This window comes from Amblyomma maculatum, chromosome 1, assembly GCF_055883805.1.
Source record: "Amblyomma maculatum isolate TAMU_Amacu chromosome 1, ASM5588380v1, whole genome shotgun sequence".
Lineage (NCBI taxonomy): Eukaryota > Metazoa > Arthropoda > Arachnida > Ixodida > Ixodidae > Amblyomma > Amblyomma maculatum.
The window spans coordinates 31,558,198-31,682,028 of NC_139344.1; the positions used below are offsets into that span (position 1 = coordinate 31,558,198).

The 123,831-nt window shown below is 45.5% G+C and overlaps 1 protein-coding gene across 3 annotated transcripts; it reads right to left on the reverse strand.

Annotated features, from left to right (window-relative positions):
- Nucleotides 1-27,914: 27,914 nt before the first annotated feature.
- Nucleotides 27,915-90,898, reverse strand: LOC146202077 (NCK-interacting protein with SH3 domain). Of its 3 annotated transcripts, XR_014703610.1 has the most exons (13): nucleotides 90,691-90,898; nucleotides 90,282-90,418; nucleotides 89,945-89,988; nucleotides 87,476-87,711; nucleotides 80,265-80,399; nucleotides 79,851-80,012; nucleotides 79,637-79,723; nucleotides 78,829-78,967; nucleotides 72,192-72,272; nucleotides 61,227-61,439; nucleotides 49,582-49,757; nucleotides 46,000-46,299; nucleotides 27,915-34,281 (listed from the first exon to the last, which is right to left on the reverse strand). XR_014703610.1 is itself a non-coding variant. In XM_084587925.1 (12 exons), exons 1-12 carry the CDS (start codon nucleotides 90,877-90,879, stop codon nucleotides 46,114-46,116), a joined length of 1,767 nt encoding a protein of 588 aa, XP_084444051.1. In that variant the 5' UTR covers nucleotides 90,880-90,898; the 3' UTR covers nucleotides 43,528-46,113. The 3 variants fall into 3 exon arrangements, 2 of the variants coding, with proteins under 2 accessions (XP_084444051.1, XP_084444050.1); XM_084587925.1 differs by lacking the exon at nucleotides 27,915-34,281 and having other exon boundaries at nucleotides 43,528-46,299; nucleotides 90,300-90,418; XM_084587924.1 differs by lacking the exon at nucleotides 27,915-34,281 and having other exon boundaries at nucleotides 43,528-46,299.
- Nucleotides 90,899-123,831: the final 32,933 nt, after the last annotated feature.

The window sequence follows — 123,831 nt, forward strand, 5'->3', positions numbered from 1 at the left end:
AAAATCAGCCAACCATTTTCCATTCATTTAATCATTCATTCATCCTTCATCTCATATCCTACTGATGCCCTGAGGCAATAAATATCGACTAAAAAAAAGAGGACAGGACAAGGCTGGACTAGCAACTGAATGTTTATTGAACAGAAGAAAACAACGAAGACTCCTTCCGAAAAGCACGCGCACAACCCAACCGGTGGAATGGCAGGAAATTGGGAAGAAGATGAAGAAGAAAATTCAAAGCCAATTCAAAGTCAAGGCCTAACTAACGACTTTTCTAATAGATCAAATTCCTTACAATGAAGGTTTTATTACTGCTTCAATTACGCCCTTAGCGATCGTGGTCTACAGCCCCTATTCACTATCAGGTTTAGCAGGCAGCAGTTGTGGCAACCCTGTATTGTGGAGGCGCCATAACGTTGGGCGGTTCGAAACTAAAAGCACACAAAAAATGTTTCCGACGCGTCGACGCCGTTTGCAACGCCGTCCAACCACAGCTCGGATTTCACCGACGCCATGTCATGATTCGCCGTAGCCCCTCTTTCTCTCTCCCTCTCCGATGTTGCGTTGAGTGTGTCATGGTTGCCAGTAAAACTGCAATGACGTCACATGAATAACCTCAATACGGAGGCTCTAGCCTCTAGGGGCCGAGATTTGATAAAACCGTGAGGACTTATAAGCTCGCGATCCTGGCCTATTTCGCGCCCAAACTGCCAGATGCTTTACCGCCACTTGGAAAGGGTAGGGACTAGCGACCAGCTGCGAACGCGTTGCCTGCTGATCCTCCTTTCTTGGATACCGTTTGCCTTTGGTTTGCCTGCCACGTCCCTCTCTTACCTCCGCGCACTCCGTCCTTTTCCTGCGGAAGCACCATTCGCATGCTACTCATGTCAACTCCCACTGAACAATTACTGCGGTTTCCTGAGTTACAGGTACACATTTTCAAAGTGTTTAGGGGCCTAAAACTTTTGGACTTGCAAAAGCTTCTATGGCGGGTCTCTGATTGTGTCACAGTTGGCGCGCGCTTAACTTGCTTTTCTTTCACGCGACAGCTCCGCACCCTTTGCAGCAAGCGACACATGCAACCTGAGACAAAACAACGGCCTCAGTGTCTCGAGGTGCAGGAAGATATGGTCGAAGTGCCATGTGGCCTTGAGCAATTAGCGAAAGCCTCTACGGCCTGACTGAGCGTGCCGTGGTTCGCATTAGTTTCTACTGCGCGCTTTAGCCTGTGCTAATTTCACGCGGCAGTTACACACTCCTCTCAAAAAGCGAAACATGCTACCTGACAAACAACAGTGACCTTGTGTCCCGAGGTATCTACATGTCGACATGCTCGAAGTGCCGAGGGGTCTGTACTGTATTGTACTGTATAGCGACAGCCTTCACTGCCAGACTTTGACATCGCTGACTGGTCGCGTTTGCGTAAGCCTAGCTTGTGTTCCTCTCAAGCGACGTGTGCAGAACTTGTAGTAATGAGGTGTCGATTTATGGTGCTTCCATAGCTTCCCAGTTTTCAATTCGGCAGTGAAAATGACCTGAGCTTTCGCCTCCTGTTTGAAACCTTTCCTTTCGGCTTTCTCCATTTGATGTCCCCCTTTTGAAACCTCCACTGATGGCTTTTCCGGTGCATCATTAGTTCTCGCTGAGCCGTCATGGGTTATGCTCCAGCCTCCATCTCAGCAGCCATTTTGAGAGCCTCCTGCCCTTTCCCGCGCAACTCTCCTTTGCTTTCAGGTTCCGTCCTGCCCTCTTCACCCTCGTGCCTATCTGCGCTTTCCCGAGCCCGCAAGCTGGTGAGGTCCCGGACAGCGTCGTCTCCAAAACAAAGGCCATTTGCTAAGAAGCATACTTGAGCGATTAGACAACCGGTAGGGATAATGCTTAGGTTTTGTGAGATGGCTGCCTCGGTCAGGATTACCGAATATCGATCCCCCGATCTCGGCGCGGGTAACGGACAATCTTGAACTGTTCGCCTAAACTCTTTTGCAGGGCTGCTTGTCTGTGAAGTCCGCAGGTCGATCTTCTAATGGGTGGACAACGTCCTTTGTAGGAGCTAAGTCACGAGCTTTACGCGGCTTTCCTGTTACGTTAGCTCCCGCCGAGAAGGCTGCAAGTTGTCGACAATCGATAGAGACCAAAAGCTAACTCTTGGCTTACAGCAGCTGGTCGCAATGTGACCAGGCAGGCTCTCGGCCATGGAAGCAGACGAAACTTTTTTTACCTTTACAAGCCCTTTCTTACCAGTGGCTCCTCTTTCCCGTGCAGGCAGGGTATTAGACACCTTTCTTGCCGTATTTGGGGTTTTCCCCATTTCCGTTAGTGTGCCAGCTATATCCCCACTATAGAGTTCTAATCCCCACCAGCCTTTGACCTGGATCGGATGCGTGCTTGTTCCGATTCCCCTTCATGAAGATCGTTTTCACTGCAGACTTCGCCGAAACAACCTGATTATTACTGGGAATATTACGCTTTGCATCAGTAATTAGTAAATTCAATCGTTTGAGCTCATGTTGTCTTGCTTCCGATTTTTTTAGGAAAAGGAGCGCAAATCCCTGGACTGTACCATACATTATGCGCAGATGACCTGACTCTGCGGATGTGCAGGGACAGTGACGGTGAAATTGAATGTTCAGTCCAGCGAGCAATCGATGTTATAGAAAGATACTTAGAGCCAATCAGGCTCAGATGTTCGGCCGAGAAATCGGAAGCGCTCGTTCTCGCGCCAATGCGATCGCCCCACAACGGTAACGTTATACCAACGGTGGCAAGTATTAGAGTTCTGGGATTACGAATTCAGGCTAGTGGTATGAACTCGGAAACAGTACAGAGGCTAGACACTAGCACCAGCCAAATTTGTAGACTCCTGAAGCGGATCGCTAACAAACATGCGGGCATAAAAGAAGCTAACCTCCTTAGGCTAGTCCAGTCTTTCATAATCAGCAGGATAGTCTATATGGCGCCGTAATTACGGCTTCACAAAGCGGAAAAGGAGAAACTTTACGTTCTTATTCGTAAAGGGACAAAAGCGGCACTAGATTTACTACCTAATACCTCGACAAACAAGATATTAAGACTAGGGACTTCCAATACCCTCGAAGAACTCATTGAGGCTGCAACGACCTCACAATACCAGAGACTGTTGAGAGTCATACTGGTCGGAACATTTTGGAAAAACTTGGCTATGAGCCGCATTCATGCTCCAGACGTACAGACAAGGTTCCTAGACAGGTTAGGGGCAAATTAAAAATACCTCCGCTCCCCAAAAACATGCACCCCGTCAACTAAGAGCCGGAGGAGTGATACAGCAGCAGCGCTGCAAGCCCATTTTGAGGGCAGACAGGACTTCTTATATACAGATGCCGCACAATGCGCGGATGGTATGGGACGCGTTTCAGTAACAACTAGAGAAAACGGAGGCCTGGTAGTTTGCTGCAGCACCCGACACTTGATCGCAACGGAGGCAAAAGAGGTGGCCATTGCGCTCGCTGTACCCAGCAACAGGTCAAAATTATAGTTAGACTCAAAATCAGCGATTAGAAACTTTGACGCGGGCCGCATTTCTGCTATAGCAGCAAGAGTGTTGGTCAGTGGTCCACCACCGGCAGAGCAGGTCGCGCTCATTTGGACACCGGTGCACCAGGGGTTGAGGGGGAACGAGAAAGCGCACGTACTGGCCCGAGGATTAGCTACCTTCCGAGATCACGTCTTATACGCAACCCTGTACCCCTTGCGCGATGAGGAGCCCCTACAGTTCGATGGTGACCTTAATACATGCCAAGGTATACTAAATCATTACAAATTAGGCAGATCAATATTTCCAAAAGCGTGTAAGCAACTCACCGAAAGCGAGGAGGTTATGTGGCGTAAGCTACAAACGAGTATTCCCGAACCCCCAGCTTTACAGCAAGTGGCACCTGGAAATTTTCAGCACCAAGTGCAAACGTTGCGATGGCATAGCGGACATGATCCACATGATATGGAAGTGTTTTAGATTTGGAGAACCTGACAGAACAGATGAGTCCTGGGAGGCACTACTTCTCAAACAGTACGAAAAAGGGCAACGTGAAGTCATCCGTCTCGCCCTGGCCGCTGCTCAGATCCAAGAGATCTAGGTCGACGGCTGAGGGGGAGGAAATGGCTGGGCCAGAGCTGCGCCTTGAATCCTCGCCAACCTTTTTACGGGTGCAAATAAATGTTATTTCTCTCTCTCTCTCTCGCACATCTCCAACATTTTATCCTAAGCACTATGTACATTTCTGAATCGCCTGTCAATTGTGGCTCTGACTCTCCCCGACATCAACGCTTATAGCTCACTAGCAAAAGCAACTCTAGCCTCGTTGGTTTGCAGAAATCCATGGAAATTAATTCCCAACGAGGTCTTTTAATGCGAGCTGCTACGTGCAAAGTTTAGAGAGCCCGTGTAGAAAAAGAATCTACACGTTGTGATGAAATTTTAAGGGTTATCAACCTGGCAGATTCCCAAAATAAAGTGGGCCGGATACTGGGAGGAAGAAAATCAAGGGAAAACTGTATTTACACATTTACAATGTTGGAGGGTTATAAAAACCAAGAGTTGAGACGGCTGTTAAGGAACTGCCCAGGAATAGCCACCGATGAGAGTGCCGGGCGCTTTTAATAGTCGGTCTCGTCGTTTTCCCCACTTTTTTCCGTCTAATCACGCCAACTTAGTCTTAGGCACCGCCTTTTGGTGGTGCCAATGGGGACCCGGTAAATACGTCCCCAGATTAACTTTCCCCGGAAATATGTGCCCATTAGCGAAGTAGGAAAAAATGTCCCCGAACGGGGACTGGTCTTTGTGCTGTAGGGCATAGGCTGCGTTTCCCCGTGGCGAGCTGCAATGATGAATGATGTAACTTTATTACAGCAGTTACAGCAGTTACAGCAGTTCCATCTGTAGGTTTGGAAGTGACCGCAAACATCGAACTGATGCGGCCGTTCATAAAAAAAAAAGCAATGGCAGAGGTAACACAGTGACAGCGCCTCGTCTTCGCTTTGTTTGCGGAGAAAAGGCGAGCGGGCCAGAAGTTTGGAGCAGTGCTTTAGGGTGCCCATGGTGCACGACCGGTTAAGCCTCGTCCTGGCTTATACAATCATCACCCTTATCCCCATTCTACACCATCATCAGAGGAATGGTTGAACCTCGTCAACAGGTCTGGGAAGTTCACCGAGACTACCATGTGCCGTTCCGCTCTTACCTTTCTCAGTGAGCAGTATTCCCAAGCTGATTATACCCGTCTTAATGATTGCTTAACGAACTGCGCAGCTCGGAACCACTCAACATATGAAAAGCCAGGAGGCTCTTTCACAATGCTTTTACGCAGTGCTTGTAAATATCTCGGGCGGCCTGAGGGCACAGGTTCCAAATGATGATTACATTTATCCCAAAGCCAAGAAAGAATGGCATAAAATGTGTTTTTTTTTTTCAGGTCAAAAATATTCCGTAGCCCTTCACGTACGGCTCCTCTTTCTCTTTCCACTTTCACTCCCACCTTCCCTCACAGCGCGGGTCAGATGTCCACAGAAAAAGTGTGACAGATACTGCGCCTTTCCCTTCCTGTGAGCCAATTATTATTATTATACATCATTTCAGGTGACTTCCGGAATAAATCATTCTTAGGGCCAGTTTTTGCCTTGGGGACGTTTTCTCCTAATTGCAACTTCATCAGGGGCCGTATCTTCGGGGAACGTTTTTATCTACACCAGGCTCTTTGGATAGCTTTCTCAGGTGACCGAGGTATGGCATTCTTTCCCAGCGCCCCTCTCCATCGTATTCCTTGGCCGAGTCACTGGGATAAATCTCCCAAAAGTACGTGTCCTCTCCTCAGGCCGTCTTCTCGCCAAGCTAGTGCGCAGTTAACCAAAACCAGCTGGCTTTTTGTTAATCAGGAACCGATGACCCAAGGGTGGTTCAGTGCCTTGTTCCAAGAGCTGCCCGAAGGCGAATATCTGCAGAACCCACGACAAGGAAGGAAAGGAGCGCGGGTGGTTGACAGCGACTTTCCCCCGTAAGCGGCGGCATGCTTTGCGCGATACTTTCAAGGCTGGGATGCATTGTCGTAAAGCTGTTTCTGCTGCGCTGGGTGGCTGCCTAATGGGAACCACTCATGCTGTGGCATGCATGGTGACGGCCCCACTGTAGCGAAGGCGCGTGGAAGAATGCAGTCGGCTGGACTTGGGTGTCTCCCGGCGTAGTTGCAGGCGCCATGTTCCTTTCCAAGGTGGTTGCATGGCAGCGAGTACACAGAAATGTCCCTTTGTTAACGTCCCGCACTGCCATCTTGGATTTACTGAACTGAAACTGCTTTGGCTGGCGAGGACAAAAGGGGGGGGGGGGGGGGGGGCTGCAGAGTCACAATGGCAACGTGGGGGCGCGACGAAGACGCCTTCATCCCGGTCACCAGGAGCGATAAAGCCCAGGAGGGATAGAGGGCTTATCGTGGTGCACGCCATCTGCCATCATCTATGAAGACCAAGCTACCCAAGCTATCCCAAGCGCAGCAACGAGCGCGCGCCATCGCCGCCGAGTGGAGCTTTTTGGATTGGAAAACATTTGTCAGCAATTTGTGGGCGCTACACTTAGATGGCCTCAAGACCGTTGCTCTCGGCGACCTTTTGAGCCCACTCAGTAGCCCGAACTTGCGTTAACGGGTCTGAGCTGGCCAGATAGCCTCCCACCGCTCAAAAGAAGGGACTGGTGGTAGGTCCGCTGGTAACGGCGCTTTTTTGCAGCTCCATAATATGTGATCATATCCTGCTATTTCGCCGCAGTGTTTACAATTTGGATTGTATTGTGCTGGGTACATGTGCGCTAATTTAGAAGGGCTGAAGAAGGCACGCGTCTGGAGCCGACGCCAGATTACTTATTGCCTTTTGTCTAGTTTCTTGTCTGGTGGAGGATATATCCGCCTTTCTAGTTTAAAGTGATTAGTGTAGTCATGAAATGAGATTAGTGGGCTAATTCGCGATTCCAGCAATCCAGGGCGGCACCTGGCGGCGGAACCATGCAACGCGCCAAAGAGGTCCAGTAGCAGACGCCCCTCGCTCGCACCACGAAAAAGGAAAAAAAAAAAATACATAAAAAAAAACGGAAAACAGATTTAGCAGCGTTCCGCAGTGCGTGTCAGCACAGTGGCACCTAGTTTCATGTATTCCTCCGTGCTCTAGCGATCGGCGCCAGAGAATCGATGCATTTCCAATCTCCGCGGAATGCACTGAAAGTGCAGCCGTCGACAATTTATATATAGCCTCGTCAGTTTTTGTTGTACGATTTCTTTCCTGGTATCAACTGCGTTCTACAGGCACGGAACACCTAGGGATAAGTGCCAGTAAACAATGCGTACTACGCAGCTGGACTTCTCGCGTCGCACACATAACGATATCAGCGCACGTATGAACAACTCCAAGATCATGGCGCTTTTTAACCTATCTACGACGATCGGCTGAATTCTTGCCGTTGTCAGATAGGAAGGGGACTTTGCACCCGAAAGTGTCGCGTCCCAGGATCGCACATAATCCATCAGCCTATGATCATTCATCCGACGCCCTCGGCAAGGCCCCCCCTCCCCCTCTTAAAAAGGGGGGGGGGGGGGGGGAGGGAAGAGAGTTTTTTTGTACTGGGGCGAAGGTCCTACCCGGACAAGGCCCGCAACGCGCCACGAATTGGTGGTCACGGCGCTTCCGGCCCCTCCCTTGATGAGGAGTTCAGTTTGACAGTCACACCGGCCAGAAAAGCCCTCCCCCCCACCCCCACCCCCCCCCACACACACACAAACACACAACACGCAGGGCGCAACGGCAACACCTTCCGCCGCTTCGCCTTCGTGGCCGCTCCTTATATGTCACTGAGTTGCCCGCGGAAGCGGTGCGGTGGCGGCTCGACATCTGTAAGCAACGCAGCACATGACACTGTACGTGCTCGATCTTGGACGGCGCACGTTACGAGAATTGGGCCCGTTGCGTGATTGTACGCGCGTCGCAGCTTATCACACTTGAATAAGATCCCCGAATCGGTATTGTTTTGTAGGCGACAGGTCTGTGACGAGTACGCATGGTGAACCGATCGAGCTGCGGCACCTCCTTTTTTTAATGTATTCTCAAATAAACGGTAATTCGCCAGGGTCAAAGCCCGCTTCAGTGTGCTCATTTGGTCAAGTGCCCGCATACGTACCACACCTCGCCAATTACCAAAGGAGCAGTGAATGTAGTTATACATGCACATACACACATCAGATCCAGAATTAGCTTAATTACTATATTATTCAAACAATCAAGGGGTTGTTGAATTAACTCAAAACGATATTGAAATCAACAGCTTATCTGTGCTCAAAATGAAACTTAAATGAGCTCATCTTTTGAACTCAAGTTCCTGATGGCCCTTCATACATCTTACCACAATCAAGTTTAGTTCTAGGATATTCCATACATGTGATATATATGCTGAAGTAAAAGTAACGTAAACATTGCACATTAGGAAAAGGATATCAATAAAACAAATGAATGATTTTGCAGATATATCCACACATCACCTCGTCAACTGAAGCATAAATAACCCCCGTGAATAAGTGAAAGTGAATGCAGATTGGCCATACAAAACTGATGCACACAACCTTCCTTGCATATATGTGTAGAGTGTGCTTTCTTGGACCCCTGGCAATTAATTGCAAGAAACGATTTGCGGCTGCTCTAAAGGCTGTATCATAAAACAGCTGTTAAGAGGAGCTTTATCAGCTGTACAAGCAATCCAACGCACTCATTAGTTTTTCATGTTTGATGACACGCTATTAAAGGAGATGGCTTTTCATCTCCTTTGGAGATATGCAATGCAGTGCACAAAAGTATTGCAGGTGTGCGTAAGCACTCACCAGAATAAGGAGAAGATGTATACACAGCATCAAAGAAAACCAAACAAGGGTTGAGCATGAGCCTCAGTTTACAAGCAAGCAGGATCAGTCTTCACCTGTACGAAGAGAAGTCCTCTTGTTGAAATGTTTGCTTGCAAACTGAGGCTTCCCATCAAATCTTGTTTTTCGTTGATACTAGACGTCCAACGCTTCCATTTGTCACTTTTCTAATGCTCTATTTTCGCACTGCTAAATACAAGGTTAAAGGCGCATCCTCTGGCACAAGCAGTAATTGCCGTGTGCCTCCTGCACCTGATTTCAGATTGCTTGTTCTCTTTACAGCAAAGCATTTTCAACATTTACACCCAGCCACACATTCAGCTTGCAGTGAGCAGGAACTGTGTTGTTTTCTCATGAGAACGCACACTGAGACATTATACATAAAATATTTTTATTACAAACCAGGGAATGATAAACTGGTTTTCTCCATGACAGTTCCACTATTCTTCTGTGTCCTGATCTTTGAACAGCTATGACAAACACATAAAGTGGTCCTGTCCTCACTTTCAGCACGGAGCACAGTGCCATTCAGTATGAAAGATGTTATCTTCAACAAACACGAGAATACATATACCTAAGTCGTGTAGTTTGACATGGAAGACTAGGAGGCATGCTTGAAGATGATGGTAGCAGAGCATATATTTAGAGCATAATATATATTCAGAGCAAAACTGGAAGGACCAAAAATGAATTTACAAAAACATCTACTTTCTGCTACTTAACTGGTTAGGGCCTAAGCACTTAAATGGTTACAACCTAACCATGTTATATGACTAAGCATGGAGTCCAAGCTCAGAATGGAGTGAACTACCCTTTTTTCAATCACTTGGTTAACAAAGAAATAAAGGCAGTAATTTCTAGTGGCCGGGCCTACAAGTAAATTCGTATTGCTAGTCTGGCCCTACCCAGGGCCCCCTCCAAATGTACTACATCAAAAACAAACACAGCAGCCCTTTCTACGGTAAGGTATAGAACCCCGGTCCCATTGGGAGGCTGTCTTCCCACTTGCCTCCTGCACCCTGTTGCCCCATCGACACGAGTGTTGCTAGTCAAATTAAATTCCAATTTTATTTCCCAGAATGTTCTGGTCGACTGCCTGGGCTAAAAGCTGCGAGTAAACAGCTTGACGAGACCCACGCAGCCGTTCTAAGGCATGCCAGCATACAATAAAATAATATACATACATATCAAGAAGCAAATACATTTTTTTTCATGTCTTAAATGCAGCTTACCAGATCACTAATGTAAGAAATGCAATTTAAACATAGGTATATCACAACAGCATCTAAACGTCAGTTCTGCAAGAAAAACAAACTAGCAGGATATATTCACAGAATCATTGAAAAAAAAAAAATGACCGCAGATGGTGCATACTTTAACAACGCTTTAAGTGCGAAATTATAACAGAGGCCATGAATGAAAATAAGAGAGAACTTTATACCTGTGCAAGATACTATCGGGTTACATAATCACAAAATACTGACGCAGTGCAGCTTTAGTGGACTGATTTATGTTGTTTTATTTATGTAATTATTATGTATTATGTAATTTATTTAAAACTGAGGGAAGAGTATATTCTAATGTCTGCAGCCTATAGTCCGTGCAAAAAAATGGTACAAGACACTTGTCTGTGTTACGTGCGTTCACTAGATGTCTATTTTCTTTCAGCAGGGTGGCATTTAAATCATAATTCTGAAGCTGGAAGGAAAATAATATTACAACAGAACTCAAAATTCATACATATTTTGAAACCTTACTACATTATACATCTGGAGAGCTTGTCGAGTATGAGCTAAGTAACCAAGATTTGCTATATGATGAATGGTTTTCTTTTGAAGGAGATAAATTTTCTCCATGTTTGTTTTAGTAGTTGTGAGCCAAACTAAAGAACAATAATTCATATGCGACACGAATAATACATTATATATCTTAAGTTTTATTTTAGAAGGAAGAAAAGTACGGCAACGAGAAATTGCACTTGTCACTGATGAGAGCTTATTAACTCCTGAACATGCGAATCCCAGGTCCACTGATTCTTTCCACTGATGCGCTTCCATGTGTCATTTATGATTGTATTCCGCCAAGAACAGCATAAAAAGGGCTGCAAAGCCTCTATGCCCAAGGCGATTGAGGGATCGGAGCAGGAGAAGATGGGAGATTCTAGTTCCCACGCTTTGTAATATGCCAGAGTGATGTTTCAACTGCTTCCTCAAGCACTCTGTCGCCTCATCAGAGAAGGTAAGGAGAATGCGCATTTCTCATGGCACTCGGTTGTATTGTTACAAAGACACCCTTGTTACAAAGTGCTGTTACGTATCCCTGAATGGCACATGTTAGTCCATGCAGTGACATGGGTGGCTGAACACCTTCCCAAAATTGGAGGGGGGGGGGGAGGGGGGGTTTGCCCGTAGTAGAGGAAGTTGCATAGGCAGTTACTGGAGGCATGCATCTGTATGTGAGTGCAGACCTGCAGAATCACTACTGCACAACAATAACATATTAGCTGGAAAAATATTATTGCACTCACCAAAGTATTGTTTTACAAATGAACACCAATCTCCATCAGCAGTAGCCATGCAACACTCGTAAAAATCCAAGCACAAAGAAATGTCAAGAGGACGAACTACAGTGCAAGAACTTCAATCAAGCGAACCTTTGCTAGGCTTATCAAAGCCAACAGCAGGTTTGAAGGTATTGAGCTAATTATCTGAACGATATATGAAATGCAGAAGAGGTTGGCAATAAACTGATGGGCTTGTATAAAGACGCGTGAAGCCTGTTCGTCTTCATAAATCATATTTAAGTTAAGAAACCAAGCTTAAGACCATAAGCTACAATGTGTGGGGTACGTGAGGTACCAGAAAATGTTTAATTGGAAAACTGTCGCTGTATGTCCTACAGATTTAAACTTTATGTGGAGTGGGGCTTTATTGTACAAAGTTGTGAAGTATTTACAATCATAGATAAGCACAATACTGAGCTCCCTGGAGACTAGTTTGGTAGTCTAATAGTTTGTGAACTACGAACTACATTAGTAAAGATCCAGTAGCCAAATATTTTCACCTCCCAGTGTCGACTAGGAATGCCCGACAGCCTTTGTGAAGGAACTAAGATGATTTTTGCTTAGTACACTTTTACAAACAAGTCTTTAGGTGCCTAGAATGCAGCACCATCATAGCATATATAGATTCACAATATACAATAATCATCAGTGGAAAAGACAAAGTTGACTATTTTAGATGGCGTTCAGGCAAGTTGTGTCACCCACCTACCATTCAAGTGCTCCATAATTGAATTTAATTTACCAGCTTCATAGGCACAAAACACCCAGTGATAGGAAACTGGAGTGACGTGATACCTATCTTGTGTATCACAACTCAGACAACTCAGTGCATATTACAAAATTTTCTTTTGGCATTCAAGCAATCATGGCTACAGTACAGATAGGTTTACTTTTAAGATTCAAGTAAGCAATGAATAAATGTCTGATAAGAATTTTGTATGAAATGTGTTTGCACAGACTGCAGATGCAGAGTTTATAAAAATTGACAAAGCATCAAATTTTATTTCTTAGTCATGCAATGGAGCACCATGCTACCTCCAAGCTCTAAACTTCTACAAGGTAAAGAGCACCTATTTTCCACAAATTATAAGGTGTTCTAGTCTTTGGGGGTGTTATTTGGCATACACTAAGTGGCTGAGAAGCAAGCCTTATTGCCTGGTAAAGATGGTACATGCGATAATTGCAGTGATGCAGTCCTTTTGATATCTGAGTCACTCAAGAGAATATTCAGTGTCACTGACTCGACTTTTTTCCTGTCGCCCTCTGCGCCGCAAGTTCCACACACAGGCATCCGCCGGTCCTCTTCAGCGCCATAGGTTGATGTGGACAGCAGGTCTTTTCAGCTGCATTGTTAAAAAACACAATTAGAACAATGAAAAATACTAGCAGTAAATGAAACGAGCACTTTGATTCATAGAAATTGTATAGACATAAAAATATGGTGAATAAAGCCTCTGCAAACTGAGTACAAATAAAGTAACTTCACAAAGGTGTCTGCAACTAAAATTGGAGAAAACATTGCTCAATTCCTTTGCCAAAGATATGTAACATCTTAAGAAACATATTTAAAACAACAGATTAAGATAACAATCATACGCTGTTCCACACTCTAGTAAAAAGGTTTAGCACATTAAAGGTAGGACAAGTCGCTCTTCTTATACCATGCTCGAGTTATTAGCACCGAAAATGCGTAGAAGCATATTCTTCCCCAAGCAGAACTTTTTTTCTCTCCTGAAATGTCTTCCTAGTGGTACTTGCAGCCTATAGAAAAGAGGTTATGTATTATGTAACCAGAAAAGTTCCAAACTCCGAAGCTGGTGTCATAAAGAAAAAAACTATTGCCACCCATCCTACACCAGCGGTGCCATGCTCCCTTAACCTGAAACGAGGCCAGAGGCAAAGTAATGGGTGAGATACCATGTAACACATGTTATGGTCTGAATGATTTAGGCACATCGATTTAGGCATCCGAATGAGAAAGGCACACAAATCGAGGGTGTGTGCCTTGCAACAACTGGTAACTACTGTGTAGAGTGCACAGTAGGGGAGCCAAAGGTGCCATAATAATTTCACTTTCACTTCAGTTGTTGAATCACTTTACTGGTTCAAGCATCAAATGAGCAAGACGAAATTGAGGGTGACGAACTATGCAGGCCAACAGAAAGCACAGCTTTATGATTTATTTTCCTGTCTGCCCTTTCAACAACTTCCTTACCAACTTTTTTTTTTGTAAACCCTGTAACTGGGTTGGAAGTACATCGTTGACAGGTAGACACAAGCCAGGTGGGCCGAGCAGCGTGTGAATACGACACAATACAGAATTTATACTAACAAGCTTCTCAGTCATAGACTGCCTAAGGGATGAAAATTCCCGAGGGCCTCGCTAGAGAACGAGTTTATAATATCCGGTAGCCCAGATGTAAATACACATGCGAAAGAGGCGACACAGCACGCAAGCTTTCCGAAGGCATCACTTATCACGCTCGCACTCTCGAGGAAAGCAAATGCACACGTGCACGTCACACAGACAGTTGGCGTAGCGACAAAACACGCAAACGCAAGACACCTGCGTGCTCAAACTGACACCTAGCAATGCAAGCGGCACCATCAATCATGAAAGAATTGTTGCACTAGTTTAGTGCAATGCGCTGTTAATTTAAACTGCACTATCGTGCACAAGCAAAGTCTCATCAAAAACCCCATTCGTTTAAAATAATCATGATGACCCTTCTCGTCACTAATAGCTTCATATTGTTCTTGGAAACGAAAACATACCGCAGACTGGGAAAAAAAAAAGGTTAAACTGCTGACCGCTATCAAACAGCGGCAACAAGCTCGACGACCGGAAGCTCGTAAGATGAGCGTGGCACCTTTCCATTCATGCTGAATAATTGCGAAATCACTGAGGTCTTTTACCTGTAGTAATATGTAAACACAGTGCAGTGCCAACATGCTTCCGTAGAAGCATTAGCAACACGTAACATGTCACTTTTCTGCATGGTAGACTTCGTAAACACGTTAGAGGATCTTCAGCGACGCCGGCGCCTGAATTTCGGTCTGATAGCCCCTGGGGCACTTGGGGCATGTTAGAATATAAAGCGTGAATCGCACAAACGCGACCACTCTTCACAAAGCACCACAAATTTTGTCACAAGTAAGAAACAGCAATACAGTTTAAAGGGACGAGTTGCACGCAGATCTCGATACATGCCGCCATCTTGCCCAGTGTGGCCAAACTTTGCAATGCCCCTGTCGTTCATTAGAGCTCCGTTTTACTATGGTGGCTGTAGTTTTACCGAGAGCAAGCGAGAGAGGAGGAAAATACTCTCTAACCAGATTCATTGCACCGGCCCATTGTTGCCAGTACCAAGTGGGCTGGGCATTCGCATGCTTCGTGCATAGCAGAGCGACCTTGCGCCTCGGTATATTGTCGTTTGAGACTTAATTACCTTTCGTTAGCTCCCCTTTTAGTGGTAAGGTCATCGGGACAACAATTTCCTGGACAGCACAAACAATCAACTAAATCGCAAGATAATTGCCGAGAGCGTATGCGGGAAGCATGCAACGACAGTCCGAATGCGGCTGTGATATTGTCACGTAGTGGTGACAAGGCCGTACACCAAAAGAAAACACAGGCTTGATGGTACTACGGAGTAATTTCGACCACATGGGGATCTTTAATTACCGTGCGCCGACATCGCACAGCACACGAACGAAGAGGCGTCCGTATGCTCTGCGATGTCAGCGCACGTTAAAGATCCCCAGGTGGTCGAAATTACTCCGTAGCCCTCCACTACTGCTCCTCTTTCTCTCTTTCCACTTTAACTCCCACCTTCCTCCCTTCCCTTACGGCGCGGTTCAGGTGTCCACAGACACAAGTGTGACAGATACTGCGCCTTTCCCTTCCTGTGAACCAATTATTATTATTATCATTATTATTGATGGTACTGAGATTAACTCTTTATTGGGCTGACTTGCGCCCGCAAAAGAACTAAGCAACTCGGCGGCGGCGATAGCAACAATCGTGCTCGTCGATAGTCGAACCAAGGAATGCCCGTCACACTTGTCAACGCTCAATTTAAAGGCTGCTCAAAACAATCTAGATAACGTCGCAAACTGCTACTAGTACAACCTCGAACATTGTAGGAACATACGCAAGTGATCGGAATTTTCGAGACAGATCTCGCATTGTTCGCGACAAAGAAAATGATAACGCGTCGTATCGTGACAACGAGCATGAACAATCGCGGGTTACAGAATCGATACGCGTGCCAGAATCACAGTGATAAGGCCGCATGCCAGCGGCTGTTAAAAAAAAAAAAAACAGTTTTGAAGGTTTTGCGGCAATATGTTTCTGCTTCACCGCTTCCCAGTCAATCCTGATTTAATTCGCAAGTGAACGTTTTGTGTAAGCCAGACAGACAGTATCAATTACGCACTCACGAATATGATGCCCAATTTAATTCCTCCGCTGTAGTCACTTTAGATGTAGTAAACACGCACGCCATGCAGGTCGTGCCTCCCGCAAGCCCTCCGCGCCAACGATATGGCGGATCTCTTCCGCCAGCACCAGAAGAGCGTGCTAAAATTTGTTCTTCACCTAAACAATTAATAGGCCGACAGCAAAAAAAAAAAAAAAAAAAATACATTTTTTGCGGATCTCTGACCCATACATCGTGTTGTTGATAACTTCAATACAAACAAGAAACAAGTTTCTGAACACAGGCAGCTGCCGCTGGTGCGGCTCATCGTCTGCACGCTGGCTCCATTGCTGGCGTCACCGAAATTTAAATCTTTCTTTTACTGATACAATCGGATCGGCAATAAGACAGTTCCACGACAGACAATTTACTCCAACGCTGAGCAATTACAATTGAAGTACCGTCGGACTGTACACTGTAGTCAGATATCCCTTCGATGCGAAACAATATAGGCCTAACGACGAGTAGGGAGCAGCGTTCGGCGAGAGTGCAGTCGTCCTCCGCGCCAGCGGGTGGCGCCGCTTTCGTAAGCACTGTATGTGCTGCGAATTTGTCGTCTTCGTTCATGATGCAGCTGTGAGCGCGCGTTTTTTGAAGTTTTGCTCAACAGTATGTTCTGCAAACGATGCTGCTACGACGGGCGGGGATACGATGTTGCTGCGCCGGACGTACTACTATTACTATCATGAGCGATATGGGAGAATGTGCAGGTCGACGATGCGCAATCACGTGACACATGGGTGACGTAGCCTACACGTCACGTACGCGTATCTCGCGGAGTCTCTTTTTTTTTTCGAAGTGTCTAAAGGTACGTCCGACGTATCCATTCGATTCTCGTAAAGATACGGCGGACGTCGATATACAGGCTCATGGCTATATGCACGTCGAACGCGGCCACATTCGCTTGCTACGCGTGAATGGATCTCATCCTCTATGATATCAGCTAGCCGCGACTCTCGATGAGGTGCTACGAAGAGTGCATCCGTTCTAACATAGATCACGGTCTTCACTTAGGGTTGTGTACGGCAAACATCGCTGTCAAGCACATAGCTGCAGGCGATATGCTACGTACTGCACCAGCTCCACCAGCTGGCATCGAGATACGCACATTCACGAGCAGCTTTCGCTTCGCACTAAACTATCACCTCGATCTGCCCGTAATGCGAGCGAGCTATTCCTAGCATTTACGCTGTCTTAGGTGCTGCATCGACCTCCGAAGATCTAGCGCCGGCACAACACACACACCTCGCCGTGCAGCTGAACATTCGGCAGTCCAAAGTATTTATGTGAAATGGCATTATGCTCGTTCCTCACATGCAGACCGAGGAAACAGGATGTTTTTAGCTAAATTCTTCGTGTAAATTCTACCTCAGAGCCGTGGCAGAAGACATGCCGAATCTACTAGAGGCCTGCACATCGACTCGTCGAGGCGAAGACCTACTGCACCGCACCGCAAGAGTGCACAACCGGAAAGCCGGAAGCGTGAATGATCCGAATTCCCTGTGAACAGCAATGTTCTTTGGTATATAGGGGAAGACTAGACTAAAGTGCTTAGGCTGCATCTTTTTCTTGTCGTTGAAGTTTGTGTACATGTAGTTGAAACCCCCGCATGCTCGAGGTTAGCGTGACCCGACTGAACGGCCGCGCAGCTTTGAAACGATCGGGATCGATATGCATGCATCGCCGGACTTAGGTACGCGGTAGAAAATGTGCGCTGCACATTTCGTTGAAGAAGCTGACTCTTGGAATTTTGCAGAGTGTGCCATGCAAGTGATCGTTGCTACAACCACGCATCCATGTTCCCACGGCTGGCCTAGCTACCCCGATGCGCATAAATGTTCAACCGTGGACGTATCAATGATCGAAGAGAGGACAGATTTTCACAATACTGGGCGCGAAATCGATAGCTACCAGTGCTCAGTGTTAGAGAAATTCTGCCTTGATCATGCGCAATTCAGTGTTTCAGGTGTGGTCAGTAGCTATATAAGTTTGAACAGTTCGCCTTTCAAGTCAGCGGCGCCAGCGATGGATCGGCGGAGCGATTTTCCACGCTACACCGCTGTCTTGCTAGAAAGCCTATCTAGGCGGCGTTTGACATTCAGCTGCTTTTTGTTGGCCCCGTAATTGAAAGCAACGCCTTCAGAAACGCGTTAAATGTTCAAAATGTATTCTCTTCAACAGTTTCACTCCAGGCTGTCAAAGCAGGCGGACGTTGATAAAACAGTTGAGCACTCCAGTCTTTAAAAATCTGTACAATCACCTTCAGTTTGTAAAATTATTGGAATAGGTTACTTTCCGATCGCTGGGACATAGACCCTCATGACAGCGCTGTCACGTGAATAAGGACCACACCAGGCCGAAAGCTTGTCTCATATAACATAGCTAACCAAGGTATACCTTACAGCATTGTGTTGATTTTTATGGTGCCTAAGCGACTAATGCTGCCATGCACCAAGAACAAGGTTTAATGTATTTATTTTGTGTGTAATGACTAAAATGTTCTTTAGGATGTAGCTTGTTTAGGAAGATTTTAGGAAACCAAAAATGCAGGAAATTTGCACGTCTCTCCTAGGATCATGCTGGGATGGAAAGGGATCTGTTGCATATTGTACAAAATGTTTCCTCTTTTCTCGACTCTGGCGCACGTGTAAGATATGGTTTATTGTTAGTTCATCTCCACACTCCTTGCATATTGGTTTGTCCTCTTTCATAAGTATGAAGCTGTGTGTGAGGTTTGGGTATGTGTTTTGTGAAGATGGCCTAAAATGTCCTCCATGTTGTGTTTTTGATTACTGCATGATTTCCATTCCTTAATGACAGGTTTGACAAGTATAGTTTGTAGTTTATTTCAATGTTTCAAAAATCCTGCTATGTCACTCTCACTTTTCTTTGTACAAGCTTCTTGGTATCTTCATGCAGCACATTCACCCTCTGTAATTTAGCAATGCGGCAAGGTAGCCTGGTTATTTCTTTTCATCACCTTTCAAGACTACTGTCCCGATTTCATAAAGTTTCTGACGACAGGAACTCCTTGGAAGTCATAGAAATAAATGAGATCCACAATCATGAGCTATCTAGGGTATGCATATACATGTCCATCGCTCAGTGGAATGGCGTCAGTACGCTGTTAGAACAGGTCTTGAGATAACAACCATTGTCTGAGGTGGTCCTTTAATGGGCATTGAAATGCTATGTAACTACAGGTACTGATAGAACTCTTGATCATGTTATGTGATGATGCGATCCTTGCATGAATATAGGTATACATTTCAGAATCTGCAGTGCACCACTTGACCATTTGCCACCAGTTTGTGTGAAAATGTATTTTTCATGCATGTTAACCAGTATTTAACAGATGACCCCTGTGCACAAGCCAAAAGTGCCACGAGCCAAATGTCACGAGGCCACACGACATGGCAGGAGCTGTTAAGCCAAGCTTACAAAGTTATATTTGAAATATTTCAGCTTCAACGTTTCAGCTCCAATTAAGAAAGGTTGAGGCTTACAGAGGTCTATGCCAGGTTGTCTATCACCTAACAGGGCAGCCTACGACCGTATGCTAATGAGTATATCTGAGATAACAGAAACATGAATTAAGAAATTAGTAATAATGTTTGTAGCAAAGGGCATGTAAATTAACGAGAATCCACAGTGGGATCTGCAGACAAGAACCATTAACGCTGGCACACATACCCTTACAGGTGGAGATTAGGAGTCTCCTAATTTTTTGTCTGCTCAAAGCTTGTCATTTCCTTCGTTCTTCCAGATGAGGAAGATGTGAAAATGATAGCATCGAAAATTCCAGAGACCATCGTTAACAAGGATGCTGATCCCAACAGCATAAAAAGGAATTTCAGAAAAGATGGGTGACTAGTAATGCTGGCAACAGTTGAAACTAAGTGGAAAGGCATGAAATTGAAATGCAACATATGCAGAGATATGTTGCGAGACGACCAGTCTGTGGTGTGCGACATCTGTCTCCGTTAGTTTCATCAAGTGATTGGCCAAAGCAGATGGGGCTTGTGGTTTTGTGATAAGTGCAGTGTAGTAGCATAGATGCAACCTTGCCCATTAATAATTCGAGTGGAGTAAGTGCATTGTTTTGTTTTGTTCATGGTTTCCATGAAAACATTATGAGAAATTTTTTCCTAGAGAATGTTTTCTGAAATGTGAATATAATGTGCAATAAAACTAGTGTTTTCTTGCTGTTTACTTTTCCTTGTATACATTAGTTCTGTGAAGAAAACCACAGGCTAGAAAGAAATGTAATGGCATGCATTTTGATACTTGGCCCCGTTGTGCTGGCTCAGTAGTTAGAGTGCTTGGCTGCTGAACCCAAAGATGCAGATTTGGTTCCAGCCACAGCAGGGGCATTCAATAGAGGCGAAACAATAGGCCGTCATGCACCGTGCGGTGTCAGTGCATGTAAAAGAACCCCAGATGGTCGAAATTATACCGGAGCCCTCAACTATTGTGTTCCTCATAGCCGTAGTTATTTTGGGATGCTAAACCAGATATATATCACATCATACTCTGAGTAAGATGCTATTCATGGTCAGTTAATCATACACTAAATGATCAATTTTTTTCTGCATGGTACAGCAGCTGTTGTACAATTTTACTTGAGCCTTCATGAAGAATATCACACTGGCTCCGCATGGCCTTCTGTTGACCCTTGATATGCGTCACAATCACACACCCGAGTATGTATTTGTCTAAGGGCACCTATGCATGCAAGGAGGGGACTGTTACTTTCCATTTGTCAGAACTGAAATGCATGATCCATATCATTTCTGTAATTCAACTGCTTGCTATTTGAACTGTCCAGCATTGATGCAAGTTTCAAAGAACTGCAATTAGCGAATTAATCTAAGCAGCAAACCATGCCAAGAACTGCTTCGGTTTCATCTTTAGCAACTGTTTGGGAACTAAAATTAGCCAAATGTTGCAAAACATAGATGAGAGGTTACAAAATCTAAGAAACAATGCAGCCTACCTGTGGCATGTAGGGTTTCACATCCTAAAGTGACATATGTAGCTATGAAGAATACCGTAGTGGAGAGCTCCAGACTAATTTGACTGCCCGGGCTTTGTACTTTGCATTGACATCTTGCAGAAAACAGAAGCATTTGCATTTCACCTGCACCAAAGTGCGACTGCCATCACTGGTATTAAACATCACGACCTTGGGGCAAGTAGCCTAACGTGCCACTAAGATGTCGCAGCATGTACGTACATGCTATACATGTCAACCTTTCTAGCATTAAAGCTGTCACGTGCATGGCAGATATTCATGTTCAGCTTTGGACTGACAAGTTTAAAAGTGTACTATTTGTGTTTGTCTAGCATGAAAAACAAAGGAAACTAAGGAAAAACGAAAAAAAAAAATGAACATATGTTGAAAAAGCACTAGTCATTAACACATAACGCATATTTGTTCCTTTATTAATGATAAAGTGGCCTTCAACAATAGTACAAAGCCTGAACATTTAGAAAGGTGCTCTGCCAGGCAGCTATTTTACAGAAACCTGAACCATTTCACCTGTAGTAATGCGCATCCCGGCGGTGTGGGCTGGGCACTTATTTTTCGGTCCACTCCAACATGCGAAAACTGCATCATGTGCATTCCCATTTTCCGAGTTTTGAGCTCTGTAGTACAGGCTAACAAATTGTCGATGACTTATTTTCGTCTGATTGTTGCACAGCGCGTGTAAATAAATTACCACTGCACCTAATAAACACTGACATGCACGTGCAACATCGCCGATCAACGGACACACTGATGTCCGTCCGGACATCGGCGCACTCATCACAGCACTCTGCGTAGTCTCACACAGCACTCTAGTAGGACGTAATCCATAATCACAGCATCTCACGGTAAGCACAAACCACACCTCCAGTTGTACAACAAACACGAATGACGCGATGCTTGGGCTAGAGACACGCCGGTGGTGCCCAGCTTTTTCAGCGCCGCTTGTACTACGTAGAACTTGCAGCACCAAACCTCAATGCGTGCAGAAAGCGATGCGTTACGTGACGCATCTCATCACAGATGGAAGTGAGGAAACTTTGAAGAATCAAAACTACATAATTACATAACGACCGTCGTAGACGTTAATCCACATAATAACGAGGACCAAATGAGCGGGCGTGCGGGCCGCGGGCTGGCCAACACCGCGATTACATGCGCTTGCGCTTGCCACCCTGCCGCGGTCCAACTCACGCAAACCTATCATCATGCCATCACGTAGTATATCACCCAGTCTAGGCACTATTCTTGCCACTGTACTATTCTTTGTAATATCACATTTCACGCATGCAGTATGTAGTACATACTTCTTGCACCTCGCACGTACACCTCATACCAACTTCGATTTGGCTACATATGGCTACTATGTTGTTGCTACTACAACCACATCTGGGGATCTCGGATCCGTCCGGCTTTCCCGACGGATCCCAAGGCCCATATCGGAGAAAAATGCGCTGGGTCCGTCGGAAGAACCCTACCGATCGGGTCCGTCCGCCGTACCTCTGAAAAATATTTCCCGGATCCGTCGGACGGATCCCGAAGAAAAACGCACCGGGTCCGTCGGACGTACCTTTAAGACCATTGATCGGGTCCGTCCGACGTACCTTTAGCCACAGCCTTTTTTTTTTTCCTTGTAAGACGAAGTGCTCGCGGCAGTTTTGTTGAGGGGCTTTAGTTTTGTCCACGCCATGGCTCCTCCTCCAACACAGTCTTCTCCCCTCCCCCACGGCTTCAAGAAGTAAACAGAATTTTCCTCCCCCGGGGGAATGAGTGAGCGCAGATTTTGTGCGTTCGCAGTCTTTTGCTTTCGTTCTTTTTCTTCCGGTGGTCTGGCGGGGTTAGAGCTGGTATTCGAAGCGACGCAGGGACTTCGAGTCGCGAGTCTGCTTCTTCGCAGCGCGCTGCAGGGATTGTGAGTTTGCTTCCTCACTACAATGAAAACGTGCAAGAGTACCGACCTTATGCGGGGCCGCAAATATATTGAGTACCTGCGCATCAGTTATTTGCACACACGCGCGCCCACACACACGCAGCTTTTTAGTGGCAAAAAGCAAATACCTTTACAGCATCTTGCGGCGCGTAAACGTTGATGTTTGGAATTAAGCTGTGAAATTATACAAGATATTACTTAGCTTACGGATACGTCACTACATTTATATATATATATATATATATATATATATATATATACGCACACCGGGTGTCCCAACTAACTTGAACCAAGGGATACAAAATAATACCTTTGAGGTAGGTCAGTGAAACCAATTGCATTCAACTGCCAGCCTCCTTGCGCACTACAGGCGATTTTTTATTTTGCAATTACTTAATTAGCTAATTATGTTAATTTTTCTAATTTATCAAATATCGGCTTTAGACCAAACATGTGAATTGGAAACTTGTAGAGCACCTTCAGAAAGCCCCATTCCATGAATTGCGATAAAGAAAGTCTCACGTGTATCTTTTTTTCTGGGCTCAAAAGAAAGCCCGCGAAATACAAATAATACCACGTGACTAGTACATTTGTGCGCCGCGATTGTGGCGCTCTCAGTCGTGGTTTGAGCGAACGAAATTAGCAGCGGCCGTGTCTCCTTTGCCCCGTTAAAGCGGCAGGCCGATATGCCTGCGATGGCTTCTTCGCCTGCGTCCGACAGCCGGCCCACGTGATGGTGCAAGTAGCACCGAGAGCGGCGAGCCGACACCACCGGGATTCTAACAAACCCTCCTTCTCTCCCATCAGCGAGCTTTACGGCAAACGGATGAGCGATAAGGTATCAGCCACTGAATCTGCGCATACAGGCTTGGGTAAAGGGGTGAGATGACATGTGACTCGACTAAAATTAGCGCTGCACCTTCATTTGCCGGTTCTTTATCGTCATCCGCCTGTCGTGATGTAGGCTGCTGCGGTGCACAGGCCTGGCCAAGATCGCGGTGACGACGGGCGAGCTCGAGCTCGCTCCAACCATCGCCAACATTTCTGCCTGCCGCTGCAACGGGACCATCGGGTCACGGCCGCAGCTGATTTCGTTCGCTCAAACCACGACTGAGAGCACCACGATCGCTGCGCTCAAATGCGCTAGTCAAGTGGTATTGTTTGTATTTCGCGGGCTTTCTTTTGAGCCCGGAAAAAAAGATACACGTGAGACTTTCTTTATCGCAATTAATGGAATGGGGGTTTCTGAAGGAGCTCTACAACTTTCCAATTCACATTTTTGGTCTAAAGTGAATATTTATTAAATTAGAAAATTAACATAATTAGCCAATTAACTAATTGCAAAACAAAAAATTGCCTGTAGTGCGCAAGCAGGCTGGTAGTTGTATGCAACTGGTTTCACTGACCTACCTCAAATATATTATTTTGTAACCCTTGGTTCAAGTTAGCTGGGACACCCGGTATATATATATATATATATATATAGTTGTTGTATGTACATAATTGAGGCGTAACTTTTAAGGTGCAAAAGCGGCTGATTGAGCCAGGTAAACGACAGCAAATCTTCAGCACTCCCTCCGCTGCCTCTCAAGCCAAACCAGCCCATACCTCACAGCTAGCGAAACAGAAAAAAGGAAGCAAGCGTGCATACTGCTTTACCGAGGGCAGCTCCAAGCCGTCACTCGTTTGAAACCACGCTGTCTACGTTGTCTAGCCTGCCCGCCCCTAAAGCCCCTTTATCGAGGGGCTTTACCCGCCCCTCCTTTCAACCTCTCCCTACTAATAGGAAAAAAAAATACAGAAGAAAGCGTGTGGACGGCTAGATGCTCTCCCTCCGCCAGCTCGAAGCCGCGCTCCGACGGCCAAACGCTTTTCTCGCTGCCCCAGTAGAATAAATAAATAAATAAATAAAAACGTCGACAGGACACGCAGAAGTGACGTAGTAGCTCTACGTCACTTTTGTGTCACGTGATTGCGCGTTCACGACCGGCAAAAATACCCTCCCGAGCGATATGAGCAAGAACACACGAGCGCGAGGCAGATAGCCTCGAAACCCACTTGGGGCGATACGGTGCGGCCGCTGTGGGAAACGAAAGGGAAAGGGCGCTGCGGTTCCGTTAACTGTTGTCACTCCCGCCTTACTAGCATTACTGCGAAACGGCAGCTGATTGCGAGGCACCGGCAGCTAGCAATGATAAGGCGGTTTTGAAGCGCAGATTGTGAACCGTGGTATCTGTAGTTCTGCGCCAGATACCGCTGTTTACCTTTTCGTTTCTTACTTTTTCTTTCTGGGAGCATGCTGCAATGAGCTTTTTCTGGTCGACGTTTTTTTAATGGCCTATGATATGGCCAGTCACACGCAAACGTTCAAATCTGCGAAGAACGTAAAAATGCCTCATCATAGGGTGTCTTGCAATCAGCTGCCGTTTCGCAGTAATGCTAGTAAGGCGGGAGTGACAACAGTTAACGGAACCACGGCTCCCTTTCCACTGTTTCCCACAGCGGCCGCACTGTATCGCCCCAAGTGGGTTTCGAGGCTATCTGCCACGCGCTCGTGTGTTCTTGCTCATATTGCTTATGATAGTACACCAAGGCGCTCGGTAGCTACCCATACGGTTCATTCGCTGTGTGCGCACAGTTACCATTGCGATTAAAAAATATAACTGAAAATGCATGTACCGTGAAAGATACAACAGATACACCCTCACAGTTAACTCTGACGAGTCCAGCCTGCATAAGCGGAGCGCAGTCGCTCTAGCCGGTAATGCTGTTTCCAACAGTTGCCGCCATGCCAAACGGATGGTATACTGTTTGCTGGCGCGTTCAAACAAAACACAAAATAGCACCAAGGTGTCGGATAGCTTCACGAGCACCGCGAAACAGCACTTTTACGCTGCCGTATCGCATCAACACGCACAGCACAGCCCAAGATGGCGTCAAAGAGAGCAGGAGCAGGCTTTTCCAGTTTGATTCATACGGGGCACCACCATCAAACTAAGATGGCTGCGCCCAGGCATCAAAACTAAAATGGTCTATACTCACCTAGAATCCCGTACGGAATAAGCCGCTGTCCTGCACTGTGCGCGCGGCAGTGTTCGGTGAACACTAGTAGAACCATATCCACAAAGCCTTTCACCTTATCCCACTTAAGGGGCCGTAAGTGCCTCATTAATTTATTAAGGACAGCTACAAGCGAAGCACATTTCTGTTCTTACCCTTATTTCTTTGGTTCATTCTCGAAGCAAACTGTAGGGTTTGTTTTCTGCTGTGTTTGTGTCCATTCGCCCTTTTGCCGAATGTTATTGGCTTCTAGAATTTTTCTGGTCCGTTGATATAAATAAGACGACATGGCTGTAGTGCTGCCGAGGCAGGGAACACATTCATGCTCTCGACTGTGTTTTGCCAGATCACTGCTGATGGCGCTTTTCAAGGATCTTTTGTGCTCTTGGAGCTGTTCATTCAAACAGCGCCCTGTTTGACCGATGTACAGGGTCTTGAATATTTGGGGGCTGGAATTTAAAACATTCCTATGCAAAATCTACTACCCCATTCGAGCTGAAATAACGTTCACAAAGTAGCAAAATATAGTCTACGTTATCTGATAAGTGATTCAACATCGGTACTTGCCTAGATTTTCCGAAATCGAGAAAAATCTGCTCTCGGTGGCGTGCACAATTTTCGCAGAAGAGAGTCGAAAAGCTATTTTGACATGGTGCGTCATCTGTCGGGCAGCGAGGCAAGCACGCCAACGGCCGGGATGAAGCTTGCCTCACTGCTCGACAAATGACGCACCATGTCAGCGCAGCGTTTTGACTCTATTTGGCGAAAATTGTGCACGCCGCCGAGAGCAGTTTTTCCTCGATTTCGGAAAATCTAGGCAAGTACCGATGCTGAATCACTCACCAGATAACGTAGACGATATTTTGCTACTTTGTGAACGTTATTTCAGCTCGAATGGGGTAGTAGATTTTGCATAGGAATTTTTTAAATCCCAGCCCCCAAATATTCAAGACCTTGTAGATGCGCTCGCATGACAAGGGTATTCATACACTACATTTTTTATACATTTCACATACATGTCCTTGTGCTCTTTTTGGCATTGCTTTTTTCCCATTCACTCACTGGTGACCTTGGCACACATGCTCTTTAACTTGTTAGGTGCCGACATCAGCACTTTTACGCCTTTTTCGCCTATCTTCTTGAGGTTGTGGGAAAAACCATGGATGTACGGAATGACAGCAAACGGCTTCCTTTCTTCTGATGTGGTCTTCATCTTTTTTCTGCCTCCAAGTTCTTGCAGTAATCCTTCTGCGATACTAGATAGTAGCAGTGTCGGGTAACCTGCTGCTTTCAGCCGACAATTCTGGGTGTCAAAACTAGCTTGTACAGCATGATAGCAGGATCTTGTCAATGTGGCTCTCATTGCTGCTTTCACTATTCCTCGCTTGATGATCTTGGAGCGCACTGAAGTGTGAACACGTCAGTGCACTCCAAGATCAGCAGACCTGAGAAATTCAAGAAGCTATAAGCATTTGGCAAAAGGGCGAATTGTGCGCTGTATATCTTCTATAGCACTTCGCGGCAGCCAAATTATCTCTGCATGAATGCATAATCTTCTGCCACATTTTTATCTTGTCGTGTTTGTATATCATCCCTTTTTCTTTTTTTTGGTACAAAATAGAGGTATATAACCGACAAATGTGCAATAAAAATCTGGTTGGTAGCGTCGTGTCTCCCCCCCTTCTCTCTGCCTTGTGTTAGCGCTGCTTTTAGCCACAGTATCATGCACCAACCAGCCCAAATTTCCACCCTGTTAAAGCAGGTATTTCCAACTCCTGGGAGTAAACATGGAAAGGAAGGCATTCAGGAATGCCAAAAAGTGCATATAAGTATGCTTCTATGTTTATTCAGCAGACTACTCCATTTGAACTGACAATGCAGAACCAAACCATCTTGGTGGTCCCACGTTATTTAATTCTACATGTAAGAATGAAGAAACAAAGCTTCTTTAATTGCTTTACACAAATACTGCAATGAAGGTCTGGAATGCACGTTACAGACACTACATACAGTACACACACAACAGGGACTGCAGAACAAACACATGACAATGGAACTGCATTAACATAAAGTGCAGAGCAGTTCGCCACTTGTGAAAGTACAAAAAGCCAACTTCTAGACCCTTGCAAAACACACTTTCACCCCATTTCACATGCAGCTGCAGTGCTGTATAAAGATTTGAAATCTCTACAAAAATGTACACAGAAAACACCAATAATTCTTCACTTAAACACCAATCAAGTTATGCTGAAACTCATGAAATAGAGTGAATCTGACATACCTGTCTGCATAACACTTAAACCATTTTAGTTTTTCACAAAGCTTGAGAATACTTTCTTCAGAATTGCATGACCTTGCACTGTGAAGACAGGCAGATTGTGCACTTAAAATCATTTCTGCTAGCACTTCTAAAGACACAAGGGACAGAAAGAACACATATGGACAGGACACACGCTAGTCTTCAACTGCCGTTTATTGGAACATGTCATGCATAGGCTCTAAAAGTGCTTGTTTGTTTGTTTCGTGGGGTTTAACGTCCCAAAGCGACTCGGGCTATGAGAGACGCCGTAGTGGAGGACTCCGGAAATTTCGACCCCCTGGGGATCTTTAACGTGCACTGACATTGCACATCACACGGGGGCCTTGCTTTTTGCCTCCATCGAAAAGCTGCCGCCAAAGCTGGAATTCGATCCCGTATCCTTGGGAACAGTAGTCGAGCGCCGTAACCACTGCAACACCCCAGCGGGGTAGCTCTAAAAGTGCTGGCCATCACACAGGCACAGTGGGGGTGCCACACTATAGGTACGATAACTCTTTTTCAGATAGATACACAGATGGAGTGGTGACACAGTTTGGTCCCACTTTGTTCATACACAGGACTTCGAAAACTTCTTGTTCTGTTTGCGTTTTCTTTGTTGCCAGTATGCGTGTATTCTGAAGGATCAGTGTGCAGGGTATGGGGTTTGGGTCGCCATGGTACTGGCAACAAAAAAAAAAAAAAAAAAAAAAAACGCAAACAGAACAAGAGACTTTCGAAGCCCTGTGTATAGACAAAGAAGGACCAAACTGTCTCAGCACTCTATCTGTGTATCTATCTGAAAAAGAGTTATCATACCTAAAGCGTGGCAACCCCCCTGCGCATGTGTGATGTTCAGCACTTTGAGATCCTATGGACAAGCGTCATGTTTGTAAAGAAACGTGGCACTGCAATCGGCAGTGACATGGGGTGTAGGCAAAAACCCAGTGTGCCTACAGTGCGCCAAGTTACGCTGTCTTTGAAACCAGTTCGCGTGTGCGAATATTCTGAAGCGTAAGCTTTGCTTGTGCGTAGAAATAGTTCGGTTTATGCCGAGAGAGTAGTTCAGCACCTTATCAGCCAATTACTGCTGGAATTACCTGGCGAAGAGCGCTGCATTGGCTTCCTTCTTCGTGGCCTCAACAGCGCGTTACTACGGTGGGTGACTGTGACTGATTAAGTTAAATGAAAATGAGAAAGCGCAATGTATAAGAAAAAGTAAATGTCAACACTGTTCAACTCCTGGGCCTATTGCTAGTGCATGCAAGAACGACGCTTGAATGACTGGAAGTGTGTTTTTCATATGATGACTCTCTTAATGGGCTTTCGGCTACTCCAAGCCCGGCAACTATAGTGAACAAGAAATCATTTCTAGCTCATTGTACCGGCAACTTAAGAGAGAATTTCATTGAGTAAGAGCTCAATCTTTGTAACATTCGCCTAGTGAGCTGCCAACTTGTTTTATCCTGCTTGATAAAAAAGATGTTTGACGTATGTTTCATCATGAAGATGCAGTCAAGGTCATTCACAGGCTAATATATATATAAAGTCCCGTAAGAATGCTCTCATTTTTGTTCTGTTTGCTCTATAGGAGAGGTGCATGAGTGCAAATTCAACGTTCTCCACGATCGCTTGCAGCGAAAGTTAAGAGACCTGCTGAGCTTCTTTAATATGCTTGGAAAATTTTTTATTCTGATGCACGTCATCTTATTATGCTTACTTTTCACCCCTCATAGCCAATTCCACTTTGGGACAATACTTTACCCACATACCACATATACCATACTTAAATATCTTGTTCGATCAAAGCTAGGTTGTACGTGGATATTAAATTTATTAATCCCGAGAAATAAAACTGCGTGCATTTGCCGGGATCCTAAAGATGTTTACTCGCTTTCTAGGGCCTGTGATGAAGAGTCACTCGTTGAAACTCGCGAAAGTGAAAACAGAAACGCTACTTCACAATTCCGGGCCCGTTTCGGCAATATTGCACTGGAGTAACCGCTCAAGGGAACTGAAAAGTTGCCTTTGCAGCAGCTTTTGGGTCCTTTTCTCTACTAACAAATGCACAAGCAGTCTGCAGGTGAATGGGATCAGGTGAATGGGATCTGGGCTTCCCTGCATACAGAATAATGCGTTTGAACTTCTTACGACTTGATATTATATACAGCAAAATGTGCATGAGCTGCAGGCATTTCTTGATGCGCTATTTGTCGCGCGGATGAAAACCATCCCGAGAATTAAGAGTTGCAAATGAACTGATCAAGCTTCAATGCAGAAGTGCAATGCACGTTAGCCACGAAGGCAATCCGTCGCTGAAGGGTCTACTTGTCGCGCTCAACGCCGCTGCTGTTCGACCTCATTTTTACCCAACTGCAAGAAACATGTGAAAACAGGTGCCATTTCGTTTTTTGTGGCTAGTGGTCCAACCAACCGCACCACAGCTTGCAGGAATATCGGGAATTATGTCGAAAACACAGCAAACGCTGCACATCCAATAAAGACGACCTGAGCTTTTGCCTACACCACGAAAGTCACTGCTGTCGCCAGCACCACCGCATCTCCACTGATGTCACGGGCTGACACTTGTCTATATATGTCATGTTGTTTCAATAAACGGCAGTTGAAGACCAGCGTCTGTCCTGTTCATATGTTTTCTTTCTGTCCCTTGTGTCTTAAAAAGCATTAGCAAATGTGGTTTCAAATGCTTTCCAACTTTCCCCCAAGTTTTCACCTTATTAAGATTGTGCACATTTACAACTCCCAAAATGGCCCCAGTTGGTTTGTCAACAGTGACCTAAGACATCTGCGGGCGGGCCTCTAGCAAACTACCATACATTGTGCCATAGCGTATATATCTATTTTTATTTTTACCTACCCTGTCCTTTCTCCCTATCGCTCACCTCTTTGATTTCGTTTACCACTTCCTCACTATCCCTTTATTTCCGCCGCCCCAGTTCAGGTGCTTCAGATATCAGATAGCAGATACCGGGGCTGGCAAACACCTTTTCCTTCCTTTCGGATATATAATAAAATAACCACATACTACTACAACTACTCGTCAACTTCTGTTGCCATGCTTAGAAGATGCCAAGTGAACTGTGGCCTTCACAGAGCTATGGAGATGGCTAAGCTACTGCAATGTGCATTCCCCCCCAAAACCAAGGCAATGTCAAAGCGCAGATCAATTTCATAATCAGGATACACAAGTGCTGCGACTTGCTGCCTCAAAGTTAAAAGTTTCTTTTGAGAATTCCATACCTTCCAAGTATAATAAGGATTCATTTCGAAAGAGTGATTCTTCACAGCTTTTCAAAAATGTAAGTCTGAAATTTAGCTTTAGTAATCTCTGGCACGTGTCACTGCACATAAATAGTGAAACACTGCAATTACTATCAAGCAACCCACATGAATTGCTTACACATCACTGACAACTACCGAAATATCGCTTCAAAATGCATGCAGCCAAATACCGAACTAAAATGGGGCAGTGATGATAGTAACCAAAGGAAACAATGTGAAAAAAAAAAATCAGAGTTCATTAGACTTATTACGCACAAAACACCGCATCATATAAACAGTAACCATAGAATCAGAAAGAGGTGAAATGAGACGAGTAGAAAAACAAAAGATAGATGAAGACTGAATAACACCACACTGGATTTTTAACTTCTACAGCAAAAAGACTGCTTTTTGAAAGTGTTACCACCCATTGCCTGTATTTCTTCTTCAGTAGCTAAAACTTTTTTTTTCTCCTGCTGGCATTTCTTTCATTACTCATAGTATACCGCTGAATAAAATTGCCTCTTGGAAGGAAGTTCATATGCACCTCAAAGTGAATCAAGCAAGGTACTTTCTCAAGCACATACAGAAACAGTATTCTTTAAATGCTGGCATCACTGCAGTCCTTTAACTGAATACACATTACACTTAGCAGGATATGAAAGATATAATTCAAATCAAAGAACAGGCTAGCCGCACATCCCAGGAATTGCAACTATGGCACGAAAGCAAAGGATGCCTGATAAAGACCACACAACAAGCATATATGTGGTGTAGTAGACTGTTAAGCTCTAGCTTGGGCTTTAGAAGGAAAAAATTTTTAAGCAAGAAGACGGGATGAGAGATGAAGGGCAAGTTCTACTGAAGATAATAAAGATAATAATGATGTGAACATGCGGTTGAAAGAATGATGTATTTATACATCATTCTTCACTCAGTCAAAGACACTGAAACCATGGCTTTTGGAAAACGTTCAATCATTAGCTAGCATCAAACTTAAATGGGCATAGGAAAAAGAGTGACATGACACATTGATCAGACTAGATTAATACAGTCACCCCACTTCACGGCATGCAAAAATGCTATATTTAAATTCAAAGAGGCTAAAATTTGTTCTGCTTTGCTGCAGTAAATGCTCTACGTAAACTTGATATTTAAAGGGACACAAGATTGACAAAAATATGTTATGAGGTTAAGGTGGAAATGAAAAGTGTTGGCCTTGCGAAGTGGAGGTATAGCAATTAAACATGCATAACTGACAGCTCTTGAGGTGATGACACAATCCCCTTCTTAACAGCAGACAGCACAGCATTACGCTATCAGCATTGTTTTGAAGTGTGAACAACCATTATGAAAGCTGAACTCTGGCTTCCATTTCAGCCACAATGGGCTGCGGTTCCTAGGTATATTTGATGTAAACTTCGAAACTACTAACTCACTCTCAAGCTACACAGTACTGTGCAAGATAGAGTGTATCAGCAGCCATGGTCACAGATTGTGAAGCCATTCACATGCAAGAGCCATCATGCATAACAAGTGGTAGCAGCATGTGCACCGGCCAATCCTGACAGCTAGCAACATGATATACAAAGCACTGGCCAGTGAGAAACCATTCTTACGTGCAAACACCTCTGTGAGTTTGGTTAATGGGAGATCTCATGATGCTGCACCATTTTAGTAAACCTGGATATGGTTAATCATTTTGTGCTCCTACATGAAGCTTCATTTCCTCCTCCGAGATTCCTTCTGCAATGTGCAGAGGTTACTTTTCCTTAGTGGTTGTTTGCAAGCATGGAAAGTGGCGTACTTGGCGTACACCTAATGCAAAGGAATGTGCCAGCACAGATCTTGCAACCCGAACATAAAACATTTTTGCTAACCCCATTAAAGCAACCAGAACATTTGCAAGCTCATGACTCTCTGTGGTCCAAATTATGCCTTATTTACATCAAGGTTCAATAAGCTAGTGTCCTTTTTATCCATAGAGAAAAAACACCTGCTGGGACTTCAGAACATCACCAAGAAGACCGAGGTGAATTAGATATGTCGCGCCAGAGTCCTTCAATAACTACTGGTTATGAAACTTCTACATAATACTACGGGGAACGTTAACACCATCACCATAGTGCAACGAATGCAAATACAGCACAGAAAATGTATTTGCTGACGATCTGTCAACAGATATTATTGTGACTGCACCTTTAGCATAGCGATCACACACAATGTGCTCGACAAGGACTGCGGTGGTGTTTTCGCTTGTGTGCTGTCAGGTGTCAGAACAGAGTGTAGGCAGGAGACAAGTAAACGGCTAAGCAGAATGTTCAATTGGGCAAGTTCTCGTTCTTGTCTACCGTTGTTTGCGCTGTTTTACAATTATGAAGTAAACGGCATTGCACCTCGTCTAATGGACACTAAGTGTGCCGTACAACAGAACAAATTTCATTCAGAGCAGGTTTTATGCTGCTCAGTAAGTTTCGATAACGCCTGACGCAAGCTCCGACGAGCTATTCATATGTCACTAGAGTCGTCCTAACCTCTTCTGCAATTACCTTACCGAAGAGCACATCTTAACGTCACCTAATAGTACGACAATCTTGTGACATTTCAAGCATTTAGGTGCAAATGCAGCTTGAAATATGATGGTGGCCGGCAGCTCCGGCGGCTTCTTCACGCCCATTAGTGCACAGCTCTGCCCCGGTGCTGACCTTATATGAGAATCCTGCAGCAGTTTCGTGACCAAAAGCAGCACTGAAGGACTCTGGTAGTGCCAAATAATTGGAAATGACAGTGATCCTTTAAAACAAGTCAGCAACAAATGGCAATGCAAGCAAATTTCACATCAACTTGTGCAGAAGATCATTCAACAATTAGGTGATAGCTGCTGCTTTGAGTACGTGGTAAAAAAAAAGGTACATGAAAGATATGCAGGGCACAACTGTCCCAATGTCCTTACAGTGACGCGGTGCTACACACACACACCCCACTAACAAAGCCAGGATGTTCGCATAAGTCAGCAGGCTTTCAACAGCAAGCAAGAGAGCTATCATTTCTCCCTTGCCATTTTTTTTTCAGAGCTCACTGCTGTTCCCTAAACCTCCTTAAGTACAAAATATCAAGAAATAAACAAGTACCATTTAGTCTTATCAATGCTGAGAGAGATTCTGAGGCTGTGAAAAAAGTAGTGGTATAGATGGCATAATCTCGTTAGGTTACTCAAAAGTGGCAAACGTCATCACATTTGCCGAGAAGAACACTTGCATATTACGTTTCACATAAGCAATATGCACCTCACTGTGCACTTCACACACTCTACAGCAGCACCCTGTGACTGACTTAACAGCACCAAGCCCACACAAATCACCTCAGTGTCATTCACACAACCATAAAATCAGTGAAATGTGTTGCCTGCATATGAGAAAGCTTACTTGCTTACACCAATGTTATGCTACTTGCTTACACCAATTGCAAATACACCCGGAGTTTGTCCTTTTCACAACAGACATTGCTGGTGGAAAACTAGAGGACACACCCATAATAGCATACATTAGTCATTAGCTGCAGTGGAAAGACCATGAGCCCCACTAGCTACCATGCCTTTCCCAATTACCTGCAGTAACATTTATCAGCTGCAATAAGTTCATGCGTTTGCATATATATTTCTAGCTGCAACATCCAGCTGAAACTCTGACCTTCGACAGGCTCCAACACTCCAACACTCCAGCAGAACACCTGAACCAGATACTGTGTGTCGGATCTCTATATAAATTTAACCATGAAAAACCAGAGGTGACAAAAAGAAAGAGAAGCAAGAGTATTACAGTAAATTCTTTCGGTACAAAGCTACACAAGTAAGGGCTTTGGTGTCAAACCTTCGCATCAGCGGCAAGACTGCCTGCGAGTTAAGCTGATATAGGTTTTTGCCAATCCAAGACAGTCTGAGTTATAATACCAAGTTCTTAATAGCCTGTACGTACAAGCATGAAAAATGTTTTAAGCATACTTTCAGCTAAATACCACCAACAAAAAATTTACTTGAAGTCGACAAAAAAAGGACTTTGGTGTCTATTGCGGTAAAAGGAATCTCTAACTTCCGTAACATGATTGAATTATCGATGACATTTTGTTTCTCTGCAATAGGCAACACAAATCAGATATCCAGCTAGTGACAATTACACATAATCTTAATCAACTATGTGTTAACCCGAAATATTGGTAAAAAGCGACTGAGCGCTTCTTTTTTCTTTTTCAAAACACTTTTCAAGTTTTATCGCACAGAAGAGGACTCCCAATGCAAGAAATGCTTTAGTATTTCAAAACTGTGCCAAGCCACATATGGTATCTCATTTTGTGCATAAGTTAGAATTGTTGAGAGAAAAAAAGAAAACCAAGCTTCTAAGAGTGCAGGCTTTAGAAACTGTGATCCCTGCAAAATGTGCTTCCCTGTGCATTAGGCAACAAAGAAACATTGTGCGATTGTACAAAGAGATGAAGTGTTGTGTTGTGGTCAGTACGTATCGCAATACAATGGGGTCCCAAAGAGTCGGCAAGGCAACAAGTCTGCGCAATAAGAAGAGTCCTCTCCCTGTTTGATTCTATGCACATACTTCATAAACACCAGACACACTAGACCATCTGTACACATCAACTTGGCCAGGCTATTCTGATCTCACGAGCGCTTCACATCCTACAGCCCTACGGCGCGAACTCACTGGGCGCATATTGGACCACCAGAGGTTTCCACTGCACTCGGTCAGGTTTGACCCGCAAGCCGGTCAAAAAAAAAAAAGTGAAGTCGGGCTGGATAATATATATATATATATGTTCATACCAGAAAATTGATGGATAAATGGGATAGGGCTTATGTCCGACTGACCTTCAAAAATCGGGCCCGGAAAACCTTGTCAGCAGAGTATAGATGAAGTGTGTAGTCGTGGTACACAAGTACGGCTGGCACAAGCTGTATGCCTTCAGCTCCTCAAGACACCTAACATTCAGTGAACATATAGTAGGCTGCCACTAGAGCAAAAATGTTTCTCTTCACATCTAAAGATGCGTATTCTCTAAAAAAAAAAAAAAAAAAAAAAAAAAAAAAAAAAAGCTATACTACAAACCCTAGAGTAACGACTCGAGAGAATACTGTGCAGATAAATGAGTCCACACCTAAAGTGCAGGAAACGACTAATGTTAACATATGAATAGGTTGTTTGGAAACACATGTTCGTTCACATGAGAAGACTGCAACAGACACACAACTTGCCCACTGGATACAGAACACAGAAAAAGCCAAACAAGAAAGACAGAGTCAACACTGTTCATCACTCCTGGCAAACAGCGAGTCACGCTTAATGCACAAAAGGGGCACCTTTTCCCCACTTCTAAACATGTGATAGTTAGAAAAGTATGAGAAGCTTTTTATTATTACAGTAATGGGGACATGCAGCCCATTTTGCAGCCAGTTAATCCACAAAGGAAAGGATGATGAATGCATGTTCCTCGGATTGTGAACTGCAAGATTCCATGAAGTAGCCTTGGGGGGAAAAAAAAAAACGAAGCTAGCATGCATACACTGTAAATGTGGAAGATCTAGAGAATGCAAATAAACATCAGTCCAATTGCATTGCCTGAAACCGACACTGCCAGCAAGTCTACTCAGCCATACGGAAAAGGTCAAATTAACCCCTTCGGGTGCTGTGTAGCTAACTTTGTGTGGCCTGCTGTGCAAAAAGGCATTGAAAAACGCTGTTTTGAATGTTTCAAAACATGCGTCCTGAGCCACTTTATTGGAAAACTGGTGCCACCTTACACGAATTAAAAGAAATCCTGCCTAAAAGGACCGGTAAAAAATGGATGCCGCTATGTTGAACGAAACTAACAGTAATTGCTTGTTTTTGTCACTTTGGACTGTTAAGAATTCATGCCGACTAAAATATTACCACTTATTTATCGGAGGAAGGGCTCGCAACTGTGAAATAATGGCTATAACACTTGTTACGAGCATAATCAGCCTTGCATGCACTTGCATGTCCCTGTTTGGGGACGGGGTGCCTCAAAGCCGCCTCTGCCTGCACACTCTTTTTCTGAGTGTTCAGCGTCACTTTCTCACTTTGTGCACATTGCTGTGCAAAAAGGCAATAAAAGTGCCATTTTGGATGTTTCAAAAACCGACACGACTCGACTTCCTTATGTCACTGTACCCTCATGGGTCAAGAACCTGAAAGTGGCTGGTGAGGGTAATTTCTCAGTTTATATCTTTTGCGCAGTGCAACTGCTGGATAAAGTACCTGTGAGATGCAAGTGTCAAGAAGCCTGTACAGAAAAGTATTTTGGACTTGACGGCCTTCCAAACTGACGTTGCGAACAGCATAAGCAGAATGCCTCGAAAATGGCACGGTCAGCCAGGTAGTGAGTCCCCAGAGCATGTCGCGATGAAAGATGGACCGCATTTGCTACTGACAGCGACCGTTAGGTATGACAGTTACAACCACTGGCCGGAGCATGTCAGCACGCCGAACTCCCAGCGCTGCCGCCGTGAAGGATGCACAGCAAAGTGACAGATTCGCTGCTAAAAGTGCCACATCTTTTTGTGCATGCCTGCTCAGAGCAAGTGCTTTTACCTTTTTCACAACAAGCATGCTCTGAAGCGATTGATTTAATTAAGAAATCAAGCAATAATTCGTTAACCATCTCTTGTTCCCAATATCTTGCTAAAGACATTATCACACTTTCTGCCAGTAGCATGTACTTTTTCTGTATTGAGGCTCCCTACCCCCGAATGGGGACATAAAATTTTTCTTTAAGTTTCTTCAGGACATGCCAATTGAAGCATGGAGAATTGAAAATGAACCTCAGATATTCTTTATATCCAAAGATCTTTTTTGTGCCTGAAGGGGTTAAACAAAGAGAATAATCAGATAGGTTTTATGCGCACAAAATGACACAAAAATACAAGGGAGACAGGACGGAGCGCATTCTGTCTCCCTTGTCCTTTTGTGTCGTCTTTTTGTGCGCATAAAACCTATCTGAGTATGAACCAACTAGCCCCACAACGCATATTAAAAGAGAATAAAATGCACTCACAGTGCTCAGGACAAGATACGAGTGATGAGGGTTGTGTTCAATCATAGGCACACTGCCCAGTAAATGTGATAAAAATTCTGAAGGCAAAAACAAGGAGGCTCTCACGGCAGGTCTAGAAGAAGCATTCAATATTTCAAACGTATGCTGCCAGCATGCAACAAAAAAAAACAAGAAGCAATGTGCACAGGAAAAGCCACTGCTGCACAGCCAAAGACCTCATGCTACGCACAGGCAAAATAATAAGATACCGCATAGTATCAATTCCTTGAGAAGATAGCTCACTTTTTCTAACCATTCCTCAAGATTAGATACTTTGACAGGCATGGCTCAGTGCCCTGACTGCCTTTGAAAATGTGAGCCGCCTTTTCATTCCGCCTGCCTCACAGATATCATCCGCTATAATAACAGGAAACAGAGGTGCGAAGGGTAGAGCAATGAGGAGGACGCACAACAGAAGCTTCAGGAACTTTACCAGCCTTAGCCGCAGAAACGTATTAATGATGAACGGTGACAGCACCTTCCGTGGTCAACATGCCCACCTGTTTGCACTCGAAACCACTTGTACCAAAAATTATCACTGCATAGAAGCAAAAATGACTAGATATTACAGTAGATCAAACAAACCTATGATGAATCGTTGCCGCTTCTTTTGCATCCACAAGCAGTCCTATTTTCACTCCCAACTAGCCCAGAGGCAATGAACCACAGAGCTAGTGCTACTAAGCTTGGACTGCACTCGCTTTGCACTGACCATGGACGCACCTATGACTTGGACTCCAACTGCACTGCACGACCTGCAGGGCATCAGACAGCAACTAAGTAGCGGGCTACACCGGCAAGTGAAGGAATAGAAAGTGTAGTTTACCTATAAAAAAAACAGTTACTAACAGATGCTTACATGGATAGCAACAGAGCAGCCAGTTCTCAAATGCAGGCAAACAACTAAGCAGGGCACAAATAGGCAGTACCGACATTTCCATTTTTGTCCGTGGAAAAACACCTCGTTACTCATTCCGACACACACCTCAGGCACACACACGTGTGCCTAATTTCACAGTACTTTCCTTTTCAGCACTCTATGTCACACGGTGATTGCAGTCAAGTGAACGGCTAAGGCCGACAGGCTTCACTATCCCTTTCAGCCACTGCACCTCACCAAAGAAAGGTTGTATGCACTCACTGTTCACGATCGATTTGTTAGCACAAGAAACATGCTGTGCAATTTTCAAGGCCAGTTGGTAAAAGTGCTTGATATAACTGTAGATGTGACCTCTAGCTGATATGGCGCACTTCTTTGGTATTTATGATTTATGACTGGGGTACATGAAATGAGCACAACTTTTCATGTTCGTTGTCACTGTTATTGCGCTTGATTGATGACTTCGATATAAGCGGCTGAAAAACTTTTCTCGTTTACTTCGATGCTATCAAGTGCATGCTAATTACTGCAAGAACATGACTTCTCTGCTTTAAACTGGGCTAACATCATTTACCAATGTCAAGAAGCTCTTTCTCCTTTCAAACAGCATAACATGCACTCGGAGAACATAGGAAATATTTAAAGCTATTTCATTTGTACTTGCCACGAAGTGACTTCTTAAAATTAAAACCTTGTAAAATGTTTGATTGCATGTGTAACTTTGCTATGAAGTGAAGCTTCAAAAATAAATGACAAGAAAGTAGTGCACCTGAGATATGGCACAAAACAGAGGTATCATAAGATTGTGACAAATATGCCGAAAAAAAAAAATCTATTTGCAGCACTTGAAAAATACTATTCCATACACCATGTGCTGCCATCCCAAAATGAATATTTAAGCAACCCTGCAAGTGGATTCCCTAGCTGGTATCTTCTTAACTAACACTGGTTAAAGCAGTCAGTGAAATTTTCAGTCAGGATATGCGTTCTCAAATTATAGACTCATATGACACCCCAAATTTTACAAGTTATTCTGCAAACATTTGCAAAAATACAATTTCACCCTGTTACAATGAATACTGCTGTAATGAGATGTGACCATAAAGAAAAGTTCTGGTTCCTGCTAGGCAATTACAATTAATGCACAAAATGATATTTTAATTAAGGTACAATGTGACATGAGCATTTTTCACATGCAAGCTGCACTAACAAGAATTCATGTGCTTTACAAGTTTGATGCCACTACATAGCATGCACGACAAAGGATAAGTCTTAGAGGGACAGTCTACTCTCAGAGTTGAGTGCAAAAATATTGGCATATTCATGGAGACCTTTTCATGTTAAAATAGTAACATAACTAGCAGTTTGGGCAAGAATTTGTATCTCAAATTGGCAATGAAACTCCTGTCACAGACAACAGCGGCATCAGTCTGCATTCAAGCTTCACAGCTCTTCATGTAGTAGTTGCATGCAGTGGATATATATTACACTACCTGCATAGGACAGAGTGACATAGCAAGTTATTTCAACAAGATATTCTAGACATCATACTGTCTTTTGTTTTCCAACAACTTACCATTCATCACGTGGCTGAACCCTACTTTTTCATGGTTTCTCAAAACGTTTTGAAAAGGCAGACGGACACCATGATGAGAGGACACTGCCATCAGCAAAAAATGGCTGCTGGTATTTGTCACCGATACCATACCACCTGTCTTATGATGCTGAAAGTGTTTACAAACTACTTTAATGCCTTAAACTGCCGTCCTAACATTTACACGTCTCTGTTAATGCCAGGCTTACTACTGCAACCACACCTTCCAACTGCCAGTGGAATGCGTAACATTAAGGTTTGCACGTGCCAGCTACCAAAAAAAAGGAGCCTTCCTACTATACTGAAAAATCACATTTTAAATTGTTCTGTAGCGTTTCGCAGTCCCAGAGCTAGGTATGCAGTTATGTATTAGGGCAAGAAACTTTCAATTGCTACAAAGAAAATATTATCAAGAAAAGTTTGTAAACTGTCCCTTTAAGGATATCTCTTTGCGATATTTTAAAGGAAATATCTTGGTGCACCTCAGGATCGCTACTGCCGTTTTTTATAATGTGCGGTAAGGCTCATTCAATGACAAACAAAATGAGTGGTGGGGAAAACAGTTTTACATGTCTTTAAACCTACCACACTAGTTGGATACCTTCCAACTGTGCACTAATAATGCACAGCAAAGACTCAGAAAAACAGAAGAAGGTTCCAGACATAGAAGTTAAGTATGTCAAAGATTTCAAACAATTTAGAGACCATACGACACATAGTATGAGCACTTCTATGCTGGGCGTTTTCACATCCACCCTCCTTGCAAAGAAGTTCACTGACAGAGAACATGCGGATGCCTTCCTTGCTCATAGCCTAAACGTGCTTCAAGAATATGCTCAAGTTTATCGAATGATCTAATAGCTAATTGACTTTCTGAATGAGCTGCATATCTGAATGATGTGATGCTGAACAACACAAATGTAATTACTGCCTTTCCAGACTATGGATTACTGTTGTGGAGCCCGTTAAAGTCATCCAAAGTTAAACAATCTAGGTTCCACTGCATCAAAGCCCCAAGGAAATAGTTTGGCACAAAATGGCATACTCTATCTCATCAATTGCTTGCAGCACTGTGGAAGCTCGAAGCCCTTTTCAGCCAAGTATGCTCCTCTGCGCCAGGTTGTATGCATGTTGTCTGCTCGCGGCGCATGCAGATGTGGTTGAAAAAGAGTATAATTTGTTCCTGTTTATGTACCAAACCTTGAAAAAACAATCGTAAGCTTTAGAATAGCTTTTTAAGCAACATTATGCTGTTTGTTTACCATACGCAAATGTAGTCGCAGTCAACTTCAGCTTATTAGCGCCACCTGGTTTTCCGAACTGCAACTATTTTGTCACCAAACTGGCTGGGAGAGGCTTGGGAGAGGCAAAATCACTCGAGATAAAAAATAGAAGAGAATTTAAAGCTCATGAATGTTGCTGTAGATGAGATGAGGCCAAATGAGCACCTGAACCACTATTTACAGCCAATGAACAAACAAAAAAATACCCAGTATAAGCGATGCGCAGCGCCATGTTGAAAACGTGATTCCAGCACACACGAGTCTCAAATGCTCAACTCGAAAAATAGCACGCGTAAATCAAGTTAACGTTAAGGCTCGATTTAAAATAGCGCTTCGCGAATGCATGCTTTACAGGACACCAAATACTTCACGCCCACTTTATACTGGCACTACACTCTGCACTCATCGTATCTTTGGTAGCGCTACAAGGAACTACTGAGATAAGTGTCCTCCCCACTCTCTGCAAGGGTCTCTGTTCTTTTAAAGATATATTAGTTAAATGACTGAAGTAGCTAAACGTCTTTCCTTCACATAGCCTTCCACAGACTTGCATAGATGAGATGAAAAAAAGATTTTCCTTTCATGCTTTGGTAATTAAAATAATTATACGTGCACCAGCTTAAACCAGAACATAAATTGTGGCATATAAGAAAGATTATTCAACACAAAAATAAGTGCTTCACAGAGGAAGGTGAAAATGGCACCTTCCAAGGCCGTAAACGTTTTAACTCAAATTCAGTCTCGGGACTGGCAGTAATCAAGGTGGTACTGCACCAATAAAACAGTGGGCAGAACTATGACAAATTCAGAAGTATTCCCTCAACTGGCTAAGCTGTAACTGTAATCTTGAATGTCATGCTCTACACATAGAGTACTAATACCATGTCACATGATGGAACCAAACAATAAATCCTGTCTTTGGATCACTGGCTACCACATCATTGATGGTTTGCTGTAAAATGCAGTTACTGTGGCTGTGTGCATGGCTCAAAAATAAGACACTAACCACAGCTGCACAACAGATTGTACTGGACAACTGCTAACAAAAAGCACCAACCTCTACTAATGCTTCGAATACGATTGCTCAACCACTATAGTGTAGTTGAGTCTTGATAAAATTTATCTATTCGACTAAATTTGAAACAAAAGTCCCTGTCCCTTCCATTGAAGAACATGGCCTTCCTTTCCTACATTTAATTCTAATTATGACACAGCAAACCTTTTGCGCATCACAGGTAAATATCAGGAGCCACTGTACAAAAGGGCGGAAGAAAGGTCAGCGGAGAGGGGGGTTGGAGGAGAATGACTTAAAATATAGGTCGCCCTTTATTATAGGATGTTTGCAAAAATAAAATAGCTGGCCAAAAAGTCTACAACATGAAATTCATGCTGCCTATAACCTGCTGGTGGAGCACATTGAAGAGAATTCCAGTAGATGCCCTCCTTTCATGATTGCCGGAACGTATCAGACAGAACCAAGGAGCTTCATGAATGTGGCCGCTGTATTTGCCTCATTTCCTTCCCTGATTGACATGCTTTGTGCAATGTGCAGACATCGCCGCAGTTTTAAAGTTTCATTTCACCAGATAGAATGCAAGGACTACGGCTACACATTTTCAGCAACTGCTCGGATACATATAAAAAATAATAACTGTGGAAAGAGATGATGTTTGATTTAAAATGCAAATGCTTGTTTTGTGCAATGTTAGTTAGCAGGGGTGCACTAGGTACAGAGAAATCTATTTTCGGTGTTGAAACAAAATGCGCAAACAAAGACTGCAATTCAAAACAAATAAGTAGCTTATGTTAAAATACTATACTAAACAGGCCAGCTACTAAACACAGTTTCTTCTTTTGCCCATTATTTTGCAACTGCAATGGCAAAAAACTAGATGGCAAAGTGTAAGCCACTGGCATTTGGTTGCATCACTTGATGAAGTAATTCAGCAAAATTCGCTGTCTGGATCACAGAAAAGCCCACATATAGCACGAGACATAATTTCAAGATAGCAAAACGGAAAAAAAAAACAAAACAAAAAAAAAACGTTTTCATCCATGTATAATGCGAGCGAGGAAAGACCAACAAAAGTATTTATTCACACTACACTTTGCAGTTGCCCCGTGAATCGTACACGCTCCGCGCTTTCCCATCCAATGCCACCCTGTGCCAGGCGTTGGGTAGTGCCATGCACCTTCATGTACTGGTGCTGGTTTGCTCCCCTTCACCCCAACAATCGTGAATGCCACATGATCCTCCGGTGGTTCTAACACCAGTAGGTCACTTCCAGCTCAGATGCAGGATGGTAGTGCACAAGCGGCCGGCCATCTTGCACCGCGCTCGTGCCTGTTGACAATGGCACCGCGCGCAGTGTGTGCACTCAAAGTGTTCTCTGATGCGGTTTCTTTGCAACTGTCGTCATCCGGTATGTGTATCGTCTGCCGAGAGTCCCTTACTATAGATATTTCTGTAGAAACTCTTCAATACCTTTAAATGCATTCGGCCTCCTGCATTTCTCAAAAGCGCAACCGACGTGCTCTTTAAGAATACTGCACAATCAAACGTCCGCGGCACTGTTGTAGGGCACGAACAGCATGGCCGGAGAGGCCCGTGAGAAATCCATGCAACGTGCCGAATAATCCTTTCATCATCCCTACATTGTGCGAGGTGCAACTGACCTTCAACTGGTGGAATATGCATCACGGGCACCGTGGGCTCGTGGTCACAAGGCAAGCGTGGAGGAACCGAAACCATCGAAGCAGTCAACCAGCGCCACCACTAGATAGCCCCTCCTCTCACTGGAAGCCTGATGCTGTTTAATAACGAGGCCGGAACTGTAAACTTAGGCTGAAATTTTATAACATGATGCTGAAATTTGACATAATAAAATGGGGAAAAAAAAAAATCTATTATATGCGGGCTTCTACAGTGAGTCATAGCCAATGTAAGTATACAAAAATTGTCAAGAAATGGTGAACACCAAGCAACTGAGAGAAAAAGAAGGAAGGAAAAAAAAAAAAAAGAAAAGGACATAACATCCATTATGTCATGGTAAAAAATGGCTAACATTAATTTTTAGCCTTCATCACACCTTAAAGACGAGGCAATTGAAAATTCAATCGATTTAATGACATACGCTTCTTGTTGTCAAGGCCTATAGCATTTACTACCCATTATGAAGTTATCAAGGAGTGTAAAATGTAGCAATCACACTGTGCAAAATGCCTGCGTTTTGGCAGCTTGGTATCTTTAGCCAAGTCGAAACAATCTGATGAAAGGTTCAACAACATGCAGGGCAGTTGCAGCAGTATGATGTAGTGAAGCTACCTTCTCAGGTTTCCAGCATAGCTGACTTTCTGAAAGACCTTTTTAACGATTTGTAATAAAATAATACAGAAACAAGGATGAAAAAAGCTTGGTCCCAGAAAAAATATGCTGTGCAGCAACATTTCAAGTACATTTTCATAAGACAGAAACAAAGTAACTGAGGGCATAAAAAGCAACTGCTAAACAATCTCAATCACCGCAATAAACGGAAAATAAAACATGAAAACTGAGTTACTTACTGCAAAGAAAAAAGAGGTGTGGAAAGGGGGGAAGGGGTGTAAATTGCAGCCATGCAGACAGCCTTGCCATCAGTCCTTCAGATGTTGTAGTACACAGTGTTGGGGGGGGGGGACTCAGTCCACGTGAAACCACTGTGGCCAGGCGAGCTGAATTCGGCGCACAAGCTCTTTTTCCTCTGCCGACGACTCCTCATTTGTGAGTGCACCTTCAAAACACCGGCGCAGCTCTGCTTGGCGATGACCCTCATACTGCGTAGAACCAAGCAGGTGCTCCACCAGGCAAAGGTAGAGAAGCCGCCTCTGCATTTGACAAGGGCATGTCCACGGTAAGCCTTTTACGATGTGGAAAAAAAAAAAAGAATAATAATAAATAATAATAAATAAATAAAGACAGATAAACAAGTTCGCACATAAATTCAAAGGTTGAGGAAAGAATAAGGGCATGCACATAAGCTAACCTAAATGTCAGGAGACAGATTGCCCCTAGAGGTGCCAACCTGTGTGTCCACAAAAGCAAGATGAAAGGCCACCGCAACTGCTTCAGTCTCATGCCAAGTCACTACTCGATGGTCTACACCTTCAGCATTTGGTACTCGCTTACCACGTAGGGACTGCCCAGCTACCGCTAGGCGCCAGCGATCGAGCAGTCGTGGTTCGAGCTACACTTCATGCGCCCACTGCTGCTATCATTAATCACGCGACTCGGCATCGCCACAGCAAAATGGGCGAGCATTTTAAGCTGTCTGCAGCAAACTTCCGTCTTCCTCCATATGCCATAGCAACCGCTGCTGCAGCAACTCTCATACTGCTGGGTGACCAGCGTCACTGCACGGTTGTGATTCAATCTCATCCTGTTGCACTGCCACATTCAGCTTCAAGAATCAAATGATGGTTGTTAAGTCAAAGTTACCTTTAGGTCATGAGAGGCATGAAAAAAAAACTGCAATGTAATAGCCAACACATACTTGTATTTCACCACAGTTCTTAGAAAAGCCTGCTTCAAGAGCCAGAATGATGATAAACAATGTATCAGCGAGTGCAGCAGTTTCTTGTGTTTCTCATGACCTAAAGCCAGTTTTAATGCCAAAGTCACTGTTCGGCTGTTAAAACCGAAATAGCATCTAAATGAAATTCAATTATCAATTCAACAGTGGCCGTAAGCAAACACCACATGGTGTTCCATGCATTCAGATGCCTTGAGTAAAAAGAGTTTCAGTCACTGACCAAGTCAATATGAAAAAAGAAGACGTTTCGGAACCCCTACGGGTTCCTTGATCACAATGAGGCGGACAAGGCGAGGGAATGGAAATTGCGCCGATGTGGCAGTGATTCGTTCCGCCATCGGACAACAATAAGTCCGCCTTGCGCGGCAACAGCCCATTATGTGGCCCTTTTTTTTTTAATAAGTCCATTATGTGACCCTTTTTCCAAGCCTTTCACCCCAGAAGAGCCGAGCACCAGGCCGGAGGAAAGCTTGTACCCATTGAAAAACCGGTGGGTAACCGGCGGCACCAGGGATCGAACCCGGTACCTCCCGAATGCGAGGCGGATGCTCTACCACAAGGCCATCGCATGTCCGCCTCATTGTGATCAAGGAACCCGTAGGGGTTCCCAAACGTCTTCTTTTTTCATATTGACTTGGTCAGTGACTGAAACTCTTTTTACTCAACTACCATGCCTGACCAGACGAACTTTCGTCGAACCCTTGACTATTCAGATGCCTTACGCACTGTCATAAAGAAAAAATCAGCAATAAAAATTAAACGTTTATACTCTTTAATAAGGTTTCATTGCACAGCCATTTTTACATTCATATTCCACAAACAGTTGCTTTTTTAGTTTCTTCAGTGCAATCACCGACTCTTCATTTGTGCCATCGACCCTGGTCACCACCACTTGACAATACCATCGCTCACTCCTCGACTTATAAAATCGGGCAACCTTTTTTAAGTGTCAGATGTCCCCAAAAGAGACTTTACACAATTACTATTATCATTATAGGCATTTATTTACGCCACAATGTTCCACAGCACTTCAGTGTGCTAAGCTGTATGGATTGCTAAGCCTGATGTGTAGGTGCTTTAGGTTTGAATCCAGAGCATGCAGGAGACTGACAAAGCCAGCAAAAGCTTCTGGGGCTCACGGGTCGAAAGCTGAACTGTTCCTGCCCTGACTTTTACTAACTGCCATTTTGAACGTGGTTTTACTGCACAAAATTGCATCTCGCTCATTCTTCGGAGCCCACTCTCACTTTTACTAACTGCCATTTTGAACGTGGTTTTACTGCACAAGATTGCATCTGGCTCATGCTTCGGAGCCCACTGTGACATCCAATGTGTAAATATATATATAAAAAAAAAGACGAGTGATTTAGTGTGGTTAAGCCAAATGTGAATTACTCGTGCTAGCACATTGGTTTTCACTTTGGTTTTGGGTAGCACGCACTCATTAGCATGCAGTCGTAACCTACTTCATTATGTGAAAGCCAACCAGACATAGATATAATGCCTTGATTTAACCAAGCGATACGAATGCATCCGCATGTCCGGGAGGGTTCAATTTCCACCTCAAAAGAGCTGCCTGATTTGGCAGCTCTTTCCAACTCTGCCGCGTAATGTGATCCTGTGACGTCAAACAACCCGCACTGGCAATCAGTGTCCAGCCACATTACCTGCCAACTAGCACCTGCCAAGGGCGTGTCCGTGATCCAAGGCTTCATTACAAAGAGAGATGAATTTTTCACTACCCATGCACTCAGTGCTAGTGTACTAAAACTAGCTTGGTAGAGTTGTTAAGGTGGACACTTGAATATCCTCCCGAGTCCTGGCAATGGACGTTTTTCCAATATACTGGACATTTTGTTTTGAAATAGTACTCCTATGCCAATGCCTTCATCCACAAACTTTCATAGTCCAATAAGTAGGACAACTTGGAATAAAAGCACTGATTATAGTGAAAGCATCAAAGTAACCGCTGAAGGTAAATCTAACTGCTTTAAAAAAATTGTTGCATCTGATGTCTGAAAGTTCCACAAATCTTTATTTTTTTCACTCAGAAAGTAAAAACTGGGAGTTACATCTTTAGTTCAACTACAGGTGAAAGTTTAGCTATTCAACAAAAAAGTCTGACAATGAAAAGTCTCATCATTTGCATTTTTCAGGGTTATTTTTCCTAGCAAAAAAATAGTTTATTACTGGTGCATATTTCGGGCAGGATATCAACTATACCCTTGCTTGCTTCTTATTGTTAATTGCCATAACTAAGTTGACTCTTAATGCAAGTTGAACCCAATTTAAATCACAGCACAGGATTATCACAACTTGCCTCTTAGTGTGCTCTCATACAAGCTCATCTCAACTTTACGTCTTGCCACATGCACCCAACTAGCCAAAGTAGGTAAACATTTCTTCGAGCAACAAAGCGCTGAAGTGATTGATGCAAAAACTAGTTTTCACAAGAAATGAAAGGCCTAGTCTCCCCTTTCAGGATGCTAGATTCCAGCTCTTGCCTTCTCCATAGTGTACAGAAGGACTGCTGCACTTATATAAAATAAAAGGCACCGTCTACCCACGTGGAGCCTACCTTGTCACCTGGTGGAAGGTCACTTAGCTGCCTGGCAACTATGTCTATCAGGACCGCAACATCGTTCACGTAGAAAAGCTCCGCCGTTGTACTGTCATAAAAGAGCTCGGCGAGCATCTTGAGAACAGAATTGGGAACTCCGGCCATTTCGTGCGTTAGCACTCGAGCAGGGTCATCTGCAAGTACAGAAATATGTATCATTCTTTTCACACACCAGAAATCTCAGAATTCATGAGTCTGAACAATTCAGCGGACACTTGCGACGAAAACCAAACAACTCAAAAAAAAAAAAAAAAAAAAAAAAGAGGAGGGAACCCATTCCAATCAGTCCAGTTCACGTGCTTGTTGTAGCAGCAAATGAAATGCGAACAGCGGAGTGCTTGGCCAAAGAGGTCTAGCTTACGCCATCCGCCTGTTACCTTCCGAGATGGGCGTGCTCATCCAGTTTGCAATAGTTTTGCTCCTGGCTTTTTTTTTTTTTCCTATTTGTTTTCTTGCTTTGCCACTCGAGTGCCACATGCACACTTTCTCAAATCGCAACTTACATAGCAGGTTTTACTCCGGCAGTGGCTTTGGCCCGTGTGGGTCAAGCCAGCACTCTTAGCTTGTCTGGCCTGCAGTAGGGTTCAATTTTGCCTCCATCATCGCTCTGTTTTTAATGCCTGGTCATGCTCTAGTGGCAAAGAAAGCAAAGCCATCACAAACTAGATGAGGACGTGCACCTATCCCTGACAGCAACAAGCAGATGGCGCAAGCTAGATATTTGGCCCCGCACTCCGCTGTTTGCATTTCAGTGGCTGCTGGCAATCAAGAGAAGTGGAAACACCTATACACCATTTTATGACCATTGGAGAAACCGGTTTGACTGGACTGTTAAGGGGGGAAGTCATCAACACTTTCCTGTGCTACGAGAGCAACCCAGCTCCCCAATATGGCAGCTGCCTCCACCCCTTTGTAAAATTGTGTATAAAGAAGATAACCCACACTCGGCCCCAAGATATAATGCATATCAAGAACATTCGACCTACTCTATTTTTTTCCCTGTAGAAAGAAGAAAGATAGTCTAGAAGTCTCAGCAACTGATATGTGACATTTACTACAATGCTAGGCATGAAATGCCATGACACAAGAAATGCATGCCATACCAGGCAAGGAGAACAAACCGCAACATGTGGTAAGGTAGGGGTAAGCAAATACTAAAGCTTAAAGTTCTAGAAATAAGTCATGTTTGGGGTCATGAATAAATCTAGCTATGAAATGTTCGCAATGATCGTACTCCACTCTCAAACATGAAGGAAAAACTTCTTTTTTTTTTTAAATGGCTTTTTGCAAGAATGCAAACTCTAACAAGAAAGCTCCCTCACACCTCTATACAAAAGTTCACAGAAATTTCCTTACAGGAAAGCGACCTTGCGAGGCGTTCGTCCTTGTGGACGTGCCACATGCAGAGATCCGGCATGCCCAGATCTTTTCGTCACGCTAAAAGTCATGCAGAGCCTCCAGCAGTCCAAAAGGCGCATAGGCGTGGCATCACAGTAAATGCTTTCACAGCACAAAAACCTGACGAGAGGATATGGCTTAACTCGAGGTTCAGCAGTAAACATCTCCAAACGTAAAGGATCTCCATTATCTTTGTTAGATCTGTGTGATAATGCTGATCGTGGCGAGTGCCCGGGTTGCTTGAGAAGAAGTGAAGCGTGGCCGCGTGCGGGGCGTGCCAGTACGCGCGAGTTTGTTCGGGGCAAGAGAACGGGACGGACGTTCCTGAGCGTGGCTGGCGGTTGAGTTCATCGTCCTGGGCCTGGCGTAAAAGGCTGGCATGGCAGCACCTGCCGGGCCCCTGGTCCAGGGTCTGGTGCCGCACAGCACATTGCTATCCCACGAACTACTTCCGGAGGCAGCTCGACTGCTCCATCGTGCCTGGCCGCTGCACTGGTGCCACCGCACTAGTGCCGTTGCAGTACCCGGTGTGACCCACCGCAGTACCTGATACGAGCACTGGGACGTTGGGCGACTGGGTACTCGGACGCCTGGGCAGGAACAGGGCCCGCGTCACACCCCGGCTGCCGGTCTCTCCTCAACCAGACTCCGAGCATCATCGGACTCTCCTGCAACGGCGTCGAGTCCACGAGCGGACTAAATGGAAGTAGGACGTTTTTTTGGACATGTCCCATTAGGTATTAAGCTAGGCTGTATGCATGTGTGTTGCTCGTGATATGTTAATGGTCAAGAAAAGAAAAGCATGCGTGTGTCCGTGAACCTGATCTGTTACCTGCCCAGAGCTGCTGGACGGACCTGGGCCCATTACATAACATCACAATTTGGCGAGCCTGCCAGGATTACTAGAATTTATTGGATTCGAGGAATTAATCCATCAGAGAGAGGGCAGAGTATTGAGGACAAGTTCACGCGCATCGCTAAGCTTGAGCAAAGATAGACATTGAACGTCTAGCCGCGCTGGGCGCGCAGCTGGGCGCGCAGCTGGGTTTCTCCAACGCCGAGTTGCGGGACTGGATAGATGCCGAATGCGCTGCTGAAAGAAAACAAAGTCGTCTAGCTGCAGAGAGAGAGAAAGAAATCTTAGAGTTGAGACTCAGACTCCAAGAAGGAGCGAGGAGCAACGCGACAGAGGATATCGAGCCCGTAGTGTCAGCGCCACAAGTACAGCTTCTCAACTCTCAAAAGCTGCTAGCCCTATTCGATGAGCGACAGAATGACCTGCATGCCTATTTGCAATGGTTTGAGCATGTGGCAGTGGGACAGGACTGGCCTCAAGATAAATGGGCTATGGCCGTAAGCATGTACAGTCGTGAGCAAAAGTGGTATACAACACTCAGCCAGTGGCTGAGGTCGAGAAAACTGCATGCCAAATTTACCTAGCAACAGCTATCTAAGATCGAGACAATGGTGACGGTGCCCCATTTTATCCACATGCATGTGTTACTGTCGCTATCACCTACGCAGTGGCTTGATGGAATTTCGATGGAATTTTCTCGAGCTCTGTCACTGGCGGAGTGTTGTATACCATTTTTGCTCCCGATTGTACCTATTGGCCTCAAGATAAATAGGCTATGGCCGTAAGCATGTACCTAACTAGGAAAGCCTTGACCGTGATCGGCAGGATGTCAGGCCGCAGCTTCCTTAGATTACCAAAAGGTCAAAAAGGCTCTTCTGCAGCATTTTAAATTCACGGCTCAAGGTTACCATGAAAAATTTCGAAAGACTCGAGCAGAAGATGGCGAGATGGGAAAGCAGTTAGCCGCCAGGCTTTAGGGTTACTTCGACCATTGAATTGAAATGGCGAGTAGTCCAAAGACATTTGAAGACCTGCACGATCATGTGATCGCTGAACAGTTTCTGCGGTGTTGTCACCCAAAACTCATGTTTTTGAAAGAATGGGAGTGCAAGACACTCGACTGAATGGCAGACGCAACCGATCGCTTCTTGGAAGCTCAGAACTGTTCGAACATCGGTAAAGTTCCTGACAAAGAGAAACCTCATACCAAGAGTTCCATCAACCTGCAGAGTAAACCCCAGTTGCGGTGTATGTTGTGCAATCGTCCAGGACATCGGGGCTTCCGATTGCCACACGTCCACTAGACCGGTGCTCAAATGCAGCTTTTGTGGAAAGGTCAGACACAAGGCTGAAAACTGCAGGAATCTGCACCTAGAGGAAGAACAGAGCGCCGCATGCTCTGCAATGCATGCTCCCAAACGTGCTGATCGCCTTGACTGGCATACAGCCCGGAGCCCATTCGACTCTAGCAGATGGGCGCAGATCAGTAAAGACGCACCTCAGAACTCAACAGGAAGAACGCCCATTGTAGAAGGGTTTGTGACTGGAAAACAAGTCTGCGTGCTTCGACACACTGGTAGTAATGTCGTTATTGTCCGCCAGAGTTTGATCCCGTAGAACTGCTTCACAGGGCAGACCAAGAGGATAATACTTGTTGATAGTACCGTCACCCAGTTACCGGTGGCAAGAGTACAAGTGGACACGCCATATTTCATAGGCGAGGTGACCGGGCTTTGCATGAAGCGGCCCTTGTATGAGCTCGTGCTTGGGAATATACCAGGTGTCAGGGCTCCAGATGATCCCAATCATGACTGGATGACTTCAAGCAGCCTAGAGTTTAATACATCACAAGATTCCCAGGAACAGGAGCGACCTGTGAATTTTAAACTTTGTGTTGCCACCTTGGCCAAGCCAATAGAAAAGAAAACGCCACTGTGTGTGCCACCCACCCATTCTTCTGTGTAACCTCACGAAACACCAGTTAGCGGAAGAGCAGCATAAGGATGTAACACTTAAACGACTCTTCCATAAGATCAATAAGGAGTTCAGATCTGGTAAGGGTGACAAGTACTGCTTCCACAAAAAAGGAAAAGTCCTTTACCGTTATTACTCCACGGCGACTGGAAGAATTGTCAAACAGGTTGTTGTGCCCCAGGCATTCAGGCATCAAATCTTACAAATGGCGCATGAGTATAATAGTCAAACCTCGATATAACGAAGACGCATATAACGAATTATTGAATATGTCGAACACTTCTGCAATATTTTTGTCAAACACATGTATTTTGAACTTCCCATAGCGAACGCGGTTCTGCATAAAACGGATATTACGAACTTCGCGACGCCAAGCACTACCTCATTTTAATAGCAGGAGGCAGGCTTCGTTGCGCTACATGTGTGATGTGCGGTGCAGCAAACGTTCAGGACTACCTCGCAGGCGCTGACAGCGCCACAGATGCCCCGACGGCATTGAGAGTTGCGTGCCTGTTTGTGCGCGCAAAGGTGATCTCTGAGGCGATAATAAATTGTTCGCATCTCACAATCGCTGACAGCGCCGCTTCAGCAGCGGCGCGATTGAATGTTGCTTTTGCCTTTTTGGATTTTGCGTCTCGTGTTTTTTTGGTTTTAGTGTTAGCAGCGGCGTCGCGGCGTGGCCGTCGTAGCGTTTGGCGGAGGCTGCGTCGGTCGTCATGTCGAGTGCGTTGCGCAGGTGTGCGTAGTGCTGTGATGGCAGTGAACGTGAAAAAAAGAGCAGTACTGACGTTAAAGACCAAGCTCAAGATAAAATCAGGGCCTTTAAGGCAGTTTACAAGAGGAGACTGATTGACACTCTTCTCGTGAAGATTCTTATGAAGCAGGACTTGAAGATCGACTTGCTGGGAGCCTTAAAGCGGCATGGGATAGCATGAAAGGCGAAACGATTGCCAACAGCTTTCGGCACGCAGGTTTTGTTCCAGCAGAGGCCTGTGCATCAAGTGACGAAGGACGATCCTGACGAAGCAGAAGCAGAGCTCCGCGAGCTCGATGAGCCTGGAACGTTTTTTCGCGTTCTGTTGGTGACATGCCTGCAACAATGACTGTAGAGGACTTTATAGGCGGCGACGACATCACGGCGACCACGGCTGTACTGACGGACGCCGAAATCGCTGTGGAAGTTTCTGAACATCCCGCAGACGAAGCTCAGGCTGACCCTGCAGACGATGAGAACATTTTGACTTCACAAGAAGCGCTTGCTGCATTGGATTTACTGCGCCGCCACTGCAGTGCTATTGAGAGCAGTGGGTTTGCCCTTGTTGAGTGTTTGCAAATTGTGGAATGATATGGAATGCGATCAACACAAAAAAGCAGGCCGCGATAACGCAGTTCTTTGCGCGTAAATAAATGAACGTGACCCAAGTAGGCACCCTCCGAGTTGCTGTGCTTTCTCTGATTGAATTTTGCTGCTCTTGCATGTATTTTCTTCGAAATTTTATATTACGAATTATGGATAGAGCAAACTATTTTCCGATTTTTTAACTGTTCGTTATAACGAGGTTTCACTGTACGTCCGGACACCAAGGAATCAGGTGTACGACTGATTGCATCCGTGAGGAGTGTTATTGGCCTAATATACGCAGAGATGTCAGAAGACATGTTAGGGCCTGTACTAAGTGCCAAAGAATGGCACCAATGACACGAAGTCACGACCAGCTCTCATGGAAGAAGCAAAAGCAAGCAAAGTACAGCAACAGCAAACCTCCAGCTATGCCTCGAGTATCTGCCGCAGCAGAATTAGCACATATCAGAATGGGCCTGGAGACATCCGACGGTGACTCCACTAAACAGCTGCCTGCGAGTCATCGTCGTAGGATTCTGTCAAGAGCTTCGAGGAAGGCTAAGTCACCACCAAGTTGTCACTCACTGCGACCAGAAGGCAGCTGAGCTCATGCAGGGTTCACGACCCTCATGAAGTACATCAGTGCAAGTTTGGTGAGCTGTTTGTGAAGTGTAAAATAGTGTGTTTCTGGTGACAGAAAGGAGTCCTTTAAAAACGAGTTTATGTGTTTGGGTGTGAACAAGTTTTGTGTGCTTCTGATTTGTTATTATTGTTTGGTAGTTTAAACTCCCCACACCACAGCTTCCCCCTTCCCGGCGCCAAGAACAGTTGCAAGAAACTGTCTTGAAACGGGGGGAGGTTGTAATGATGTTGATCGTGGCGAGTGCCCGGGTTGCTCGAGAAGAAGTGAAGTACGGCCGCGTGTGGGGCGTGCCAGTGCGCGTGAGTTTGTTTGAGGCAAGAAGACGGGACGGATGTTCCCGAGTCCTGGGCCTGGCGTAAAAGGCCAGCTCGCCAGCACCTGCTAGGCACCTGGTCCGGGGTTTGGTGCCGCACAGCACGTCGCTATCCCATGAACTACTCCCGGAGGCAGCTCGACTGCTCTATCGTGCCTGGCTGCCGCACTGGTGCCGTTGCAGTACCCGGCGTGACCCACCGCAGTACCTGGTACGAGCACTGGGACGCCAGGCGTGGCCTGCCGCGCGACCGGGTACGCGGACGCCTGGGCGGGAACAGGACCCGCGTCACACCCCGGCTGCCGGTCTCTCCTCAACTGGATTTCGAGCATCGTAGGACTCGCCTCGACCGGACTTCGAGCATTATTGGACTCTCCTGCAACGGTGACGAGTGCACGCACAGACTAAACAGAAGTAGGACATTTTTTTGGACATGTCCCATTAGGTATTAAGCTAGGCTGTATGCATGTGTGTTGCTCGTGATATGTTAATGGTCAAGAAAAGAAAAGCGTGCGTGTGTCCGTGAACCTGATCTGTTACCTGCCCAGAGCTCCTGGACGGACCTGGGCCCATAACATAACATCACAATCTGGTTGTAATATGCATGACCATCTAATGCTTGAAATGAAATGCTTGATCACTGCACAAAATTGCAAGTTTTTCATTGTGGGGGGAATCTCCGCACAACTAACAAACCTCTCCTGGCCTAGGTCACGAATGACGTATCGGAGGAGGGGCTAAGGGTGCGGCTGCCACGCGGCTTGGTCTGGTGGGCAAAGCATTGCGCTGCTGGTGGCATGATGTGGAGGATTCGGTCTTGTTTGGTGACAACTCGGTGCGCTTTTCTCAATGCTGTCAAGCTTTCGCATGGTGGAATGCGATATTCGATCGAAGTTGCCCAGTGGCATGTGTTTCTTCCATTCTAAAAGCAGTCCAAAATGTGCTTTTCAGCTGTGCAAAGAGCGAAGTAACAGACATCACGCCCGCCTCGATATTTTACTTGACAGTGAGCACATTTTTTTCTGATGTACTCATGCATCCATGTATTTCTTGGAGAACAAATAGGCACTAAATAGTTTACTTTATTGCACTTTCGAATGAATCGGGCTTGAATGTTGACCGATCACGCTCTTTTAAAGGCCTGGATGGCATTAGATCAATGGAAGTGCTTTTGGAGATTACTGCTCGGTACTGAATTTTGAAGGAGCTAGCCTCTGTCACGAGACGGCTTCCAAGAGCATGCCAGCATCATGATCACTCAAGTACAGCCACATCCTGGTGCATTCAGAGGCTGTCGTGTTCCAATCAAAAAGTGGCTTTACTGGCACCATTGAAGTGCATACAGTCGACGACCGATTTTTCAGATACTCAATTTTTCGGACATGCTTGATTATTCGGACTTTTTCCCGGCCCCAGGACATACCTTATAAAGTCAATGTATTACGCTGCTTAAAATTTCGGACACTCTAAGGAGGGCTATTCGATTTTTTGGACATTCCAAGCGTCAGCCGGCCAACTTCGACACATTTTGAGCGGTGTCGCTGCCATCTTGTTTGTTTACTTTTTTCTTCGATAGCCTCGAAACTGGTGCAGGCCTTGAGTGCCACTCCTCAGCTAAACACACTGGATCGAGGTTATATTATTTGCCTAGCAGCTTCCGTTTCCGGGACAACGTCACTGCTGTCGCTGCTCGTCGCCGGAGTGCTTTTTTGTTTTTTTTTTTTCTTTTAGCGTGATCGCTTCGACTGCCTTTTCCTCTGTGTGTTTGCCATGCGTTTCACGTGCGTTACCGAGCGTAGCGAGTAGGCCTAGCCATGGTTGATGCGAGAACTACGTTCTGTCACTACTGTGGCTCGCATTTATTTGAATCGACTTCAGTTCTTCAAGAGGCTGTTTCCGAATTTTATAAGGAGTTCTTTTTTTTTTTTTTTTCGTGCAACGCGGCAGTGAGAAGGCACTCAAAAGAGTCTGTGTTGTGATTTAGTGGTTGGCGATTGTGGTGTGCCTCAGCAGTGGGAAAACCTACTCTGTCGATCTGCTTGGAGCACTTAGTACCCTTGCCAATGCGTGGAAGTCTGCAGCACCCACAACGCTGCGCAATTGCTTCTGCCACGCGGGATTTTTGCTGAATGAGTCGGCTGCCTTGGACGAGGAGAGCGTCATCGAGCAGCTGTCAGGCAGTGAGCAGTTCATTCACGACCTGCGCACTGCTGGTGTCGAAATTCCATCGGCTGTCTCGTTTTCAGAACTCACAGACGTGGACCACCAGTTGGAGATGCAGGAATTATTCGCCAAGTGCTTGTGGAGTCTGAGAGCGACGACGACGATGACTCACCTGCAGCAGCGCAGCCGATGAAAGCTGAGCTGATGCAAGCGAAATTCAGGTGGACCTGTTAGCACGGAAGCGGAGCGTGGCGCAGAAAAGCATTCATTACTTTTTCTGGCCTCAAAGTGAATAATAGGCAATAAATATAGCTTTTTTGCTGCACATTTGTTTTTTCGGACTGCCCGATTTTTTGGGCATTTTCGTGGTCCATTGAGAGTCTGAAAAATCGGCTATCGACTGTACTTGTATGCCCTGTACTTTGGGAGGGAAATCACCCAGCCAAGCATGAAATTCGTGTGTAAGCTGCTGTTTTTGCTCATAACTGCCCACACTTCGTAGGGATCAGCAGTCAGTTCTGTGAAAGACATTTTCAAAAAAATAGAGAGAGAACAATGCCTGTAATAGGCCTGCATTGACACCCTTTCCAGCATGCTCAAGTCCTATGCATTTCAAGAGTTTGGGAGGACTTCAGGTCGTCTGCGATGGGCTATGCTAGTTCATGGAACGAAAATAATTGCATACTTGCCGGGTCCGTCACCTTTTTCAAAGGGAATTGCTGATCGGTACGTATACTAAGGAGTGCCGCATATTGTGCATCCTGCAAAATATGCTGAATATGGCTAATGCACAATTTGAAGCAAAAACTGCACAGCAACGGGCAGCAACGGACAAAAATATTATTTTCAGCTGGGTCTGCCTGCTGTAAGGGGAGTCCCTTACAGCAAGCAGACCCAGCTGGAAAGAACGTTTTTGTCCACCGAGCCAGTTTTCCCCTCGTCACGTGCTTTCCTGAGATCACATTGTTTGCAAACAAGGAGAGGTCTATTGCAAACAGCTGCCGGAAGCTTACTAACAGTAGGTGCCAGCGCATATGAGATCTGATGTCATATGAAGACTGCTTCTTAGAGCAACACACGGGAAAAAACCGATTTGTGGCATCCATTTGTGCTTTTACAACACTATCAACAACCTGCACATAATTACACTGATTAATGTAATGAATGTTGCGTCAGGTGTATCACAGGGGTCTGTCTTGGGTCTTCTTCTTTTCTTGGTTTATATTAATGACCTTTCTAACTGCACGACTTCCCCTATCCACTTATTTGCCGATGACTGTTATTTATCGCGATTGCTAACCCCGCCGATGTTTCTGCTTTACAATCTGACCTCAATTATACAGTCAAACCTGGATATATTCAACCCGGATAATTAAAATTTTGGTTATATCGAACTTACGGAATATCGCCTTGAAAATCACTTGTAGAATTGTGGGAAAGCTGCGTCGTATATCGAACTCAGTTTCACCGGTCGTTCAATATATCAAACTCCGCACCATACACAGGATGGTGCGCCTTCCCCAAAGACGACCGCACCCCCCTCGGCCATGTGCCCCGTGACGTTTTCAAGCCATGCGCGGAAGGAATGAGAAGGAACAGTTGGCGATGGCTGGTTTAGGGCAGCGTGCGCCATTTCCCCAAAGGCGCATGCAACTACAGTGATAGTTTGCCGCGTACCAGCACGTGACGTTTGCAAGCCGTGTACGTGAAGGAACCGGTTTGGCAACGGCCGGTATGGAGCAGACGCAGTGTTTGGGAGAGGGGGAAAAATGCGATAGAGCGAAGTGCAAGGGTGTGCCAATTCTTCTTCCCCACCCCCCCCCTCCAAAGTATACTGCACGCACAAAAACAAGGACGAGAAAGTACACACAAAAACAGTAACAAAGATACTGTTACGTCATACAAGTACTTGGGTGTGCATATCACTAACGACCTCAGCTGGAAGCAACATATTGATTTCATCATTAATAACAGTTATCGCATGCTTGGGCATGCGCCGCAACTTTTCAAAGGCACCTGTTTTGACTAAAATGACTATGTATAGAGTATTGGTATGTTCAAAGATTAAATATGCTCCTGCAATTTGGGATCCCGGTTTCACGAGCTTAACATCCTCACTCGAGATGGTTCAGAATAATTCGGCGCGTTTCATTCTTTCCAATTACAGTTGCACTAGCAGCATAAATTCAATAAAACTAACGCTACCTTTGCCATCTCTCGAGCTCAGAAGGAAAGTATCATGTCTTATACTTTTTCGCAAAAATTTATTATCATGATGAATTGAGATATACTTTCATTTATCAGCCACCATATAGCTCGTCCTGCGTTGGCCATGCTTACAGACTAAACATTATAACTTGCAATACCAATGCCCTTTTCCATTTGTTTCTATCTCGTACTTCGGAAGAGTGGAATCGCCTTCTGCCCAACATCGCATTTCGCTCATCACTGGTGCAATATCTTGAAGCTGGTCTGCGGCACACAATTTTTTTTCTGACTTAACTTGTTTCAGTTCTTCCTTTTTTAAGCTTGTTTGCTCTACGTGTGGCTGTTCATTACACTTGCATTATTTTCTTTATTGTAAGATAATTTTCATCGTTCTGGATTCCCTTGTTTCGTTTAGCCTTTGTGTTTTGCTCATTTTGTGTTCTAAAATTTCTACAACATGGTGTACCACTTCCCTCTGCAATGCGTATGCACTTGAGGGTAATAAAATGAAATGGATATCTTGCCGAGACTGAAATGTGTGGACATCTCTGCAAATAACAGCTGACTTCTTTTGTTCATTTTTCTATCTACAGCACTGCAACTGCAACTTCCAGGGTTTGAAACTTTACGTTGAAGTTTTCTGCAGCTACTAGGTCTAAATGAAATTCAAGCACAGTCCTGAGGTTGGAGTGAAAAGCAGACGCACCTTCTCGGTTGACTAGCAGCATGAGACGCTCCGTAAGCGCTCGTGCATCTTTACGGGTGGCCAGCGTGCGAAGAACGAAGTTGTCCGCTTCAGACTGAAGGTGCAGGTTGAGTGAGAGAAGAGTGCCCAAAGAAAGTTCAGCCACTTCTTCTTCTACATCAGCAGATTCGATTGTGTCAAGCAGGAAGGTCACAAACCGCTCACCAACATGTTCTGCACGGAAAGGCAGGGAGACCAGCAGATTAAACAAAGCAAGCATCCACCACAGAAATCTGGAACAAGCATTTCATCAACTTTACCTAACCCAGCAGTTGTGCCTATTCTCCTAAAATACACATAGCCTGCCACACCATTTGTAGATGGCTCACCTTGTGTTGTCACAGCTATCATGCAAACTATGTTTTGGGTAGTTGCTACCTTGCTTTATGCATGCACAACATCCAAACATCTGAAATGCCACACAGAGGCCCACTGTGCACCCAAATTTTAATGGTGGAAATTACATTCACTGTCACCTGCTTTGTACCACATGCTATTTTGGGGCAAAATGTTTTTATCATTATATTATTCTTATATTAGTATTATATCATTATATTACTATTGTTATTATGAGATTATATAAAGTACAAATAAAAAATTTTGACAGCAAATATTATAACTCAATCCAAGTGAGGATTACTGAAGTGCGCACAGTAGGCTTTTGAGACATTTGAGAAGTCATATCAGAAAGCCACTTCCTGCAAATTAAGAGCCCATTGTTTACAGTTTTTTTTGTTTGTTTGTTTAGATGACACTTGAAGGTCACACTGCTGCTGTTAAGTGCAGGTATAGTTTTAAAATAGAAACTCTTGTTTTAGAACTACTTTCTGAAGTAGTTCTACGCTGGCCAATGTTATGAAATGATTATACAGTCAAGCCCGCTTTTAACGAACTTGACGGCGACACGGATTCCATTCACTGTATTCAAAGGTCATAATAAGTTGTCTCACCCTATTTCAGCCAAATAAAATGCAAAGTTTGACAAATTGGAGATTCACTTCTTTAAAAATCACTTGTAGACATCTGCTTCTTCGAAGAAGATATTATCAAGCCACTCTCCGAACGCTCCTGCATGATCAAATGCTCCTGCTCGAGAGACACTTTATGGGGAATCGCCACTTTATGAATGCAATAACATAGTAACAAATAGAAATCGAGGCGTTCAAGACATGTGGTCGTAGGCCACCATCCACCTCCGATTCTCAACAAGGAAGCAGCAGCAAAGCTGCCACTATGCATGTGTGCGCACAGGATTTAGTTCATGTTTGCTGTCTCTGCGTTGCCCCCATGTGGCAGAAGAGCAGAAGGCGGATATCCAACTTGGCCAGCAATGTGTGCCCCGGACATGGCGGGCCAGCATGGCATATCTCATGATGACTAGACCTCAAATCGGTGATGGTGGTTGGTCACCGTGTGCAGCAGTTTCTCTTTTATATGCTGCCTTTTCCTCGTGATAACTGCTTTTTTCCTTCCACATTAGACACTTTACCAAACCGGGGTACACCCAAACTATGGTCCTCGGAAGAACTTGATAGTTTTGCCGTCTCGCGTTTTGCGGGTCGCCTCCGTAACATATGCAGCGGTGGCACTGTACACAGTGGTCGGAGCGTGAACGGCCGGCGGGCGCTCCTGCGGACGAGCTGCCGGCCGCGCACAGCTGTGCTTAGTTTGGTCGTTTTCAACTGTGTGTTTCCGTAGGTCTCCGTTTTTCTTAATTTTTTCCATGTGAATAGTGCTTTTGATCACTGGAAAAGGTTGCTGTTGGACATTGCTGTCCATTACAAATTTACCACCTAAACGTTCTGCTCTGACAGCAGTAACAGTATTTCAGCACTTTTTTTTTTTGCTCTCACACACTGAACAGAACCATGAAAGATGTATGCGCACCAGCAGTTCTTTTCAATTTATCTTTGTGGTGTAGGCGCAGTATGCATGTGATTATAATGCATATCAGCGAATACATTTATCTCCACTATCTCTTACTACAACTCCCATCTTTCCTTCATGTTCCGCTATATCTACCCATTCGCTTTTATTTCGGCTGCAGGTCAGGTGCCCAAGGAATAAATGGCAGCTACCGCGACACGCACCTACATTTTGCTTCCTTTCTTACTTATTTAAATTTATAAACCACCACCCGTACTACTACTATTCCCTGCAACATGCACACAAAACAAAATGATTACAACACTAATACACGCACGAAGTAATACAGAAACGTTTTGAAAGAGGCTATTTTCATTAGAGAATACATAAACATAATCCCGTTTTTCTCTTCCTTCCTGTATACACCCTGTCTCCTATGGATAATTGATTAAAGCATTAAATGGCTTAAAGGACTTCAGCGCCGACGTGGGCAATTTGACCGACGTTCTCTTTCCATTAATGCTGCCCCTCACTTCTGTGCAAGCAGTATACAAAAAAATCAATGTTGTTTGCATTTTCTCGTGTCTTGAAGTGACATAATCATACAGTGCACACTGCAGTATACTATTAAGAGGTCATTAAACATGCTTGGAAGTGCCGCGTGCATGTTGCGTATTCTGGTGTGAAGACAACTATTCAATTCAAATCGAAAAGAAGCTCTATCTTCAATGAATGTGTAGATTCTACCTACAAAATTCCAGTAAACAGTATGTCTTTTTTTTTTTTTTTTTAGACGTCCACACTATATTTACTGGAGGTGCACCCTTTCAAGACAGGCATTTGTTAATTTCTTATCCAACCGCTCCAAAATTCTCTGCATAAATGCATTGACCATGATTGCAAATTGCAAATTACCATGATGCACCACACCGGGAATTATCCCTAAAAATACCTGGTACCACCAAGCTCTAAAAAACCTAAAAATCCCATGTAGACTGATTATAGAGCAAGCAGATTACTTGCTTCCAGGTCTCTGTTATATTTGCAAAGATAGTGAACTCAGGAAGAGCCTGAAGCAGAATTTAAATATTGCACACTTCATGCTCACGGTTAGTCTTGTTCAGAAAATTGTGAGCCATAGACTAGGCTTTTTTTAACGCAAATCATCCTAGCAGTCCTTGCAAAGGTAATTACTATGAATCACGTTTGCTCAAAGCACCGGAATTCAATATATCCCGTGCGATTTGAACGCTGCATTTTTCTGGCTAGAACAGTAAATCTAATATTTGGAAAAAAACAAACAAAACTGGCAGGTATACGAATAGAAAGCACCAAGCGTACGCGAAAAAATCCCTGCAAGTTTTTATAACTGAATTAAGGAAACCAAGTTTTTGTGTTGGTGTTTGATTTGCAAATTGATCTAGCCATCAGTGCTGTTTGTATGTGAACAACAGAACTGTTTTCTGCTGGGCTAGCTACCGAAAGGGCTATGCCTTCAACATTCACCTGGTTGTTGACGGTAATGCAACTTGAGAAAACTATGCATGGTTCAACTCAACTCATGGTTCAAAGTATTTCCGTCGCAACAAGTAAAAGGCGCGTGATACTGACAACGTCAACCACCTGCAGCATTGCCGATGCGAAGCAGTGCGACGGCGGCAAGGCAGACTATCAATTTTTTCCAGGCACCACGCACACGCACCAACTGACATGGCCTGTTTTATGGGTGGCTCAAGACTTTTTTTAAAGAGATGAGGAGACAGGACTTGGGAGATGATCTTCGGTCTCTGTATTCCTGGGAATTCAGTAAAACATGTTGTTGGGCTAGTTGGTGCATTGCATCAAGAAAGAAGAACCAGCCAAGAAGACGCATAAAGAAAAAAAACAGAGCAGCAGAAAGAAAGAGGCTGGACTACCAACTGTCTATTTGCAAGATCGGGGCTCAAATATATAGAGGCGCTCAGTCACATGACCTTCTCACAATCGCCATCACAACCTTTCGTCGTGGAAACACAATTTACATTCATCGAAACTCCTTTACCTTACCTTCGCATGCCCAGTTGTTGCTACCTGCTTGTAATACAACACTATCTTTGCAAAGCAGCATCAGAAAGCACCAAAGTCTTACAAATACAAACATTAACAATATCCTTTGTGCATGTGTATTAAACTATAAATCAAAGCCATGTAGAATGGGCACACACTTTATCTAACAAGGCCTGGTGATTATAAAACAGATTCAATGAACATGATTTCCTTACTTCGTAAGGCAACAGAACAGTCACTACAGCATGCATCTCCTTTCTTTGCTATCAGAAAGTCTTCAAGAACCTCACGCACTGTTTTATCGCGATTTCTGCCAAGAACCTTCATACCGTCAAGCACCGGCTCGCATTTTCATTCTTTGCAATGAAGGGGCAAATTAGACCTGGTTCTATTTTTTAGCGATTTTGAGTGCTCCAATGCTCTGTCGTTAATACAATGACCCGTTTGGCCTATATAGACCTTGCTGCAGGTCAGTGGAACTTCGTAAATTACACCGACTGCACATTCCACAAAGGGTTGGCCATGCCTCTTTTCGCACTGGCGCTTCTTTTTTCACTCGATGCCTGCGCACAAACTGCTCAGCTTTCTCGGGGCTGAGAAGACGACAGGCATATCATACCTGACAGCAACCTTTTTCAGGCTGTGGGCGACACGGTGCGTGTAAGGGACCACTTGTGGTCGCCTGACGAGGCTTAGCTCCTGAAGCTTTTCTTCTCTTTCATTTTTGTAAAAAAGGCTATCACTTTTCCTTGCTTGGAATCGGCGCTGATCAAGTCCTGTGCTCACATGGTTCAGGATTGTTTTAATTATCAAACTGACAGACTTAAAAAGGCAGGCTTTCCATGCTCTGTTGTGTCAGCAGTAGCAGAGACCCCGTTACAAAAAATGAAAGGGAAGGAAAGCTCCAGAGCTAAGCATCATCAAGGGAGACTACAAGTGGTCCCTTACACGCACAGTGTCACCCACAGCAATTTTCAGATCGTTTTCCTGAAAGAAGGCTGACTTCATGCAACAATACTTAGAATATTCGAGCAGTAACTTGACCCTCTAGCCATGGCACACCATTAAAAGAAATGCGGCTCTTTCAAATTATCCAGTAAAATTTACATTAAACAAAAAGATTGCAAAAATTGTGTGAATTATATGGTATTTTGAATTAAATGAGTTGAAATTATCGAGGATTTACTGCAATAGAAATTTCTTGCCACTGCTGTATTTCATTGTGATGCTATCTCCTAAGCTATATGCATCCCCTCAGAACATTTCATCTTTCTTTTCACCATTAGGGTTGCTGCATTAGATACTGTTCAGCTGTCAAGGAATTATGCTAAGGATACACATGAATGATGAACGCGAGTTACTGAGACAATTACTTTTCAGTCCCATTTATTCATAATCAATATACCTCATGCGGACTGCTTCAGCCTTCCTCCAAGTTTCTTTCTCTTGGTACATCTGAATTCTGCTATACAATGTGGAGAGAGGTGATAACAGGGGAATAGAGAAGTTGCCCTTCTCAACCTCCCCCAGGGTACCTGTATGGCTACCTAGCCGCCAGGCCAGGTAGCCATACAGGTGCCCTCTTTCTGGATGGATATCTTGCCGAGACTGAAATGTCTCGGCAAGATATCCATTTCGTTTTATTACCCTCAAGCGCATACGCATTGCAGAGGGAAGTGGTACACCATGTTGTAGAAATTTTAGAACACAAAATGAGCAAAACACAAAGGCTAAACGAAACAAGGGAATCCAGAACGATGAAAATAATCTTACAATAAAGAAAATAATGCAAGTGTAATGAACAGCCACACGTAGAGCAAACAAGCTTAAAAAAGGAAGAACTGAAACAAGTTAAGTCAGAAAAAAAATTGTGTGCCGCGGACCAGCTTCAAGATATTGCACCAGTGATGAGCGAAATGCGATGTTGGGCAGAAGGCGATTCCACTCTACCGAAGTACGAGATAGAAACAAATGGAAAAGGGCATTGGTATTGCAAGTTATAATGTTTAGTCTGTAAGCATGGCCAACGCAGGACGAGCTATATGGTGGCTGCTAAATGAAAGTCTCAATTCATCATGATAATAAATTTTTGCGAAAAAGTATAAGACATGGTACTTTCCTTCTGAGCTCGAGAGATGGCAAAGGTAGCGTTAGTTTTATTGAATTTATGCTGCTAGTGCAACTGTAATTGGAAAGAATGAAACGCGCCGAATTATTCTGAACCATCTCGAGTGAGGATGTTAAGCTCGTGAAACCAGGATCCCAAATTGCAGGAGCATATTTAATCTTTGAACATACCAATACTCTGTACATAGTCATTTTAGTCAAAACAGGTGCCTTTGAAAAGTTGCGGCGCATGCCCAAGCATGCGATAACTGTTATTAATGATGAAATCAATATGTTGCTTCCAGCTGAGGTCGTTAGTGATATGCACACCCAAGTATACTTGTATGACGTAACAGTATCTTTGTTACTGTTTTTGTGTGTACTTTCTCGTCCTTGTTTTTGTGCGTGCAGTATACTTTGGAGGGGGGGGGGGGGGAAGAAGAATTGGCACACCCTTGCACTTCGCTCTATCGCATTTTTCCCCCTCTCCCAAACACTGCGTCTGCTCCATACCGGCCGTTGCCAAACCGGTTCCCTCTCGTTCCTTCACGTACACGGCTTGCAAACGTCACATGCTGGTACGCGGCAAACTATCACTGTAGTTGCATGCGCCTTTGGGGAAATGGCGCACGCTGCCCTAAACCAGCCATCGCCAACTGTTCCTTCTCATTCCTTCCGCGCATGGCTTGAAAACGTCATGGGGCACATGGCCGAGGGGGGCGCGGTCGTCTTTGGGGAAGGCGCACCATCCTGTGTATGGTGCGGAGTTTGATATATTGAACGACCGGTGAAACTGAGTTCGATATAAGACGCAGCTTTCCCACAATTCTACAAGTGATTTTCGAGGCGATATTTCGTAAGTTCGATATAACCAAAATTTTAATTATCCGGGTTGAATATATCCAGGTTTGACTATAATTGAGGTCAGATTGTAAAGCAGAAACATCGGCGGGGTTAGCAATCGCGATAAATAACAGTCATCGGCAAATAAGTGGATAGGGGAAGTCGTGCAGTTAGAAAGGTCATTAATATAAACCAAGAAAAGAAGAAGACCCAAGACAGACCCTAATTGGTTCAGAGAAAAACTAATTATATTTTTGGAATCAGCACCAGGAACTGCACACGTGTGCCAAGTTTCATCACTTAAGTTCAAAAATTAAAGAAAATGGCTTTAAGACCAGTGTCCCCCCTTAAAAAAGGAAGAACTGAAACAAGTTAAGTCAGAAAAAGAATTGTGTGCCGCGGACCAGCTTCAAGATATTGCACCAGTGATGAGCGAAATGCGATGTTGGGCAGAAGGCGATTCCACTCTACCGAAGTACGAGATAGAAACAAATGGAAAAGGGCATTGGTATTGCAAGTTATAATGTTTAGTCTGTAACTGTAATTATAGCTTTAGAGCTTGGTGGTACCAGGTATTTTTAGGGATAATTCCCGGTGCGGTGCATCATGGTAATTTGCAATTCGCAATCATGGTCAATGCATTTATGCAGAGAATTTTGGAGCGGTTGGATAAGAAATGAACAAATGCCTGTCTTGAAAGGGTGCGCCCGTGTAGCCGGGGGGGGGGCTTATGGGGCTTCAGCCCCCCCCCCCCCCCCGAAATGTTTTCGTTCTGTCATGCACCGCCGACCAAAACAACCACCGGCGCTCGAAAGCATTCTGGGTTTTGTCTACAATATCTTTTTCCGGTTCGTTCGAAAATACATTTCGGCACGAACATTACGAACTTGGGGGCTACATTTCGTAGCAACGCCCATGCAGACGGAGTCACGTAAAGCCAGGAACCATTTCCGAGCACTAAGTTTCAAGGGCGTTTAGATAGCGAGCGGGCTCGTCGCGTCAACTCGCGCCGGCTGCGGAGGTGGGGGTGAACGACGAAACAAGACAGGTTTCCATTCTCGCTCAGTGTTTCAAAGGCGGTATTCCCTCGCCTTCGACTCCCGCTTCCTCAAAATTCCCGTGTCTCTCTTTTGGGGCTTTCTTTTTTCTCGTGCCTTCTGCGAATCCTCACCGTGCTGTAGCAGCTCTTAGTGGTACTCCCTCGCCCTTCTCCCCGTACACTATGCTCCCTCCGTGGTTGCGCTTTTTGTTTGTGGTTGTTTTTATTTTTTTTTGTTTTCACGCTTCTTCCTACGCGCCGAAGAGAAGGAGCTGAACATAGGGGAGAAAACCTGGGCCAGGGGGCGCTGCGCCGCTCTGTGTGTCAGCGCCCTCCATGGAGACCCCGTCAAAACCTCCGCGCAGAGCGGCCGCGTTGTCTGCTCCCCGGCGTATAGAAAAGCATGCTGTGCTCCGCGCTGCTTTCCAGCACGTGTTTGCGCGCGCGCGCTCGGTTCTTTCTCTCCTCTGGCCGCGTTCTGGCCACAGTTGCGCTCCAACAAACGGGGCAAAAAAAGAAAAAAAAAAAAAAAGAACTGAAATGAAAAAGTGACGGTGCGCTTTTTCGCAAAACTCGTATTGAAACGGTAACGGGATGGTTGTCGGCTTTTTGCTTTTTCAGGTATCTCGTATCGCTTGTATCTCGCACCTTTGTTTGTAACTGGCGGTGCCGCAGCAGCCATCGCGGAACCAAGTCGGCCTCAACAAACAGATATGTGTCATCACTTGGCGTTTATGAAGGAAAAACACATACGTCAATCTTTCTATCCTCATACGCGGTCCTGCTTCGAGAGCTCAAAACTGCGCATTTGCTAGAGGAGATAACTGAAGGAATTGCACACCGTAGCTGTGGAATTAAGAAGACAAAGGTTTACTTGGAGAGATGTCCCCGCCTGCATGGAAGGTCGTAAGGCGTTTCCTCGCTCTTCGTCTCGTGGAGAGAGGAAACTACCGCAAAAAATGGCATGCCGCGGCTTCTCGTCAATGACTCAGGTCGTTAAGAAACCCGGCCCTCATCGTTAAAGGCAGATAGGTCATTGATTTCGGATGAAAGCGCTGCAGCAGCGAACTCACCCTGACCACTGTCAGCAGGAACCAAAGGGTAAGGCGGCATGCTTTGTGCCTTTGTAGGGAACACGTCCTAAACGCGCCGAAAACAGGCCCCACGGCGCCGGTAGCATCGCCTAAAACGTCTGTCCCCAAAGAGTTGAATAGGCCCCTTTCAAGTGCGCAGTCACAAATAGAAAGGAAGCTCCCCAACCAGCGCCCGGAGCACTCGTCACTGTGTACACGCGTATCAGTTCTCAACGAGAAGGCTGGACCCTTCATTCTCTGAACATGGACAGAGACATCAAGAGGTGCCGCCTCAAGTCCTTCAAAATACCTGTCGCTTGCCTCTGCCTTCGAGTAGCGAATTCGCGTTCATGTTTCTTTTTTTTTAATGTCTGAGCCTGCCACCAAGCCTTCTTTGAAAGCAATGTCCGCGGCGATCAATTAATAATAATTTCTCACTTTCGAAAGCACCGATAAAAAAACGTGCCTCCAGCCAGCCTCTATGTCAGCCAGGGCACAGAAAAAAAGCGAAAATAAGAAACCCCATTGGCAATGAGCGCCGGCTTTGAGCGCGCAGACGCGCGACCATCACCCCTCGTCCTCACTCTCCTTCTCCTGCTCCGCGTGCACGTGCGGCTGCCTCTAGCACGCGCTCCCGAGCGAGCGGGCTGCGCAGACTCCGTAGACAGCCGGGCGCAGCGCGGGCGCGGATGCGCGTAGGTTTTGTAGTTCCTCTCCGCTCCGCTAGAAACCGAGCACTGGTGTCGCGGAGCAAACTCCAGCTTTGGTTCCCTATTGGCCCAGGAGCGTTTTGGTTTTTTTATTGCACCTCGTTTTTTTTCCTACACCGCTCTACGCCACCCTACGCATCTTGCGGACGCTGGTGAGCGACCGCGACCAAAAGGCGTCGAAGCGGCGCCGATGGCGGCGGAGTGACCGTTTGTCTCCTGATGAGGCGCCCAAGCCCCCTCCCCGCCACCCCCTTTTTCGGGATGGAGACAGAGACGAGCTGCCCTTTCAGACCTTAATCCCCCTTAAAACAGAAACTCCATATGATTATGATTAATTAATCAAATTAATCATAATCATATGGAGTTGGATCAAATGGATCAAATATGATTAATTTGATCCATTTGTCGATGAATCAAATTAATCATATTTGATCCATCGACAAATTCTATATGGAGGAGGACGCGCTGCAACGTGAGCCCCCCCCCCCGAACAAAATTTCTGGCTACGCCACTGCTAGCCGCGTACAGTGCTACATTTTAGGACGGTGCAATGTGGTTGCCTTCGCTCGCAGCTACATGATGGCAACCATTCCGAATCCTGCGGCATTTTTTTGCCGTGAGCACTGAAACAGTCTTATAGCTTTCAATCCAACACGGGAGCACTGGCAGAGAAAGTGAGCAAGCCACTGTTTTTCACATTTGCCACAGACACCTACGATTACGAAAGCTCTAGCATCATTATGATGGAGTTTCCCTTGGCCCCCTTTGCAACCTTCGCCCTACAAACATTGAAAGCAAGAACTCATTGCAGAAGAATGCATTCACCGCGTTTTACTTGCTTTGAAATGCAGCCTCATGCCACACTGCTCTCAATGCCACGACTCTGGAACCTCAGACAGTGCATCCTTCCATGAGTGCCCAATGTGTGGTCTAGCGCACGAAAGTTAATCATCAGTAAGTTTCATCACGTCGAGGCAGACTCATTCCTTCAAACTGGCTTCAATTTCATTTAATAGGTTCTTGCACACGGCGACCTTTGCCGTTTTTTTTTTCTTTTTGTGCAAACATATTTTCACTTAAGTACAATGAACTTTCGCTCCACGGCACGTTTTATGGTCCCTCCAAAATGTGATTTAGTTAAAGCAAATCATTTGTAGACAATACGACACAAATATACTGCAGACAAATGCGGCACTATGTGCCACACCAAAACGAAAAACTATCAGGTGTAAACAAAACATACCATAGACATTATTTGGTGGCTTTTCCCCCGTAGAGAAGATCACTGTCAGTAGCAGGGCTGTATACTTCATCCGCTCAATGTCTGCAAAATGTGAAAATTAACCATATGTTTTCTGCAAATTTCATCTTGTTCAATTGCACACACAGTGAGAGAAAAGAGCCAAACAAATGACAAGTGCAAAATTAGTTTGGTTTGGTTTGGTTTATGAACACTGCAAAGCGTCTCAGGCTATGAGAAATGCCTCAAGTGCAAAATTATCGTCTCAAGCATTACTAGGGCATGTAAACTAACGACATAAATCATTGACTTAAGCAGAGATTAACAATAAAAATAACATTCTCACTGAAAATTAAAGTAACCCACGCCACTCTGCAATAGAATGAAAGCATTGGCCATGTTGGATGAAACCATTTTCATGCTTATAGAATGTTACTTAGACTGAAACAAACTTTTAAACAGTCTAAAACAGAAGAGTTAAACAACCAAAAACTGCAGTATACAAAAGTACAATTCCTGCAGTGCCTTATATTTCAAATGGCATGGTTCCACAAACCATTTAATTTCATTTTTAGACAACCGAAACTATTTTTACATTTAGTGTCTAAAAAGAAATAAATTTTGCCTGCTTTCTCTTCCCACCCAACATATGTTTCCCAACTTTTAAGCTAATAAGCATTTTGTCAGGTCGTGGCAAATAAAAAAATCAGGGGTGCCGCTCATTTTATATTACATGCCTGTCAAGCAATAGCACTACAAGCAGTTGACGCTATTTATATTTTATATAGAGTTTTGTCTTTCATAGTTGTGTTTGTGGGCCCCTACACTTTTCTATAAACACAAATAAATATCTCTTCTGGCCACCTAACTAGTAGCTACAAGTTTCCCTGAAGATTTCTAGAGTTGGCGACATGGATGCAATAAAGGTAGTACATAAAAATTTAAAGCTGTCACTGTAAAGCTAGTTTCAGTCTCTATAATTATACGACTGATGACATTCTTTTTTCCCAGCGCGCTCAAGCATCGTCCGAACGCAGCACTGCCTTCACATGCCGTGCCGGCCGCGCCTTCCACAAGCTGTCCATGGATCCCTTGCGCTGGCGTCAAGAAAATGTGCTCAAATTTATTGCTGTCTTAAATAATAAGCCCAGAGATAACGGAATGTAAAAAATTGATCCTTATTGAGGCTCGCTGACCCGTACCAAAATGTTGGTAGGATAACTGAGACACAAGCAGGTTTCTCTTCACAGCTGTGTAGCAGCAGACGCCAGTGCCGTCGCGGCTTATCCAATCCTCTTGCATATGCATTAGCTCATCTTCTAAGGCAGCGCCATAATAAATGACATCTTCATTTCACTGTGAGACAAAGTGATTTACAGTAGGCAGTTCTACGAGTATCCTGTTTACTACAGCGCTGCTCAATTTCCAAGCGTCGTCTGCTGTGGCACTTATATAGGCGTAGCGACGACCAGGAAGTACGCTCGTCCGGCGTGCTCGCTGCCGGCACCGTTCCGGTAAGCTCGCTTCATCCGGCGCTGCGAACATGTCTGATTTTATGATGCGGTGCCGGACCATTTTCGGCGTTTCGTTGAACAACGCACCGCGCAAACTAGCTGCAAAGATAGGACGGGCAGCAGCTGCAGTACGCATGAGTTTGTCATTGCGCCATTGGGCGATACTCGAAGGTAGTATAAATGCACTGTTGACTAGGACTGCATCATATACAATGCTTATTCCTTTTGTTGCTACTGAAACGAGCTTTAGTGTGGTGTAAAGGATAGTTGTTAAACCGGGCCAGCTCTAACGCTTTTTGACTCGCGAAAATGTGCTGACTTTGCTTTCGCTGTCGACGTACTCAACAGCGTCTTTCGTAGCACAGTTTCTTTTTTTCTTTCGAACTGCTGGTTGCTCGAACGCGTACGGTAAGTGTTCCAGGTGCTTTACATAGTTCGAATAATCAACATTTTAAATTGAGCTCTCAAGTCCCCCGAAGTGATGCGCATGCAGCAATACCGCCGGCGCCGAAGTGGCAAACCCGAGCTTGACGTCATGATCGGCCCGGCCAATTATGGACAACAGCGGAGTTTGCTTGGAGGACGGTACCGCTGGTGCTCGTTTTCTTGTAAGAACTGCCATTTGTACTCCTTTCTGCCTTTATTTAAGTATGATAGTCTTGTTCAGAGCACAAAAAACTATAAAATGCTGTACATAACTCATTTGTTTTGAAAAACGTTTCAGCTTACCTTTAAAGGAACATATTATGCCTAAATCAAGAGGCTGCACTTTCAAAGTGGTATTGGGCAGCAGGAAAAGTACAGTCACTGACATCAGAAAAGTTTGAATGCTGTGTGCTGAACGGTTGTCGAGCAAAAGCAGCACACGCCTGCTTTGCCTCCGCATGTCACGGTCAAACTCGCCCAGCCACTCTGCGAATAAATTGTATCATTCAGGGCTTAGAATTTTGTCTATAGCGCATGGGTATATAGCTCCGAAAGCAAACGCGGCTTCTTTGACTTTCCAATTACAAAAGCATGCGCAAGATGCTGCCATTCATATTAGTGCACAGAAGTACTGTAACGCGCACTTTACCGTGTTTTCTGCCAACGCATGACTCCCCTTTCATGGCGTGCGTCTTGTCTGGCAACAACTGATAAAATAAATAACGCCATATTGTGTGCATTTACAGTTAAACCTCAATATAACGAAGTCGTAAAAATCAGCAGTCTACTTTGTTATAATAAAATTTCGTTGTGTCGAAATTCCGTGCCTGGCATGCGGAAACATTACCAAAGCGCTTGCCAGTTATAAGGACTTCGTTTTTATTTTCTCTAAAAGTAATCCGTGACCTTTTGCGTCTGCTTAGCTATCAGAGATGGCTTCTCATTGCGTTCATAGGCCCACAGGGGTTGCATCACTTCTTGCTGTCCTGTTAAACTCGCGTAGTGCCGTAGCACGTCAATTGCATCATGCACTTAGTGGTTGCTTGGGGCTTCGCCGCCTTCGGCGTCAGTGTCACTGCCTGGGTCCTCCTGCATGTTTCCCCGCACATCTTGCACGATTGAGTCATCCATCACTTCCTCGGTAGCAAAAATGCAATTGTCGGCGTAGAGGAAGTCCTCCAAAGTGACACCATCAGGAACGACCCAGTCGCTTTCCTGGCATCTCCATGTTTCTTCGAGGCTGGCCTGATCGTCTCCCTCGTCGTGTCCAAGTGCATGGGCAGCGAACGGAACTCCTTCATTGGTCTCGGCGCTGCCACGTTCTTCAGGAGCACTCATTCCAGCCGCAACATTCTCAAACTCAGCCTTCCAGAAACAGTTCTGAATCAAGTCTTTCGACGTCACCTTTCAGGATGCAGCGAACATCTCCAAAGCTTGAAAAATCTCTACCTTCGTGGAGCATTTCAAGCAGAGATTGAGCAGTAGCTTGTTGATCAACAGAGGATGCGCACTTCACACTGTTTATTATTCCCTGGTCGAGCGGTTGAATCAGCGAAGTACAGTTTGGCGGGAAAAACCACAGCTTGACATTTTTCAGCTCCACGTTGTCGACATGATGGGTGGAACAATTGTCCACCAAAAGGCAAACACTGCGGCCGTCATGCTCCATTTCCTTCTCAACCGCCCGGAGCCAGTCACGAAAGATGCCTAGGAACATCCTCGGCTTCTTGTTCAAAGTGTACTCAAATTACAGCTTCCGAGCGTTCTTAAAACATTACGGCTTCTTACTTTTGCCAATTACAAGCAGCACCCGCTTGTCGGTGGCATCCATGTTTACGCAGAGAAGAGGAAGAGCTGTGATGCGTAGCTTGCTCTGCTTCCCGCCGTGACAGCAATCCCCTTTTAGTTCTAGAGTCTGATTTGGTAGCATTTGATAAAAGAAATCCAGTTTCATTCACATTGTACACCTCTGATGGCTAGTACCTCGTCAGTATTCTTGGCATTTCCTTCTCCAGCCAAGTAGAAGCTTCAGGCGCGTCTGCCGTCGACTCCCCGCAGAGCGCCCGTCCGACAATCCCGTAATGGGACTTCAAACGGTGCAGCCAACGACTGCTAGCCTTGAAGGCGTCCTTGTCAAGCAGGCAACCGAAGTCCTTTGCTTTCCGCTGCAAAACTGCCCCACTCACTGGCACATTCAGTGCTCTGGTGTCCATAAACCAGGAGAACACAGCCTTGTCCACATCTTCATAGGTAGCCGTCCTCAGTCACTTATGCTCGGCGCTCATGCCACACTTTGCAAAGCTGAGGATAGAATCCTTGGCCTTCAAGATTGTTGAGATCCTACTCAGAGATATGGCGAATCGAGCCGTGACGTCTTTCCTTTTCTCGCCTTTTGAAACGGCTTTCAGAATCACCGCTTTTTACTGGAGTGAAAGCGCTTTCCGCTTACAACCACTGATGGCGGCAACGCACGCGGGAAATAAAAGCAATGGAGAGTTGTAGAGGAAAATCGACGAACCGAGCAGAAAGCAGCGTACAAACAGCGACTGCGGCAATGCACGCGGGAAGCCAAATCGAAGGAGAGTTGGAAGTGGCAAACCGAGCAGTGAGCAGAGCACAAACAACGACTGCGGAAGCGGCGGCTGCGTGAGAGCAGTGCGAGAAAGGGACAATGATAAACGGGCATGCATGCTAACGCATCAGCCTCCGCAGGCACAGGGAAGAAGTTCTTTGGATCGCAGCAAAGGAGTGAGCAGAGCAGGAAGGGGGGGATACGGAGCCGCCACTCTCCTCCATTCGTGACGAAGCAAAAAGACAGAGAAAAAGAAATTAGGAGGCGGGGGCGCGGATACTCCAGCGTCTTATCACTTATCTCTTGCTTGTAGGCAGAGAATGCCGCGCGCCCCGGGAGGTCCTTCTGCGTGGGTTACCCAAGTCTCGCGCACTGGCAACGCTTTTCCCTTGGCCGTCGTTGCCTGTGTGAAATTTTTGCCCTTCCGAGTAAAATTTATTTCTCTGAAGATTTCGTTCTAATAAAATTACAGAAACATTTACTTTGTTATATCGAGATAAAATATACATGAATTCCAATGGGCATTGTTATGTATTCTTTGTAACTTTGTTATATCGAGGATTTCGTTACACTGAACTTCGTTATATCGATGTTTAACTGTACATGTCCTGCTCTGCATAGCTTGCAATAATGGCTCGGTTTGTTGCAAGCCAAGTGGCAACGTCTTGATCCCTTGCCGAATGTGCCTCGCCAACAACAGATTTAAAAACAATCCCATGATCGACGTAGCCAGCCCTTGCCAAGGCAGAAGTCGGGAAAATCAAACAGGAATGCAAAAGGTTTTGGCTTTGCCCAGCAACACTGCTCCAGTTATCAGAATGTTGCGAGCCCGTGTGTCGACAAACCACTTGAGCAGCGTGTCCTCTACGTCCGCATAGATGGCCTTCCACAGGCGCTTTCTGTCCGCCATGATGGCGTCGGAGCCAGTGATCTTTTCCTTGTTCTTTAGAATTGTCGAGATGGTTGATTTCAACATGTTGTACTTCTTCACCAACTCGCAATTTTTAGCCTCTTGAGACAGTCCCTTCAAAATTGGTCGCTTCGTTGCCATGTCCAGTGCTTTTCGTTTCATGACCGCTGGAGGCAGAGGCAGGGAATTCCTGTCTGCCATTCCGAATAATATAATTAGGGCCCAGCAGACGAAGCATTTGCACCACACACAACGAAAGTGAGAACAAAGCGCCACTACTGATGGAACACATGCGCACATGCGACAGTCAGGTGAGGAAGTGCTAAAGGAATGGACACACAGTGAGGAGACCAATGAGGGGCGTCCCTGAGCATCAGTGCTGCCATTTGTTGGCTCCTACTGAAGTTGCCTTCAACCGCTAGTGTGTGGAGAGGCCTGCTTCCTGGTAACAGCCAGGAAACGAAACTTTGAAAATTATGCCGGCGGCCGGCGCCGTGGCGTCCGCCTTCGGCAGGCACTTCGACAGGAAAAGATGAGGGAATTGCAAGAAAGATTAAGGAGAGGGGAGTGGAGCTGCAAGGACGGGTGGGAGGGTAGTCTAGGAAGCCACACGCCGACACTCGTAGGCAGTGCGCGTCAGCGGGTAAAGGGTAGTTTGCTTGTGAGGAGGATAGCGAAAACAGACCGCGCTGCCATGCGCGTGCAAAAGGATTGGAGTCCATCATTATCTCGCAACGGGGTACAGGGTTTACGCCGTTCGTTTACTGTTACCGATCGGCAGCGCTCAAGGACGTTCATTATATGTGCAATTTTGTGCAACTGGAATAATGTATATTTTGATGGTCGCGCAGGTCTCGTTCGTTTTAGGCAAAAGTTCATCTTAAGTGGGACCGCTATAAGTGGGTTCGACTGTATCAGCCTTTTAAATGACCCATGTATGTTACTGTCCCAATGATGTCACTTCAAATGGCATAGAAAGCTTTTCCACCCAATTATATAGACTGTTCAAGGCCAGTGAACGCGTCAAAGAACTCTGGCCTCGGTCATCCTGAAGTGTGCGTTTATCAGCCTAGTGCCACACCAACTAGAACAATGGTGCTTTTAAATAAGTCGAGAATGGCTCAAGTCAGGTGCTTCTACTACTCGCAAGGTACGCACAATCCTGCCCAATAATCACAGGCACAGCAGAGCAGGCAAACATAGCTCATGTCTTCTGACCATCAGTGTTCGACTGGAGGTCCCGTGCCAGCTCCATAGGCAGCACTGAGTGCAGCAGCAGGGACACCACCCGCAGGTCCAGCTCACAAAGGGTCAAGAACACCCGCAACATCCACACGCGCAGTGAGGCTCGTGGCTCCTGCAAGGATCCCCCTGTCAGTGGCCTCATATGAATGCAGCACTCCTTGCTGGCAAAGTAAATGGAGCAAGGCATTAACCCGATCCCGTGAGCACATTTAAACTGCGTATCCCCAATCTCTCAAAGCAACCATTAAATAACTTTTTCAGAAGATAGGTAATAATGGTTTTCGTAATCCTCTGCTCTATTCTGTATTTCACTTCTACACAAAAGCAAAAGGGAATGATCGCGGCTGCAGATTCAAATGCGTACTGCAAATAATAACAAATAAATTTTTGACAAAGCTTAGGCTACAGTATAGTATGATACGGTATAGTATGGTAGGTATGGTAAGGCCAGATGAGGCATTACATGTGCAGAGTAGCTTTAAGACAAGCTTACATGCTGTCAAAATTCCCAGCACTGAGACCCAGCTAGTCCTCTTTGTTGTACACCTGATTAATGCCAAACTGGTGCATACCACATGATATTCAGGAGCTTTCATTATCTCTCTAGGATATTTGTGATTATATATCTGTTAGTACCATAAATTCTATACAAGTAGAACATTTTATATCAGTTCAGTTTCAAATCAACTAGCAAGCTCCAGTGAGATCCAGAAGTCATATTCATAAGCAGACACCCATACACTCTTGTGAAGGCTGAAAATGTGGACTAGCACACACTTGCCATTTGATAGTAGAGGGCTAGAGTAGAGACACAATCATATTCATCGGCCTGTACAACTGAACGGGACACTCGAGGATCAGCATCAACCTGCGTTTAAAAAGCAGAAGCACAAACATCAAAACAAGACCCTGCCTCCAAGTACTCTTGAATACATTATAAAAGATAGCAAAATAACACTCGAAAGAAAACACTTTTCATGATGGTGCAACCCTACCAGGATGGTGTAGAGCTCTTCCAGAAGACCCAAGATGAGCCCTTCATCCTCGTGAATTGGCCAGCTGCGTTGTTGGTCATCATTTTTGCAGTTCCATAGCCGCCGGAAAATCAGCTGCAGTCGATCCCCATCTTGACTGGCCACCAAAGGCTTCTCACACTCCTGTAATACCATTGCAGTGAGCTGGGCACAAAAAAGGGCTCTGATGAAAAGTTAAAATGTGCCTACGCCTATTCAAAGGGCTTGCAAGAAGCTAGAGTACATGTTTTCAATCCGCCACTTCATTAACTACTGCACAAAACTATACAAATAAAGCAAGCAGCAAAGATGGCAAAGCTTTTATTTTTACGTTTTTAGTACTGTCTGAATAACTTCACTGGCTCTATAAGCAGTCAGAGGAGTAAGTGCAGAGACCTCAGCCTTGAGCACACTGTCCAGAAGGCCCTCCCAAGGACAGGCAGAGTTTGGCAAGGATGTAGAAAGACAACGAAGAACCGCTAATACAGCCACTCGTGACAGGCTGTGGCTCAGCTGTGTCTGGCTCCGAACCTGCAAGCACACAAAGGCACACAGATCACCCTAATACCAAAAGTGAATAAATATCCAAGTGCTGTGAAGTGGTACTACTGCCAAGATATAGTACTAAGCTGTTAAGCTGCGTCACCCTTTAGAAGCTCCAATCTTTTTAAGGGCGTGCTAAAGAGCCAAAAAGGTATGATGATTAAAGGCAAGAAGAGTCACTAAGATATGTATAATTTTTAAACCAGCTTTCTGCAATATTCACAATCAGTCAGATAAGTGCAGAATAGGCTGACCCAGTTTCCACTGCTAAATACAATGAAAGTGCCTATTTGACACTTAAGGGTTGTGCGTAAATCAGTTCAATCACAAAACGCCGCAAATTCTGCGAAGTCACTAAAAACAACAAAGAAACGTATATTATAATACTGAACAGGTGATTTTGGTAATCCTTGTTCCAACCACACCAATATGGAGGCTATAACACATCCTCATAAATTTGACCCGGGAGTATTAAAGTATTAACCATTTTCATCACTGTTCAATGCACGCATACAAAAAAAGAAAAGGCCAGTAAGGGAATTTTTTAGTTTGGCATTAGAATGTAACACGTGGACCTTAAGTTACGTGCATTTTTCACGATTTTCAGCTGGGTGCACAATATTCAGTGCAACGGCTGATAAGAAGGTGTCAACCTTTGGAACATGCAGCTAAGTATGCATTTATAACTAATGTGGTCAACCAAACTAACAGCAAGTGCAAAGTGCAGCTCAAATTAAGAAACTTGTGAAACAGGTATTGCTAGTTCAATAATTCAAGGTCAAATCGTTTCTTTTCGGTCTACAGTTAACCTCGTGTATTGTACTGTGAACTGTACTAAATGAAGGTTTCTGCACTATCTTATATACATTAAAGGGCATGCAAAAGAACTCACTATTGGAAAAAACCCAGGCATACAAAAAAGTAATATTTAAACTATAATCGAAATAAAATCTAGAACTAACACTCTGAATACTACAAACAGCCCTGAACTAGTTCCCAGTACCAGAGGTGAAAGCAGGCTCAAGCATTTTGGAGCAGATTAGGGAGAAGTAAGAAAGCCATTTTGGAGCAGCTTTGGAGCAGTAAAACGACAGTTTTGGAGCATTCTAATGATGTTTTTTAGCATGTTTCTAAGGTCAAATGCTATTAATAATTGCAATTTTCTATTCCTGTCATGCAAAGACAAACAATTTGCATGCTTTTTATTTAGTAACACGGAGCAGCAAACAAAATACTTGCTACTAAACTTGATAACAGAACAATGAGATTGACTGAAAGATTTTAACTATATACCCTGACAGACTCAAATGTGCAATCTACCACTCTGATATACTTAAGCACCACCAGTATTCTGACATCAATGAACAGTACATTTCTGCTCTCTATATTGTGCACATCCTTTTTTATCCTATGCCTATGCTCATAAATAGCTGGGCACTGGTCAGGGAGGATAGACAGCACAAAAGGGTCTCCTTCCTCCTTCAGATTCTTTATTTCAGGGCCTTCTACTCATGCTCACATTTTTGCTTGAGCAATAACACCAATGTTTGGGCCAGTTGGTAATGATCCATACTGAAACCCATTCGCAGCACGAATAAAACAACGACAGGTAGAAAACACGCAAGACAGGACAGGCAGCATTCGTCCTGTCGTGCGCGTTTTCTACCTGTCGTTTTATTCGTGCTGCGAATGGGTTTCAATATGCTTGAGCAACTTTGGAATTTCAAAACATTGGTGATGGGCCCTGTATGGATTTCTAATACTCTTTAGAACATTCCTAGCGTCTAGCACCTTTGTGGCGTCACACCCATAATGCTTCAAGGACGCTTTTATCTGATGTAAATGTAGGCTTTCCAAGCTTGTTACTGACAAAGAGGCTCGACAGCGAAAAGCTTGCTTGTTTTCACAGCTCAATCAATAGAGCCATTCATGCAGTTCCTAGCTGCCAGACAAGTTTCCTAATGACGCGATGTAGTCCACATGACTGGTTCGCTTGCTGCTCTCACTTCTCTCACCAGCGGCGATTCGAAAGGCTGTGAGACGGTGCTATATTAAGTACCCAGAACATTTTGGTTGCAATCAATTCCCTCTAATCACTTGTGGCTTGTTTTAAATTTACTTGCGAAGGAACATTTACAGTTTAATCCCGATATAACGAATCCCGCAGGGCCGGAAAAAATTGTTCATTATTTTGAAATATCACTGTAATGAAAAATCTGTGATTATAAGTTAGGACCACAAAAAATTGTTGAAATACTGCTGTAATGAAAAATCTGCGATTATAAGTTAGTGGTCAAACCTAGGCATGAAAATGACGTAACATGACGCACCAAGCGATGAAAGTACGGACTCTGTCCATGTGCAAAAAAGACATCACAGTTCGATATGACCACATCTTCAGCGTTGCCTGAAGTTTGAAGATCTTGTCTCGGTCTTTCAAAATGATCGCAGTGGTTGATGGGGCAATACTAGCTATCTGCAGAGGCCGATTCGCTTTTCCCCTGCGTCAATTTCTTGCACTGAAAGCTGCTTTCCTATTTTCTTGTCACCTTCTCCGGCTGCAATCATCGTCAGATTTCACGCAAACTTCGCAATAAGATAATCCGCGACAAAAAAAAACTGCCCACACACGCGAATGGCACAAACAACCGATCGGCGAATGACACACAACATAAGAAGAAAAAAGGCCATAGAGTTAATACAAGTAAAAAGGCAGGTGGCTAGGCCTGCTAGTTACTGCAATTAAACCACAGCTTTGTGGTGGCGCTAGGTGTTGGCACTAAATATGTTGCTGATGATAGCTACAGCCCACGGACCAAACACAGAAACAGTGGTTTCTGGTTAACGCGAGAGCTGTAAGCTGCGGCGTTGTTAATTTTAGCCGAATTCGTAATACAGTCCAATTTGTACTGATGTTCCTACATTAAAGAAGAAAAAATAAAATATGCACATTATTCTGAAATATATGCTATATTGAAATTCATAATTCTGAAATAGCTTTACACTGAAAACATAGGAAAACTGCTGGGGATTTTTAAATCATTCGTTAATGTGGTATTCGTAGCAGCAAGACTTGACCGTATTATGACCTATGCTTTTCTAGATTATGATAACTTTGTACATATTAGGTCCAGAGCGAGGTGCACTATAACTCTGCCACCAGTGTACTGCCATCGTTTCAACTATGGTGGCGCCTATAGTGTGCACATGCATCTCACAGCATGCCACCACCCTGCTGGGCTACTTACAGTCACTTAATCGAATTGCATCAAATCATATTTTTGTGGGAAATATCATTAATTGCCCACTGTGCGGCGAAACCGTGTTCCACTAAATTTGATTGCAAAACATTGAGGCAGCAGAGTTGGAGCAGTTTTGGGGCAACATTGTGTTTTAGAGCAGAGTGGAGCAGGGAAAGCAGTTTGGAGGAGCAGGATGGAGAAAATGGAGCAGCACTTCCACCACTGCAGTACTCATAGTGTCATATGTACTATTGGGGACAAAAGTTTCCAGGACACGAGAAAGCAAATTTGGTGTACAAGCGCCACATTTTTTGGCGATCACCTGATGTCATAGCTATGTCACCATGAGAGTCCGACATCAAGATCGGTAAGTCTGGCCTCCGGACACATGCTAACAACAGGGCTATTGGCTATGATTCCTGATGATGCGTCCTGGAAACTTTTGCCCCCGAAAGTGCGCACCTGCCAAACTGAAGATCAGATCTTTAAATTCTGATGAAACCCTGGTGGCAAGAAAGAAGAATGAAGGGGAAGCATTAATTTTTTTTTTTTTTTAATTTCTAACTCATGTATTTTCACAACAAGCTTGCTTGTGTCTTCATGATAGTAAGCACCAGGCCTGGCTAGTAGGTGTCGCCTGCACATATCCTTGGCGTATTTGTGAAGTGAGGCTGAATTTAATGTCATCCTTACTACCATGTGAAATGCCCACATCCCAGATACAAACTGTACAAAAGCAGAACTTCTGCCCTTTATTCAATGGTTTGAAGAATGGAAATTTTAAAGTGTACAATTTCAAAAAAAACCTTAAAATGCTGTTGAGGCTTTGAGCCCACCATCGCACTGCGAAGCTACTATGGCTATGAAACACGAGAGTTGCATTATGTCCAACTCAGCAGCCGGCCAAATAAAAAATTAAAGAAAAGAAAAAATGGCCAATGAGGAAAGAGTGTGAGTACACATAAGTTTCAAAAGTTAGCATTCCGGCTTTTGCACACTCAAAACATGGCAGCACAATTCAAAGTGAGAGCTGCCCAGTTTAGCCAAATAAGCAGGAACTGCAGTCTTGGTATGCATGGTTTACCAGTAGCTAATGATACTGTTTCTTTGCTATCACTAACCATGCTTCGATGACAAAGTGTTAGCTGTAATTTATCCCTGTTACACTAAAATTTGGCCCACCCAGGCCTAATGGGGTCTAACCGTGCTTGAACTGTCTGCAACTGCTCGGAACTAGCAGAAATAAATTTTGAGTTTCGTCACAATGTGCAATTGAAAAATCGAACATGGCAACATTTAAAGCTGCAATATTTGCCAAGTAATTTAGGCATTACATGTCATATAATGAAAAGCATTCTTGATTGAGCTGTTCATACTTCACCCTTTTTCACTAGATGGCACCACAGTTAAGCATTTCATTCTACATAACTTTTAATCATCAGGGCATTTCTTTAACATTTTGCTCAGGGATATAATTGTTACTGCATTATAATAGACCACAAAAATCTGATATTCAATACTTTGCCACACTAGCAGTGACAGCTAAAATTTCAAACGAGCATTCCACCCTCATGTGAAACGGATAGTATTGAAAGTTTCCAGAATGCTATACTAAAACTCACTTTGACAGAAAATAGCTTGCAACACAAAACTGTAATTTCCATTAGGTCTACAATCACACACATGCTGTGCTGAAGCTCTCTAGTAACCATACAGATCTGACCATTCAGAAGCGACCAAAATGGCTGCTCCAAGCAGTTGTCCCAAAAGAGTGAAAAACTAGAGACAGCACAACAAAACAATTGTGGCGATTTTTAAACAATGTACATGCATCAAGAATGAAAGAGAGCTATTTTAAAGCAAGCTCCCTATTCTACATTGCTCCAGTAAAAGCCCACATTTAAGATCATGATTTCCACATTGTGCAAAAGGTGAGATTTTATGAAGTATTCTGGATGGCATTGTATCACAAGAAAAAAGCGAATGCTGACTAAAGTTTCTTCTAACTCAAGAATTCTTTACCCAAGAAGCAATTTATGGCAAGATAGAAGCATAAGAGCAGCAGTGTGACTTCCAAACTTCTTTCTAAAAGAAAGTTTAATAAATGCAGGAAAGTGGCTATGTAGCGAAATACCAACTCATTCCAAGAGGATGCATATTCACACAAATTCCTCATTCACCTTCAATTTCCAAATTATAGTTTCCTTAAAGGAGTATAGACACCAATTTTTGAAGCATCAGAATCAATACGGATGCTTTCCTGGCTATACAGAGATGTTCCCCAAGCAATCCAAACCTCTCACGTTGCCGTGAAGATATTTTAATTTGATTTTAAACACAAGCCAGACAAAGACTCCATTTTTTAAAACTCACCCGACACCGACATTTCTGTGATGAAAACTTGTACATAGGCAAACAACACAACGTCATCAAACAACTGTGACGTAAGTCAGCAGAGCAAAGAGCAGTGATGACCCAGGAGAGCTCGCACTGTCAGTATCGATTCGGCACCCCTGGGAAAGCTCTGCGCTTCTGCTCGCTTGACTTGATAGCCTTTCACACTTCGTTGCTGCACGTTACAATAACTTCACCTGGCGCCCATTCCGCGGCCGGCGTGTTTTTCAAGCGCAAAGCGTGGGTATACATTGTGCACGCGCATAGCCACGGCTTGCATGCCCAGATTGCCTTGATAGCGTCAGATGCCACCACATGCTTGGACGGCGGCACTCAGGCCTGCTGCGTCAGGACCATCAGCATGTGAGCACGGGAGCCGCGCAGTAGCAGGTCACAGTGGCTGAAGGTGACTGATCGCGCCATGCTATAATTCTCTACTAAGAGACTTTTTTTTCTTTTAGGACGCCAGCTTAGGGCTCCCGGCGCTGGAAAACCGGGCTGAGAAAGCAGCATTTTTACAGTAATCAGTTCCTTTGTTCAACATGCCCTCCCTGTTGACATCTCTAGCACGCCAACCGGCTAAGCTTTTGTGGCTGCATGCTGTTGATTCCTGCATTTCCATTCGAGTCACTGGTGAGCCGGTCGAGATCAAAGTGCATGGAAATGTCAAAAATATCACCTCCTTCGGGCGAAACAACATCGGAGTACTAATTATGCTAGGCTGAAGCGTTGCTTGATGACAATATTTTCTTGTGCATGCGATCGCAGGCAGACGAAAAAATGGTACCCGTATGCATCACTAGATTTTGTGTGTCTTGCCTTGCCTTTAGGAGGCGCTCGCATGGCGTGTTCGCATCTTTGACGTCATCGTGCGCTTGTGTTCGGAGAGATCGAAACCACAACTGGTCTTGGTAATGACCTAATTAATTAATTGAACTGTGCTGGGACTTATTGGGTCACAGTCCCTCTGTTTTAGACCATCGTGGATCGATCAAAGCGAAAATCCCGAAACAGGAAATGTATGTGTCTATACTCCTTTAAGTGAGCACACTTATTTGTAACTTTTGGTAACTGTAGCTATGCTAAATGCTAATCTATAGTATTATATTACCCAGAAGGTCTTCTGTTATACTCAAAACGACAACCTGTCCAAATTAATTTAAATCAAGCATCTCGTTCAAAAGTTCGCTTTCGAAGGCCATGTTTTTTCTGTACTATTTGCTACCCTGAATGCACACTGCACTTTACAAATAATAAAGAGAATGACTGAAACTAGCACTAAACAGATCCACTCTGCACTTTATACATATACTGTTAGCTGCCTACAGCTGAGGCAATACGAAATTCTATGGCCAGCATCAGTCTTGAATGCAATGTCACAAGGGCGACAATGTGATGCCAGCAAATTTGCATAAGGCCAGACATCACCTGTTCAATCAGCTCAGCAGCAAGTGTCGGCAGGTGGGCATCATCTATAGCAGCAGTCAGGGAAGCTGACCGCTTGCTACCCTGGGTAGGCGAGCTTGGTTCCAAGCAGCAAAGATCAGCACCAGCAAGATTTTCTGAGATCCAGTCAGAGTTGATGCGAGAGTACTCTTCTTGTAGGAAGTCACTAGGTGACTGGTGGCCCAAGGCAGTTTCTCGAGGTGTGTCTCGCAGTGGACCTATCAGTAAGAGTGTTGCAGTTAATACTTTAAAATGCACATTCCATGAGCTATGGCTTCCAAATGCAGAAAGATCTATTAATCTGTGGATACAAATTAGATAAACTTCTGCATTTTAAATGAAAAACAGGGTATGTAAAGGAGTATAACCACCTAATTCTTGATCGAGTGTTTTATTCTTTGTAATGATGAGTTAAGACAAACATACACAGATCACCAAGTATGACTTGCCTATGGCTGCTAAACAGTTTATTATCTAATTTCTTTTCTCTCCTGTTTCGGATTTGGTTTCAACAATCTAGCAATGGCTATGACGTCAAAGATAACTGTAGGTCTTGTGAGGCATGAAAAAACTGCACTATAATCGCTCCTTCACTGCAGTGCTAAAGTTAGGCCTACCTCAAGAACAGGGATCACAACAAGTGAAGAAGCAGCAATTATATCGCAGTTTTCTCATGCCTCACTAAAAATGAAGCAAATCATCTCAACCCACACGGCTCGGTGCAGCCATAGGCGGAAGCAAAGAATGTTAGTTTGCACCAAATATGACAAAATAAGATAAGCTATGCTCTGCTCTGCTGTGATAGTAAAAATGATCATCTAGGCTCCATTTAAACAGCTATGTAGTGGTGTGCTCACCTCGCTGTGGTGAAGACAAGTATTGAACGGTAGTGAGCATGTTTTTTCTTAACTTAATGAAAACAGCCCTCCACAAAACGGGACAAATAACTGACGATATGCAAATACAAACACTGTGCTAACTGGCAATTGATGGTTTTATTGTAGCTTCTTCCTCTTCAATCAGAATAATAATAATAATAATAATACCATAAGACCCTCAAAGAAAAGCAGCAAACCAGTAAAACCCGAAAAAGAAACAAAGAAAAAAAAAAACACTGAAGAAGATGAAACCTCAAGAACAGAGAGAGCAGTGAAAGTTCCTATTGTTACATCCTGCCATCATGAGCATCCAGATATTTCATTTGTTTTCTTGTCAGCAACATCGACAAAATGCTTACACATGTCACACCTTTCCTGTGACATGTGTAATGAAAGAACAAAGGCTGCTTTCATTAAGTCATGTACCAGCTGCCCGCCACCTTTCCGTAATGTGTTTCCCTCCTGCTCTTCTAGTTTTTATTATGTTCTGCTTTATATTATTCCAGGACACGTCACAACATTCACTTAATGGACAACACCAAGCAACGATGACGCTCGATCCCGACCCACGCTGGTATCCTTCTGGGAGTCTGCAGATGAGGCAGGCACTGATTACCAAAATATGACCTCCGTCGCTACTACCCCTCTCCCTTGAATAGGCCTTCGTGTCAGTTCCATTAATCATTAAAGACTACTAACTCACTCACTTTATATTATTTGTCATGAATAACCTCACAGTGGGCGGCACTTAGTCCATATTTAATAGGCTGGAATTCTACACTGCATATTTTATGATGCATGAAAGCTAGGTGACATTTGGTTGGCAGTCACATGAATGAAGACATCTCAAAAATACTTCCCATATATGGCACTTGCTTGCAGTTGCCTGCTGTCCAAACAGCATTCTAGTTTCTTGTGAACATAGTGGTGCATGCAGCACTGGCTATTTATTTACCGAAAAACTGCAGAGACGGCCATGAGAGTATGACAAGCCAGCCAGCCACTGGTGTTCTAATGGCAAAATGTCGCATGACCATCTGTAGCAATTAGAACCGACTGCCGGGAAAATTTCACTGGAGAAATTTTGCTGGCAGCAGGCAGAATAGACACCACTGTAAATGCAACAGCCATGCCATGACTGCAATGCACCCTGCCAGTAGCTAACACAAATAATCAAGCAGAAACTTATAATTCGAGGTGATTCTTTCCTCCAACCAGATATGCTTCCCTTAAATAGGCTATCGGGCAGAAGCAGTAGTAAACAGCATGCTAAGAGAATTAGAAGTTTATAGAACCATTACAAAGCATATAAGGTGAGCTCTTGGAGCTTTTTAATGACATTGCATTAGTCATATTTTGCGTTTAATGAACTGCACACAAAACGCAAGCTGAAGTACTCAGCTGCCATTCAATTATAATGGTGTCATGCATGTGGCTTGCATTGGAATGCCTGTCTGCCTGTGGGTACAAAAACATGACACTTATACATTACAGCATAATTCTCACGAATACATCTTGAACGTTTCTGTGAGGTCCAAGGGAAAGAGAGAGAAAAAAAAAAAAGAAGACTAACCTTCACATGTGCTTCGCAAGCTCTCTTTGAGATGATGGAGTCGTCTGGAAAAGAGCAACAATTTGGAACAAACAGAAGTACTCTTTTCATTTTCAGTAACCATCATAAGCTGCTGCACTGTAAGCTGCGCAAGCTGCTTACAATGCAGCATGCAAGCAAGCAGCAGTTGAGCTGTTTCTTATCAGTAGAACCAGGCGTTCTTCACTTCAACGCTACATAAGATATAGTGCGTCTAACTCCTGTCGCAAAATGTTCACACTCTAGATATAGAAAGGCATAATCACCAAAGAATTAAAAAAAATCGAACATGAGGAAGATGAGTGAAGAGGGAACTTACAAAAGAGCGTTACTGTACCTAAGGGCTTTCCTCTGCAAGCTCATGAAACTGGTGTTCCCTTCGTCTAGGCTGGAAGTACTACTTTGAAGCGCTTCGAGTGCCTTTTCCACAAGCTCCAGGAACTCCTCTCGTTCGCTCTGCACAGCAGATGGGGCAAAAGTCGCAAAAACATCTATGGTCATCAAACCGATAACCACAAGCAACGAGCAATATTCAAGAACTCGCTTTTCTGTGGGGCAGCTAATGAATTTTACATGGACTATTCCGAGAGCTTTTAAGGTAGTAGGCGTACCGTGCAACAGCGAAGTGAAAAACAAGCACAATATGCTTTAACCAAAAACTGCAGTGGCAAACAGAATGTATCAATTTGTAAAAGGCAGCCGCCAAACAAAAACAAAGTCAGATTCACCTCTTCCCGGAGGATGTAGGTGACTGGGACGAATCCGGCAATTCCTTTCTCGCTTACAGCGTAATACCAATTTGGATCCTTGCATAGCTGCTCAATAACTATAAACTTTTCGTCTTGTTTGAAGCTTAACAGCCTTTTGTCTTTGCTGTCAAAATCGTACAAAGATTTTGCTTGATAGGCAGACGCCATTGCATCTTAAGTGACAGTGTTGATCACTGTACCGATGATGGCCTGCCCGTTCTAGACAAAGTAGAACTGTGACGAAGAACAGTTAATAAAGTAGAAATAAATCTTTACATTTATTTAATAAATGTTGAAAATAATTATTGGCTAGAAATACTGCTGAAATAGTTTTATTTGGCTCCATCAATAAGGTTTCGGTTTTGGTTTTAGACGCGCACGTAATTCCACCGACAGTTAAAGTACAGTGTACTTTTATTGAGGGGCTTTAACAGTACTAGAGCTAAAGTAAACTTAAATGTAGAGGGCCGTCCACTTGTAGCTGTAACACAGTCACTACATCCAAAGCAACATCGCGTCCAATGCAGGAGCACATCGAAGTATATCGATGCACGCACAGAGGGACCCAGATATGGTGCTTCCCATGGTGTGCGTTTAGTTTTATTGTACGGTCGAGTCAGGCGCTATGGCGCTTTGAAGGCAGTACAAGTGTTACAGCTAGAAGTGAACTACCCTGTACCTTGATGTAAACATCGCCTCGCCGCCAGCGTTTTTTGCGCGTTTAGTTGTAGAGCGAGAGCAGGTGACTCAGACTGGGTTCCGGAAAGAGGGGTAAAGAGGACGGTGCCAATTCTGGAAAAAGGCCTTGAAGATCTAAGGCTAAGAATGTCTCCATTTCTTTTTTGAAAATTAAAGGATTTTATGGTGAGTGAATTACATGCAATTCAATGTTCAGGTATATTTTAACGTAACGCCAATTTTGGCCATTCCATCTCGAACATATCCCCCATATGCAACTAGGATTTATTTATCAAAATTAAGAAACTTTGACACAGAAGGCGTTGCTGGGGTAAATTGCGTTTCAATAGAGAGGAAAAAACCTTAATATAAGCAGCCGCATGTATTTCATGGTTATGTTATGGTGGCATAGTTATGCGTGCCCGTAGCCTGCCGCTATGTTGTCGTCAGCCAGGCAACAAACGGCGTAGCAAGGCTGCAGTGAATTGATCGCGAGTCCCTTGATATTTTCGACGGTTCACCAAGCAAGCACGCGGTTATTCGTGTGCAAGGAAGATCGGATGTGCTATGAAGAAAAGGCGAATCACAGCTGCGCGTGAACCTGTTAATGCTACGCGTGGACGACTGCACAAACTGCACTGCATGGACGTGTGGCCACGCGTCGACATTCATGAATTTCAAGTTCTGAGAGGTAGTTTGGTACTTGCCCAGATATTTGACGTCAATCTCGCGCCTGTTGGTTCATGCGGGTCACTCGAGTGCCTCCTGGAAAACAGTTGCGTGCAGCGTCACGCCCGTCTCCGTAGTATTGAAATTGGCGCTCTGTTTCGCTGAGGGACTGCCCACGAAACACAAAAAGAGCTAATTGACATCTAGAATATGTCTAGGCCAAGAAATGGGCACTTCTAAAAGAAGACTCATTTGAGACGTTCTGTAGACCCAAGAGCTACAAGCCTTCCTGTAGCTCCGATTTAGCTCTGCTAACGCTACGCCAGTAGAAGTCTTGAAAACTTCTCGCCTAGAAAATTTTTATGCTTGTTCTAGACATTGCTTCTAGCTTTAGCTCTGCTATAGCTGTGCTAGTAGACATCTTTAAACCCTTTTGGCTAGAACGTTTCTATTCTTGTTTTAGATGTGTAACGATTTGCAGTTTGTGCTCATTGCATGTGAGGTCACAGTGCTCTGCTTTGAGAGCATTTTTTTCTAAATTTAATGAAATTACACAGTTAACTGGGGAGAAGGCGAATTGATGAAGGCTTGCACTTTGTACAACACAATAAGACACAGCTAGAGATGGCGAAAAATCAGTTGGGCTGAAGAGAATTAAAATTTTAATTTTTTTTTATAGAATTTTCAATTTTACTCCTTTAACACCCCACCGATTATGTGCCATCTCTAGCTGTTTCTTATTGTGCTGTAGAAAATGCAAGCCTTCAACAATTCACCCTCTCCCCAGTTAACTGTAATTCAAAATTTAGAAAAAAATGCTCTCAAAGCAGACTATTGTGTGATCTCACATACAGAATTGAGGACAATGAGCCCAAACTACAAATCGCTACACTCAATAGTGAATGCACATGCTGAATGTATAAAGAACACATGCTTCTCCAGTCCGAATTTTTATTGCACTCCATCTACAAAAGTAAAAGCAATCAGCAAATAAACTTGTTGACAATATGGATTTGAGAAGCTTTTTTTGAAGGTTCTTCTGCAAAAGTAAATTCCAAACAAGCTGCACTGGCAAAAAAACAGTTAAGTTACAGGCATGCACGCAAACGCACTGGTGTAAACTCACTGGAACGATCCGCCCAGAAAGTTCTGCATAAAAATATTTTTTTTACAACTTGCATATATATATAAAATTAATGCACACTCAAGACATTGGCTGATGAGCTAAATTCAATGGCTTATCGTAAGCTCCAGGTTCTGCCTTTTCCAGGGGTCTTTAAGACAGACAAGATTCCAGCAACCTGCAAAGACACAAAAAAAAGCTCAAAATAATCAAACGAGCTAAAGGCAGTGGCAGTTGAGCTACGTGCCTGAGATTTGTGGGGTTTTTAAAGAAAAATATGCATGGAGAAAGGAAACACCAAAATACGGTGATACCACTATCATCTATTCAAAATGCCCGGACCTACGACCTACCATGAACGCCATTGAAATCATTCAGGAGGAAACGAGGCAGCAGATGTCGCCGATGTCGCCGCCCGCGTGCTTTCTAACCGGGCAACCATGTCCCCCTCCTCATCAGAAGAATTCACACCAGCCTACACTTTCAGAGAAATTACTCAGCTGTACCAAACCAGACACAATCGTTAACCCCACCCGTGTAAAGGGTTAACGAGAGCGGAGGAACGCGTCTTTCTTCGCCTCCTTACGAACACCGGCATTACACTTTGACAGTGCCTTGTGGGGAAATGTCCGCGGACCTCTTCCACATGATGTGGGCGTGCCCCTCCAACCCTGCCTTTGCACCTAACCCAAACGCCACCCGGAAGGACTGGGAGTCGACCCTACTCGCCTGCACCATGCTGGCATTCAGCAAGTGAAGAACAAGTGTCTGCGTGTGTGGACGAAGACGACGCTCAGTGTTGTGCGGCTAAGCGGTGCCCATCGATTTCAGAGTGGTGTTATATACACAACGGTGCGTGATTTCCACTCGTAACATCTTTGGTGGAGGTTGTGGAGTTCGGGCTTACTGCGGCTGCCCTTTGCGCGGCCGCCGCCCGCTTCCCAGTTGTTCTCCTCGTTCCCTTTCTCCCGCCTGAGGTGGCGGAGAGAGGCTCGGACGACTTGTCACTGTCGTTCGGGCCACAGCTCCGCCCTGGCGTCCCAGTGGCTGTTCCCATTGGCGCCTTTTAACGGGAACATGTCATCGCTTCGACGGCCGCGCTCGCGCGACCCTCCGAGAGGTGCCCAAGGAGAGACCCCTCCGAGACATCGCAAGGTGCGTACACAACTGTTCTTGTCTGCCGGCCTTTGTCCGCGCAGACCAGTGTGTACTCGAGTTCGTCTGCTCCGAGTCGTACCTGAGAGCGCAACTCGAGCCTGTCGATCGTGATCCAACGATCCGCGACAGGCGTACCTTGCGGTGGTTGCCCACTCTCTCTCAAAGGAACCCTCTGGTCACTGAGAGAGAGAGATCACAGCACGCCCTTGCGTGCTTGCGGCGCGCACTCTGTGTTACTTCGTGCGCGCAGGGGAGCCTTGCTCCTCGCGCGCTCCCGGGACACGGTGACTTAGTATGTGTGTGTATGTGTATATGTGCGTTTGTATATATGTGTATGTGTGTGCGTATGTGTGTCTGTGTGCCGCTGGAGGATGGCGTTTCAATATACGTTTCCTTTGTGAACTTGGAGGCTTGTGTCCTTGCAGCGAAGTGCTCTCCTCCCTGTGGAGGTTGAGTGCGCGCTGCGGTGTTTCAGTGTGCGCGTGGTGACGGCTGATCGGGGCTTCGGCTCGCGCGACGCTCGAACCCGCGGTGGTTGGTGGCCTATGACCACATAGAAACCACAACTGGCGCCCAACGTGAATTGTCCCTGGCTCCATGAGTCGTTGGACAGCACATCGGCCGAGCCGGTCGCCTTGACGATCAAGCTTATGCGTCATGCCTGCCGCCCCCTGCGCGGCACTCGGCAAAGGCACTGAAACACGCTACATGGTTATTCGAACCACCCTGCGGTGCGACCGGTGACCATATGCCTCCGCTGTTTCAGCTTTACGCCGTTGCGGAAGCAATGTGCGCGACGCCGCCGCTGACGGCATCTCCGCACAACAGCACCCGTATCCCAATAGCAGTCATTTCTGTTCAGGGAACAGCGAGGCGTCGGCCGGGGCTCCCTCTGGAAACCGCGCCGACAGGGCGCTCAGTTGGCTGATGCGGCTCTGTGAACTTGCGAGCCAGCTGTCTCGCAGTGCCAGAGATCGGCTTCTTAACTACCACGACCTCACCGTATTTTATAGAAATTTCCGCCTGCTGTACCCTCCTCCGCATAAATCTCTTCCCAAAAGCGACCAGGCTTTCTGGCGCAGACTTCAGACGGCCACAGTCATGACCCCTTTCCTTCTCTCTATTATAAACCGTTTCGAAACCTCTCCTCACTGCCACTTGTGTCCTAGCCCCAGAGCCGACTTTACTCACGTCTTCCTGAACTGCCCGAACAAACCCAAGCCCCCGTGGCAAGGGCCAAGACATCAGGAGCGATTGGAGGCTGCTCTGCGCAGCTCGCTGCCGGAGGTAAAGCTTCTGACAGTGAGCTGGGTCCGAGGGGTCGCCGGAGCTCAAAAGTGCCCGGCCATCTAGAGCGGCCTGAGGGCCCATCGTCGTCCTGCTCCCTCACTTCCCTTTACCCCCCCCCCCCCCCCCTAACTTGGTTCTTTTTTTTTTTAATCATTAAAGTTGCTACCTACCTACCTGGCGTGCCATTCTCTCCTGGTACAGCATTTCGACTTTTCGGTGCAGTATCTACAGGGTAGAACGAACGTGGTAGCTGACAATCTATCCCGTGCCCCACTCGCCCGCGGCGGCGTCTTTACGCCGGCAGGCGAAGGGGGCGAAACAGCGGACGAGCCGCAGATCGGCACAGAGGGGACGCCCGCAGATGGGTTCCCCATTCCGCTATCCGGGTAAGCAGAGGCTTCGCAAAGCAGGCGAGGGTGAAAGCTCTTTGTGAGCATATCTGAGACGCCGATGCCAGCGGAAGTTTTGCTGCGAACCTGCGGGGGGACGAAACCAGGCTTTCCTTTGGGATGACTGGGATCGTTTTCAGCCATGAAGAGCTACGACGGTCCAGCAAAATGACCCGTTTTGTCGCGATGTCAGCGACGGTCTCTGGGAGACGAAGCGCCGTTACTCTGCTTGTATTGCAGCGGGCGCAGCGCCGTTACGCTACTTGTATTGAGCGGGCGCAGGGGGGCACGAGCCAGTGTGTGTCGCGGCGTGCCTCGGGGATTCATGTTTGCTGGGCCATGACGGGCTCGCGCTGAAATCATAGCCACGGATGATGAGTCCATGAACCACTAGGTATTCAACCATAAATAAACGCCGTGAGAACGGGCGCACAAGGCCTGCTGATTACAAAACAGATACAATGAGCATGATTTCCGTACTTCGTAAGGCAACAGAACAGTCACTATAGCATTCATCTCCTTTCTTTGCTATCAGAACAGAAAGTCTTCAAGAACCTCACGCACTGTTTTATCGTGACTTCTGCCAAGAATCTTGATACCGTCAAGCACCGGCTCGCATATGCATTCTTTGCAACGAAGGGGCAAATTAGACCTGGTTCCATTCTTTAGCGATTTTGAGTGCTCCAATGCTCTGTAGTTAATACAATGACCCGTTTGGCCTATAGAGACCTTGCCGCAGGTCAGTGGAACTTCGTAAATTACACCGACTGCACATTCCACAAAGGGTTGGCCATGCCTCTTTTCGCACTGGGGCTTTATTTTTCTGCCCGATGCGTGCGCACAAACCGCTCAGCTTTCTCAGGGCTGAGAAGACAACAGGCACACCATTCCTGGCTGCAACTTTTTTCAGGCTGTGGTCGACACGGAGCGTATAAGGGACCACTTGTGGTCTCCCTTGTCGAGGCTTATTAGCTGTGGAGCTTTTCTTCCCTTTCATTTTTTTCCAACAGGGTCTTTGCTACTGCAGACCCAACAGAGCACGGGAAACCTGCCTTCTGAAGTCTGTTAATCTGCTTATTAAAACTATCCTTCATCATGTGAGCGCAGGACTTGATCAGCGCCGATTCTAAGCAAGGAGAAGCAATGGCCCTTTTTACTGTCTTAGAGTGACGAAGCGTAAGGCAGCAGTTGTTTCTTAGTTCTGGGGAAATGCATTCAACTGGCGTGTCCTTCTGAAAGGCTAATGTTAATATCCAAAAATTGTAGGCAACTGTTCTCCGGTAACTCGTGGGTAAAAATAATGTCTTTCCCTTGTTGTTCAAACAAGCTTAAGATTCCTTCTATGCACATGGTCACAGCTACGTATTGCAAACCGGGTGGGCACAATGGGGGAGTAAAAGCTACCCGCTGTTGTCCACTTTATTTCACCGATTTGCGCGGAATTGGCGAGCTGCGCTCGCTTGCTCCCGCTCATCCTTGCGCGTGCGGCTCAGTACGTACACATTGAATAACTTCAACTTGTTCATACTATGCAAAATAAAACAGCACAAAGACTTAGACTGAGCAGGTGCCTTTATACTGGGCAAAAGTTTACTCCGCTTGCTCGAGCTGGGAAGCTTAGTGGCGAAAAGAGAAAAAAAAAAACTGGAGTGGCGAATATATATTTGGTTCACAGGAAGGGAAAGGCGCAGTATCGGTCACACTTGCTCTATGGACACCTGAACCGCGCCGTAAGGGAAGGAAGGAAGGTGGGAGTGAAAGTGGAAAGAGAGAAAGGGGAGCCGTAGTGGAGGGCGCTGACATCGCGCAGCCCACTGACTCCACTTCGTTTCGCCTCCATCGAAACGCTGCAGCCGCCGTGGTCGGGTTCGAACCCGGGAACTCCGGCACATTAGTCGGGCGTCTTACCACTGCACCACCTGGCGGGGCCGGGAGCGGCGAATGCGTTAATTAAAATTACGCTTCTTATCCTCAATTCGTATTTTCTTGTAGGCTTTCATGCATTTTATTTCTCATTAATGTTTCTTCCCTTAAATTTTCTGAAAAACCGCTGAGGAACTTTGACTTGTTCTTCACTGAGGCATTTTTATTTTCATTTTTTTTTTTTCATGAAAACCGCCGCATGGCTTGCCCCTCCTCTTCATTACCTGGGGCTGGGCCCGGAATTTTCGCTCTAATGCACGGAATGAAACGTGAACAATTATTTTACCTCATCACCCATTTTATTTTCGCTAGTCCGCTTTGTATTTTATTGGATTCCACGTTGAAATATGCTAATTCCGAAGTTAGTTACTCCGTCATTTTATGTGCCAAGCATACTTTTTTCCTGTTTTATTCTTTAGGATTAATTTTGGCTTATGCCCAAAAGTAATTTTCGACTTTAGTAGAGAAAAATGAACCGTCTTTTTTGCGCATACTGAGAGACCGTGCACAAACTGCCGCGCGGAGAGCAGAATCAGAAATCGAGCAGCAAGCGCAGCTCGAGGCAGTGGCACGCCTACGTGCATACTTGCTTTTTGTTTACAATTACAAGTCGTGAAGACGAGTTTCTGAAACGAAGCGGTAGCAAAGTATTTTTTGAGGAAGGAAAGAAGAGCGCGATACCCTAGGCTGCCCATCTGCGGCAGTTAAGAAAGGATGGAAAAAAGTAGAGGGAAACCAAAAGAGCATGCAGAAGAGTCCCTGCCCACAGCGCCAGAACGGGCGTCGCCAGTGGCGCAAAAAAAAAAAAGAAATCGCCGGAGAAAAGCGTGCGCAGGGCCAGGAAGCGCCTACTCCCTCATTCTCCCCACCCGGTCATCAAAGCGGCGGGAAAAAAAGTTCAAAAAGAAAAAGCGTGCTGAGAGGGCAAGGAGGGCCAGAGTGGCAATACGTAGCCGTGACCCAGTATGGTTTACGTCACCTTTTTTGTCACGTGATCCTCCCCATCTGACCCGCAAAAATTTAGTCCCACACTAGTAGACGTCTACTAGGCGTTATTGCAACAGAAGCGCATCGGGGTAGCTCGGCTGGAAAAGCTAATTGGTGGACACGGAGGGGCACAGGTCCCGGGACCCTTCTCGAAGCCGATGACAACAAGCATCCGATGGTCGGCCGCTCATCCCAGCCTGCAAATACTGGAGCGGCACGATGGTTCCTCCCCTCCCGCTTGCCGAGGTCGCGTTCCTCCCGAAACCGCGAACGCAGGGGGAGTAGAGAAACGTCCATCTCGAGACACGGCGGCGCCACACAGTCCGGTGACGCGGTGAAGCTCGGCCGGCCTGGCACAACAGCGAAGCTTGGTCGGCCTGCCACAATAACGGACGCCTTTATGCTTCAACTCAATAGGAACGCAGCCGGCGGCGGTTGTGTTCAAGAACTCCGAAACAGTAGTCGGACATCTTAGCCACTGATCCACCACGGCAGGGCAGTCTTTAAGGCAAATATTGAATTTATCATGTCTTGAGGCTCCTTGGGGTTCCATTATTTAATTGTCAACACTAAACCTATAGTGGTTGCAATTAGCGTTGTCCCTGACGTGGCTAGTACCTTAACAACAGACTCTCAAATCGCGAGGCAATGTGGTGGTCCCTTTTGTGTATACCTTGAAAGTGTTTTTGAGGCGTCCTTCCGCTACGGGCGTCTCAACATGAGGACTCTGTCAGCGGGGCCACTCTTGGATTATAAACCATATCACACAATGCACGGCAAAGCAGCGCAAATCATGTCATGAAACATCCCACCACAAAACACTTCGACCAGCGATGTTGTTGAAGCACCGAATAATTTAAAGAGGCACTTACCCTCGGCCATTATTTTTCTCCTACCACCAATATTTTAACGCGATAAAGTTAAGGGCCCCATGTCGCAAAAAAGCCGGTGTCGGCGTTGCGGTTAAAACGCAAAACTCTGAAGAACGTAAAGAAACAATAAAAGTTGTGCAGAACCCCGCAAAAGTCGAACACGGTTCCTTCGCAGTACGGGCGAGCATGCAGCCACTCCGCCACAGAACCGCATTTCTTCTCTCGGTATAAAGATGGACCTAATGTATGCATTGCCTTATGACTGTGAGATAATGTTTTGTTATGATTAGAAAGAAGCAATCACGGAAGTGATTGCTTCTTTCTACAAATTGGCAGTAGTTTAACTCATGGGTTTAACTTTAACAAATTGGCAGTAGTTTAACTCATGGTTAAACCTGGTACGTTGCGCAAGCAATACTGCAATGGTTCCGCTTAAGGTTCGGCATGTAGTGTAGCTGCGGGTGTAGCTTGACGTGTTTAGCCACGATTAAAGACACGATGCACAATGCATGACTAGTGTTCTTCTTTGGCTTTATTTACACTGATGAAAACACATCGGTGGTCAGTAAAGTAGTGAGACTTGGTCTCGACTCGACTGGCTAGTATCCATCTTCTTTCGTCTAGCAGCATCTTGCGCTCGCCGTTTTGCTATCCGTTGTTCACGTTCTTCAGCAGTCTCTTGAGCCCGTTGCCGTTTTCTGGCTTCGGTGCATCGCCGATGCCTCTCCTTGTAAGACTGCATAGCAATTTATTTAACCCGACGCGAACTCCTATTTCTCTCTTTCCACTTTCCCTCCTGTTAGCGATCGTCTTTTTATTACTGGGCAATTCCTTCCCCGGGGCGGCGGCCGTCCGCCCCTTGGACCGTGAGTGGTGCGTCCCGACCACCCCTTTGGCGCGCATGCAACATCTGACCTTGCTCGCATCGCATGCGGTGAGAGAGTGCGATCCGGGAAACGCCAGTAGTGCGAAGTGCGTGAGGATGGGGGTGAGCGGTGCGTCAGCACGGAGAGCGGACGCTTGAGAACTGTGTGTGAACGTGCGTGTGCGAAACAAGGAAGTGTAATTGTAATCCAGTTGTTTGTTTTTCGTATTTTATTTGTCTGTCCAGTCTTATCTTTCGCATTCCTTTTTTTTTTTCGTTCTAATGCTAACACTCCCCCCTTCCTCCCTTCCCTGACGGCGCGGTGCAGGTGTCGATGCAGCTGCGGCTCAAGGTCAGTCGGCGTCCGCCGGGGATACGCAACGGCTTGAAACCAGGCGCAGTATTGCTTACGCAATAAAAACATTTCCGCTTTGCTTACCTGCGATGCGGCGTTCCCTGGGAAATTCATTTGATCGTACTGCGCAGCCGCAACAGATAGCGCGAGGCATTACCCGATTCAAAGCCTTATACGTTCATGCATCCATCGTCTTCAAAGCTATGGGGTTTAAGGAGTGCGTATAAAAAAACAGACTACAGACTTTAAGCCGGAAGAAATAACCATACTGTGTACATATAAAGGTGTGGTGTGTCATGAGACGTGCGTCGTTGTGAGGCTGAAGAGCATGAGAGGAGCACATAAGGCCACGGTGGTCCACTTTCAAATATTTCGGCGCGCCCACCGGAGAAAGCGGCGAAGATGGGAAGGCCCAGAAGTCTCCAGAAGCAAGCGAAGCCGACTGCGCAATCCCATTAATCCCAGCGGCTGCGCAGCGCCTCCTAACCCCTTCGACACAGGCGAGAAGGCATGGTGGTTCACGCGTGCGTCCCACTGCATGTCTAGGCCACCTCTCTCACTGGGAACGTGACGAGGCACGCTAAACCAGATTTTAGAAAACAGAGGTGCGTTTTGGGAGACCGAGGAGGAGGAGCATAGCTTTATAGGCGCTGCGCTGTTTGCGCTTCTTCACGCCCAGAGGTTTCGGTCGCGGTTATTTGAGAGCGCGGGTATGGGTGGTTCATGACGAAGATCCTTCCTCTATCCTACGGTAGCGGTAGTAGGCAGGCCCCCGCTTATAGACCAAGTCGGGAAAGGAGCGCTTGGGCTCATACTTGATTAACGCTCTTGCTCCCGAAGCTGGGCATAGCGTGAATCAACCTGTTTTAACGCGGTAGCGTTAAGGAGCTCGTGTCGCAGAAAAGCCGGTGTCGTCGGCGGCGTTGGCCGTGAGCGATAAATCCCGGCATGCACTTCCGGCATGCACTTCATAAATAAAAAGCAACTTCCAAGATGGGCTGGGTGGGAATCAAACCAGGGTCTCCGGGGTGTGAGACGGAGACGCTCCCACTCAGCCACGAGTTCGATGCTTGAAAGCGGTACAAAAGCGCTTCTAGTGAATGCGGTGTTGCCTTAGAAACGTGCCGTACAACGTTATACTGCGGTGTATAACCTATTCCGTAGTGTTGGTAATGGAGGCCTTGGCTTGTCGCATTTATACCTGCGGCAGGTAGTTAATCGTTTCTGCTTCCTTCGAGACGTGAAGGACCCTTTTTTACGCACTGTGTTACAGATCAGATTAAGCAAACACCTACCCGTTTTTGTTGTTTCTACCAAATACGTAACAGCACGTGTTGTTGGTTTTCTCACGGAGGTCGTGGCGGCCTGTAATTTCTTAAGTGCGCGATTCTCACGCGATTATTTAGCTGTAGTAAAGCGCAAAAAGTTGTACAAGGACCTTGCAGACGTAGTTTTTCCTGTACCACTGTATCGCACCATGTACAGTGCCAATCCCGGTAGCGACGTTTTAAAGCGAGTAAAGAGAATGCATGTGGCTCCAGGCGCAAAGTCCTTTTTCTTTAGGCTGCACACCGGAACCTTAGAGGTAAAAACCTGGATGGAGGAAAAGGGACTGTACGTTCCCTGGGGTGTGCATTGTTTTTTATGCAGAAAGCCCGAAACCGTCGAGCACGTCTTCTTGGAGTGTTTGGGTGGCATGTTCTTTTGGGACATACTGCAAAGAACACTGAAAAAAGACCTGCCACTAGACCCCCGAGGAATTCGTTTCCTAGCTGTGGAAAATGATGAAGTAATGCTGATGGGATTGCACTGTATATGGAAAGCCTGCATGGCAGCGCGACACGCTGACATTGATGCAAGGTCAGTACTTCTGCGAATCCGTTGCGGCGTTCGTGGCAACCCACAAGAATGTGTACCCGGTGCCCGAATGGGTATCGAGAATTGAGCCCCTTATGCACATGAAGAGTTTTTAGCCCCTTTACATCAGTCAAGGTTTGGCTGGAAGTTTTAGCCCATACCGACGCTATGTACATGTGTTCTTTCACTTTTGTTGTGTAGGGATGTATGTCTAAGCAGGCAATAAAAAAAAAAAATAAAAAAATATCGGTAATTATGAGCATGTTACTTACAGAAGTCGCAGTTACACGAGTAGCGAAGTACGTTTCCGCTACATTTCTTCTGCGCTCTGCGCACATGCAGAGGCGTCTTGCGGCAAACACAGAAGAACCCCTCCTCGCAATGTGCGGCGCTGTCCCGACACGTGGTGCGCCACTCGCCCCTGACGTTTCGCCGTGCACCCTCACGGGTTGTAGAATCAAGCGTCTTTCCTTTCGTTAGATCACTATCTTCGCTCACCCGCTTCTCCCCTTCGGGCCGCGCGGGTACCGGCGCGAGGATGCCCCAATACCCTTGCGTTTAATAAGTTTTCTCGACGAGGTGCAATAACGCTATCGCGTTCCACTCTTGAAGGCGAAGCTTAAGCGTGCTCCAAATTTTTTGTCAAGTGTAGTTGCCGCTCTGTCTTTTGTAAATACCTTTTTGTGCTCGTCTGTTGTTACTGTTATAGAAAGCTTTTTCCTCTATTACCGCATGTTCGTCTTCCTTCGTCCCTCTCTTTCTGTGTATGAGATTCACGTCACCCGCCAAACAGACGAGAACCTCGAGGAGGTGCAGAACTGTAAAAGAACTCGATGAACCTGAATTTACTGCTATCGCGTTGAACTCTTAAAGGTGAAGCTTAAGCGTCCTGATTTTTTTTTTTATTGCGTAACCAATACCACGCCAGGTTTCAGCCCGTCGCGTAAACCGGGCCGGTAGCCACGTTTAACAATTAGAGCGACAGCAGATGGGGCCCCTCTTCAAGCCGTCGGGTAAACCCGGTCGGTACCCACGCCACGCCGCAGAAGCAGGAGAAAAAGAAGAAGAAACAGAAAGAGAAGCTACGTCGGCTTTGCTTACGCAACCTACCTGCCCAGCTAATGTTTTTTTGTTAACGAGCCGGTGAAGACAGCTAGAATAGCCCCGCATCAGTCTGATATTTGGCCACTTTGCAGCCAATGGCTCAAAGCGCTGTAGCATGTAGTGTCGCACCACGCCCCGGGAAGCGCAATCTCCCTTATAGCACAACGAACAACTGCCCCCCATGGAATACCAAGAAAAAAAAAAAAAGACGAGGGAAACAAAATACGAACTAGGTTCATGCTAAAGCTAGAACAGAATATGCAAAGTAACAGCAGTGAAAGCCGGTGACGGTGAAAACAATTCATCACAGATAAACCGGGCACCAGGCGAGGTGAAAGACATTTATTCCTGCTTCGCAAATGAAGACTTTTCTTCCGGGGCCAATTTTTCCGGGGACATCCTCTTCGAGGACGTTTTTTTTTTTTTCAGTATGTTTTTTACCGGAACCCATTGTGCTACTATTCCGAAGATCGTAGGCTCCACCATTTGTTCTCGCGGAAGAAAAGGAAATTAGTTGTGGTTTAACTCTGGTTAACCCTAGTTGAATCAACGGCGGAAGCTTGTTTTGCCTGCTACATTAGTCCCCTATCACGCCCTATCAGTGTAAGGGGACACTTAAGCTCATCCTTTAAGAGTATGACGCGAGAGCATAAGATACCAGTCTTCTTCTTCTTGTTCTTCTCCGCCTCCTGCTCCTCCTCATCGAATGATCAAGGAAGGTTAAGCATGGCCTCCGCCGGGAACCCGCGACGGCTCGAAACCTGACGCAGTATTGCTATCGCAATAATAATAATAAAAAAGGAACGAAGCGATGGAAGAGCGTTCATTATTTGCAACTAAACGCACTAAAAGAGGACCTCGTTTACTCGTACCCGAAGGCGCAAAACGCTCTACGTGCCTCAACTGGAATAAATTCCTCTCAATTATGAACCTGCATGTGTTTCGCTTTTACCAGACTGCCACGAGGTCCGAAGACATAAAGAAAGCGCTCGTATAAAGGCCGATTCTCACGAGGAATTGTCTGTCTGCGAGCCGCGCATTATGTGTTCGTTCCGTGTTCGCACGTCACTCCCATGTGAGACAAGTTGTCGGTCCACGAACCAGTCAAACGAGAAATGTCAAGTGCCTTTTCTCCAGCGGGATTTAGCGGGAGGCCGCGAAGCTATGCGCGCTAGGTGTGGCAACCATCCATCAATGTTTCGGCTTCGGGAAATGGACTTCCCCACAGCAGGCGCGAAGCTTATACGACTCGAAGAATAGAAGGAGTTGTGGTTTGTTGGTTGTTCGATACATGGGCGCGGAGGGGTGTCGGTAGGCCTGAAAAGCGCGCCTCCTGCACTTTCCGGCTTCTCGGCGTTGCCAATAGCTTTAAAGTGGTATATAGCAACTTCGGTTCGTCCAGTACGTCGTCTGCTTTTTTAGACCCCCGAGTACGCTGGACGGCATCAGACCGGACCAGTTTGTAGTGACGTGTGAACACGTGATGCGCGGCCCTCGGACACGAAAGACAGATTCGACAGACCGTCGTTGGTCCGCGTGTCACGTGCTACACATCACCACATCACTACTATGCTAGGGTGAGGCCCGCTGTCGGCCCGCGGATCGGTCGAGCGAGAAATGTCAAGTGGCTGTTCTCCAACGGGATTTAGCGACCGACCGTGAAGCTCTGCCCGCTAGATTTCGCAACCAGCCCATTCTTCCCAATTGTTTTTTGGCTTCCGTACAGGCTGTTTCACACTTAGAGGGAAACTGGGAACGCGTGGGAACCGCTGCAGTCGAGGACCGTTGCGAACACGTGGACCCCAAGGCTTTCACGGAGAGAGCAGCCGGCCATGCTTACAGTGCATTCTCCTTTTCCACTGTCCGGCTGTCAGCGGCCGCGCCTCGCGAAGCGCGGCGGCCACGTGGTCGCATTTCCCCTTTAAAGTGTAACAGCCTGTACATGCACACCATTATTACTGTGATTATTTTGCCTTAAGCCTGGCGGTGTTTATCTGGTGCGCTGTTTGCACGTGTTGAGCTCTATGCGCGAAAATGGCTTCTTGCTCTGATGAAGAGACCATTCGTTTCATTGTTCTTATTGAGGAGTTTCCCACTCTGTGGGATGCCAGTCTGTCACCCGTTAATAATTAGGAGGGATTATTAACGATGCGCCCTTAAAGGTGCGTACACTCCCAGACACCCTTAGAGTGAGTGGGGGTAGCTGTTCCGGTCGCAAAGGAGATGCCCTCGACCTGCGTGGCAAGCTCAGCCCAAATTCAACTACTTTGTAGTGACAAAAGGGGGTGGCCGTTTGGTTCCCAGCTGTCGCCGGTTCAAACCAGAGTAAGGATCGGAGTCAGAAGTAACAAACAAAACACAATTTATGCACAGCAAGAGACGATACAAAGAAATACACAAAATCACTTGAAATGCACAGACGATAGGTTCACAGAATACAAACGCTAAGCATGCAACTAAGAATGATTCAATAACAGAGAGGCTTTACAACAGATCAAACACGAGAGAGTTACATAAACAAACGCCAAATTGTTCACCGGGCACTGTTGCAGTCCGACGCCTCAAGAGTCACGATGTGGCCGCCATACGAGACGAGCGCCGCTTCCTTGCAGGTCCGTGGGCTTGCCAGCAGCGGGTGATCCCCGGGAGTCCAGCCGAAGCACTGGCGATCACGCTTCGACCACTGACTAACTGACTGACTGACTCAACAAGCGGCGCGGTCTCTTTAAATAGGGCGCGCCGCGTCTGTCAGCACGTGTCAAAGCCAGCGCGCACACACACTTAGCTTCACTGGTTATAGCGCTCTCTCCTCCTCCCGTCGAGCCGCGCGTCGTCATTGGCTAAGTCCCATAGAAGATTCTCGATTTTTCTGGCGTATTCCAGACTGATGAGTTCGCGTCATCGCCGGGTGATGAGAAAGAGGGCGACGGCGACGCGTACAAGGCTATACGCGCTCTCTCGCCGGGGAAGAAGGTTTTTCTCGAGCTTTCCACGCGACGCCGCGCGGGCCTCGCGCCGTGCCGGCTTGATGAAAATGTGCGCCGGTTTCGTGACACAGTCGAAATGATTATTTCAACAACCAGAGCTTTCAGGAGGAGTTCCCGCTGGGTAACAGAGGCACTCCGCAGGGGGCTGTGCTCTCACCTTTTCTTTTTAACATCGTAATGAGGAAGCTCCCCAGTAAGCTTGGCCATCTCGATGACTTAAAACTAAGCATCTACGCGGACGATGTCACCGTCTGGATGTGCGAAGGGAACGACTCGTACATCACATCCAGGCTCCAAGAGGCAGCAAATATAATCAGCTATCACGCAGAGGACGTAGGTCTATGCTGTTCGCCAGAAAAATCGGAGCTCCTGGTAATGACCAGCAGTAGTGGGAAGATAACTCCAGATATCAAAATTAAAGTCAACGGAAACGAAGTCCGGAAAGTAGATGAAATTAGAATATTAGGTATGATTATCAACCGCAGGGGTAGTAACAAAAGCCTGATTAAGAAATTAAAAGATCAGGCGGAGCTCGTAGTCAGAGTATTTAAGAAGACGTCCAACAGAAGGAGTGGTCTCACGGAGGCTAGTAGACTCAGACTCGTACAAGCTTTTGTCACGAGCAGAATGTGCTGCGCGACTCCATTCCTAAATATCAACAAGACCGAAGAACACAAATTAAACACCATAATTAGGAGATGCACGAAGTGCGCTCTAGGACTCCCCATAACTACTTCTAACGACATTCTAGAGAAAATGGGGTTGCATAATGAGTGGAAAGAGCTGGCTGCGGCGGTCAGGCTGTCCCAGAGAGAGCGACTCGCAGGAACGGCGGCGGGTAGGCAAATCCTCGATTGGGTAAACCTACTAGCGCCCGGGGAAGGCGAAAGTGTCAGAGAAAGCATAGATCGAGAAATCAGAAAGCATCTATACGTCTCGCCCATACCGAAGAACATGCACCCCGTACACGACGAGGGGAGGAGGAAAAGCAGAGCTAAGCACCTCGCTAACAAATTGGACAAACTCCCGCCGGGATCGGTCGCCTACACCGATGCAGCGATCGGGAAAGAAGGCGACGTAACCTCGGTCGCCCTATTGGACACTGGGATCGCCATAGGAATGGAAAGAAATCGAGATCTACCGCCGGTAGAGGCGGAGGAGATTGCAATAGCCATTGCCATTGCACGACCAGGCGTGAAACACGACATCAGCGATAGCAAAGCGGCGGTTAGAAATTTTAGCAAGGGTAGAGTCAGCAATCGTGCTCCAAACTTCTGAACGAGTCGTCTCTCGCCGAAAGCGTGACCATAATCTGGACCCCAGCACACGCCGGTCTCGCCGGCAACGAGGCTGCCCACATGCTCGCCCGCTCCTCGCTACCTCGGGGTGCTGCGGACGCCTCCACAACATCTAAAACCAAAGAATGTATAGGTACCTTTAGGGATGTAACCGACAACTTGAAGAAAGACCGGAGGATATATCCGCCACCGGTTAGATCCCTGAGTAAAAAGGAATCGTACGACTGGAGAAGACTCCAAGCTCGAAATTTCTTTTCGCCCCTGTGGAGGAGTTGGACGGGTGCCAGAGGGCGGAAGAGGGATGGTGCAGAAACCGAAATTTGTAAATTTTGCGGCCACGTGGCAACATTAGATCATGTAATATGGAGATGCGTTCGTGCCCCAGGGCGCAACGCGATTAAAACTAGCCATGAATGGGAGACCACGCTAAGAAGCTCCGACGAAAAAACACAGCGATTCGCCGTCCGCCTGGCGGCCGAGGCTGAAGACCTCTTCTCCTAGACGAGGCCGGGTGTCCTCTGGCCGCGGTGTGACAGACTGCCTCCCCGGACGCCTGCGTGCGGACACGTAGGTGGCTGCAGCACCATATTCGGCGGAAATAAATGTTCTTTCTCCTCCTCCTCCTCAACAACCAGAAGAAGCATGGCCCGAATTCCCAGTTTGCATCGTTTTCAGAGTTTGATTTTGTGTCGTTTTCCCCTTGAATTGGAGTCATCTTATTGGTGGAAACGCCGGAATAGGATGTCAGCTCGCTTCCGGAAATTCCGCCAATAAGATGAAGGCGAAAACGACATTTTTGACAGTGACGTAAACCGGAAATACGAGCCTAGGTGATATGGTAGCAGATGCGTTGCCAAATGGAGTGACATTTGGGTGAACTGCTCCCGACTGACCCACAGCAGCTATTTCCGTCTGAATTTCGCTTCTTATGACACAGTAGTTCTTTGTACATTTGATTTTGCACCCCGCGATCTTTTCTTTGCATCCAATCTTTCATCCAGCACGATCTTTTTTCTTTTTTTTTTTGTTATGCTGTATACGAATAGCTAATATCGTCTTCACCTGAAGAGCATCGCGCAGTTGCTGTACAGCGCGTGGCTAACAGCCTTCACTGGAGTACGTAATTTTGGGAGCGTAAACATCACGAGAACCGAATTCGCGCGCACTGGAAAACTTGCTTACATTTTCATTTCTACTAGCGCCAGGTGTGTCGTCGGGGTCTCTGTGTTCCGTCCTTGTGTGCTACGCGCTGTTGATAAATGATGCACTACTAACCAGCCCGACAGCACCACCGGGGTGGCGCAGTGGTTACGGCGCTCGACTACTGTGCGCAAGGGTGCGGGATCGAATCCCGGCCTCGGCGGCCGCTTTTCGATGGAGGCGAAGAGCAAGGTGCTCCTGTGCTGTGCGATGTCAGTGCACGTAAAAGAATCCCAGGTGATCGAAATTTCCGGAGTCCTCCACTACGGTGTTTCTCATAGCTTGAGTCGCTTTGGGACGTTAAACCCTACAAACCAACCAGGCCAACCCACTCACACTTTCATATCATGGTAGCCTAGTACCACCAGTTGACGTCGTAAAAAAAAAAAAGGAAATCAAGTGAACAGTGTTCTATTCTGCAGATTACTCAATTACAAGGCAGCAAATTACACGATCGTTCTGAGTTTACACTTAAACGAAGACGTAGTTACGCTGGCCTTTTGATTAAAAGATTCTGCTGCGCTACAGTAAGCGCTTGCTTCAAACTTCCTTCGCACAGGTCCAAGCTATAGAGAAAGCATGAAATTTTTGTCACAACTTTCCTGAAACTTTACTCCATGTACACTGCCCGTTGCTGATTCAGTTCGGTTCAGTTCAGTTTTATTCCTTAAAGGCCCCCTTTTCAGTGGGTGCTACATAAGGGGCGGAAATACACTTGAAAATGCAACAAATAGTAATGATTATTTAACATTGAAGATGATACGCACTTCAAAACAGATGGCGAAGCGATGACGACGTTGGCATACACTTGATAATGTAAAAAAACAGCAATGATTATTTAACATTGAAGATGATCTGTTGCACGCGCTTGAAAAACAGATGGCTGTGATTTCCATTATTGTGTCCGCCGACATAGAAATTGAGCCCGAGCACTCTATTTTCTATTCCGTGCATAACTCCCTGATTGGACGTTTCTTTGTATTCTTTGAATGTGAAACCATTGCATGCTTTATTACGAGAAAAGCCGGCTGTGTTCGTATCCGAGATATGGCTAGAAAAATACGTCTTGTAGAGAAAGAAAAAGGGACGACGTCATCAAGCGGCCCTATGAGGCCACGATGTGTCACTAAGATGCACGCAGACCTCATTCACGACCGGCGCCATCGTCACAGCAGACAGTCTTATAAATGTTGGTCTTCTATTGTTACTTACTGGTCATTGGCCGACCGCCATGTAGCGATAGTTTTTTCGTCATTCGTTTATAATCGTGAAACAATCATTACTAGTACAGCAATCTGGGTGGTGCCATAAAACATGTTTCGTTACATATAGCGTTCATATATGCTGGTCCAGTTGGAGGCTAGCTCACGACAGGGATTCGAACCAACAACGTATGTGCAGTATGGCGCAGCCTTTGTTTAAGCACGGTCAATGTCTTCAAAGCGGCGTAGAATCCGACTCTGCCGCGCAGTGAAGACGCCATGCTAAGCATTGCCTCCGAGTCCCTCTGTACTCGCCCCATTTTGCTTCGTTATGCGGCCGCGTCTGGAGGAATGCCGTTTTGAAGGCCACGAACGTGTTAATAGCAAGAGTGGACGATCGTGTATTTTGAGCAATTTGATGCTTTTGTATCCAATGTTTCGGCGATTACGGCTTCCAGAAGCCGCGTCAAGCATGACAGTCTACGAGGATTACGTTAAACACATAAGCTGAATATATAAGCTTAATATATTACCAGTGAAAACAACTTGGGGTACAGTGATGAGCAATATGAGAGGGAACAAAGTTCGAGCATTCATTTAAGGATTACTCCATAATTACGTGTGAAAAGCACAGTTTTTTTTAATTCGCTAGCTAGTTTTTTTTCTGGATGCATATTATAGAAAGGTCGTCCTCATATTTGGTAGAGAAATACCGAGCATATTCGCAATTTTTGTGCAAAACTTTTGCTCTCTGTCATATTGCTCAGACTGTACATGTCGCAAACCGCACTCGAAAACAGCTCACCCGTGGGGCTATAATGATTTCGCATTTATGCACACAAGCATTCTTGAGTGTACCTGCCGAATTTTTCAAACAGCTTTAATAAGCCTACTAAAAAAGTTTGAGCGCTCTTTCTTCCTGTGTATGTATTTTGTCAGTGTTCGAAAAACATTCTTCATAAAGGGATTCTGGAGTCTAGATAGGCTCTGAACATCGTCCTTATAAACTAACTAAAGATAGCCGTATTGGTTTTCCACCGTCCACAACGAATTGGAATAGCGTTGTATTTTACCAATAAAAATTTAGTTTGATTTCTTGTATCTTCCATTTGCCGGACTCATTTTTCACGCAAAATATTATTAGTTCACTAGTATCTATCTGATTTAAATTAGACATGTACAGGGTGTCCCAGTCAACTTTATTCAAGGGTTAAAAAATAAAGCATTTCATGTAGGTCAGGGAACGTTCTGCGAGTGTTTTTTCGCCCGCGTCATGCCAGTCGGCGCTCGAGACGGTGAAAGCCAATGATCCAAGGCTTACTAACAGGATGAGCGCACTCGACATGATAAACCAGACACCCCTGCGCTTCGCTTTGCTTGCTCGTGCGTGTGCATTCAAGTGCGAGGAGGAAGCCGCAGTGGGCATATGCAGCCGCCATTCAAAGGAGAGTGGGACGCCGGAGAGGTCACTTCCAAACGCATGCGAGCTGGTGCTAACGGATTGCGGATAGTCATACAAAGCGAGAAGCGCGCAGAGACAAAGCAACTCGCTCAGCAAGCTGATGACCGAAGGGTGGATGTAGCCTGCAGGGAGAATGAATGGCAGTTCAGCCTGAGATACAACTGCTGACGTGAAAGCAGAATAACGGCGCTTGGACCCTTACATAGAGGGTCAATGTCAGGTTTTTTATTCAATATTTTAAATTGCACTTGGGGTGTAAGAGTAGCGACAGGTATGAAACAAAGTCCGAGGTGCGCGTTGGCAAAAAAAAAAAAAATGTAAGCGTTTTTTGACTTTATGACATCACTGCGGTGGCTCACTGGTTAAGGTGCATGGCCACCGAGCGGAATACCCTAAGTGGTTTGATCTTGGCAAAGGCGGTCGCGTTTCTATTGAGGCTATAGAGCAAGATATCTGTGTAATGTGTGGTGTCAGTACACATTAAAGAACACCAGGTGATCGAAATGATCCGGAGTCCTCCATTATGGCGTCCCTCGTAGCCTAAATCACCTTGGGACGTACGCAAGCCATTTTGCTTTTTCGTTTCTATTGAGATGTTATCAGTTTGGCCATGAATTCAACCGGTGAAATGTAATTCCTCTGGCTCCGAGGATGCTTAAATAGTTAGACATCGCGAGCCGTGAAATATGACTGATTAAATATCTTGAGACAATACGAATTAGTTGATTACCTTCTTATGCAGCCCTTTTTATTGGCTCTTGGAACTCCAAACTTCCTCTGCGTTATCTTTGCACATCTACTTGATGAGTGTTGAAAAACCGACGTGATAAACCCGCTTTATTATCATTTTCTTTTGTGTTAAAAAAAATTCTTAAGCGTAACCGATGAACTTCTTTGTCGGAAAGCTTTTTATTTGTGTAGTAGTGAGCAAGCACAGTGAGCAATCTGCCTCATGCGTTACTACGAGAATGGGCTCGGGCCAGGCCCGGGCTGATCTTCACTCCTAGCTTTGCGGGCCGGGCCGGGCTCCGTTGAGCGATAATTTAGCGCGTGTGGGCTGGACACAGGTTTGAAGACTCAGGCTTGGGCCGCGTCTGGGGTCAGGTCCATGCTCGGCCCTCAGTCTGAAGCCCGTGAAGTGCTCTACTAAGAGGTGGGAATGGCATACTTCTCGTAAAAACTCTACTGTACCTGTGTGCGCCACAATGTCTTGAACGGGCCGACAATGCCCAGTTCGTCAGTGAAACGCACCATCGATTTCGAATGATTGTGACAAACCATAGGGCCCCGTCGCTGGCTTCTTCATCCGCTGACAAATACCGCAGTGGCTGACATAGCTCCTGACCTTGTGATATAGCAGCCAGGAGTCATTCGCTCAGAGTGCTTCAAATGTGCGCCAAAGTTTCATATCTTATCCGCATCTACATTCGTGTACTTCACACAATGCCTCTGCTGACTGTCAGCAAGAAAGGCAGAGGAAGACAGCCGCGAATCGTGAAGTGAGTACTCTTGTGAAGAACTTTATGCACGATGAATTCGCTCCAGAACGCCCTCCTGCTTCTTCGACGTTGTCTCAGCATTGCAGCCTCCACAAGAGCTAGAAAGGCAGTTCGGAGCACTGTGAAGAGCATTGGATTTGTAAATGACATCAAATGGAATTCCTCATGAACGACAAATCACACAACGACAAAGCCCAACAAAGAGCATAATGGAAATCGAGTATACTTGGAATTTGCGATTCATCAGGTACGGCCGGAGTTATTCCAGCAGCCTCTTCATATCTACAGGGCTTCCAGTTCCCTTAACTAGTAGTTTGCCTTTACAGATTTGAGAGAGTGCATAGGGGCTTAGGTAAATGACCAAAAGATGATGGTTTGGTTTTATTTGTAGGGTTTAAAGGGCAACTCCGGAGGTTTTTTGACATTCGAATATTCAAATAAAAATTTTACTGTAGATTCTCCTCTCCGTCCTGATGCATTCTACAAAATTTGGGCGCCGTACAATAATCCGTTCACGCGCAACACGACTTTAAAATATGCTGTTTTCATGGCTTAAATTGAGACTATTTCTGCCGGCAACACTGAGTTTCTGACGTCACAAACAGTATACCGGAATTACTGTCCCCTTCCAGCATGATTATGAAATTGTGAGGCTTATATTGAACTACCTAAGACATTTTATGCAATGCTTCATGATTTCCATACGTTATTTTCACCATCCAACGCGCGCACGTGTGTTTTTGTAATACTGAGTGTGACGTCACCATTTTGTCAAGTGAGACGTCGTTCCTGGCCGTGAAAGCAGTTTCGGTTTCGATTTGCTGTTTTTTCTTTTTAAAAATACTTCTAATTGGAATTTCGAAAAACCGTTTTTTGTGTTGGAGTCAGGACGTGCCGAGGAATGTAATTCAGCCGAAAACACAAAATGATGAGAAAACCACCGGAGCTGACCTTTAACCTCCCAAAAGCGACTCAGGCTTGATAGACGCCGTAGTGGAGGACCCCAGAGATTTCGACAACTTGGGTCGTTTTAATGTACATTTACATCCCACAGTACACGGGTGTCCTGCTTATCGCCTCCACCGAAAAGTGGCTGTCGCGGTCGGGATTAAACGAGAATACGCTCGTACTTGATTCCGTAAACAACAAATTGGGAAGCCTTTCGAGGGTCATCACCCCCAAAAGTCACTAAACTCGTCATTACCGTACTATACAGAGAGCAGCAGGATCTGCCACGCTCGACATGGCAGTTGCCGAGTAGGCCCCTTCCACAGTAAATACTCTGACAAACTTCTGGGATGCAGTGCAAGCATTGGATATACGTGTCGAATCGCAACTCAACAAGGATTTGTTGCACGTACGCCACGAGACAGCGATGGCTCGACAGGACGCCAAAAGACTGTCCCGTTCACGGTGTATCGACTACTGCGCTACCTTCGACAATAGGCACCCGCAATTTCCGGCACATCCGCAAAGCAGTGCCGGGACGAAACAAGACATCTAATACAGCTCGCTGCATATGCGGCTCATCAGAAAGTTTGTAATTTTCGTTTCGACTTCGTTTTTCCACCTTGCGTTTCCAATTAACCATTGTTCTAGTTAATTCTACTTCCGAGAAACTCCAGCAGAAGGTGACCATGCTAACCCTTCTCCCGAAAGCGCTGGTCACACCTGGCCCGAGTCTCTACGACCTGAAAAACCCCAGGAGATAGGGAATAGGACGCGACTTTTAAGCTGATCATGACGCTGGACCTCATCAATTTGCGCAACATCCTGGACAAGGACGGCATCACGCAGCGTATATGCTCCGTAATTAACTTCGATGATCGAGCCCTAGAGTCGAGAACTCCTGGTTTAGCGAAGTTTGGCTTCCATGAAGTTCGGCAGACTGGTACTATTCGGCTGTATAGCTCACTGCAAGCTCAGGAAAGAGGGTGCGACAATTTTACCAATCTACAACTTACCTCGCTAATTTCAATTTTATGCAAATTCCCAGAACAACTTATTCTGGCCATACTCATCTTCATACTGAAAAAAGTTTCAGGCGATCCTTATAGAACGACGCGCAGATTGGTTTTCGTACCCGGCTCCTGACCCACACAGCCCAGAGACTGTACCTACTGCAACATGAGGGTACGAAACACCGCGGTACAAACAAGTGGCCAGGCCTCTTTGTCGCGATGTATACCTCATTAAAGCCTTATACACTGTTGAATAACACTCTGCTGTTATTGAATCTCTCCGAGAAAATGGTGGAGGCATGCGCATCCTCAACGCACAGTCAAATGATTATTCAAGAACCGTACATTCGAAATCAGTTTCCCAACGGCTGCGAGGTTCTCTAAGATGCCGTCTTGACGACTTTGTTCAACGTTGTCAAACAGAAGGTTGCAGCTTGGATCCGCACCATTTCACATTTCCACCTGACTGACATACGCAGATATCGCACTCCGGTGGACCCTCCCAAAACCAACCTTAATGCCAAATTCACCTTCGCCACCATGCAACAATCTTAGACGTCCTATACTTAATTGGGAACACTTTCTGTGTGCAAAGAAAACTACAGAGACGAAAGACATCAGCTCACAGTCAGCAAAAAAATATAGTCCGTCCTGCAATTCCGCGGATCGTAAACCTTGTGCGATTACTTAATTATTCACATTATTAATACAACAATATTGTAACGTGACGTTACACAGAAGGCGCTCTGGCACTCTGGCACCGAAGAACACCAACAACCAGTCAGGTCAGAACGAAAGCGGAGCACCGTTTCGCTTCGTCGTCTTCTCCGAATCGCCCGTTCAAATCTTTGTCGTCTATGAATGGCATGTGTCATTGCCCCCCTTCTTGGCAACATCGCCTCGATGCTGCAAATGCTGCTTGATGCGATGAGCTGACAGATAGTGTGCTAGGTTGGTATGGGATACCACAACACAAAACGGGGCGCCATCAGTCTCAAGATTAGTCAGCGGGGCGATCGTGGTAGGGTTTCATCCGGACGACGTGTACAACATCAGTGAACTTGCGTCGTCTGCGGCTTGAGGGATCTTGGTTCGCGGATTCAACTTCGTAAGTAACGTCGCTGAGGCGGCGGAGGACACGGTATGGGCCGAAGTACCGGCGCAGCAATTTTTCAGAGAGCCCACGATGACGAACGGGCGTCCAAATCCAGACATAGTCTCCAGGCTCGTGGGCAGCGAAGCGCCGTCCCTTGTTGTAACGGTCAGCGTCTAGTTGCTGTTGTAGGTATATGCGCTGCCTTGCCAGCTGCCACGCTTCTTCCGCACGCTGAGTAAAACTAGCGATGTCCAGGTCAAGCTCATGTTCGTATTCGGTGTATACAGGCAGCATTGTATCCAGTGGAGTGGTGGTCACTCGACGGCCGAAGACAAGCTCGAAGGGTGTGAGCCGCGTCGTCTCCTGAAGTGTCGTATTATATGCGAACGTGGCATATGGGAAGATTTGATCCCAGGTCTTATGCTCTATATCCACGTACATAGACAGCATGTCGGCCAGAATTCTGTTTAGCCGTTCCACCAAGCCATTAGTTTGCGGGTGGTATGCCGTGGCCCGTCTATGGCTAGTGTGTGTAAGGTTCAGTACAGCTTAGTCAGGCGGGCCGTAAAAGCTGCCCCGCGATCGGTAATGATAACAGCCGGAGCGCCATGACGCAATACGATGTCGTGGACAAAAAACTCAGCTGCTTCGGTGGCAGTTCCATTTGTGAGCGACGCGCTCTCAGCATATCGGGTCAAGTAGTCTGTCGCGACAACAATCCAACGCTTTCCATTAATTGACTTCGGGAAAGGACCAAGAAGATCCATCCCCACTTGTTGGAAAGGAGTTTTCGGTGGAGCGATCGGCTGAAGAAATCCAGCTGGTTTCACGGGTGGAGTCTTTGGGCGTTGACAGTGACGGCAGGTTTTAACGTAAGATCGTACTGAAGGTAATAATTTCGGCCAATAGTATTTCTCCCGAATTCTTGCAAGCGTACGACTAACTTCCAAGTGGCCGGCAGACGGTTCATCGTGACAAGCGCTCAAGATGTCGGGCCGTAGGTGCGTAGGTACTACGAGTAGAAATGTCTCTTTTGATCTTTCAAAATTGCGCTTGTAGAGAACTCTACTTCGTAAAGCGTATGACGTAAAGCGTATAACATTGGTCAAGTGTTACTTTTGCGAGCAAACGGGAGTCTATTTCATGCATACGCGAATGCACCAACACTGTTTGCTAGCACAGACCGTGTTGTTTCAGCGAACACTTTCAAAAACTCCTAAATGTAGAGGTTTCAAAATATAAATAAAAAAATTGTTTGCAGGAACAAATTCTCCGAGCAGCGAGCACATGTTGCAAAGCTCCTCTGATTATCCAGCAAACTAAATACAATCCGCAAATTAACTTTCTAATTATCGCGGTTGGGTGATTAGACCCAATGGGGAATTCCAAGCCGTGAACAAGACAATGCTATATCAGTTTTAGAAAAAAAAAACTAAACAAAAAACTGACTTTCTTAAGCCGTGCAGCGCGAGGAAATCGTATGCTTTCTATTTTTTTTTTTCGCATGAGAACAAAACTACACTGTAGCGAAATTGAGCGCAAGAGACTCGCAGGACGTTCGGTGTACAGAAGCGACGTTTGGCGATGACGTGATCCAGTGGCAACGGCGCCAAATTCGAACTGCCTGCTTCAATGTGACGTGTCATTCAATTTATTACGCTTTGTCGCTCCTAAAAGCTACGATCGCGCGGATTGTCCCATACACCAACCTGCGAGGCAAAACAATGCACGTAACGTGCAGCAATTCGCTTCCGTAACCAAGTTCCTGCGCTTCTCTTACAGTTTCGTACGAAAAAAAACAAACAAACAAACAAGAACCATTGGAATTCTTCGCGCTGCGGGGCTTTAGAAAATTAATTTTTCTTCGTTTGAAAAACTGATATGGCATCGTCTTGTATGCGGCTTCGAACTCCTCATTAGGACTTGCCATCCAACTTCAAAGATTACAATGTTAAGTGGGTGTATTGGTTCATCAGCACGATCGATATTCAGAAAAGTTTTGGAGTATGTCGTGTCCTCCGCGGCAGAGAGTTTGTTCCTGCTAATGTTATATGTATATATATATATATATCTTGAACCGACTACTTGCAGGAATTTTCGAAAGTGCTCGCTGAAACAACCTGTAAAAAAGTGTCGCCTAATATTCACTACAATAGCAATGATCGAGGATCGAGTTTGATCTTCAAAGCGTGCTCTGCATTGATTATAGCAGATTATGGCCACGACTGTACGTAACGTAGAATATGTTCGCGCCGTAGATTATGGCAAATCTCTTATGTACATTTTTCGCTGCAGGAAACAAATATATTAAACTCTGCAGTTGCAGTGAGTTCGAAAACCGCGCACTGGTGGGATTTGTAGGAAATTCATCTCCTGCCATCCGGAATTCGTTTCCTTCAAGCCTTACCATGTCTTATTCATAGTTTTTCTGCAGGCTCAACATTTTTTGTTTGCTGATTTATACATATAATTATATGACGTGGGCGCGCTTTCCTGCCTTACCCGCCGCAACAATTCAGCTCCTGAACACAAGGTCGCGAATGCGATCGCTGCCGCGGCGACAGTATTTCAAAGTTGGCAAGTGAATTGGACTCCTATGCTGAGGCACGGCCGCTCGATGGAGCGGCCGTGGCTGAGGTTAAGTGTGCGTTAAAGAATTTTGGAGGTTATTACTGAGCCCACCATTCTCAGGCCCGCCCTAGAATCCACCGATCTGCTGTGGCAAGTGAAATTTCGTTATAAGGTACACTCAACTGTATACACAGCATTGTCAGTGCTGTAACATTGGGTCTCAGTACTTTATTTGGTCATATTACTACAATGTGCCGCAGAGGGTAGGCCAAAACAGGCAGACAAAGCATGCTTCCTGGCGAGGCCTTCGGCAATGTTTAGACATCATGATAAGGGTGGCTTGACAGGAAATCAGTTGTTATCGTAAAATGTAGGAAAGCCTCTATGTCGCTCGTTTATACGCCAATTTCTTATACACTGGAGGGAAATAATTTGTAACAGAAGGTTCTCATGCTTGCAGTGGAACTATGCGGCCTGCCTATGAAAACGCATGCCATATTTTGTGCTAGGAATTACTAGGAATAAAATCTTAAACCCTGCAAAAGTTCGCCAAAGAATGATTCGTGTGTCTACTATTGCCTGAGCGTAACACAAGCGAAGTATGGTATGGTATGGTATGGTATGGTATGGTATGGTACGGTACGGTACGGTACGGTACGGTATGGTATGGTATGGTATGGTATGGTACTGTACGGTACGGTACGGTACGGTACGGTACGGTACGGTACGGTACGGTACAGTATGGTATGGTATGGTACAGTGTTCTATGCTACGGTATACGCTTAACATTGAAAACTTGCACATAGGCCTGAGACCCTACGTTGTATAGGATTCCGGACTGGTTCAGACCATCTGGGGTAAATTCTTTAACCCGAAGTGCGTCATCGCATTGCGATGTCAGCGCACGTTAAAGAACCCCAGGTGGTCGATATTTCCGGAGTCCTCCATTGTAGCGTCTCTCATAGCGTGAGTCGCTTTGGGACGTTAAATCCCACAAACCAAACCAACCATTGCACACAAGCGTCTTTGGAATATCGCTCACCTCCATCGAAATGCGGCGGTTACGACCGAGACATGATGCTGTGGCCTTGAGCTCAGGAGCATAACGCCATACCCGCAAAGTTACCGCGACGGGTAGAACGAACGAAATATCCTGGTATTGCGTCAAGTCTCATGTCTGAAACTTACGCAAGCCGGACACACATCTAAAAAGCGTCTCCGGATATTCACTTGGCGCCGCGGCATATCCGGAGGCCGCTATTTATCAGCGCCGATGGCACCGCAGCCCTGAATGACGGCCGATTTCTCCCCCATTTAACGCTGCACTATCGCAGCGCAAAATGTACGAACGCACTCTTTCAGTTTTTTTTTTCTTCTTTTCTTCCTAATATAGCCTTGTGGTCTTCCGTCGGAAAGCTTTATAATTTGCTCAGACAGCCCTGTGCTTTCAAGGCCAAAGAAAAGCGGGGAGCAACGCGATGCCTCCTTTCGGTTCCATCGGAAGCCGTGGCCGGACGACCACGCATCGGAACACGAGGCGACAAGAGATGGAGCCCCGATAGAGTATCTTCTCGACAGACATCGGAATGGGCCTGTACACCGCATGAAATCTGGTCGGGGCATACTTTTTAATTATCCAGTAGAGGTATCAGCATTGTTTAAGAGAAACAGACAGAGATATACGAAGTGCACAAATGATGCGCGATGAATAGAATGATAACAGAGCCGGCGCAAGAAACTGCGAACAAAATTCTGTTTTGACTAGCGCGTTCCACCATAACGCAGAAGGCAGAGCACGTAAATTAGCACTTATGTTTTCTTTTTTTTTAGATCCCAATGACTGGAATCATACGGGGGTATCCCCGGGTGGCCACGAGTCGTGGGAAATGCTCATCAGTGGCGCAAAGGAGAGAGATAACGAAGGCCACAACGCCAACAGATGCTCCATTGCGAAGGGAGGCTGTGCTTCCGCTTTAGTTATATCCTTCCTTCATGGCCGCAAGCGCGCGCGATGCTGATTCGTGCTTCATTCATCCGCCGTCGCTGCTGCTGCTGCTTTGGCACCGGAAGCATCTATTTCCAGTCATCTCCAGCGTGAACAACTCTTTCTCTTGACAACCTAGACATGCACACCCATCTACTCTCAGCATGTCATGCAGATTTCTGATAAAACAAGGGGTCACCCGCCTCTGTTATTCGTACCGTTCGTGTCTGAAATTTTCGGCGAATATTACTTCGTTCACCACAGAGCGTTTTCGCTGTTTGCATCAATTTTACACTAAAAGTTGGTTTAGTCGGCTTAGTCTGCTTGTTTACCTTAATGACCGAGGCTTGTCAGAAAAGGTGCTAAATGAACAGTGCTAAATGACATATTTTTGTCATTCACCCGTAAATGCTTTCCTGTGAGAACAGTGTATAGGTTGGACGGACTACTTCTTGAAAAGATTCAACATTACAAATACCTCGGGGTCTATTTTTCAGAAAATTTGGCACGGAACAGACATGTTGAATACTTAACCTTAAAGTAATCTCGTATGCTAAACTTCGTTAGACGTAATTTTTATAAAGCCGTGCAGAAAGTAAATGAACTGCTTTACATAACAAATGTTCGTCCGGTTCTCGAATACGCTTGCGTGGTCTTCAAAGCTCTAATCTTATAGAAAGGTTTTAACGCGTCCAAAACCGCGCTGCAAGATTTGTTTCCGGTAACTATAACTTCCGTAGCAGTATTACATTAGTTAAAGAGAACCTTGCTTGGAAAACACTAGCACACCGCCGATTAACTGCAAAATTAGCCATCTTGGGTATCGCTGCCTGGCGGAACGTTTATTATTTTTTTTTTTTTCCAAGTTTACTCTGGTCTCAGGAATAAACACGAAATTGTACATTTTTCCTCCCCACTTCATTTCTAAATGACGTGATCACGAGTTGAAAGTTCTAGAAATGCGCTGTCGAACTGATGTCTACGGTAATTCATTTTTTTTTCGCATGCTTCTGCACACTGGAATGTAGACTTCCCAAGAGCATTGGTGATTAAAACTTGTTCAGAATTTCAGTTTTTCTTGTAACACAGTCTGAAGTAGATACATATTACCCCTGTTACTTCATTTCTTTTGGCTGGCATTGCGCTTCAAGCGATGGTGTACCTTTTTCGTTTACTACATGTGTTGTGGACTTTGCACTGCAGCGCCCTGAAGACCGTTTGCAACAGAGATAAATTATCGATGTAACGTATTTTGTCATTTCCTTGCTTTTATCAACTGCGCTTACCTAATCTAGTTTTTGTCACATGTTCATTAAGACATGTTTCCCTTCAATTCCCCCCCCCCTCCCCCTTCCCTGCAGTAATGCCCTTAAGGTGCTGCAGGTACTTGTATAAATAAAAAATAAAATAAAGTAGAACGATACTCTTAAATCGTGTAAACTGAGCACCACGCCATGGATAAGTCGCCCATTCATGGCAAGCTCGATATATTTAAGCCGAATATTTTTTTGCCCATGGCGTTTCGGGCGACTGTATGGCCGTCAAACGGTTCCTAGCAGGCAGCACTTTTTAAATAAAAATGCGTGGCACTTCTCTTACAAAGCTATGCGAAGGAAAAAAAAAAAGTATGAGCGTGAATGCTCCGGTGACTCGCTATCTCACTTTCTGGAAATCGTTGAGGTAGAAGACACCACGAGATTTGCGAAATAAATTGTTGTTCACTCATGTTGCACCCTTGAAAGCTGCATATGCTGTTGGGTGGGTTCTCGAAACGCGTGCTTTTGGTGAATGCTGCTTTTATTTCTTTTTCGCGCGAATTCGCGACACTGCGTAGCTGTGCCCCTCTTTCATTGAGGGGATATATTAGAGGTTATTGTTATGGAGATCATTGCCGCATATATTCGAGAATAATTAGACTGCCAGCTGCTACTAATCCTGACGGCTCAAGATACGTCGACAAGACGGCAGCATGAGCCGACCGTATATTTTACAACTGTTAAATACCTAAGCATCCCGGGAACAAGGCGACAGCATGAATCATATAAGACGTCTAAAATACAAGGAGTTTATTGAAACATGCGTGAAAGGTAACATTGTAGAGCTTTATACAGACGCTCGAGGCAATGAACAAGTCCGAGACTCCAGTATACGTCTAAGTCGGTCCGTCTCCAGCAAGCTAAATATCTCTATTCTCACTATGTGCGCATACATACGTGTACTGTAGAACTAAGTGGCGGACATGCTTCGATAAACGTCATTGCAAGCGTCATGCTAAGGGGTATCGTCTCCTTATGTTCCATCTATATCTAGGAATGAAGCGAACGAAAAAAAAAAATATGTAGTTTTATGCGCGCACCCCGAAAAACCCAAAACAGACAAAATCAAAGGTAGTTTTCAAGAGGTCGCCGCGGATCTATGTAGTAGGGACAAGCAGATTATCGCGAGTCAGGGCGATAATCTGCAGAAAAAATCTGAAGAAAAATTTGGTGTTTAAGTGCGACCTGTTGCCGATAAAGTCCTGTAAATGGAAAGCAGACCCGACTTCGCAGTATCGCTTTTACCAACTGTGCAAACTTTTTTTTTTTTTTAA

Coding starts and splice junctions, on each gene's coding strand:
- LOC146202077 (XM_084587924.1), bottom strand. CDS start 90,879: ATGGCGTCTGCCTATCAAGCAAAATCTTTGTACGATTTTGACAGCAAA. Junction 80,400..87,475: donor CTGCTGAGCTGATTGAACAG/GTGATGTCTGGC, acceptor GTGTGCTTGCAG/GTTCGGAGCCAGACACAGCT. Junction 78,968..79,636: donor TAGCCCTCTACTATCAAATG/GCAAGTGTGTGC, acceptor GGATCCTTGCAG/GAGCCACGAGCCTCACTGCG.